The 105,763-nt window shown below is 31.0% G+C and overlaps 4 protein-coding genes across 4 annotated transcripts in view; 3 read left to right on the top strand and 1 right to left on the bottom strand.

Annotated features, from left to right (window-relative positions):
* Positions 1–1,373: 1,373 nt before the first annotated feature.
* LOC143068196 (dedicator of cytokinesis protein 9-like) lies at positions 1,374–75,406 on the bottom strand. Its single transcript, XM_076242058.1, has 53 exons — positions 75,226–75,406; positions 65,398–65,520; positions 62,791–62,963; positions 61,953–62,028; positions 60,639–60,737; positions 58,963–59,094; positions 58,358–58,523; positions 58,029–58,090; positions 56,914–56,997; positions 56,275–56,439; positions 54,427–54,645; positions 53,813–54,015; positions 52,927–53,034; positions 52,393–52,478; positions 51,832–51,852; positions 50,542–50,729; positions 49,501–49,566; positions 49,063–49,155; positions 48,510–48,685; positions 47,773–47,857; positions 47,545–47,631; positions 45,103–45,192; positions 43,377–43,492; positions 42,872–42,941; positions 41,965–42,309; positions 41,634–41,717; positions 39,705–39,813; positions 38,822–38,836; positions 35,725–35,903; positions 35,300–35,573; positions 34,788–34,899; positions 32,891–33,030; positions 32,462–32,528; positions 31,854–31,907; positions 30,847–30,995; positions 30,271–30,395; positions 29,300–29,437; positions 28,821–29,003; positions 28,189–28,302; positions 27,099–27,116; positions 25,753–25,791; positions 22,815–23,030; positions 22,237–22,294; positions 20,949–20,963; positions 19,546–19,655; positions 19,017–19,139; positions 17,823–17,933; positions 11,630–11,776; positions 11,196–11,406; positions 10,690–10,880; positions 9,448–9,542; positions 8,608–8,746; positions 1,374–4,606 (listed from the first exon to the last, which is right to left on the bottom strand). Exons 1-53 carry the CDS (start codon positions 75,322–75,324, stop codon positions 4,511–4,513), a joined length of 6,444 nt encoding a protein of 2,147 aa, XP_076098173.1. The 5' UTR covers positions 75,325–75,406; the 3' UTR covers positions 1,374–4,510.
* A 7,514-nt stretch (positions 75,407–82,920) lies between these two features.
* On the top strand, positions 82,921–90,921 carry LOC143066452 (uncharacterized). The gene is made up of 4 exons (XM_076239374.1): positions 82,921–83,007; positions 87,932–88,150; positions 89,334–89,588; positions 90,684–90,921. Exons 2-4 carry the CDS (start codon positions 88,060–88,062, stop codon positions 90,722–90,724), a joined length of 387 nt encoding a protein of 128 aa, XP_076095489.1. The 5' UTR covers positions 82,921–83,007; positions 87,932–88,059; the 3' UTR covers positions 90,725–90,921.
* Positions 90,922–95,309: 4,388 nt separating this feature from the next.
* LOC143066270 (neo-calmodulin-like) lies at positions 95,310–101,722 on the top strand. The gene is made up of 5 exons (XM_076239262.1): positions 95,310–95,461; positions 95,862–95,940; positions 97,898–98,041; positions 100,487–100,735; positions 101,694–101,722. Exons 1-5 carry the CDS (start codon positions 95,348–95,350, stop codon positions 101,720–101,722), a joined length of 615 nt encoding a protein of 204 aa, XP_076095377.1. The 5' UTR covers positions 95,310–95,347.
* Positions 101,723–103,539: 1,817 nt separating this feature from the next.
* Positions 103,540–105,763, top strand: part of LOC143068184 (calmodulin-alpha-like) — a 17,792-nt gene continuing 15,568 nt past the window's right edge. Inside the window, exon 1 of the mRNA XM_076242044.1 lies at positions 103,540–103,740. Coding sequence (XP_076098159.1) covers positions 103,738–103,740 — 3 coding nt within the window. The 5' untranslated portion in view covers positions 103,540–103,737. The remainder of the gene's footprint in view (positions 103,741–105,763) is intronic.

Genomic DNA, 105,763 nt, shown 5'->3' with positions numbered 1-105,763 from the left:
AAGTGAGAGATTTTGTTCATCTTGATGGCCTCACTATGACTTTGATACAAAGAACATAGATCAAAATTGCTATTCCTTTGATTTTTGTTTTTGCATGTGGGCATACTGATTTTGAGTCCTTAACATTATTTCTGTTCAATATACAATGCCTTTAAGAACGAATTTTACAGTGATTAATCATTAATCAAGAACCACACAAAATGTACACGTATATATTGACAAGATTTCTAGACTGAATGAGTTAAATATGTATATGTGGATATTAAGTTATGTGACGCCATATGGATAAATATTAACAAGATATCTAGGTTGAGATTAGCATTGATCTAGATTATATAGATTGAAGTGATATTGATCAGACATCAAAGCTGGAGTGATCTTTTCAGGTAGAATACACACATATTCTACCACTGCATCGAGTGTAAAACGATATTTATCAACTAGAGACAATAAAACTTTCAAATTTAAAACGCAAGGCTTGCCAAGCGATTTAAATATTAAAATTTAACTGTCGAGAATTGATAAATATTGTTTGTACAAGATTTGGTGGTGTAATCTGTTTCTCTAATGACTTTTAACCGATATGCAGACAAACTAAATCTTTCTTTTCGAAAGATCTGCAAAGAGATGTGTATATCTACCAGATGTCTCAAAAATCTTACTGTAGAGATAGACATTGACCAGAAATTTAGAGAAAAACATAAGATTACAGGTTTCACTTGTCTCCTAGTGAGCATGATAAAACATGTATCTGTAAATGACAACAGAAGTTATCAAAGGGAAACTGAACTTCAGCGTGACAAGAACTGAAACAAAGTACAGAAATTAAATAACAAATGTACCTAACTCAGAGGAAAATCCAAAACTGAAAGTCCCTTATCGAATGGAAAAATCGAAAACTCAAACACATAATACAGATGGATAACAACTGTCATATTCCTGACTTGTTACAGGCATTTTATTATGTACAAAATGGTGGATTAAACCTGGTTTTATAGTTAACAAAACCTTTTACTTGTATAAAACATCGTATCAGTCAATGAAGCATAAAATCTATGTCAAAGGGACCTCCTTTTTCAGGGACACAGCTATACTCGCATGTAAACAATGCAAGTCAATAGTGTAAACCATGAAATGGGAAGTACAACAATAGTATTTAGGAAATTTAGGTCAAAACTCTTATTTGGCATTAAAATTAGAAAATTTATGTCATAGGGAACATGTGTACTATGCTTTTAAGTTGATTGGACTTCGAGTTGGAAAGAGGAACAGACGAACGAACAAACATACACACATTTAGCTAGATTATAGGACTATAAAGGAAACAAAGAATATCAATCTAAATTGTTATTACTACAATGAATACAAAGTACTAGTGGTTATAATATTTATTGCATTTTATAACAAATAATAACAAATTTAATATTATATTCAGATCTGCTTAGGCATAAATTATAGTGTATACACACACTAACTCACACAAATATAGTGTACACATAAAGCACATGTAAATATATAGCTAGACTATGAACACTGGTAGACAATATAGCCATCATTTATACATAACAAATTACGCATTATACATTTAATCATTCTGTCTAAAATTCAATATATTCTTGTTTATTTGTAGAAGTATACAATAAAAATTTTATCTGATGGTTTAAGTAAAGCATTACTTTTATAATGCACTGTTAATTTTAATTTTATTATCACGTTGAATTTGAACTTTTTTTCTCATTTATATTCACCCATATGAAAAGTGTCCATAAATTGAAGTAACGCAACATAAATTTAAGAACTCTATATATATATATGTATATATAGAGTCTATAAGAATCTACCAACCATATTCTATATATATATATGACATTGCTTCTTTATAAGAATATATTTTACCCTATCTAAATTACCGCAAATCCACATCTTTTCACATCTCAGCGTACAACATCTATACCAATAGCATACTTTAAACAAAAATGGGGGTTAATACATCAAAATTAGCATATTTGATTTAGATTAATTTAATATTAACTAGTGTCAAAAACAACATGTGCATGAGTTGATCAGCATATAACTAATCTAAGAAAGAAAAAAAAATGACACTAGTGTGAATAAATGCATATCTTTAATAAGACTTTGCAGACTTGAAATATTGAAAAAAAAATCATCTATACAATTACCACTTTGCTGGTGTTTTTAAAGACTTTTGAGAAAATTATAAAAAAAACATGCATTAAACACTTTTTGAGCTAAAATCTTTCAATTAAGACACACAGCACATACTAAAGTACTTATATCTATGTTAAGAAATTTTTGAAATCAAAATAATAAGTCAAATTGCTTTAATATTTATCTTCCTATTTTTTTTACCTATCAAGGTACTATAAATGTACTGTAGCCACTGCACTATTGTAGTTGTGTTAGTAGATGAACAAACATTTACATGTAGTTATATTGAATAAAACCCTTTTTTAAAAATATATACCAAAAGAATTGCATAATAATCCTAAAATATATTGTTGTCAGAACTAAGTATATCTTGCTATATATTAAATTTAATACTTTTAAAAATACTTTGTTATATTTTGATAAACATATTTTTTTGTCATATTTAAACTATCACATTGTATGATAAGAAAGAAAATTATAAATAGGAGTCTAGATCTTACACAATGAAACCATTTAATTACCATAACAGGCACTAGGATATTCAATCAAGATTATTTGGTCAAAATCATTGTATGCAACTCTTATTGACTATTTTTTGAACACTTGCAGCTATATTGCATGTCAGAGATGCCTGAATAGGTATATTTGAATTCAAAAACGTATTGATATGAACAATGATGACTTTTATTACCATCTTACAACCATTCATCAAAATCTGATTCTTTTAAAACATTATATTTTGAATGTTATAGTATTTTAAAGGGATGGCTGCATGATGATTTATTATTGTAAACCTCAATTCTTTTAATGATTTATTATTGAGCTAATAACATATTTTAATAACTAATTTGCCACACTCTTTAACATGTCATTTTTCTTAAAATGGGCACCTTAGGTACCATGGGAAATCTTGGATAAAGGTGATTTCAAAAGAGTGAACCTTAAAAGTTATTAAAGCATAAAAATAGGAAAAATCTATGATTTGTAACCTTTCTAGTTGTCATATTGGCACAGCAAACAAAATGATTTAAATTTACATGTGTGCGTATGAAAAATTAACATTTATATGTATGAAAAGCAAAATCAATACAAGATGAAATTTTTACAAAAAGACAAGATAAATCAATTCCATTAAATCAAGATAATGCCTCATAATTTCAAACTATTATTTACATAAAAAGAAATTAATGCATATTATAATCATATCCTGATTCTAAGTAAATTGTGTGCATAAACTGAAATAAAAAAGGGGGGATTACTATCACAGAATAGCTTATGTAAACAAAATAACATCAAACCGGTTTGGTCGGTAACATATTATGCATAGAATTGACAACAAAAAAGGCAACCAGAGGAAGTTTTTACATCTGTATATAAGACTATATATGTCATTGAAGAAGTTTTTTTAATCCAAGAATTTTAATCATAGCTAACTTAGATATTTGTTTAAATGTAACTTGCTTCAAAAGTAACATATAACTGGGAATATAAATATTGGCATTATCTATCATCTCTTGTGACATTCAATTAATAAGGCAATGAATCAATCTAATGTTAACAACAAATTTTGTATCCAAACCACAAAACAGGAAATAGAATATTGCAATAAACATATAGGTATATATATAATTATATATTATTTTAGTTGTTAACACAAACCTATGGGGTTTAGATTTTAGTCTTGTCAATAATTACTTCCTTTATAATCATACCCTTCCATAAAGTTTCACAAAAAAAACTTGTTGTTTCTTACACATTCTTTAAACTTATGTTAATTAATTTTCTCAATGAAGTATCACTAACATGAAAACCCACTAATATCTTAACAGAATGAATAAAATGTTATTAGAAAGTATTCAGCTAGTAAAAAAAAGGTATATAACTCAAGAGCTTATTTTCAAATCATATTGGTTTATTGAAATGTTTTAATATCCAAAGCAACAGACAAAGTATTATTAAGTTAAGCATTCTGTGAATGACAGCAATAAGTTGCTTTAATAATTAAAGGGGAGATAACACATAGCAATCATGATTAGAGGTCGATCATCTGTTAACATGGCACTTCTTTTTCTTAGCTAATTTGACACATAACACATACAATGTATCAAAAATTATTACATACAAATGTTAATATTACACATTTAAAGCCAACAGCTTCATATAAAACTCTTTGTCTAACAAATATCTAAATGTTTCTTGAGAACTGAGGTAGCACACATATTTACACTGGCTATTAAGAAACAATGGAATCACATTTACTGTTTGAGGACTCTGAATAAAATCCATTGTTCAACTAATTTTGATTTGTAATTATAACAACACTACGACAAATGCCTGTAGATTAAGCTGAACTAGCACCAGCACTTGATGAGTTAATGTTTAACACTGCCTGTGAACCTTGTCTGGACAATGTACCACCACCGTCTATTTTTAAAATCTGAAATTATATCAAAAAAATTCTCAGTTGATTTTATAATATGTATAACTAAAATGAAGCCATATTTGATACTCTGTGAAATAGTACTATCAAAATGTATTAGACAATGGCATTACATGTATGGAACATTATGTAAATTTTCATTTCAGGAATGTTTCAAAAATCCAGTGTAAAGATAAATTACTAATAACCATCATTGTTTAAAAGCAGTTTTAATTTCATCCAATTTTCAATGTGTTCAAGTAAATTAGCAACCTTATGCACTTACAAACTCCTCTTTTGGTACACATGAAATCCATCAAACATTAAAAAATATATTTTACAAGGTTGTGAAAAATAGCTCATATATCAACAGTAAATCAAAATAAAACAAATCTAGTTAACGTACACAGGTACATTTTTATTACCAATGCCTCCTTATAAATAAATAGTTGTTTTAACCAAAGATATATATGACAGAAGCTAATTGCAAACTTGTGAATCATGTGAGGTCAAATATGCACCAGATATCTGAAATCTCATAACTCACTATGGAAAAAAGCAATAGAACTATTAGATTCTACTTTTATTTCTTGTTGTGTCAGAAGCCTTTACATATTGTCTTTTTTTGTTGTTGCTTTAAGGCTCTTTTTTTTTTTATATATCTATTCAAATATGCCATGCCATGCAAATTAAATAAAAGAATAATGTGTCATTGGAAACAGATGTCTCTGCTTATAAATGTGAAAAAGTCAAATGTACTGTCTTATTTAAACCTAGTGCCTTTTTGTATACTATGAAAATAAGATGACATTTGTTTCTGTGTTGGCATTAGAGATCGATCAGAGGTGTGAGTGCTCTCAATTACAAACAGTAATGGGATAGCTCAAGAACTGAAAAAGTGACACAGCCTAAATTCAGACTTGATCTTTGTTTTGGGGTCATTTATGCAAAGAAAAATTAGAATATGGATATGGTAAATTCTTCAATTTTTCCATTTTATAAATTGACCTAATTTGGTAATGTTACCAAAATTTGAACTTGACCTGTATTTAGTGAATATAAGCATTGTGTATAAGTTTCATAACATTTGGTAGAGACAAACAAGAGTTAGAGATTGGAAACCGATTTAGGGATGTAAGTATGTATGGAGGTACAGACATATACAAACTGAAAAAGATAAACCTTAATGTCCCTTCACCTAGGATAAAAATTCTTAAAAGATGTTAAGTTTACAATTTGACAACACATATTGTTCACTGATATTCTGAATCACTGAGCCAACATTGAACCCTTAGAAATACTTTTATTATGGTAAAGCTAGTGAAAAGTATTCAAAATATACTGTGATATATGGGAGAAAGTCTAAAAAGGTTAAAGGAAAGGCATTTCTGTCCATATGTTTTTACAATTAAAATTAAATGAGGTATGTGTCCATTGGACACAGATGATGCCCCCGTTTGCACATCAATAAAAGTAATAACTGCAAAACGGTAAAAGAAATGCTACCCAAATTTGTACTTGATCTGAGTTTTGTGGACCCCTTGCATATTCTATTTAAACCATTGCATCTAAATGCCATAAGCTATAGGAAGAACATCAATAATTCATTGCCCCATTGCGTTTTATGTAAAATTTCTAGCAGTTACAGCTTTTTTGTCTCTAAAGTGATGATCATCGCATGTCAAAGCAACACCTAATGGTGTCTTGTGCTAAACAAAAATAACATACCTTTAATTGCAATTTAAGAGAGTAATGGTTCCTGGAAGTTAGGAAGTACCAAAACAGGTACTTCAGATCTGAGAAACAGACCAACTGTATTCTAATTGTAAAATTTCATACATTTTTTTTAATTATAATTCAAAATAGTAAGGCAGCAAGTATTCTACAATGATCACCAGTCATTCAGCTTTCATTTGATACCAAATTTAATACAATATTCTACATATTTTGAAATTACACCCATGCATAGGAACTATTTTGTTTTAAATATGTACTACTATCTTTTATATGGTCTTAGACAAGGCCAAAATTAGTGGTGTTACACCTATAATCAACAATCAAAAGCTCATCAACTTCCACGCCAAAAAAAAATTGCATTTGATTCCAATGCTCTTTATACAAGTGCAACTGTATACCAAGTATCAATGTTCTAAAATAATAAGTACTTTTTAATTATATCACCAAATAAGAAAATATTGATTTAAAAAAACTATTAAAGGAAGAACGACTAAGAGGAACAATATCTTCCTATTCTGCTAGCTACTGATATGCACAGATGCCTATGCAACAGAAAACCACACATAAATGGCCAATCATAAAAACTTTTCTAAATACACACCAAATCAGAAAACTTTATTTTTAACTATTTCAAAGTAAAGAAGAATGATAGTGAGTATATATATATACTGTATGCCAAAGCAATGAAACTGTTTACCAAACACCAAAGGTCTATTATATATATCACTATTCTATGAAACTAAGAACCTTAGAAATAACCCATGTGTCTTGTTTCATGTCATATCACTCAAACAAAACTAACAGTATTTATCTGTACAGACACTCATAGCAACATATGCATCAATGTTTCACTTAGGTCTCAAGAATACGGTAAACATGCAGATTTTCATGCAGGGGTTATTTTAAAAAATATTAAAATTCTTAATTCACTGCAATACTTGATATATCAAATTATGTCAAAATTATAGAAAACATCATCCGCACAAACTAGGTGCCTATTTTCTGATGAGGATTGAAGTATCTGCTCCTTCTTATGGTCTACTCTATTTTTAGAACCTTCCACATTAATTGTATTTTATTTCTCATTCTGATTATGTATCAAACATTAGAAATCATTAACATAAAGTAACTGATAATAATAAATAATTTAAACATTATCATGATTATGTTTCATTTATCTTGGCAGCACAAAAAAAACAAGTACACACAAAATGCGAATCAATACAGCTACCTTAGCCAGACCACACATCTGAGGTTGATTATTTGTCGATGGAATCCAAATTAGGCCAGAGATCATAGTATAAGTAGTGCATTTCTTTTAGACAATAATCTAAATTTTAAAAATCTCACCTGCACTTTCTAAATGATATTTGTACAGTGTGGTATACTACTTATGGGACAAGTTATATCAAAATTATAGAAAATGTCATCCGCTCTAAGTAAAATTTTGGACAATTATATTTTAAGGGGTCTTGAATGCTGTTTGGCAGCTTCCAACACATTAGTCAAATGTGTCAGAAGCTGTCAAACAGAATTCAGGACCCCTTAAAATATAATTGTCCAAAATTTTACTCTTTTTCAACTGGACCAAATTACTGCTTAACTTTAAAATTCATGAGTTAAAACAAGAAGAAATAAATTGATAAGGTGAATGAACAAAATTCCAAGGGAGGTAACTGTGTTCTGTCACCTTACAAAGTATTTTTATAACTTATCAATGGAAACCCGTAACTTTTGTTATCACTTAACCCTTAAAAGAAAAATACAAAATAAAAGTATTTGTATAAAGTCTACATATTCAAATATGCACAATATTACAGCATACACAATCCTACTAGATAAGTTAAGACTATCTACATTATTGTATATACAAACTGAAGAAATTAATGTGCTTCAATATAATTCTGTGACATTAGTTTTTTTTTCTCACACATCTTACCTCAATTGGTCTGAAGCTATGATAATCAAATGGTTGATAATGTTATATACAACACACCTAATGAAGTGTTAATCCCTTCAATGAACACACATAAAACACATTTAAAAAAAAAGTTCTACTAAAAAAAAATTTGAATAACGTTCCTACAAGTTTGGAAATATTACTTCAGTTTAAAGTCAAGATAAGCAAAATCGTATAAAATTTAGTCATGAGATCTTTTAAATAATTCACTTATAAAACCAAAAAATATATATGATTTCAGGAGCTTCCCTTTATTTATCTGCATTAAGGATTAAAAGCTTAAGCTTAGAGAGTGCATTAAAACACCTGTTAACAACCTTACCTTTTCTCCAAACATTTCATTTAATTTAGAGACTATATCTTGGAAGCCTTGATTTAATGATTCGTGATATTCTTTCTGTTCTGTTGTAACCAATGTTCCATTGAGATCTACCGCATCATTACATACATAAACAAAATCCCTGGAAAAATAAAATTACTTCTTTTTAAAAAAAAACTACATTCATTACTGCGAAATAGAATGTGAATTTAAATTTTCTAAAGTATAGTTGTAAAACTTGCACTACCTTGTAACTAAACAAATTAACCATCTCTTTATTTTGCTAAAAAAAAATTGTAGGTTGGAAACAATTAAAATCATAGTTTACTAATATAATAACTATCAGTCCCAATTGTATACCGGGTACTTACATTTTGGGAATTTAAACAAAAATAAAATATCTATAAATCAACAAAGTTCAACTCTTTTACAATGTCACAGTAACCTACTTTTGTTTGGGTGTTGATTTATGCTTCAAGATTCATCCATACCCTTGTTAACATGATTATGATATCTAAAGTGATCAAGATATGATCTTTGACAAAACATTTACCCAAAGTCAATGAGTCATAGTGACCTACTTTTATCCAACATTCCACTCTTTTACAATGTCACAGTAACCTACTTTTGTTTGGGTGTTGATTTATGCTTCAAGATTCATCCATACCCTTGTTAACATGATTATGATATCTAAAGTGATCAAGATATGATCTTTGACAAAACATTTACCCAAAGTCAATGAGTCATAGTGACCTACTTTTATCCAACATTCCAGAGAATAAGCTCTGACCATGAATAATATGCATGTATAATTGTTATAAAGCTGTATGTATACATATTTACCTGAAAACTTCCTTTAACAATTCTACTTTACTTTCAGGAAAGTTTTTGCCTTTACTGATAAATGCTTCAGCAAAAGCCAAAGGACCTGCATTCACCTAAAATATGATATGTTGCTAAGTAAACATTTATCTGGTGTCAAGTAATGCACAAAATGTCAACAGTTAAAGTAAAAGAACCTGGAATAAAAGATGACTTTTTTCCTATCAAAGTCCTGAAAACAAATTCTTTAATTACATTGGTTATCTTTCCTATCTTAGGTTTGTAATCATTTCAGAAAAAAAGAGAGTACACGCTGACATGATTAAGGTTTTACTACAAATATTACATAAATTGAACATTATTAAATCTCCATGTAAATGAGGAGGTCAAAATCAGGCCAGGCCGACATGTACACTTAACCATCATTCTTTACGCCAAATAAAGTTTACCTTTTTCTATTAAACAGCTGCGCCATGAGTACATAATATGCACGTCACATTTACAAAGAACAAAGTTCAATTCCATCTCAATGTTGAATTAGAAGTTTAGGAAAATCATAAGGGAGCTTACATCAATAGATATTAACAATTCACCAAAGTTTCATGAGAATTGCTGAAAGCATTTTTGAGTTATTGCCTGTAAACTGGAAAATTCCCCCTTTTTTTAAGAATAAAACCCTATAACTCGGAAATGTAAAATGTAAAATTTATAAAATTCTAAAGGGAGCTTACATCAAAAGATATAAACAATTCACCAAAGTTTCATGAGAACTGTTGTGAGCATTTATGAGTTAATATTAAAAAACTGGAAAATCCCCCTTTTTTATGAATAAAACCCTGTAACTCGAAAACATAAAATTTAAAATTAATAAAATTGAAAGGGAGCTCATGTAAATGGATATAAACAATTCATCAAAATTTCTTGCAATTTGGTGAAAGCATTCTTGAGTAATTGTCCGAAAACTGGAAAATCCCCCTTTTTTAATGAATAAAACCCTATAACTCAGAAACATAAAATCTAAAATTTATAAAACTGGACAGAAAGCTCACGTCAATAGATATATACAATTCACCAAAGTTTCATGCAAATTACAACGATACCATAATGCATCCCGTAAACGGGCGTATAAAAATGTGATAAACTGATCTGATCATGAAAAATAAACCCTTACCGCTGAACCATACCAAGCTTGAAACAAAGATTGTAACTAAGCTAGAATTTTTTAAGGTTGGATGTGACATATTGACACTACATCATTCTTACCTGTGCACTGACACTGCCTTGTAACTTAAGCTGTAATCTTTTAAGATCTGGATGTGACATGTTAACAACCTCCCTCATTTCTGCAACTTTAGTCTGCATTTGATCAATTGCTACTTCAATGGGACTTAATTCTAAATCTTTCCTTTCAATAATGTCTATTCTCTTTTTAACATAAGGAAAACTATGGGTGGCTAAAATGACAAAATTGAGAAAGAATAATCTCTTACTGCAAGTTATTTATTTATAAATCTGTGATGAATTTTAATACATATTCAGAATAAGATAAGTAACAACCAAAATTCACTATAACATCTAAAAAAAAATGCACATTTACCTTTTTTCCTTACAGACATAGATATATATTTCTGAAAATGTCTTGTTTTATAATAAAATCATTCCAAAATCAACATGTTTTGTGTACCATAGAAAATTTCATGAATATCTTATATAATAATATTGGTTTCATCATTCTCGCTACAAATGAGTATTAGGTTATATTTACATACTTGTTAATACTGTTCTTCTTTTATATTGTTTATCAATTTCTCCATGTGCCTTGCCATCCTTTGTGAACGGTGTTTCAAACATAAATTTTCTAATGTTATTATTCCTTTCATAATCTGTTAGTCTTCTCTGAAGTTCTCGTTCATCAAAGTAAGGTGTGACATGAGTGACTTGTATGTGACAGTATCTGCCATCTAATTGGTTTGGATCAACCTGTGAGGAAAAAGTAGGTTAACTATAAAAAAAAATAATTTCAGTCATATATTTTAAATGTTATATCAATTATGTGTGAAGATAGGTTTTTATTATGCCATATTGGTGTCCCGAATTTGTTTTTTGCTACATGTCCAAAAAGGTATTTCATAAACATTCATTTATAAATTTTTTACTTAAACAGTTATCTCCCCTTATATTGCTAAGTTGAAAAATTGATTACCTTTTTTGAATCCTGAATAAGCTTTATTATTTCTTTGCCATACTTTTCACCATAGATATTACTAATTCTTTCACATATCTCTGGTAAACTGGTGACTTTTGGTTCTTTATAGATATATTCTTTTTGGTCTTCATCATCAAAGTAGGACTACAAAGTATAATTAAGTAATCCATGTAAACTCATTGTCGGGAAACAATCATTCATTCATTACTTAATTACTGTTTTTCTTTAAAATGGAAGAATCTTTATAGCATGATGTAAACTCTGCAAAACCTGCATATTACTATATACTATATAAATTGGCGTTCATGGGATACAACACTCTACATTAGGTTAAGAGATCCAGGTATAAAATTAAAATTAGCATTTAAACTAGGTCATACATCCAAGACATAAATCGGTAATCCACTACACATTGCATTTTTCCAATAGAATTAAAAAATAAAAGTTAGACCCCGTTCACACTATGACATTTTTATCGGTTTAAAGTAGATCGGTTCACATTAGATCGGTTTAAGGGCTAATGTGAACGCTTTGAATCGATCTTCAATCGGTCTCAACTAAAACACCAAAAGAGGTAGTTTAGGTTGAATCCATCTAAATAGAACCAATCTAACTTTAAATGTGAATGCATAGATCGATCTACATTAGTACGATTGAATATAAAATAATATATGCGCATGTACAGCGGCAAAACTACATGTGTTTTTCAAAATGGAGGATCAGAATAAAAGGGCTGAAGCTTGGACCCACGAAGAAACGGTCCTTTTAATTGAACTTTGGGGAGATGAAAGAGTCCAAAATGAATTAGAAAACACCCCAAGACGTAATCTGGAAGTTTTCCAGAGAATTTGCACGGATATGAAGGATAGAATTTTAGACTTTAGTCGATCACCCCAGGACTGTAGAGGGAGGATTAAGAGATTGAAAACAAAATACTTCCAAGTAAAAAGACAGAATAAAAAGTCTGGAGGAAAAAGAACATCGTTCCCGTACCACGAGAGGATGGACACCATATTAGGGAAGCGACCTTCTGTGAATCCTGTCGCACTATCAGACTCATTAATTTCCCTGGATGAAGAGAGTGATAATGATGGGGAAAATGATCCCTATGAAACAATTGCAGGTTTGTGTATTTATTCTGCCTTTTTTGTATTTTTAAACGCGTATTCGAAATAGCAATACATTTTTGCACTTATCCTCCGTGATAACATTATTACAATGTAAATAAAAAAAAACCAACTTTTCTGTGTATCCTGTTTGTAATTTCATAAACATATATGTTGTGTATGGAATTTATCACGGTACATGTACACCACATTAAACAACAGAGGCGGATTAAAAGGGGGTTATCCATACCCAGCCCCCATTATAGAGCTACATATACTGGATAAGCATCTGAACATATAAATAAAATCAATATTAAACAAGGGGCTAACTCTAGTATAATATTCAGTGGTTATCGTTTGTTGATGTGTTTCATATTTGTTTTTTGTTCATTTTTGTTCTTAAATTAGTCTGTTAGTTTATATAGCTGACTATGCAGTATGTGCTTTGCTCATTGTTGAGGGTCGTACGGTGACCTATAGTTGTTTATTTCTAAAGAATGAACACACTTCGTATTCCATATAAAATGAATATTGAAACTTTATATATTTAGACACAGAACTTGAAGACGAAGATGACAGTCACACGAGTGACATGTCCAGGCAACCCGAGAGTCAACTCCCTGGACCACCAAGACCTGAAACACCAGCACCCTCCAGACCAGGGTCTTCTGGAATGCAAACAAGCAGAGGTGAACTATAGCACTATAATTAAAAAAGAAAAGATATGGTCTATCCATCCTTGAGACAAAAAAAAAACTTTACAGGGAAAATCACAAACAGCAAAGTAACAGCGCTTTTATTGTTGTTCTTCATTTTACTGATTTCCATGCGGAGCAAAAACTCTAACTTCGCTCTAAATATTTGAGACAACTCCTTGCACAGGCCTGAGCAGCATTCTTTGCAAAATGACTACCATCACTATATTTGAACATCACTGCAGCTGTGGAGTAATGCCAATAAATTTTAAAAAAAGAGATCTGACATATGCTGTGATAATATAGCCTGACAAACTTTCTTGTGCATTTTTTGTTTTGATCCTTTTTGGATTCTTTTTTAGCTCAGTGGGGCCTGAAGAGCCCCATGTGAGCTTATGCCATCACTTGGCGTCCGTCGTCGTCTGTCGTCGTAACTATTTCAAAAATCTTCTCCTCTGAAACTACTAAGACAAATACCTTCAAACTTTAACAAAACGTTCCTTAGGGTATTTAGTTTATAAATTGTATCCGAAGTTTTGATCCATCGACAAACATGGCCGTCATGGCTAAAAATAGAACATAGGGGTCAAATACAGGTTTTGGCTTATATCTCAAAAACTAAAGCTTTTGGAGCAAATCTTACAAGAGGTATAATTTTTCAATTGGTCAAGATCTATCAGACCTGAAATTTTCAGACGAATCGAACAATCCATTTTTGGGTTGCTGCCACTTAATTGGTAGTTTTAAGGACATTTTCCAGGTTTTTTTTCATATCTTTAATATTGTTATAGATAGATATAAACTGTGCACAGCAATAATGTTTAGCAAAGTAAGATCTACAAAAAAGTCAAATGACCAAAATTGTTAATTGACCCCTTAAGGAGTTATTGCCCTTTACAGACAATTTTACACAATTTGTTCATCAAGTTTGCTAACATTTGAAAATCTCCTCTGAAATACGGGTGAGCGATTCAGGCTCTTGAGAGCCTCTTGTTTAAAAACGTTTAAAATCATTGTTGAGATAATGCAATCTAAACTACGTTTGCATACTAGCACATTTTACACTCTATTGCAATTTTTAGGAACAAAAATGTAAACAACAAAACGAAAAAAACAAGACCCAGCTGAAATAATGCAGCAATTTTTAGAAATAGAAAAAAAATCCGAAAAACAATTTTGGGAGTTTGAGGAAAAACGTTTGAAATTTGACACAGAGCAGGAAGAAAAAAGAAGAAGGGAAGAGGCAGATAGAGAGGATAGACAAAGGAATGCTGACCGACAATTCATGGCAAACCTTATGCAAATGCAGATGAATTTAATGAGAATGCAACAAGCTCCGCTTCCGCCTAATAACTTAAGTCACCAGTATCAACCACACTACATTGAAAAGGAACAAGCTCCACCACCGCCTATTAATTTGAGACATCAGTATCAACCGCACTACACTGAAAAGGAACAAGCTCCACCACCGCCTATTAATTTGAGTCATCAGTATCAACCGCACAACACTGAAATGGAACAAGCTCCACCACCGCCTCCACAAATTAATACAAGTCCTCTGAATCAACAACATTACAATGAAATGCAGCCAATGCAAGCATCAACCATAGACAATTATCAGACATCTGATGTTTTAAAGAATGTGAGAAATCAAATGGAATTCTGATGTTCATAGGAAGGCAATTATCTAACTCATTTAAAAAGACAAGAGGCTGTCACAACGACAGCAAACCGGATTTATTAACATTTATTTGTGTCCTGGCAATATCACAAGAACCATTACTGATGAATGGTGAAAGTGAAAATCGTCAATATCAAATTTGACCTCCATTTTGTCATCAGTATCAACATATTAAAATTTGAAAAGCTTAGATTGAATGGTTCATGAGTAAATGCAACAACCTGAATGGAAACGCCATTTTACGATCTTTCAAGAACCATAACTCCTGAACGGTAAAAGTCAAAATCGTCATTATTGAACTTGACCTCTATTTTGTCATCAGTAACAACATATTAAAATTTCAAAAGCTTTGGTTGAATGGTTCATGAGAAAATGCACGGACACAACAGGAAAAACCATTTTTTAATCTTTCAAGAACCATAACTCCTGAACGGTAAAAGTCAAAATCGTCATAATTGAACTTGACCTCCATTTTGTCATCAGTAACAGCATATTAAAATTTCGGAAGCTTTGGTAGAACAGTTCATGCATAAATGCACGGACACAACTGGAAACTCCATTTTTCAATCTTTCAAGAACCATAACTCCTGAACGGTAAAAGTCAAATTCGTCATTATTGAACTTGACCTCCATTCTTTCATTAGTAACAACATATTAAAATTTGGGAAGCTTTGGTAGAACAGTTCATGCGTAAATGCACGGACAACTCCATTTTTCAATCTTTCAAGAACCATAACTCCTGAACAGTAAAAGTCAAAATCGCCATTATTGAACTTGACCTTCGTATAGTTGTCAGGAATAACATATTAAAATTTTAAAAGCTTTGGTTGAACGGTTCATGAGTTAATGCACGGACAACATTTGATTGCCGCCCGCCTGCCCACCCGCCCGCCCGCCGTACATCCCCAAATCAATAACCGACATTTTTGTCACAAAAATCCGGTTAAAAAGTAATACTGATGTTTTCCCATGATAATTGTTAATAAAGAATTTATTGTGCATTAGTCTTTCTGAAAAAAATATGATTACAATAATTGATTAATGTTTGATCGAGTTCATTTTAGATCAGAGACAAATATTTGACATTAACTTTATAGATACTAATATATAGAAGACATGTGAGCTTTGAATACAACTACTTTCATTTACTGATTGTTTTAATTATCCTTGAGCCAGTTGGTAATGGCTTTTCATATTTGTTTAGCATCAGTATTTGCATTGTCCTCATTACGATTTGCTGGCACATTAACATTGTCGTCGATATCTTCAAGCCAATTTTCATTAAAAAAGTCTCTGTGCACTTCACAAATGTTATGTAAAGTGCAACAGGCTTTAGCAATCCCCGACACACTGTACAGTTCATTGTCCAATCTTTTTATGAGACAACGCCATCTACCTTTAAGTCTACCAAAAGCACATTCGACGGTCATTCAAGCCCTACTTAAACGATAGTTGAAAACTTTTTGTTCCTAGGATAAATTGTTTCCGGGATATGCTTTCATCAGCCATGTTAGTAATGGATAGGTAGGATCTCCAATTATAAAAGGTGGAACTTCAACATTGTCTAAATTTTCAGTCCAATTGGGTAATAGCTCACCAGCACTTGCTTTTAGAAACACCGATGATTCACGAAGAACATGCGCATCATGATGCTTCCCTGCATGTCCAACATTTATGTTAGTAAATCTATAGTTGTAATCTACAACAGCTTGTAAAAGTACAGAGTGATGGTACTTCCTATTGTAATAGTCCGCATGATGTTCTTTTGGTGCGATGATTGGTATATGGGTCCCGTCAATTGCCCCACAGCACTGAGGAAATCCACATCTCGTTCAGAATCCATCGATAGTATTCCGCAAGGCTTGTCCTGTTGGAAACTTTAAATACTTGGGAAGAAGAATAGAGTTAATTGCATCAACCACATCATGAAATATCATACAGGTCCCATCCCAAATAAATGACCCAATGTTCTGAATTCAATATTCTTTGCTAGACGCCAAAGTGTCACCATAACACGTTTTCCAACTGGATGAGGAGATTGAAATTTCGTAGTCCTTCTTTCGATAAACACAGAGAGCTGATCACAAATATGATTGAACGATTGTTGAGACATACATATATTTTCATACCAGTCATTTGGTGTCCAATTCATAGCATCCCGGTATAAATCAGTAGTTCTTTGTTTTACCCATATTCCTCTGTGGACAGACCTTTGGTACAGACAAGTGCAAAGAAACGGGAAAAAAATTTTCTTCGCCCGAGCATATATTGACGAAATCTTTGTCTTCTTTTATTTTGCTGTTTTTTTCTTTTTATGAACCGCAGCATTTCTTCATTATGCAACTTCCTTGCTACACTTGTTTGCTTTAAAATGAATAAAAACTGGAAGAACACAAGTATAAAAATTTGAACTTGACATTCAACAGAAACAATAACTTCATCCATTTTTTTCAAGTATGTGTATCAGTGTATTAACACATACATTTTAATAACTATTTTCTATTTATACACAATGTTTACAGATTTACGGTTAATTAGGTCAGATCGATTGCGTTTTTAATTGTAGTGTGAACGCAGTGGTTCAGATTAGACCGATAGAGATCATTGGGAGTAAAGATAATGTGAACGCTAACTGGTTCTATTTAGATCGATTCAAATTAGAACGATAAAAAAAAATGCTAGTGTGAATGGGGTCTTAATGTACTTACCCCATAAAATCCCACTCTGAAGTATTTGCCTAGCAATCTTTTACCAGATTGTACAACATCGCCTGCCTTGGTATAGGCTTGGGATAAACTAGTATAACACGAAGAAAGTCTCTGTAAAACAAAGACATATGATTATACAACCTCACCTGCCTTGGTATAGGCTTGGGATAAACTAGTATAACACGAAGAAAGTCTCTGTAAAACAAAGACATATGATTATACAACATCGCCTGCCTTGGTATAGGCTTGGGATAAACTAGTATAACACGAAGAAAGTCTCTGTAAAACAAAGATATATGATTATACAACCTCACCTGCCTTGGTATAGGCTTGGGATAAACTAGTATAACACGAAGAAAGTCTCTGTAAAACAAAGACATATGATTATACAACATCGCCTGCCTTAGTATAGGCTTGGGATAAACTAGTATAACAAGAGGATAGTCTCTGTAAAACAAAGACATATGATTATACAACCTCACCTGCCTTGGTATAGGCTTGGGATAAACTAGTATAACAAGAGGATAGTCTCTGTAAAACAAAGACATATGATTGTACATCCTCGCCGGTTTTGAAATGGCTTGGGATAAACTAGTGTAACAAGAGGATAGTCTCAGTTAAAAAAAGACTTACAATAAATGATATTTTCTACACTGTGAAAAAATAGGTCAGTATCATTATTTAAAGACTAATATGCTTAACATGTGAATTGAAACTACTGATAAGCTGTTTAATTAACAGTGTGTGACTTCCATTTCATGTGAATAAAGAAAACTTTATCATGTGTTCGTAAAAAATGTTTCCAAATACTTTCCATGTGCATATTTTTCTTATCTACTTTAATATCTGCCACCAAACAACTATGCAAGCTTATCCATCAAAGTTCGATTTTGATTGATTTTCTTGTCATTAGTGTATATCTGAATATCTTGAATATCTGAGTATTTATTCATCGTTAAATTTCTTGAAATGTTCATGGATAGGATGTATAGAATGTTATGATCAATGCACTAAATTTTGAGTATCAAAAAGGAAGAGATAAGCCTTGGAAGATTTAGATATCAAGTCAGTCCCATAAGGTTTTGAATTAATTTCATGCAATCTTACCCAAAAAAACTCTTAAACTATAATTTTAAGATTTTCAAAATGTTTCTATAATACTTCACTGCTGAACTATTTCTACATAAAACCAACCTCATAATCCCTATTAAATTCATAGATAGGTATAACTAATTTGTAGATTTCTCCTAACATCTCATATCTTTCGGCAACCTCTAATGATCTTGAAGCCTTTTCTAAATATTCTACCATAGTCTCCTGAAGGAAAATAAAAAAAAAAAACAATGATTTTCTGTATAATGTATTCATAGCATGTGTAAATATTCATAATTAAGTAAAAAAAATAAACTTTGAAATTCCTCAAAATGATATTGCAATTTTTTCATCTTTTAGTAGTTTGGAATCTACCTGGGGTTTCACAAAGTGGCAATTCATGATCTATCTGGAGATGTTACTTAAACAATAAGACCAATTAGATGAGAAATGGGATTAAATGTAAATGAGTCATCTAAACAAAAGTATATAACAGGCAAACAAGACAATACTAGATCACAAATGTCCTTAATTCATTATGGTAGTGTAAAAAATATATCCATTAATCTTTTTGTATTTTTTAAAAAAGACATGTCCTTCCACCTTGTATACTAATTGTCATAGTGTGTACCTCTGTATACTGAACATCTTGCATCCCTGAATCATCTTTAATGCCACTTTCTTCCTTTTCTACGTTTGGAGATATTAATTTGAAGGCAGCACAACCTTGAGGGAAACATCCTGTATATATAACATAATATTCTTTAATACTTGTATAATTGTAATAAAATAAATATGTATTATAGTAATAAAAGTTCTGAATTCATACTTTAATATTCTTTTGAAGTTACTTTCAGTTATTTGTGGTTAATAATTTGAATTGTACATCAAATATCTTTGTCAAGACTATTAAAATAAAAAAATTAATATAGAATATATGACTGTGAGTGGCAAAAATATACAATAGAGGCTTAAATAATAAAGAATATAATCTATATCAACCTAAAACATTGCAAAGAAGTTCATTGTATGCTTTTTAAGAACCTTCAAGATGAATATCAGCAATTATATCTGTTGTTCCTCTAAGAATCAGACTGTTTCTCAGTGTTTGTAATTCATTTAGATGATCACCTTTGTATTTCCTTTCACGTCCAGTCAGAATGGGGACATTGAATCAGATGCCTCGTGAAAAGAGAGTGTAACAACTCTTTGGGGGGTCCGTAGGTGGCCTGTTGCAGGGCAAAATTCCTGTCCCTATCCAATATACCCTTATTTTCCAGTGGCAGTCAAAATTTCCCCTAGATGGCCTCTATTATTACAAGACCTACCTATTGTATTTATTGTTAACTTGATCTCGTCCTGAAAATGCATGAAATATTTGCCACTGCATATTCAGCAACCAACAATCAATCAATCAATCAATTGTATTTCCTTTGATTTCATATCTTTTATAACTTTTTTAAAACAAATACCAACAGGTAAATAACCAATTCAAGCTGAAGCAAATTTTTAAAGAATAAAAAATACAAAATAATCTGTAATTGTCACAAGCTTAAAAGCTAAAAGAAATACTAGTAGATGTTGAACAGCTCCAAAACAAATTCGCAAAAAATGAAGTCAACTTTATTGTATAAAAATCAATAAAAATGTAAATCAACCTTCTCCGAAATGACAAATCATACAAACAAGAAAAACAACCACAGACATAAAAAAAGTTTAGATGCAAAAGGTTAACAAAAAATTATGATGGCTACAAACTTTAGGTCAATTTACTAGTGACACAATCTTCCAAAATATATACATTTAATACAAGGTGAACAGTAACAAAGATGAGACTTAGACAAATGTATGACATCATGCCAACTTCCATGAAACATTCAAGCAAACACAAAAAACCTAAACAAAAAATTGGTGATGACAAAATATTGACAAACAAATCAATTCACAACAAGTCAAAAGTTTCATGAAGGTAAAAATTTACTAAAATACAAAAAAAAACAATACAACATGATAACAGATAACATGCCAACTTACTGGACTTTAACTTTCCTGCAGTAAAATTATTAGTCCTGTATTTCATAGTGATAAGCTGCAGTCTAGTAACCAAATGCTTTAAATTGTTTCTATATTTGGTTTTCAACCTTTAAATCATAAGCCTATCTACCTGATGTAGTTTGTAGTTCAATTTGTATGTAGCTTGCTTATAAAATATTTGACAAGCTTTTATATAATTTCTATAGCTTATCTTTATGAAAAAAATACATTTGAGAAGAATATTTTATTAGAAGAAAGCTTTGTTGCTTTGAAATTATGCAGATATAGAACTTTTAAAAAATATCTCCGTTATCTAAATGTTGCTGCATAAAAAGATGATAACTATCAAGAAAAATATACCCCTCCAAGACTTTAAACTGCATATATCAGTACCTTTAGTTAAGTTAATACTTCATTTAAATAATTCATGCATGAAGGATGGGGTGACACTTTTTTGTATACAGATGTACATTACTATCCAAGCCATTCCTCAGACCAATCTTGGAATTTAATGCTTCAAATAATGACTTAATACAAAGCAATGGACAGATGGAACCAGTAATTTAGTGATACATTTTTCTTTTCAGATCAATGGAAATGTAGAGCATGCTTGCATGCAGCATTTCATAGCATAAAAGAGCTTTAGGGACGACTTTAATTGCATTTGATTATAATCAAGCCCTTTTAAGATTTTTACAAAGGTTTCTTAGGTAGAAAATACTTATAATACTTAGTTTTTGCAGATAGAAATATTTTTTTAAAGATTGAAAGAATTTATATATGCCTGAGTTTCATATATTTTTCAAATTGATTAAACATACCTTCATAATCATCTAGATAAATATCCACCATTTTTTTTTTTAATTTTGTTTCATTTTAAGAAGCATGTTTATAATACATTTCCGCCTAACTCTGCTGTGTTGTTTTACTTAGCATGTAAGCAAAATGAACATGGAAACCTATTGTATTTTAAACCCTTATGGTTAATCTATAGTTTTTCAATACTGACATTAAAATTCACCATATATATTATATACATTCATAGATTTAAAAAAAATATCTAAGGTCTAGTGTTGGACTTTTCTCAATCTGCATTCTCTTGAATGTAATTTTCCTATAAAATAACTCTGACAACCAATTTTCACATTATTGAACAGTCAAATGAACAGACACAATGATGATTATTTTTCTTATAAAAGACTGGATTTTTGTGCCTTTTGTTGTGTTCAAAATAAGTTTTTTCTAGAACAATTCTTTTTCATAATTAAAAGATTGATTAAAGTTTTACCTCTTCTCTTTAAATATTCTGCTATCAATGCTGCTATATGTATAAAGCAATGTGCTTCCTGAAAAATATAACAAAGTTCTTACATACTTATAATGTGATCTATCTGGTCTGAAATGCTGTTTATTCAGTATAATTGTACAGTGTCAAGTTAACTAAAAGTACATCCTTCTAGGATATCTGGAAATCAAAGCCTATATTCAAGTACATTTGTACACTTTTCTTTGTAATTAGGACTTACAGCAATAACGTTTGTTCACTAAAACTTTTTCTTAGTGACTTTCAGCATGTTCAGCCCTATTGGCTTACTCATGGCGGTCATTTTTATTTGTGGAGAAAGTTTGAATATCAAGAGAGAACCACAACTGTCTACAGGACAGCACAATAAAGTTCATGCAGCATATCTAACAACAATAATTGAAAATACATGTATACTTCTTTGAAAATACCGTTTTTCTTTTTAAATGCAATGACCATTTTGCAGTAAAACAAATGAGAATTTATAACTGATCACTGTTAAATGACAATATATTAATCATACATTTATTTTACAGCCCTTTTCAATCACATATTACACTTACTTCAGAATAATTGCCATGTTTTAAGTGTATTTTTGCCATAGAGTCCAGCCATGTTTTACGTAATTCTGGGGTGCTATCATAGGATTTTGCCAAGCTATACTGTAAATCTATTAACATTTCTGGATCTTTTTCATGTTCCTTCATCTGAGCTGTGGCCATTAACACAGTTCTGATTTTTTTAGTTAAATCTTTCACCTCTGCTGGAAATCCACTTTTCTATAAATAAAGGGTAAACAGTGTTCATTTTACTTCCAATTTTGAAAAGAATCTCTCATCAGCTTTAAAACAGTAATAATTCTGAATACAAAAATGCAAAATATTTGACACATTTATTATTTTAAAATAGCACACTTACTATATTTGAACTTTACATGCAGTTTTCAAAACAATCAAGGTTTAAAAATTATGGTTTTTCACAATAAGAGAAACAGACGGAACACAAATACAGACATAACAAGTTAATACATGAAAAGCAGATATGTTTTTTTAATAAAATACAATTAATTGTGTATAGAGCAATTCATCTTCCAACAATATTTATTGTTATGCAAATCAATTTTATCCATAAAATAAATTACCTGAATGTACCTAACTATTGGTAACTTCTTACATTTAAAATCAGAATGTATGCATTACTTTTCAATGTTGATTAGTTCTATCTCTGAGATGGATTTAAAATTTATGAAACTTTATACAAATTTATAGTAATTATTCAACTTTTGCCACTGCAACACTATGAGCATTCATGAATTGATGTGTTGTTTAGTCACAGTTGAATATTTTTCTACATTCAAATTATTAGATAAGTTATAGAAATATTACTCTAATTCCAATGGACTTGGTTACTTTTTACGAAAGGTCTTTGTTTATTAGTATCAAATTAACTTGCAGACATAATGCAGACTACAATAATGTGATAGACGACCATCCATTTGACAATGCTTTTTTGCTAGATACTTCTACCAACAACAACAAAAAAAACCTGTTAATCTTTTTTTTAAATCCACTAGATGCTGTCAGAGACCCTTTAAAAAATTATTATTTACTGCACTATTTACTAGGCAGACTCCCTTATATGCAATACAGTTTTTGTCTATAACATTCTGTTACTATTTAGAACTGCCTACTTGTTGAAGCTATCTTTTTGCTCTGTCCAGGCATTAATCCAAAATTTCACAAAATGAGGCACAAAATTCAGTTAATGATATAAAGGCAAATTTGCATGAACTCAGAAATTTAAAAATCTCAAATTTATGGTGGACAATTTTGAAATCATTAGTATTTCATGTCTAATTCAATAACTGCAACATGCTGAATTTAATATTTTAATTAACAATGGCGAATTAAATCCATCTATCAGCAATTCAGATTTAGGTAATTTACTGAAATATGTTGAAATGAATTTGATTCCTTTGTTGCTAGAAAACCATCTGACTGTAAGTAATATAATGATCTACTTTCTGTAGATTCTTTACAGTGGTTATAGATATGTAGAGAAATATACAAATCAAACACACAAACAGTGTTGCCTGCTACCATATATACTTGATATGAAAAGGAGAATATTTAGAAGAGGAAATTACAATGACAGGATCTAGGATCAATCTGATCCATTTACCCAATGCATCTATTTTTTTTTTTTTTTAATTATGTCAATTCAAATAATATTACAAAAGGTTTAAAGATTAAGGCAATCACATATTTCACTTGGGTAAATACCAAATATTGTTGTCAACAACGACATGAAATGTCGATTTCAATGAAATGTCTTGAATACTTCTTAGAAACAGATAACATCCATAAAACTTTACTCACATATAGGAGCATGAAAATTAGGTCAAGGCAATATCAAATACTTTTGAGAACCTGCACTTTGTAAAAAAGGATTTTTTTTTTAAAGTAAAACCTCAGTTTATGAACTATTTTTTGTAAAACGTTTTGCAGGAAAGTATAAGTAATAAAATAAACAAACATACCAAATAAAGGAGACCTCCTACATATTATTCCAGAAAAAAAAAACCCACATCTGAATACTATGACATTATAGCACTGAAATCACAGTTCAGGTGACTATTATTGGCTTATCACTTATGTCATGCACAGTTGCTGATGAAAAGACCTAATTCAGACACCTTCACACGACCACTTAAATTTGAAAATGTATTAAAGACTAGATAACATATCTTAAAGGACTTATATACTAATTAAAATAAAGTATCATATGAAATACTGCTGAACTATCAAAAATTGTTACTATGACTTAAGATCTAAGTCAAAGAAAAAAACATAGTTCATCCAAAAAACTTTTAACTTGGTCACTAAAGCATCGAAATCAGATCATGATCAGGTAACAAAGGCAAGGTCTCAAAAATTATTCATTTTACTGAAATGAGGTCACTAAGAGGCTGACAAGGTCTAATAAAACTTTCCTTTTGCAACTACAGCACTGATATTAGACCAAATTCAGGTTCAATGAGTGGCTCACAAGATCTTACTATCATTTACAGCAGCATTTGAACAAGGGCTCATTTTAAATAATCTTTATAAATATTCTGATTTATTCGGGTTACAGAGCAACAGATAAAGAAATTTGCAATTGTTAAAGCTGTTACCACTGCTCCAAATGTATATTATACATCCTGTGAAAACAAGAAATAATTGTGCCTATAAAAATTCTTTACCTTGAACTATGGCTTATTTATATCTTTAAAAAGTTAAAACTAATTTGAAGACTCATTAGAATATAAGTGACTTAAAATTGGCAATGATTATTTTTATAAAGAATTTAGCCTAAGCAAGAAAACAAACATTTAAAAATTACTTTTTCCGTTATTTTAGATAATTGTGATATAAAATTAAAAGTGAAGAAACTTTCGTTTGTGTTAGTTGTTTAGTGCAATGCTTAGATACAGGGTTGAGGTCAATTCATGCACTTTACCTCACTTTTAACTTTCTTTTTCTTTGATTTTCTGTCGATCTGATAAAATTATAGTTGTAGTATAATATGGCATGCTCATATTGTACATTTATGATTGGTTAGTAGTACACTTATATTTTGGTAATTTTATATCAACAGAGAAAGATATGAGGAAAGAGAAAAATATGAGGTGTATATGCATAATAAAAATATGAGGTGTACTATGCATAATAAAAACATGAGGTGTATTATGCATGGTAAAAATATGAGGTGTATTATGCATAGTAAAAATATCAGGCGTATTTATAATGCATAATAAAAATATGAGGTGTATAATGTATATTAAAAAAGGAACAAGCAAAAATATGAAGTGTATTTTGCATAGTAGAAAAAGTACAAGCAATATAAATATTTGACAGTATTAAAATTAGGGACTATTGAAATAATAAAATGCATGCACTTATTTTGTTTTTCATTTGACAACAAATCTGTATGAAGAAATATTGCCTTAGTTAATTTTGCAATAATAAATATGATATCTGTATGGTTAAAACCTGGAAAGATGGCATGCATTTCTGGGACATCAAAACTCCAATAAAAGAAGCAAAAAATATTCATTTTACCATTGTTGTTTTTTTGTATAAACTAAAAACCCCAAAATCTCAATTAATTCTAAATTTTCATGCCCCAAAACCCAGTATACATGTATAATACTGAGAGTAAGCTGTATATATCCTACCCTCCGTTCAGCATGAAGTCCAAGAGATTTGTTCTTGCAAAACACAAGTTGTGTCTGTAGATTATAAATATAGAGTTACCTCCCCATTTTTAATGATTTATTTATTGGCTGATATATTGACAGCACATCTGAAAGCAAATACTCTTAAAGCAAATTTACTATCAGGCTTACACTGCAAATATGAACGCTTCACAATTTGTGAAACATGGAAATCATTGCCAAAGAGGATAATAGATCAAGCAAATTTAAAATACTTCAATATGATTAAATAAGTTCTTGAAGTTTGGTATAAATGCCTTTTCTTGATTATTACTTTTAAAAGCATCTTTGGTCTAATTCTACAGTGAAATCTATCTGAAACCTAATTATGAAAAAAATAATTTTCAGGATCTAGAAAGATTGATAAATTAGTAACTTCCTAATAAACGTAGTACTAAAAGAGGCATCAAAATTTGAAAACTGGGTCTTCTATGTTTTATGTGAACAAAATACTTTTGAATCCAGTGCAATATAAATATTTGTAAAGTATGGTAAGTTTTGGGGTTTGGTTCATTAAGGTTTCACTGTTAATAAATCTAGCTATATGAAGCCCTGAGCCAATGATATAACTGTGTGACGCTTTCTCTACCTTTTGTTTATTACGCCTCTGAAAACATCAATTAGATAATACACTAGAAAGTTCTAGTCTAAGTCACACATACCTAGGAAAGGAAAATAAGAACAACTTATGACTTCTTACTTTGAGATAAATTATTTGTAATGTCATGGCATTCCTTTGTTATATAGCATCTAAAGGTGGCAATTTGAAATCTTTTCTCAGGCATATCTTTACTTATATGTACTTTCTGTTATGATTTCAGACAATATGATTTACAGACTGACAGACCAGGTCAAAAACTATATACCCTGGCATCATAGCGTGAGGTAGAAAGGACCATAAACCTTATATGAACCAAATACTCCCTGGTTTTACCTATTCAATTAATGACTGACACTCATTAACTACAAAATGTCTACCCATCGATACAACACATTAGTCCCTCATCCACATTGCAGAAATGGAAGAAAATATAGAGACAGAAACAAAAAAGAAATAGCAGGATTGTTTCAGAAGTGAAAATACATAGAATGCATTCAAAATAAATATATATACAAATAAATCAGAGTGATAACAGAACTTAATATTGAAGCTTTGCAAACCAATCATATATATAACTTTACATAATAAGGTCATTCACAGATACCATAATGAAAATTAAACAATTTAAGATCTATTGATACCTCCCGACGATTTCTAGCAACTCCTGACATAAATTCAACAAATGGTCCAAACATCTAAAATTGTAATCGTCTCTTATCAATACTATTTTGAGATGCTGTGAGATTGTGATTAGTGGAAATAAATAAAATGTACACAAAATATTAAAATGGATTTCTACATTTCTAGCATGAATTATTTGAAATTCCTTATTTCCTCATGTTAAATTCCTATTATTTGCAAATCACTGATAACATTTTACCTCACTAGGCAAATGACTTAACTAATGATTGCCATCAGATTTCTTATCAAAATCTAATCTAAATTTTTAGTTCATAAAATGGCTGAAACTATGTTTGAAAAGATTAAAGTCACTTAAAGAAAACAATACTTTAAAAGATAGTTTAATCACTCAATTATGAAACACACACAAATAAAAACAAGCATAATAGATATTTACCTGCATTTGTCTGTCACTGGAAGCATAACTGTTGATCATAGCCAAACTCTCTTGTAGATGTGAATTACTTAGTCCAACAACATTACCAATAAGTTTATTCACAGATATTATAACCTGCCAAGAAAAACATCAGATCACTGCTAAATTGCACTAATTTAGCTAAATGAAGATCTTTATCACAAGGAATGATGCGAAATATTTCATTATAGACATTCTGTAACTATTTTTCGTTTTTTCCCCTTCTTTTAATTCTAATAAAAATCTTACCAAAATGAAGTTTGTTTTACCAAACTAACATATTTCAATTGTAAGAAATCAAACTGTTGTGGAACAGCAAAAGATCAATAGGTTATTGATATTAATAGAGTTTTTAATGTAGTTCAAAATGCAGTGTCTGTATGATTCTGACAGTAGCAATTAAATCATAGTACAAACTGTAATTATAAAGTGTTGAGGTACATTTGTAAATAGCAATAAAATGACCAAATTTTATTTTTCAGCTTTTACCAATTAGTCTAGCAAAATGTATATTTTTTTTCAAGTTTAAATCCATCCTTGCATAAAAAAATATTTTCTTCAAACTCAATGCTAATGCTTTCTATGAATAAATATCTATATGCTCCATTACTTACCTGTAAATGGACTCGAATAACACTTTTCTTTTTAGTATGTTCAAAGTTCTGCCTCATCAGTAAATAGAGTAAAGCACATGCCTCTTTCCTTGTGGAGTAAAGCTTGGAGTTACAGCTACGGAGTATTTCATAACACAGGTCTCCACAAAGCTTTGCATTGCCACGGTACAGAACATTCTCAAACTAAAAGTATATATTTTTTAAATAACAGTTTTTCTATAAGTTTTGCAACATTATATCAATAAGAAAAAAAATTAGGACATCAAAAATTTAAGGATTCAATGTAATTATTTTTACCTTACTATGAAAGTTTCCTTCATTTGTTTTATGTGAATAATAAATGCGATTAATTTCATAGACAAAAGTCTCTGCAGCAGTTGATAATTCAAATGCTGCACCACAAAAACAACACCCAGTAATCCCCTGTCACGTTTTATGTCTTACAGACAAGTATTTTTTTTTTACATATGAGAACATACCTTTCTGATGAACTGCCTGAGTGCAGCAAACACATGTTTCTGTAATGTTTCTGACTGGCTATGCTGTAAGAAGTACAGATGGAGTTCAAATACTCTCTGCATCAAGCTGTTGTCACCATCTTTGTACTCTAAATTTTTCTGAAAAAGCGAAAAATCTATCAATCATTTGTGTTTGTTTGGCTAAAGAAGAAATTACTACATCATACGAAAACAATTAATTATGTAAAGCCTTTTACAAAAGGTGAAAAAAAAAATCTCTAGCTTAATTCTTAAGGAAATAAACTGGTTCATCATAGTTACTTGTCCACAATACATTTTTCTTTGGATCAACATACAAGTAAGACCTTTCTTTATATATGAAAAGACCATATCACAAGAGATTATCTTAATGGTGTTTTCAATTTCTTCAATGATAAGTTATTTTATTACGCCTTTGACTAATTAATTTACACAAGCTGTTTTGAAGTTATACATTAAACAAAAACCAAATTTTAACACTTTACTCATCTGATCTAATGTTATCTTTCTTTGTCTACTCAAAGGAATGGATTATTTTGACAAACTTTTAGGCCACTTATAAATTCACCATCAAAATTATCCATCTTTGGAAGAGTGTAAAAGCTCAAAATTGCATTCTACAAACAAACATGAAGACAACTAGCTTTCTCATTTTTAATTGTTTTACATTTGTTATTTTGGGGCTTTTAAAGATGATTATGCAGTATGGGATCTGCTTATTGTGGAAAGCCGTACGTAACATATAACTGTTAATTTTTTAGTCATTTTGGTCTCTTGTGATGAGTTGTCTCATTGGCAATCATACCACATTTTCTTTTTTTTTTATTGAATATGCCCAATTGTATAAGGAATCATATTTTCTTTTTTTTTATTGAATATGCCCAATTGTATAAGGAATCATATTTTCTTTTTTTTATTGAATATGCCCAATTGATAAGGAATCATCAACTTACCTTGAAGAAGTTACAGTATAGACTAAGTATGTCTAATACTGCGAGTCCAACTTCAGTTGACATGTTAGCCTCCTGTAAAGCTTTGACTAATGCATCTGCTTCTGATGAGGAGGTTTGTGATGGTACTATAAAGCATAAACAATATTCATAACTTGTCTATTTACAACAAAAATATCCATGACAAAATAAAGATTCAATAATACTCTAATGTCTATTGTGGTACTTGTCTCATTGGCAAGCAATACCAAATTATTAACAATAAATCAATGATGTAAAGACTATTGAACACAATGTAAACCGCTAGGTGATTGTATCTTCCTCATTTTTTGTGTTGTTTGACATATATATAACCATTTTACTGTTAAAGCAAGTCATAAATGAGTTATGTGTTTATAGTTGGCAAATATTTTCTTTAACAAAATACAGAAATCCTTTGTCTAAAGAAAGTGTTAATGATTGGACAGATAATTTTAAGGGGACTTTCCTTTTATAAGTATATAAATTGCATAACTAAAGATAATACAAATGTACAACAAAGGCAAAGGGAAACGTAAGACCTGAAAAATTTATACTGACCATGTGAGGGTAAAGTACCAGACTCAGAATTAAGATCACTATACTGGCTGTATGTCCTTGAATTCATACTCCCACTTCCTGGTATTAAAGTAGGCATAGATCGTCTACTTGCAGGCATGGTCAAAGCTTTTCTGCTGTCACCTATAATGCTGGAAATAAAGTTATCAAAATGTACTATAAGTTGAACAGGATCAACTGAAACTACTACTTAAAATTTATAACTAGTGGTACTGCCAGAAAAGCTCACATATTGATATCAACCACCTGCTCTTTCAAAATGCATGATTTGCCAAAATTATTCTGATAAAAAAAAATATGAGGCACACAATGGCATTATGTGATGAAAATTCTAAGAAAGTTTCATTAAGTTCTGAATAAAAGTATAGGATGAGAGGGGATTACAAATGTGTATTTCAGTGTTCTTATCAGACAACTTCCATGTCATGCTATAGTAAACCCCAACAAGAATGTGTCCTAGTACATGGATGCCCCATCCACATTATCATTTTTAATGTTCAGTGGACCTTGAAAATTAGGGGAAATCTCTAATTTGGCATTGAAATTAGAAAGATCACATTATAGGCAACATGTATACTAAGTTTTTGATTGGACTTCAACTTCAAAAACTACCTCGACCAAAAACTTTAACCTGAAGCGGGACAAACATACAAACAGACAGACAGACAGACGGACGAACAGACCCACAGACCATAAATGGGGCATAAAAATTTTCACAATATTCTTTTGAGCAGCTAAGGAGAAGTAGTGTCAAAATATTGGGACAGAACAGCCAGAAATACCAATTCACTGATGAAAGATCTGACCCCTCCTTTTTAATTGTGTACAGTAGTTTCAAAGAGAAGCTATATTATTAGAAAAGCCACATACTATCACTCTTCTTATCCATCAGTTCAAGTTTAGGTAGGTCTCCTTCTTCTTTACTGGAATAAGGAAATGTATTCCAAATGTTTTTGTATGTAATTTTATTAAAAGTGTTATTTACATACCTGAGATCGTGTATTTTCTTTCTACCCTGATACTTGAAATGATGTAAACATGTCCTGTAAAAAAAGCAAAAGAGCCTCATTAAACGAATCTTATTTTATCACATATCTTTGAAGAGTAAGAAGCATTATCATCTATCATCACACAATCTCAATATCTTACTTTAATTTTAGATGTCAGAAAAGACATGAAAACGTTATAATTTTCAAGCCAAGCTTTATCATACATTTTCTCTGGGTACAGGTTTTATTACTGTGTTGAAGACCCATCAGAGGCCTTAAGCTAATTTCTGCTCTTTTACATATTCCCCTTTTCATTTCAATTTAAACGTTGAAAATTTAATCTAACATGTGCATTCGATAAAATGATAGTTTTCAAGATGTAAATGAAGAAATTATACCCTCGGCCTAAGTCTAACTATCAATTCTAAACCCTTATCAGTCAATAAAAATGTCCTTCTTTTTTATATGTCTCCTTGTAACTCAAAAATTGTTTGTTCTTGACTTTTTACCAATTGTTGTAAGAGAGTCGTAAGATGACTTTCTCATTGATATTTACTCAACATTTCTAACATATTTCTTCAAAGTGATAATTATTATAAAATGCTTACTCTAAAATGCCAAAGAAGTCAATGATGTCAAATTCAGATGAATTGTTGAACCAGCCAAGAAGAATATCTGCAATAGAAAAAAAATATTTTAACTGTTTTAGTGTTACTTATGTGATTATGATCTGTGTAATCAGCAAATCCCAAATACAGAGGCTGAACATACAGATTCCGTAACAAGCAACAAGTACTATTGGTACATTGTATGGTATTGGATTTGACCTTGAATTGTAAATTATTGGTAATATTAATTATGTGAAAAACGAAAGGGCCTGGCATGGTGTAATATTTTATCGATATTATTGTCCTATATTAGTTATATATAAAGATGAAGTCTTTGATTTGCGGTTTTTACATCATGCTAGTTTACAAATTGGACCTCGTTATCTTAGTAGACGAGATATGTTACCTACAGGTAAATGTATACTTTACCTTCAGGTAGATGTTTTATTACAGAAATAAAACATAATAATAAATCTTTGATTTCCACGATGTCTAACTTCTGGTATTTATATAAATAGCCTGTTGGTATGGCTGCTCCTGTATTAGATACATTGGAACTGGAGGGAGATCTGAAATACATCAAACAATTCAGACTCAATTCATCTTTTTAAAACTATAGTTATATATTAAATTCTAAGCGCATACATGCATATTTTTACACATTTTTTAATTGTCTTTTCTTTTACAAGTAATCAATTTATCATAAAAGACTACAAAAACCTCATTACAGCAGGTTCATTTACTGATTTTGGCCAACATGTTTCACACTTTTAAATGGCTACTTGAAGAAAATTCATATACTGTTAAACCAAATGTTTAAATTTAAACAAAATTGAAGTGAATAAAAAACTTTCAACAACAACTCAATCGTTTATCACTGTTTAATTTTCAAAAATGGGACCATATGTGTGGAAATCTAAATTTAATATCCTTAGTAGATTCATAATTCTATGTACATAAATCTACTAGTGTATACTTAGGGACAGAAGATGCCATAAAATTAACAACAGCAAAAATGCAGGCTGATAAAGTCACAGCATTATAAAAGGGAAACATACTTAGCTGTGTAGTGGTGCATATTTTGCTATAGAAGAAAGCAACACAACATAAACATGAATAAAAAACAATTATCTGTGATTTATCATTGGCTTTTTGTAATATTTTATATTTCATATTCTTTAAATGGTAAAGAAAATTTAATCTAAATATATGCTTAACAATAACAAATATAACTTAGGTAAAAGAGAAACATTTCCACCCTTTCAACTATATATTATAAAGGAACAAAAGTTATCCAATGATATAAAACATCTGAAGTAATTTAATTTGAATGCTTAACTTGTGACTGAAAGTTCCTTAACATTTTCAAATTAACTTTGATTTTGTGTACCAGCCCCTTATTTACATTGTGGTACATATGCTACTTGATATCAGCACTGTCGCCTTTGATTATTGTCTAGATTAAGGATTATCTCCCTTACTCCAACTACTGAATGTCTGCCACCAATGTGTTACAAATTCTTGTGGGTGATGGGAAAACAACACATACACATATATATTGCACTGTTACCTGATAGAATTGTATCGTTTTTTAAACTCCTCATCACTAATTATAAAATAGACATATTTATAATGTATTAAACTATTCAAATTGAAGTAAAATGAAAAAAAGCTTAACATAGTGTTACAAAAAATACCATTACAAAGTTTTTGAGACTATTTTAAGAGATTGGAAAACTGCTGCTTCATCTATGATTATTTTTACTGTTTAAGATCATACCAAATAAAACTAGACTCATAAAGGGATATTCTACACTCAGCAATACTAAAGTATATATATTTTTTTTTTAAATAAATGACTGCCTTTATGTCCATAAAAATTTACAAAGAAAGGAAACAGCAAAATAAGACCCACATATTTTAAAAATGGCTTTCATTATATCCATGAAGTGGAATTGAAGTCTTAAAAGATTCTAAGTATGCTTTATTTCATATTCTTGAACTGTCTCTACTTGACTGTGATTTTCAACAGCAGTTCGTTAAAATGTCATAAAACTGCACAAAGGTGGAGAAAAACACTATCAGTCAAGTCAAAGTAATGATAATTGATTTTCTAAATATAAGCAAAGTAATCTTATCATGTAACTCTGTATGTTTGACAGATAGAGTAGCAAATATCAGTTAGACAATATGTATCTGTCATGGCTAAGAATCACTCACAATTTTTTAGTTTTGCGAAGACCATGATACAACAAGACCACAATAGCAGAAATAAGAGATCCACTTAATTCAATTTATGAATTTATCTTCTAACAAAGTTTTGTACCTTTTATGTTTCTTGTCTTTTCCAGTGTCTTCATCAGAGGATGTCCCACTTTTGGTCAGTGAACCTGTGCTTCCATTTAAACCTTGTCCATCTGGGAGACTGAGTGTTGGTGCTAAAACAAAACAAGGAAATGTAAAAATTGTTTGTCAAGTTGTTATCTAAATTTCATTTTTAAAATTGACTCTTAAAGAGAGTTGTCTCATTGGCAATAATACCACATCTTCTTTTTTTATATATATATATTATCTAATTTCTGAATATTGTGGATTCATTTATTTTCAGTCATACCCTTTTTTCATGGATTGAGAATAACCTTTTTTTCAATTTCGATGTTTAATCAAAAGTGTACATACACGCCAATAGAAAATGTGTACTTTTTTATATTTAAATTTGTGATGCTGTATCTACGAAATCCATTAATTCCAGTTAATAAAATTGCTGTTCATATATTACTCATTTTTATATTTTTTTTAATTCCTACCAAATAATAAACAGAAAATAATGTTTCTTACTTCCTGTACTTCCAGCAATCAGAGCAAAAACTTTGGAGTCCCTGATTGGTGTGTTGTTGTCAAAGGTCACAGATTTGTGTGATGTCTGTGGTGTTCCAGGTCGACTGTTCTCACGCCGCTGAACTGGCAAATCACCATTCATCATGTGAATGGGCTGAGGAGGAGGCGGAGCTACTACTTTAGGATTGCCGGGTTCATCCACCAGGTGTCTCTTATGTTCCATAAGGATGGATATGATTGGTAGATATAGTGCTGCTATTCTCCCTTGCTGTGACTGAAACAAAATTCAACATACAACATAAAGCTTTTAAAATGGCAAATTAAAGAAAATGAAAAAAAAGCAAACCATGACATAAGCTCATGACAGTAATACAATCAATTAGTTATGCTATGATGCTTACCAAATAGTATACCAAAATATTTACCTTGGAGGTATATCTGTCATCAAATGCATGTTTGGCTAACTGGTTCCTTAACATCAATATTGCAATTCTTCGTATGTCCCGTGGTTCATTCAGTGCCATCTTAAGCTCATGCAACAAAAGTCCGGCTAAGTAATGGTTTTTCCTATATTCATCTGATAGGGTGTAATCACACTTCAAATCTAAAATCAATTTCAATGTCATATTAATAAGATTTACATATGATTATAAAATATATGTTAACAGAGCTTTTATTTTCTGAAAACTTTTAAAAACCTGATTTTGACTTGTGCATATGTATGGTACCGAGTGTTTCATTAAAAAATGAAAGAATATTATTTTAACTAAAAGTGTTATAATATAGTACAAAATATTTCCTGTTCATAAATTTATCAATTTATGCAATAATCAACAACTTATAATGGTCATTCCTGGAAACAATAAATTAGATTCATAATTTCAGAAAAATTTCCTAAATAAAGATGCGTTTATACTTTTGTGTTATCCTTCATTTCAAATCTATATCCTTAATTTAGACTGAATCTGAAGTCAATTTTGCACGAAATAGAATGTTTGATTTTAGTGATTTGGGTGATCAGTACAGTTATAGGACAATTTGACCTATATAAAGATTGGTTAAATTTAATCCATTGGACCAATTTAACATCCCTGAGATTTTCTGTCTATATATAAAATCTTAACCAAAATCATGCATTCAGCGCTCAAGCTATTCTAGAGCTCCTTATTCCGTATTATATGCACTTGTAGCTTAGAATTAATGAATTTATGTAATTTATGTCAAATTATATATTTTTATACTCTATATAACTTTACCAATATATTTAATTTAATGTGACAATCATACAATTTAACAGCAACAGATAATGTTGTGGATTACTGTTAATTTTCAAGAAATAAATACATGCATAAATCATGCATCCCTCATAAACAAATACAAACAAAACTTTAATAAACACATAATAAAAAGAGCAACAACCATTGTGTTATGAAAAGCTCTCTTTAAACTCAACAAAATTATTAAAACATGAGCTTTCAGAAAATAAAATTTTGGGATCTGGTAATATGTTAAGCAAAAAACTATAAATGTTATATAAACATTATTTCAAATATCAACTTAAAAAGTAAAATTTGCTATTGTTAATACAACCAAAAGAAAAATATCTTACTATCAAAATGTGATGTTTCTGAAAGTTCATTTGTAAACATCAATATATTTACATTCAACTACAAATGTTCCTGAAAAGTATTATAATTTAACATTGTAAAAGAATATTGTTGATAAATTCTAAAAAAGTTTCTTATTTCAACAATAGCAATTCATTGATTGTACAACTGCATCTATATTCACAAATACTTCGTAACTGTGCACAATCCATTCAAAACATATGACTTTTTGTTAAGCTAAAACTGAAACATGTACTGAAATTTTAACTTTTTTTTTAAAACCTTATTACCATGTTAGACAGCAAAATCTCTTTTACTGGATCAATCAAAAATTAAAATAGCTGTGGTTGAAAGCGAGATGCAAAATGGATGTATATACGTAACTGTCTTAGAAAAGCATTAATTATACCAAAGTCATATATTAACAAACGACAACCACTGAATTATAAGTTCCTGACTTGGGATAAACACAAAGTGAATATGGTAGGGTAAAACATGATAGCGAGCATCCATGCACCATTTTTTTTGTAAACATACCATAATGTCAAAAGTAGAGTAAACTTATAACTTATATTCAAAAGAAGAGTAAACTTATAACTTATATTTATATTCAAAAGTAGAGTAAACTTATAACTTATATTTATATTCAAAAGTAGAGTAAACTTATAACTTATATTTATATTCAAAAGTAGAGTAAACTTATAACTTATATTTATATTCAAAAGTTGAGTAAACTTATAACTTATATTTATATTCAAATGTATTTGTTATCTATTATACATGAAAAAGAAGACCATTGTTTTGAAATTGAAATTTACGTAAATTAATTAATTAACATTCTAAAATACTTTATGCAAAAATGTTAAAATTTCACTATTTTTTTTAAAACTCTTTTACTTATCCTTTAAAAGAAAACTTTTGAATGGTCTTCAGATTAGGACAATACAGAATAGGAACTTAAGGACTCTGAGAGCTACATATCGAGATGGCAATAAAATAACAAAAGTGCATTTTATTGGCAAATTCATACTACAGCCACACAAATGTGCTTTCTGAAATACTTGCTAGATAGAGTCATAAAGGACTATTGACAAAAAGAAGTTCCTTAACGTTACATACTTGTCATTCAAAGTATTGGAAAACATGAAGCATGTATCTGACAGAATTCATCACTGCTAACCAAATACGAAGTCATTTTGTTCTGTGGTACTGCAGAAATGTGTGAAAAACATATCAACTTCTTAAAAAACATATGTTAAAATTCAGAGTATCTACAAAAAGGAAGAAGTGTTGTGAGACAAGCTGAAAGTCATGCAACATAGAAAAGACTTGAGAATGGAAATAAAATTCAACTGGAGTCAGTAAACTCTAAAAAGCAAATCAACTCTGAATAAAGTTCTAGGGTAAAATGCTAAGACCAGATTCTAGAGTAGATTTAAATGAGTTATGCTTTGCATACTGCATGCAGGTATACAAATAGAAGAAATCGCACTGAAAAACATTGTAAGCATTCTAATTCTTCTAGAAATAAATCCCAATTAATACCTGAAAAAGGGTTGAATTCAAAATCTACATTTCTACATTAACATTTAAGCCATTGTTAAAAAAGATTCTTATTAATAAACCTACAGTCTAGGACAAGAAAGGCTTAAATATATTTCACACACACATTCTATAGTTATTACAACATAGGTCAATGCTAAATACTGACAATCTTATTTCTAACAGGCAAAATATAGAAAACTGCACAGCCATGACAACAAAGATCAATGCTAAATATAGATAAAACTAATGCTTAACAATAACTATTTCTAGATATAGGCCAAGTTTGTAGCCATGACAATAGAGGCTGATGCTGCATATAGACAAGTAATTAATTATAAAGCAGGATTACTCAGACAATAGTGAACATTACCTTCCATTTTTATTTCTGTGACAGAACAAATTGTTCATAATAATATATGCATATATGTATTGTAATGGGGGAAATGAGATCAAAGACAATAAGAGCTGTTCAAGAATTTAATGCATGGGGACATAGAAGGCACTTTTTAAATCCCCAACCACCCATTATACCAAATTTTCATAAAATTCTAAGGAAAATGCAACAAAACACACAACTATTCAATTTGAGTGCCTCCCATTTCCCCACGAAAAAAATCAATATTTGTACAGCCCTTAATATCACTGAATCTAAATGGTTGAAAGAAACCCATTTTTTTCAATTTATTTGAAAATTGAAATTTAAGAATTGAATAAAAAGAATAATTTAACAATTTTAATATCTCAAACAGAACCCTTATCTAAATAAGAAATAAACATTCAAACGATTTTTTTCCTGAAATGCTATATGAAATCTTTACTTAGAATTTGGGTTTAAACTGCAAACAAGATTTTTGTAAAAGCATGAACAGCAACATAAAATAATTTAAAAACAAATTAATAAAAGAAATTTATAGCTTAATGAAAAAGATAGCAAACAAATTAAACAGGTACTTGCATAAGGTAAAACTATATTTATTCTCTTGTAAAGAGTTTAAATTTGTATCCTTATACTCAACACTCATTATTATTGATCAAATCTAGAAGTTTAAAACAATGATTATTTTTGCTATATCAGTACAAATCAAGTACAAATCAAATATATATATATGTTGGTCCTTCATGTTAGAAAATATTTGTGACCCTTCATTTTACTCATCCAATTGTCTACCATTCTTAGATTATATAATCATTCTTAAGTATAAATTTTCCCACGATGCCATATATCAAGCAATGTCCTACAATATAATACCCACCTTTAAATGTTTTGATCATACCCTTCCTCATCATTGGTAATGAGAGAGGAATGTAGTGTTCATGGGAGCAAACTCTTGTCAAGAACTCATATTTAAATTCAAATAAAGTCTGAAAAAGAAGAAAAAACAAGTGAAACTGCGAGCTACTGCTCACTGATGATACCCCCGTCGCAAGTGGATAATATTAATAGTGTAAAAATATGCAAGTGTTTGGTAAACAGGAAGTTGTCGAGTGATGAATCTGAACACATCACACGGTATAGCTGACTTATATAAATCCTGAAACCAAATTTCAGAAATCCTTGTATTGTAGTTCGTGAGAAAAATGTGACGAAAATTTTCAACTTGGCTATCATGTGTAAAATCATACAAGTGTTCAGTAAACAGGAAGTTGTCCAGTGATCAATCTGAAAACGCATCACATGGTATAGCTGACTTAGATAAACCCTGAAACCAAATTTCAGAAATCCTTGTATTGTAGTTCCTGAGAAAAATGCGACGAAAAATATTCATGGGACGGACGGACTGACGGAAGGACAGACAGAAGTAAAACAGTATACCCCCCTTTTTTAAAGCGGGGGTATAATAATTGCTATATGGCACACACAAGCTCCTCAATGGAATAATTCATTTTAATCAAATATTGATATTGGCCGAATAACTTTAACAAACATTTTCACAACAAAAACATTTTATTTTAATTTCTCTTTATAGTTTACTTAATACTTACAATGAACTTTCACTTTTACTTTCAGTTGCTATTTATAACGTTAATTACCATAGTAACATTGTGACGTTTAAATTTTCACAACCCAATTTTGTACTTCAGCATGATTTTAAGTATTGTTTTTATCCTGATGACGGTGCCCTAGGCACCAAAATATGTCAATCAATAAAATTTCTACAGTAGTCCCTTAAGTGTTGTTGTTATAAGACTCTCTACATTTTATGTGCTTTATCATAACGACCCTGCATACCCGAAGTATCCTCTTTAGGGACTCTTATCGTACTACAGATTCACCAGGCTTTGGTTCACTTTCGTTTGTAATTTAATCAAATATTAATATTATTATCAATGTTTATTGTTTATACCTAGACTTATGCAAAATCTAGTATACTTGGATTCATTTTAATTCATTGCCTAATCATTGGATACCAATTTTCGTAGATTTCATAGGTACAGGCAAACCACAAAATCAAATATACAACTTATAACAAATTTCCTATAATCCTGTATGCAAACTACAATAAAACCATGAAACTAAATATCCTTCAACATGTAAGGTTTCCTTAATCCACGAAAATTGGCACCCATGAAAATAAGTGAATCCACAGTATGACCTTCAGGCTCACGTGAATCCACAGTATGACCTTCAGGCTCAGCTGAGAAGTATAACACAAAAAACAAGTGAAACTGCGAGCTACTGCTGATACCCCCGCCGCAAGTGGATAATATTAATAGTGTAAAAATATGCAAGTGTTCGGTAAACAGGAAGTTGTCGAGTGATGAATCTGAAAACGCATCACACGGTAATGCTGACTTATATAAATCCTGAAACCAAATTTCAGAAATCCTTGTATTGTAGTTCCTGAGAAAAATGTGACAAAAATTTTCAACTTGGCTATCATGTGTAAAATCATACAAGTGTTCGGTAAACAGGAAGTTGTCGAGTGATCAATCTGAAAACGCATCACACGGTATAGCTGACTTAGATAAACCCTGAAACCAAATTTCAGAAATCCTTGTTTTGTAGTTCCTGAGAAAAATGCGACGAAAAATATTCATGGGACGGACGGACTGACTGACGGACTGAGGGAAGGACGGACTGACGGAAGGACAGACAGAGGTAAAACAGTATACCCCCCCTTTTTTAAAGCGGGGGTATAAAAATAATTACCAAACTTTCTATAAACCGTACTATTTATTACCTTAGCATCTCCAGGACCAAAGTTTTGTATATATTTAGATATCATCTCAAACACAAATCCTCTGTCCATCAAAGTAAAACACATCTGAAATGTCAATAAAACACTTCAATTTAAAATGTTATTCTAACCAAAATGTAGTCTATAACAAAATGTATAATTTAAACGAAGACATAGATTCATATAATAAAATCAAAATGAGGGTTTAAATGTTTGCGATTATAACCCTGTCGCATTTTTCGCAATCATAAAAACATTGCAATAATTTCTGAATTTTTGGTATAACTAATTAAGCTTGAGATTATATCAGGACACACAAATAAAGTAATCTTACCTTCAAAAAGCTTGCTATACTCTGATTAGCCAATTTTGTATCCCTTTCCTTTTGTTTTTGAATGATATGAGTGGCGACTGTTTCTAGTAATGTTTGTATCCTGAACTGATAATCACTAGTAAATCTTTCATTCCTTGGCATTTTAACACGATCAGAATCTATCAGATAAATTGTCATACTTTTCACTAAAATTTGAAAGAAAAACCAGGAATGTTTGAGAAACTTTGTAGTAACTACATGATCCCCTGTTCCAGGCCTAAGTAAAATTGTCAGGAATTGTGATAATTCTTCGTGGACTGCCTTTTGCTTTGTTCCTTTTCTTACAGGGTCTGGTTTGAACACATACTGTAATAAAATAGAGTAAGATTTATTAAGGACCACTGCATGTAATACAATTTCAACATTAAGTATCTTTTTTATATCTAAATAGGATTACTATAGTCTTTTCTGATAATGCCTAATTGTGGTATCTTTCAAAATGTTCTTTTTCAATATAATTTACATATAAAAGACACTGAAGAGGCTTGAGAAGTCTGTTTTCATGTATCTGTAGTACAGCATCACCAAGCTGTCTCAAACACCTGGACAATTTGGATCTTTTCAACTAAAAATTCAACAGCAACTAAATTACACTGGTGTGTTATATAAATCTGTGTTGTTGAACTTATAAAGTATTCCCAAACTCAAAATTACTTTAGAAAGATGGTAAAAAGTTTTTTCCTGATCAAATGGGTTTTTGTTATTGGTGATTTAAAAAGTTCCACTGTATATGTAGTATTAATATTCAATATTTTTGCTTTTTTATATTCCTAGACTATTCATTTTGTGATCTATTCCAAACTATTTATAAATAGACAACACAATCCTACTTTTTTCAATTTTTTTAATTCCCAGATCATAAACATACCTTGACATAATTCTTCAAAGCATCAGACTTATCAGCATCATGTACCTCAGATACAATGTGGATCAAAACCCTGAAATAAAATATCGAATTTATTATTACTTCCCTTACATTCTTTAAAATGTAAACAAACCATTGATGATTATTTTCTTACAATAATGTCAGTATTAATTTAATAAGCACAATAAAAAAATAAAATTTATTTTTATCTCAACTGTTTATTGGCTCTGAAAATTAATAACTAGTATTTGCTAAATGCCTGAGTATATTGTATTTTTAATAAATAGCTTCTCTATATTGTGCTTTGAATTCATTTATTTTCGTGGGTAGCAATTTCCATGGATTAAGGAAAGCTTGCATGTTCATGGTTTTGTTGAGGTCTATTTACAAGCCTATAGGAAATTAGTCATTCATTGAACATTTTTAATTTCATGGTTCACCTTTACCCGCGAAATACACGAAAATTGGTATCCTATGAATCCACAGTACAACAAAATAAATAACTTACTTGACAGTATTGAAAGAAATGTCTTCCCCGAGTGACTTGGACAGTAGATTAAACAGCTGATTCAACAATGTCGGCAAGAACTTGACATACACACTACAGTCTATGGCATGAAGGGACTGAAAATATAATACATTCAAGTCAGTAACTTGTTATACAATTCTTATATCTACAGTATGGAAATAGCTGTGACGCTGTAGCTCTTCTGATCCTTATGTTATCAGAAAGGACTTGTATCAATGAGCTCAGAATTATAGCATATCGTGTCACAGCAATTTCCTACATCAAATGGCTTATAAGTTTGAAATCACATACATGCATAAAGATATAAGATTACGAAATTAACATAAATAATCCACACTTTCAAATTGCACTGTTCCTTAAAAGAAAAAAATCAACAACATGAATAATGCATACATTTCATAAATATCAATGCATGTCAATAATACAATAATCTGCTGACCGGTACATGTTATTGTTTTGATTAAAAGCATTTAAAAAAGAAGACTGCCTGAACAGTAAACAAGTTTAAAACAGTCATATATATTTCATGCAATTTGTCAGATTTATTTATATTTTTTTAGTAAGTAAATTTGATGAAATAAGACTTCTAGAAATTAATTGTATAAAAGCCAATTACTCCAGTATAATTATATATTTATCCGTTATTCTGAAAAGTGTTAACACATGTCTGATTAATATTCTTATGAGCATATATTTCTGTATAACAAGGATATACACATAGTCTAGCAATAAGTAATCTTCCATTTTCTCCTTTATGAACATGCTATGAAGTCTCAATTAGATATCATTCATTTACTCCATCTAATTACATAAAGGACCATCACCACTAAAATGTCTCTGACAATTAAAATTCATTAACAGGGTACCTATAATACCTTGATAGAATTTTTCAAGTAGACCTGTTCTAAATCCCACAATGGACTACCTAATTCTTCCTGGAATACAACAGTGGATTTTCTATTTTGTACATTATTTATTCCCTTAACTTTAATCCCACCCCCTTTTGCATAGGCCATAGTTCTTAGAACTTATTTCCTTATGCTTGTAGAGTGAGACTTATAAATAGGTGTAGTTAAAACTGTATTCATTATACTTAATTTTTTTTTTATTTTATCCTGGCAGTTAAGAATCTAAATATATACCCACTGGCCAGTCTATTTTTATCTTTTGCATATGTCAATCTTAATTAAAATGTTTGAGGAAATATCTATTCAAACAAAACAAGCAAGTCAACAAAGTCTAACTCTACAAGCATTGGGAAATTAACTCTAAATACAATTCTGAGACTTCAACAGATCTATAACTCATTTAAACAGAGAGATCGGATGAACATGTTTATGTAATACTAAAACTGCAATTTTTATACAGTGTCCTATTTTTAAACATAAATATTTCTGGAGGAATGATAATGTCAATATTAACAAAATTTCAATGATCACTCAATTTTATAATTTACATTTGAAATTCTGTTTTCTTCTATTCAACCATTTAAGACATGTCAAACAATAAATTTATGTGAATGACATTTAATAGATGTACATTTTTGGGAAATAAGTTTGAAGTATTAATCAACACATTATAACCTTTAGTTTCTGCCAAAAATGCAACAGAAAAATGTGTTATGGACAGAAAAGCAAATTGGAGAGGTATACCATTACACACAACTCCCCTAAAGTAGGGGTATCACAATGAGAAATAAGCTTACCTTTAACTTATTGACTATCTCTGAGTCAGCACCTGAATCAGAATTCTCTAACTTCTGACAGTGGAAGAAGAAGTTATGTAGATGTTGATCCTATAAAGAAAAAGTTAATAAAAAATCAAAAATGAAATATTTAAAACTTAATACTTTATTTTAAATTTGTTTGATTTGAATTCTAATTGGAAAAATTGGAATTACAATGGGTGGTCATGAGAAATCAACCCTTCAAATAAATCATACAAAACAATAAATACTTCTACAGAAACCAGTCTGTGACAACTATAAATCATATATAACACTAGAACACACCTGTGACTGAATTAAAGTATATAACTATGCGCAAGCCTTATCTTAGTATTAGTACTGTCATCTGATAAAGTTATGCCAATTATAAGATACACATTTTTTTCTCTGCTTTCAAATCTTTCTGTTTGAACCCGTTGAACTGGAACTTATCAATTATTGGTACAGTAGACTCCACCTAATCGGATATCGGTTAATCGAATATATCGGCTATTGTAATATTATTTCAAAACACCGAACCATTCCCGATACATTTCAGTCAAAATACATCGGATAATCGAATATCGGTTATTAGAATATATCGGCTAATTGGATAGGAATATTCATGGAAAATGTGTGAAAACCATGTACAATCGAATATTTTGAAATAATTTCATATTTTTTTTGACAGGAAATGAAGCCGGAAGTTACGCCATTACGAAGTTTAAGAAAACTTTAGTACAGAAATGTTTCATTTTATTAATAAAAACGATCTTTCATAGTCAAATAAAACATATTTTTTCTTATTGTCTTGTTTATTTTATGAATTTGATATTATATTCTGCCCAAGATGTGTTTGTTATGTGTTTATCCAAATGTGATCGTTATCACTATACAAATCCTTGCAAACAATGACACGACAGAAATGATAAACTGTGCGTGATGTTCATCAATGTTTATTAAATATGAATGAAATGTACCTCTTTCTCAACAATTTATTAAAATATTTATAGAAGTCCCGTGTAAAAACAAGGAATCGTATGTCAATAGCATGTCCCAGGTGAAATAGAATTATGTAACTTGTACACACGTGCGCCATTTTCCTAATTTACATAATATTCAGCCTTTTATTTTGAACCACGACAGATAAGATAGAAAAGCAAAATTAATTTTACTCATCTTGATGCCCAATTTTATAATCATAAACATAGTTGTATTACTTGAAATTGGAAATGGGTTTCATAAATAAAAAACTGTTGAAAATTAGATCCGAGTACGATTACAGTTAGAAGTTTATAGTCGGCATGAATTCGCTATTAATAGAATTTACCTGTGGCCTACTTCCGAGAATTCATAGCTATTTTTAGCTTTAACCTGTTTTAACACACAAATGAAACAAATCACGCAAAAACAACAAGTCACATTATTTAAATGGTACATATTTTATTCAGATAATCAACACATAATTAATAATTAATAATCAATAGACTGACAGATAAACAAAATACATTATGATCAACTGATCGATCTGTTACCCAATCAACCGAATTATCCGAACTTGTACCTGAAAAAACAATGAGATTAGTTACAAATTTCCATTAATAAAGCAGCTATAATAGCTATTGGTATCTTAAGGTTGTGTCTGTCAATTTTGAAAAAAAAAATGGAGGAATATACGTTCATCGGCTAATTGAATATATCGGACAATCGGATATTTTTAGCTGACATTTTGGGTATCCGATTGGCCGGAGTCTACTGTAATATTAAATATTTGGAAAACAAAAGGTCCTGGAATGGAGTATTTTTTAATCAACAGCATTGTCCTATATTAGTTATAAATAAAGTTGAATTCTTTGATTCGCTGTTTTACGTCATGCATCCCCACTAACAAATTGAAACTTATTTTTAGTCCAGATTTTTAGTATTCGTATTGTTATCTTAGAAAGTCTTACGGATTAAAATACTACAATAGGTAACAATTTGACAATTTAGTAGTGTCAACCCTGTGATTATGACCCGTTTATATAGCATATTAATCCTGAATACACCGTTTGGTGGTGCGCCTGTCAGATGCGGAACGTACAGATAAGGTAATAGGTAACAGGTGATTATACTATTGGTATCGATATCGGACTCGACCCGGAACTTCCTAATTATTGGCGATATTAATTACGTGGAAAACAAAAGGGCCTGGAGTGGTGTAATTTTTAATCTACACCTTAATACTATATTAGTTGTATATAAAGTTGAATTCTTTGATTCGTCGTTTTTACGTGATGACGGCTGACAAATTGGACCTCGAAATTTTAGTATTATAGATGCATGTTATGCTGTAGGAAGTTAAACTTATATAATAACATAAATTCCTGTCATCTATTTATTTGGCAAAATATATTTAAGAAAATTGTACAAATTCTAGACATAGTTATTTCATTCTCTTACCGTTGTATACACAGTTGATCTGACATGAACTTTGACTTTAAAAATTTGCTTAGCACCATCAACCCATTTTATGTCTGGTACAGATCCCTGCAATAATAAAGTTAAATATGCCTTATATACATACTTAAAATAACATTTCAGTTTGGAAGTATAGTTCATATTGTTCAATATTTAATAATCACATATATTTGTATATTTCTTTTTGTACATTGCTGACAAATAACTTACCCTGCCTGGTTCCAGTATTTTGTAAGACAGGTAACCAGGTGGAAGATTGGAAGCCACTGGAATACTTTTTTCTCCATTCACAACTCTAAAATAAGACAGTAATTTCTGATTCTAATTATACTTACACTACAAATGTATTGTAAATGATTTAAATTCTTGTGTTTGAATTAAATTTCAAAAACGAACAAACGTAACCTAATTTTGGACTGTGCACACTAGCTTTTTCAGTTTTTCAGTTTTGATTATTTTCTATTTGATATACCATCCACCTTTTACAAATCTAATAGAAATAGTGTTTTACAGATGATTTGCAATAAAGTTGTTAAATTAATTTTAGTCTGATGTTTGAAATAAAATTAAAAAGGGTCATACTGTTACATTGACAAAATTACAAATATTACACCATGTCAGAGTATTTTTATTAAGCCACAACTGAGTAACTGTCATTGAGAGAAAAATAGGTGTGACCAATTGTAATTAGCTTTATGTCCAGTGGCAAATAGTTCAGGCATATTCAAGATAACATATGAACAGGAAAACTGGAGTGATCAAAATGTTTGAAAATGTTTTTTTCTTCACGATAATGAAAATATTTAAATGAGCAATTTGACAACCACTCTCTTTTAACATACTGAAAAGAGTAAGTATTTGAAATTAAATCAAATAAGTTTAACTTTTTTTGCTGTTGATTAAAATTTGCAAATATAAATGAATAGATGTCAATAAGGCTAACTTACTTCCCTTGGTGTAACAGAGGTAGCCAAGTCGTTCCTACCGCACTCTCTATGTTATCCCGTTTCTTTCCTGACGTGGAACTCCTCACACCAGACTTTGACCCCTCACAACTAACATGATAAAACTTGAACAATATATGGTGTCTGTCAGTGATTTGAATTGGTAATATAATCTTTACCTACAAAACATCATCTTATGTATTTATCATGATTCATTTGAATCTAGTATTATAAAAAAAATAATAATTAGTAAAAAAAAAAAAAAACTGAAATTTTGTTTTTCCTTATTACAAAATCTATATTCTGTTGAGTTCATTTTTGTATTTTCAGATTTCAAATTTCAATAAAAGATCTATCTGAATCCAATTTATACATTTCCCATTTATCTTACTGAAATTCATCGTCTAATTTTATCATTTGTATTAGTTTGCCCCAAACACCCTGAATTGAAGACACAGTTCTTTGAAAATATTCAATATTACTGTATCATCTTCTGTAGACTAACTCTCTACTTTTTCTTCTTTAAGAATGGATATATAGTAACACTAATATTAACCTCTTCGTTAAAATCCGGTGATGTACTATGATGAATGACTGTAGTACTAGAGACTGATGTAAATATTCCTACTTCTGGTCTGCCATATATGTACTGAAATTACAAAGTATATCTATGTAAAGTAAGTTGCTGAAAGAACGTTGTTTGTGCACAAATTAATTAATATAATTTATAAATTGATTGAAATTAAAAACAATTGTAACATCAAATGTATATCTATAAGTTGAAACAACTATAACTAAATGTATTAACAAAAAAATTCCCACTGTTTTTACAAAATAGTTTCTAATTTTCAATATTTCATGTTAATTTATTTGTTTAAAAAATTATTTGCATTTTCACCTTTTGCCTCAAATATATTGTTCTTTGTTACATTCAGATATTAGCTATAACCTCTGATTTAGCCCCAAAATATAATACAAGATATCTTAAAATTACCTTTAAGGCGACTGCACTATCAGAATCACTGTCTCTCAGTTCCATACAGCAGGCAATATTTCTTGCCTACAAAAATACACAAAAATAAACATTATACATATGGTCTTAAAACAGGTAAAATTTCTCTAAAAGATCTTCTTGACCAACAATTACACCAATTCACTTACATATTCTAAGAGTCATAAGAGTTCTGAGAAAAAATAAAGTCTGGTTGTAAAAGCAATTTTATAAAACTGAAGTTTTGTTTTCAGTATAAACTTCAAGAAACCAGGCTGACGTATTACATACATCTTTAATACTCAATTTATTCAGTTTACAAATTTCTGTTAATCTTACATATCTTCTTCTATGTTTAGACATGCAACACAATTGTTTTTGAATTATTACTGATGACACTTATCAGCATTTAAATGCATGTATAAACATCAATTACGATAAAGACAACCAAAACAAGGAAATCAACATCAAGCATTATTTTAGATGCAGCTGAATGATCTTCAATACATGACAGTTCAAACTTGTAAAACCATGCCACATTCTTTGTGTCTGTCCAAAGACAAAAACCTGTAATCCAGTGATTGGTGCTGATTGCTGTCTACCAGATTATTTTTTTTATTCATTATTGTAGTATAAATTAAAAGGCTGTGTTTCAACATTTCATAATACCAGGCCATGTTTAGCCTTCTATGGATTTTGCTCATTTTTGAAGGCTGTATGGAAACTTGTAATTGTTAACATCTGTGTCCTTTGAGCTTTACGGATAGTTGCCTCATTGGAAATCAGACCAAATTCCCGCAACTTTATATTTATCCTAATATCAGTCATTTTTATGTACACTTTTGGGAAATGAAACATGTCTTTTAGAGGCTTAAAGTATGGTAGGAAATGGAAATAAACTATTATCTTAAAGTATGGTAGGAAATGGAAATAAACTATTATCTTAAAGTATGGTAGGAAATGGAAATAAACTATTATCTTAAAGTATGGTAGGAAATGGAAATAATCTATTATACACTATATTCAATTGATGAGAGTTATTACCTTTGTAAAAGATTTCTGATGTTCAAACTTGAGGCTACATGGGTAAACATATAGATTGTTGATGTAGGAATCATATGTGTCACATAAAGATGCTCTCTCTGGAACAAACTCATCTACTTCAAAAGCTGGAGGCTCTACAGGGGGGTTAGGGAATGGTTTTATGGGAATGAAAGATGAAGTTAATGTACCTGTAATAAAAAGTATCACTTAATCATAACTTTTTATAAATTAGTTCTTTTTTTTATTCTTTCTAGTTCATCCTTTAAAATGTTAGTTATCAAACATTCTCTGCAAACATTGATAAACACATTAAATGCCTTTTTTGTGATTTTATCAAAAAATTTTGACTTTAATATAATGTATTATACAAGAACAAAAATAGCTATAGTTTTGAATATGCTTTTCTAGAAATAAATTATATTGTGATCGTATTAATCACATCTACCTCATTAACAAATTTTAGCAAAAAAGTAACCCTTTTCATGACATTCATTTTTTTTAAAATAATTTCCAATTTGAAAAAAATTATGTATGCTAATTCCTTTATTTGGACAAATTTAATAAGCAACCTAACATAAGCCTCTGCTAATTTGTTGTGCATTTATGAATTATATGTTCTGAATTTCAGATTGAAGTTCTTACTAAATGGAAAGACATTGTGAGAAAAATATACAAATGTTTAACCATTACCAAGGGGAGATAATAAAAACTACAACAAAATTACAGAAATACTAAACTATTTGTTATACTTTTAATAAAAAAGCTCTGAAAAAAAGACGTTTAAATTACTTTCTAGTCAGCATATATAACTGCCGTTTCAAAAAGATTGTCATACCTATTGCAATCGAGAGATTTTTATTTATCATATGCTCCAATTAAAAAATGTTTTAAAAAAATAGGTTAAAAAAATGTAAAATTTCATCTGTGAAAACAATGGGAAAGAATAACAAAAGTTGTTCTAAAATAATAATAAATTATAAATCTGCTGACAAATAAATTATAATTTCATATCAAGAAAGGAGCATACTAACACAGCTTTTCTGTCCGAATTCACTAGATAAGATGTATGCAATGCCTTCAAAAACATTTCTAGAGTTTAAAAAAACTTTTTTGAACATGAAATTGGAAACTTGCATAGAAAAAAATTATTCATGAAAAATATTGTTTGTGACAGGAATAAATATATAAATAGCAACCTGAAATTTAAACGGTTGAGGTGAGATATAATGCAAGTAAAACCGGTTTGTTATTCAGAGAACGCAGTGCACTGCAGGGCAAACCAAAATATACCTGTTCCTGATAACCACTTCTCTGAAAGAGGTAAATAAAGCATGATGTTATGATTTTTTTTCTAATGATTGTGTGTTGTTTTGATTTCACAACAGTGAACCTCCACACATTAGATTATTGGTCAGTTCTAAGTTAGTCAAACTTTCTTCTGTTTACCTGTAATTGGTAATAAGGGCATCACTAGCAAACACTGTTTTCTTCCAAACATCATCTGCACAAGCCTAATGTTTATTTGTTATTTTAAATATAAAGTTAACCTGTAGCAATTAATTTTAGCAGTTAAAGATCTATTTAGCACTAAGTTCTGAATGGGGTGCACTTTTGATGCACTGTTTTATTAAATGTCGTTTACATAAAAATGCTTAATGTAAGTTTCTTTTGGCTTGCAATATTTACAGAGAAAAACATGTTGCTAAATGCACAACGCTGAACATTGACAAGTAATTGTATTAAAAATAAGTTTCTTTAACCAATAATAAAGTCTTAAAAGCATTTAATAATAAATGTAAATAATTTAAGAATTAAGTAAAAGCAATATATGAGTTATGATTGACGACTTACTCTGTAGCATCTCCTCTGGCTTCAGCATTTTCAGTGAGATCTTTATACAGCCAGGTATTTCTTGTAATTTTGACTGCTTTTCTGGTCTGCATATGTTGTATAAAAATTGTAAGTAAATCTGTATTGAAGTATTTGTAATGTAGTTTTCCATGGTATAAGGTCATTATTAAGTCAAACTAAAACACTTCATTTTGATTTTTATTAATTATTATGTATTATTTAAATCAAATGTTTCTGACTTAATCATAAAGAGCTTAGAAAGATGGGACATGTTTTTGTAATTTTTAAATGTAAAGTCTCAATTCCAAGCAGGCATACATCTGCCCAATGATTTGGGTTAAAACTTATATAAATTTTTTTTATGTAATTTTCATAGTCTGACTAAGTTTGAATTAAGAACCTTATTCTAGAGGTCAACAGTCATGAAAGAATTACTTTTAAACTCTGAAATAGGTCTGCCAAACCTGTCTTCTTCTTTTTTTTTTTTTAACTTATACCAGTTCTAGTAGATCTTTAAGAAGTTCTAATACTTACTTTCTAAAATCTTGTAAATGTTTAATGAGGTCATCCTCAGAAATCTTGTTTCCATCATATCTGTACAGAGATAAGCTTCTTGGTCCATATTCTCTAGATAATACTTGACTAGGAAGGAAATACAGAAAACAACTTATATGTCAAATTTCAAAGAATGACATTAAATACACATTCTATATCTGCGATGATTCAATTCCTATTAAAATGTGCCTTTATCATAAAAAGAAGTTTAGAGGAACTGATTAAAAGTATCATTGAGATAAAATGAAACAAGAATGTGTCCCCAGTACACGAATGCCCCACTCGCACTATCATTTTCCATGTTCAGTGGACCGTGACATTGAGGTAAAACTCAAATTTGGCATTAAAATTAGAAAGATCATATCATAGGGAACATGTGTACCAAGTTTGAAGTCGATTGGACTTCAACTTCATCAAAAACTACCTTGACCAAAAACTTTAACCTGAAGCGGGACAGACGGACGAACGGACGCACAGACCAGAAAACATAATGCCCCCCTACTACCGTAGGTGGGGCATAAAAAAAGCAGATTGAACTAATTCTAATTCTAACATCTTTTTTCATCAAATCACTTGCATATAAATAATACATTGCATTAAAATGTAACAGTCAGAAACCATTTGCATATGCGTTTTTTTTTAAAAACAGGCTCAAACTAGGCAATCTTATAGTGGCACATGTAGAAAAGTCTATGCATTAATCAAATATGTTGCTTCATAAGTCTTCCCTTTCCTTAATACATCTCTGATTTTATACTTATTTAGAGTAAATTATACTGTATAAGTGTAAAATTTCTTGCAATATGTGGGAATTTTTGTTCAAAACTTTTTTCCATGAAAAAAATAAACATATGATTATATTTACCAAGCTGCCCATGCAAATGGCATTCTGTGATGACCTATATGTGAACAGAATTGCTTCATCTGTTTATATTGTTTTGTACCGTTTTTGCCTTCCAAAGCCTTTATGTAGGTTTCTATAGCTGGCCCTATAGGTCCCTGTAAGACCTTCTCTACCGTAATAACGAGATACACTTCCGAATGACAACTGACAACAGAAAATATACCCTGAAATATATTAGAAAACATCTTATTTGTAGATTAGTTAAATCATAAATACAGTCAGACCTGTCCAAAAAGTTACCTTATATCAGAGGCCACCTTCATCTAATGTTCATTTTGTCCCCAGCCCATGTTTTCTTTTTCTTTTTCTAAATTCTTTATGCTGTTGCAGATTTCATTAATAAACCAGTTATACTAATGTATATGTAATACAGGATTCTCATTAAGCATTGCAAATGTCTCATGGTCACATTATTATCTTATTGTACATCTCAATTTAGAGCAGCAATACATTTACAGACTGATGTGTGATAAAACTTTAAATGTGAAACCTTATTCTAGAGGTCACCACTCTTAAAAGAATTACTTTAAACTTTGTGAAATTTTTTTTGTGTGTATGAAATAAGTCTAACAAACCTGTCTTTTCTTTGACTTCAACCAGTTCTCATCCAGACCATTAAGTGGTGGTGATGTTTTCTTTCCTTCAACACTTTGTAGCTTGTCTGCTGCCAGAAGGACTTCAGGTGGAATCATTCCAAGAATTTCTGGATCGTTTGGATCAATATGGAAATCTTCAGATATCTTCCTTCCATCTTTGGCATCATAAAGTGCAAAAGTCAAAAAGAAAGGTTCAGGCTGAAAGTAGAATTTCATTGTCATTTGTCTGTTTTATAAATACTCTTATTTCAGGAAATCAGAATAACTATGAGGAATACTTGTTAAGACCATTATATATAGATAAAACATGTTTCTAAAAAAAACCAAATTGCAGTAAGTTTAATAGCTGATGGAAAATTAATGTTTTCTGGAGCAAATTATTCATAGTGTATCTAACCATCTGCATCTGATGACAATATATGGGATCACAACTCATTATATTTGTATATGCTTTACAAGTTGTTTGGTGAACTGATGGTCTAAGTGAGAGATTTTTTATACCCTCTTTTTATATTTGGATTCTACTGACTTAAATTTTAATTAAATGCAAATTTCCAACACTGGTCATTCCAATACAAAAGCCAACTAAATATGTTTTCATAAACCAACACAGATTAATTTGTTTTAACATTATATTTCTTATCATTTGAGATCATTTTTTAAAGAAAAATTATTACACTTAAAAATTGTTCCCTCATTATGTAGAGTTTATCATATGAACAATAGTTTTTAAGTTTCTACATAAAAATAAGTATATTTTCCTCCATAGAATAAACCAAATGCTCCGCAGCGCGCAGCTTTATACGACCCCATTGGTCGAACCCAGAACAGTTGGGGCAAATTTGGTCACAATATTCAAGCTTCATACCGTCTGAATTTTGATTGTGATCAAATTTTTGACAAAATATAGGTTTTTGCCACAAAATTAATGTGGTTCAAGATCTAACACATCTATTGCACAATACTGTGCAATTGAATATTTTTTATTGAAACTTTTCAAAATTTGAAATTTGAAAAATGTTGAAAAAAAAAAAAAAATCCCTTAAAAAAAATGGTAAACTGAGATCCCCCCCTCCCCCAGTTTATTGAAACCCCCTCCTTGGAGCAATAACCCTTAAACTCAATCCCATGCTTTCCTTTGTAATATTGAACCTTGTAGCATGATTTCCGAGAGATCCATACACTTAAACACAAGTTATTGTCATGATTGTTTGGAAACTAGAAACATGCTTCTTTTTGGCCCTTTTTTGGCCCTTAATTCCTACATATTTTAGGCAATTACCTCAAAACTTAATCCCAGTCTCCCCTTTGTTATATGGTACATTGTGGTACAATTTCAGAGAGATCCATGCAATTACACACAAGGTATTGTATGGAAACAAGAAACATGCTTTTTTTGGCCCCTTTTTGGCCCTTTATTCCTAAACTTTGGCCCCATAACCCCTTAAATGAATCCAAACCTTCTACTTGTGATTTTAAACATTGCAGTATACTTTCAGAGCAATTGAAATACTGGTAAATAAGTTAATATCCTGAAACTAGAAAAATGCTTGTTTTGGCCCCTTTTGGGCCCCTAATTCCTAAACGGTTCGGACCATCATCCCCAAAATAAATCCCAACCTTCCTTTTGTGGTATTGAACCTTCTGAAAAAAATTTCGTTAAGATCTATTCACTTAAACTAAAGTTATTATCCAGAAACCAAAGTGTCTTCGGACGACGATGACGCAGATGACGACATCATACCATTATACGAACCCAAATTTTTTTTGGGGTCGTATAAAAATCTTTTCAAAAGTCTTACAACTATCATTTAGAGAAAAACTTACATTTGAACTTTTACTTTGTTTACCAATGTTTTCATCCAGCTGATTTATTTGTAATTTAGTCCTAAAATCCAACAAGCCCAGGAGGAAACGTTCACCAAATTCTCTAGGAAACACATCTATGTCTTCATCATCTTCTGAATCAGTATCTTCTGTCAAACAATGTCTCTGAAATAAACAACATCTAATAAAACGTTGGTATGAAAACATGGCAGGTTTCAATCTTTGAAATCTTACTGATTTAGCCCCGATTATACTCCGAAGTTAAATAGTGCAGGTTGTCTCAATTATGTTTACTGACTTGTCATTCATAGATAATATTAAGTCATAATTGTCTGTTTCATAAAATTAATAAATTGTTTATCCAAATTAGTTCTTTCTTTCTCTTTTTTTATATCATGTTTTTAGATAGATTTTTGTCATTTTTTGTTTGATCTGTTTTGACACTTTATCAGCAGAGCTTGATTTCTGATTATTGAAGTACACAATAATCTTGTAGTATTCCAATACGTATGATCTTAGATTTTGTGTTAAGTTATTTCGATCATATTGTATTTTATATTTGTTTATTATGATTCATGAAATTGCAATAATATGTTCCGAACAAGTCGAACCTTACGGCTTTGGACAATATATACTCACATTCAAATTAGGATAAACCTTGAAAAGATTTTGTCTGTCTTTTGCTCTTGCTGATGTAACCATTGATTCTGTTTCTCTGGAATACTGAAAAATATCACTTTAATATAGTCTTAATTATATATTTAACAACAGAACAAGATGCTTACTAGCAAGATTTTTTTCGTTTTATATTGATTTTAATTTGTACCGATTCAAAATGTGTCCCCTTTGCAGAATTTTCAACATTTCACCACTAAACAATCCATCATCAACTCACTTAGTGGATCAATTGTAAAATACTTATAGATTATCTTTGGTCATCTCATGGCCATTGATTTTCTTGCTTGAGCCAGTACTGCGAAAGTGAGAAAAGCAATCAAGTTGAGATGACCAATGATAATCTGTTTGAAGCTATTTTACCTATGACACTGTTGTTTATGTTATTGACAACGGCACGTGCGCCTTTAGTTTCTAGCAATAATATTTTATATCACTCTACTGTGCTGAGAAAGGAAATTATCAGTCAGTAAGATCAAAGGAAAATAGCGATGATAGAAATTATCATACTGTTTCTTTTTAAATAAAACTTAATCCAAAGAGAAGGTAAATGGTTACGTTTTTGGCCTTTGAGTTTAAAAATAAAAAAGTAATTATGAATCTATCAAACAACAACCTTCAAATCCTCATAACATATTAGCCTGTCAGATATCAGTATTTGTACTCTGGAATTTTGCTTCACATTTTTGACTGAATAAACTTCCAAAATAGCTTCATTTTGAGAATTTGTCAATAACATGAGATATAAGATAAGGCATGTCAGGATCCTATAAAAGACATTAATGTGAGTAAAATATCTTTTTGATAAATGCTTTCACTTTGTTTAAATTTGCAAAAAATAAACCTGTGTAAAATGACCATGTTAGATCTAATATGTCAGGTAAGGTATTTTTATGATGTCATAGAGGTATGAACACTGCATTTCTAATCTTGTGTTCAAATGATATCATCCTTTTCATAAGATCTATTGGCATATATAATTTTGAAAAAAAGTTTATATCAATTTTTGAATTTCATTGGCCACCAATGCCTCTTATCATATTTTCTCCTTTTCATTTATTCTTATATTTATGACAAACCTTTTGTAATTCTGGGTGCATACTGTTTTCTACTTTAGCTGCCTTGTCAAGAGTAGGTTCTTCTGAAATTACCAAATGTATATTAATCAAGTAATGAACTATTCTGAATTGTAATAAAATAACAAGAGGCCAATACATATATAAAAGCAGAATGTGAGCTCAACAATCTATTTGAACACCCGTTTGAAAATGGAACAGTCTAATTATGACAGCCTTAGGTATGCTTAATTCAAGTATCTTTAAAAAAAAAAAAATTCAAAAGAAATTATTAACTTTGAATAACAAATATTTTTCTAAATGTTAGGTCAGTATAAGATTTCAATATTTACCTTTGGCTTGCTCCATTGATATTTGTGATGCTGTCTCAGCTAGATTAATGATTCTATTTATTGTCCTTATCCAATCAGAAGCCTCAGACTCAGATTCTGCTGACAACACATATGGTCCTCTTCCTTGCATCTTTATTTCAAATGAATATTTCCCTTTCTTTGGATTCTATCATAAAGCAAGATACTTCAGATAAATAAACAATACACTTTCTATATTAAAATCTTTTTGGACAAGTATGATTTTAATTGCACATGATTAATATAAAACAGTCATAATTTTGTGTTATTTTGTAATTTTACTCAGTTTAAATATCGTTCCAGCTGTTCTACCAATTAATAAGAAAGTAAATATTTCATTTAAGAGTAAAAATCCAATCTTTTATTCAAATATTAAGATTCAACATTTAATCCTACTAGTAATTGCAGAAGATATGGACCAATTTGAACTAAATTGCAATTTGCATCTTTTAATTATTAAAAGGAATTAGTTGAAGACTTGGACTGGATTCTCAACTTAAATTTTGTATTGTCTTATATTTCTTATTAACCTTGACCTACCATATTCTTTTCTACAATTTTGAAGTATTTTAAAATATAATACTTACTTTAACTGCTTCTTCTGCCAGCTCCAAAAATATTGATCCTTTGGCCTCTATCATTTTCTCATCTTTAAAGAACTCAAGTATATAGGTCATGTCTGCTTGTTGTTTTAACACAAAATATCTTTTCTTGAATTGCTGTATAAATGTAGAAAAAAAAGATTAAAGCAAATAACTTTTAGAACAAAAACTGAATATAAATTGTACAGAAAATGTTTTGTAAAACAAACATCTTCCAATTAAAGTTAATCATAAGTAATAATCATTTCTACAGAATCTCTGCTAAACGACTTCTAGTCCTCTAAATCAATGCCAGCACAATTAAAGCTTCACATCCTTATCATTAGATGTGTGTATAAAGAAATCAAAAATTCTATACGCAACTTCTACAAATCTGACAAAAATTTTAGAAATAAAAAAATCTGAAATTGCAAGAATGAGCTTCATCCCCCAGATTTATAATGAAACTAATTTTAGTTTAACGACATCATTTTTACTGAAATCTTAATTGAAGTGCTACCTTTCTTCTTTCTTCTATCATTAAGAATCCCTTTCAGAAGTATAAGTCAAACATAATCAAGATTTAATAGCTATTGTAAACCAAATGCAGTTCTATTTAAAAAAAAAAAAAAAAGTTTTCTACTGTGAATTTAAACATCCTGTTTTATTTTTAATTTCCCTAGAAGAAAAGCAGAAAGTGCTACCAGCTCCAGATCTATGAAAATCATTAGTATACCTTGACAGAAATTCCTGCAAAAATAATTTTATCTCCTTATTTCTTCAAAAATGTTTTCAATCAATACTGCAGTGGGTGAAGTGAATTAGTATGCCTCATTTATGATAGGATAACATGTTCCTTTTGATAACTAATAGACTGGTTGCATATTATCTGTTTAATTTCATATAGTAGAATTCGAAGTACATACTCCATTTTTGTAATATTTTTCTATCTAATGCAATAAGCAATAGCTACATACTAAAAATCCTGCTTCATATCTAGACTTATATAGTTATGGCAACAAATCTGTCCAGGCTCAAACATTAGAAAATTCAAATACGTGATTATTTTCTTGCATTAATTTAAATTTTTGAATCCATCTATTAAATTGATCTAAAAATCTATGTCAGTCATGCATCATATTTACTTTAAACATTTTGTTGGCCAAATAAATCGTATTAAAAAGATATTCTTAAAATAACACAAATTATCACCCAAGTAAGGGAAACAACTCAAGCATTCCAAATATGGAGTATTTTATTTTTAATACACTTAATACACTATTTACTGCTTATAATATATTTAGATTGGAGCAAAACATGTCATCAAGGAAAGTTGGTTAGTGTACTGTATCTTAAGGAATTGTAAAACTTCCAATCCTTCAAAAAATTTTAAAGTTATAGGTATAAACTTAGAGGCATAACTACATGTATTTATAACAGTTAATGTCAAAACCATCAAAACAAGGGCCTTCATTTGGACCTAAAAGTTTAACTCAAATATCATTTCCAGAAACCAATAGTTTTTATGTTAGATATGCAGATTTAGATATTATTTTTGTTAAGTGGTACCTTTAATATCAGACCTTATCATCTTAAACCCATACTTGTGACCAACAAATGAACCTACATGCACATTACTTTTTACCCCCTCTTTGAGACAGTTAATAAAAATCTAGACATACCCTGGTAAAACTGATGACGTTTTCTTTTCCACTTTCAGGACCTTTGTATAACCAACCTTCTTTAGTAACAACATCTCCCATTTGTCGGCTAATTGTGTCCTACAAAAAAGACATTAAATAAACACTTTTTTTAAAAATCTTTTTACATTTTCCATTACTGCATGTATTCAAATACCATTTTCTATACTGAGAAAAAATAAACCATCAAGGGTGGAGATATGGTGTAAAGAGGTTAAAGATCTCTTTCTTTGATTTAACACAATTCACAGAGATCAATAACAATGTATTGTGGGGTTTTTTGCACGATCTTATCAGGCTATATACTTGTAGTTTACACTGGCAATTACATAGCGTCTTACTAAATAAAGGATACACAAAACATCATTTTTATCATATCTAATTCAAACAAGTCAAAGTGTGAGCAGTAATGATATCCATGCAACAAGTATTTGGCAAACATGAATTTAGTTTGACTTTTTGTGTTTTTCACTTTTAGGCATGGCATTTGGGCTATTTTGTGGTGGCCAGTTTTTATTGGTGGAGGAAGCCAGAGTGCCTGGAGAAATCCACAGACCCTCAATAGGAAAACTGACAATCCTAGTCAATTAAGATTTGAGTTGAGTGCACCCACACGATAGGGGTTGAACTCACAAACTCAGTGTTGACAGGCTAGTGATTACAGTAGTAACTACTTAGACCACTCAGCCATCGAGGCTGCCAAAACATGAATTTGAAGATCAATGTATATAAAAAAACACAAAGTTTAGTATGCTTACATACATGTTGATATAAAATTTGTTGATTCCTAGTAACTGAGAAAATTTGATGAAAACTTCAAAAATGTCATGAATGTGATAGCATATCATTTGGTACAGTCTGCTACCAAATTTAAGGAAGCTCTAATTTGTTGCTACTGGAATTGCCTTGAAAATTTACTTTATGGCCATTATGTGTAAGAAAGAATTCATACCTATTCGGTAATAAACAGGAAGTTGATGAGTAATTGGAAAACACAGAATTTTGAAGATTACTATAACTCAAGGATTAGAAATTGATAAAATAATTATTATTGTCAATACTCAAGTAAAATACAATTAATCAATCTCAAAAACTAAAATTTGTCAATTTAACTAAATTGCATACCAGCAAAAAGGATTTCTGTGGTTATGGTTAATTTTCCATCATGAAGATCATGAATTTTATCCTCTAACAATTTTAATGTCATCAAATGGAAATTGAGGTTTCAAATAACAAAAGCCTAAAATAATAGATTATAAACAATAAGTGTGAAACAAAAACTGTCAGTTTATATACCTCATCCTTTTCTTTCTCTTCTACCTCTGCATCAATTTCAAACACATGTTCAGGTAAGGTTTCAGGTGTCTTTAATCTGGAGAAAATCATTTTAATAGATAAAATTAGATTTTATCATATAACAATATATTGTATATCAATGTGTTTCAATCTTTTGCAGTTTTTTATGCCTAAACCTTATGTCTGTAAATTAATGAAGCAATCATTATGTATGTATGTCTAGGATATAAATATTTTGTTTTGTTTTTATGGGAAGCTAGTTTGTATGTTGTTAAATTATCATTAATATCCACCAAATATATACTACGAATACTTTATTTTTCATAAAACTACAATTACATAGTTATAGACAACATACATAAATGTAACTATAAGGTACAGTTTTAACACCAGTCTGTAATAATTAAACTGAATGGGATCCACAAACAGTGAAAGAATTTTATGTTTTACAACTGAACCTGACAAGGTAAGAGAATTTATTTTCAGTTTTCCTTGCAGACATAACCACTCCAACCTTACGTAAAACCAAAGATGCCTCATAATTTTTAATGACAAAAACACTTCATGAAAATGTTAACTGTGCAAAATTTTTATTTCTTATTGCATTCTATTGAATTGCACTCACCCTACTCAAAGATCAAAACTAAGTACATGTACGAATCAATTGATTTTTTTTTGTTATTCAAAATACTAGTGATATGGAGTAAGAATAAGTTCAATTCATCCATTTTAACATGGCTACTTTATTGTCAGATGTCTATCAATAAAAAAAAATAGATTATCTGTCATATATCAGACATCCATCCACATTGTATAGAGTTGTATACTATATTCTTACTTTAGCAGTTTCTGGTATCCTCCTGAGTACTGTTCATATTTATACTTGACAACATGACAGCTATCTGTGTACGACTTTATACATTCTCGTACCAACAGGTTAGTGGCTTCCTGTGTGGCTGTAGGTGGTACTGTTGAATGTAATGTTCGCATCTTCTTTGGTGGGGTGGGTGGCTAAATAGAAAAATATTAGAATGACTATAAAATGTCATTATATTCAAATAAATAAATCCTGAAAGTAGAGGTCATTTATTTTCGTGGGATACAAATTTTCATGGATTTCGTGGCTTAATCATAAATTTGAATGTTCAAGGATTTCCAAATTTTCTTTTGGTTTGTACGCAGACTTTGGCAAAACCACAAAATTAAATATCTATGAAAACTGATAGCCATGAAAATAAATGAATCCAAAGTATATAATGACAAACTAAAATGTATCCTGTATGCTTTCATTATTGTTTAAGATCCAACAGATGTCATTTCACTAACATATATATATCCATTTTTAGACTTCTTTATTTGAACATCACCTCAAAACTTTAAAATTGTCAGGGACATGCATGAAATATTTGCCACCAACAATCAATCAATCAATCAAAACTTTAAAAAAAAAAAAAAAGACATGCAAATTTTTTTTAGAATCAAAGCAATTTAGAGCTAAACATGTGCATTATGTGGAATTATGCACACGTCTCTAGCAGGAGACTGATGAAATAGAGATGTTATAATTGGTTATTACATTGTTGGGTTGCTCAATGCTGTCTCATTGACATATAACCTACATCTTTCTCCTTTTGTTCAAACAAAATCAGTAAACAAGGATGGTTTTATTTTAAATACGAATGTAATATACCTCCTTGTAAACTTTCATTCTCATGAAACAAACTTACTAAACACTTCACATTTCAATAAAAATGAGAATGGAAATGGGTGCATTATCTGTATTTGAGGGAAAAACATAACACACTACTTGAATGGGAGATACTGTGTCACAGAGATGTAGCTAGGTTTGTGAAGGTTTAAAATTTACCCTTATATTTTTTAAATGTTTTATAAAACAGGACAAAATACTACAAATAATTAATTTCAGTGATATATCTATTATCATAAAATAATTTCTTTTTAGTACATCACATTTAAAGTAATGACACCTCAATTATGCAAAATTTGTGTTGTTATATCAGTTCTAGTCCAATTTCTCTATAATATATATACAAATGTACTGGTAGTTACAGTTTTCAGCATTATTTACTTTGGCTGCAATTTTTTATCCAGTAAATGTTTGTACCCAGGGTTATGAGATGCAATATAATGATTGGTTCCTGTTTGGTTAAACAATTTTTTGGATAGTAGGTTGCTGCCAAGGTTTTCCTGAAGCTTTTAGATCATAAAATATACAAAATTATCATATTTTGACAAGTATCCAAAATGTGCTAACCTTGGAGCCTACAAAGCACTGTTATGAAGAAAACATGAAGGCTTTTTAAATAGATCAATCCTTTTAATAGTACCAAATTATGAACTTTCTGATGTTTTATTATAAAATTGAAATCAAAGGCCTTATTTAGCTAAATGTGAAACTTGTTCTTATACAACATGTACAATAATTGTCTATTTCAATAACTTTAAAATAACATGTCACTTATGTTCATTGAAAATAATGAACAAATCTGTAAATTGGAGTATTTGTGGACACAACTTTCAAACCAATCTATATTCCTGTGAATTATCTTGCATCATATAATGGGGTTATATTGTTTTATATGCTGAAGAACCAATCTAATATTCTATGATTTGTTTGACATTAACTTGTAGAAAATCTATGCTATAACAATCTACAGTGGAGAATTATACCAATTACTTCAAGGCAGCAGGAAAATCTATATCCACAAAATAGCTACTTGCAACATTTAAATGTGAAAAAAATACGGTGAAATCTGTCTAACTTGGTGAGACCTGCAGAAACTGGACTCATGCCTAAACTAAACACTTATATCTAGTTCTACATATAAGTACAGTGAAAACAATGTAGTAATTTATCCTGTGTAAAGGAAACACCTCTCTAATCTGGACAAGATCTTCAGATACCAATAAGGTTTATATTTCGGAAGATTTCACTATACATATAAGTGACTGAATCACAAGTTACAATGCACTTCATACATGTATATATATGTGTGTGAAGTACATCTGAATCATTGTCATTTGTTTTCATGAGTTGTATGTTTCTAATTCAGATTACAAACCCATTTATTCTATTAGTCATTATATTGATCCTATCAAGGAAAATAAAACATACATATAACTATGTGACAACTGGAATTAAATGGCACATTTGTTTATTTTTATTCCTATGTGCATTACTGCTGTTTGTAACATTAGAAATGTCAAAAAATAATTGATTTGAAACAAAATCAGCTGTTTTTTCAATAATAACTGTTTCTTTGAGATGTTTTGGTATTCTTCTATTAACTTTGTTATGAGCATGTTTTATTTTGGATACCAAATTTTACAATGAGTGAATTACACAACCTAATGGTAATATAAATATTAAGTAACATTAGTACATGTATATTATACAGTACAACTAAATGTTAACTTGACTTACTGGAATAACAATGTCATCATATGGGAATGTGAGCATTTCTCTCTGAGGATCATTGTGTAGAATTGTTTTATTTTTTGACACATAGGTTTCGTAATCCACAGGTTCAACAGCTTTTGGACGTGCCTGAAAATTCAAAAAAATCATGAATAGATGATAAAATTAAATGTAAAAATAAGATATGTGGTATGAATGAAAATGAGACAACTATCCACTGTTGACCAAATGATGTAAATTTATGTAAGAAACAATAGGTCAGGTATGGTGACCTTCATCAATGAGCAAAACCCACATTGTACAGTCAGCTTTAAAAGTCATCAGACATGGACATTCAATTGAACAAAAAAATTACTAAGTTAATAATATCAGTTAACAATATAATTAGCTAAGTAACATTTTCTGTTTTGAATGAATTATCATAATTACATAACTTCAATGTAATCATGCTTCCCTGGTAAACAGTTTGAATCTAAATTCATAACAAATTGTAATATACTTCCCTGGTAAACAATCATAATATAAATTTCTTACATGGTAATTATACTTCCCTGGTAAAAAGTCCTAATCAAAGTTCCTTATATCATAATTGATAATTGTATTTAGTTTCAATAAGTCAACTGACCATGAACTAATAACAAGACTAAAGCTACAAAAATGTAATTCTGCATTAAATAACATACTGCATTCTAAATATCATTTCTGTAAGTTCTTGTTTTAAGATCTAGAGGTCTTATCACTAGCTAGTACATGCTTTAATTTTATACAATTTTAGCAATGTTGAGTAATAGGACAGTAAACATGTACATTTTACATTTATAGTTTAAAAATTTGTAAGGGTTCCACGGAACCCAGTGTTTCACCTACTTTTACTGTTTATCACAGGCTCAACAAAAAGTCAGGAAAAACTCAATAAAAATATTCCTGTTGACACTATTTTTTGATTGCTGTTTGTAACATTAGAGATGTCAAAAAATAATTGATATGAAGCTTCTATCCAAGTTTGGAAAAAATCCAGGAATGTAGGATCGCTATGTCTAGCTTTTTCGACTAAAGTCGAAGGCTCGACAAAAAACCACAAAAAGGTACTGGTTGAGTCTGGTTCTGCATACACATGTATAAAATTACTAAGAAAATAAGTTTACTTTTTATCCTAAGGTTAATCAAATCTATACAAGCATTCCTACTTTTATAAAATTTTGACCTTTCAAAACTTATGAATACATTTGTGTACTTCTAGTGGAATTTCTACAAATGTATAACAATGATCTACATTATTTACTTGTACAATACTTATCTGTTATTACAATTCAAATTCAAAATGTTGGAAATTATGAAATCAATTCACCTTAAAAATAGGATCCAAAATACATGTATTCACTACACTAGTTAGATGAGACAAAGCCATTTCTTCCATCCATTAATAACAAATCAAAATTCCTGTAAAATCTGGAAGTCCTATCAACTGTGATTTTTTTATCATTTACATAACTGCATGTAACTTGTAAACACAGTTCAGTAAAGGTCAGTGATTTTTTGGTAACACTAAATGTCAGTAATCATATAGATGTACAAATAATAGATGTTTTTAGTACGCTCTTCTTCCTTGTTGTTATTTTAAACCTTTTATTTAAATAACAAATAAAATATTGTTTCAACCAAAAAATCACTTAAATGATCCAATGAAGTTTAAAAGTTCAACAGGAAAAATGATTAAAAAAAAAATACCTTCCTTTTACATGCAGATTTCAACCTGATACTGAAAACCTAAAATAAGGGCTATTAAGGTAGTTCAAACATGACATGAACTACTGTAACGACTAATGAGCTGAGCAACAGTTTCCTGAATTCGACAGAGGGGAATCTATTTACAATAACAAGGGTATGTGCATTTCTATGAGCATACAATTCTGTTAAAAGGGAACATGTTTAACCTCCGAAAAACTTTTCAAATTGAAGTCAGTAATGAATCAAGATGTTTTAATGACAATTACTTATGTACAAAAATGTATGCATCAACAAATGAAATGTAAATTTGGTCTCTGGATCACGGTTTTGTAACAGTTCTAACATTGGACAAGCATAATGCTCTGAAATGTCAAATAATTATTTGAGCAATGTGTACTCCTTTAGAAAAGAAATGCTTTACAATGATTTATTTATTCGCTTAGGTCCTGATGCAATCACATGATGCTATTTTTATTACAAATGGTATTTGACCAAGGTTGGGCGGTATTTACCGCCCCTGGTATTTTCCAGTGGTATTTATCGGTATTTACCGCCCCGGACAATACTTCCCAAGTGGTCAATACTGGCAAATACTGGTCAATTGAAATTTTCATGCTCCTTTTTACTGACTTATCTACCTATAATGTAGGACAGAAAATCACAGGACAAAAAGTCACAGACAAAAAGTCACGGACAAAAAGTCACAGGACGAAAAGTCACAATTCATTTTTTCTGATTATTTTCTTTGAACATGTTGAATAAAAAACGCTTTATTCTACAAAAATATTTTTGCATTTTTCTTGAACTAATGTATATAAACCAACTTTGTAAACAAAATTTATCAAAAAAATATCAAAGATGATCAAATAAAATTGAGAATGGAAATGGGGAATGTGTCAAAGAGACAACAACCCGACCAAATAAAAAACAACAGCAGAGGGTCACCAACAGGTCTTCAATGTAGCGAGAAATTCCCGCACCCGGAGGCGTTAAAAAAAACAAAATGTCAAAGTGGCTTTGCACTTAAATGGCTTCATGGTGCCAAGAAATCTTTCTTTTGCATGAAAGTGATTTCTGAAAATTGTTTGAAACAATGAATTAATTCCTGACTATTCAACTGCATGATAAAAATCTTTTAAAATTCAGGAAATATTTTTTTATAAATATATACCATATATATATAAAACATTTTTTTATTATTTTTTAATTGCATCTGTCAAAATAAGTGAAGAAAACCAGATGTTATAAACAATGCAGTTTCTTTTAAGTGACTGAGTTCATGGTGTTAATAACTATATCTGTTGTATGATTAATATTTGATAAATCTTCATTGAACCATGTTCATGAACTAATTAATTGTGACTTTTTGTCCTAGTACAATTTAGTAAATAAGTGACTTTCGGTCTTGTGACTATATCTATCCATTTACCAAGTAATTAAACTGATGTAGGGACTAGTTTCTATAGTAAAGTCCTATCAAATTTCAATTGACCAGTATTTGCCAGTATTTGCCAGTATTTACCGGTATTTACCGCCGGCATGGTCATTACCAGTATTGACCACTTTTTTGCCAACCTTGTATTTGACCTTAATCAAAGAAAATCATCTTTTCTATTTCTTTTTGTACATCCTTTATACTTAGTAACACACACCTAAACCTTGCAGATCAGCCAAAAACTTTTAAAAAGTGTATACCTAGTGTCCAACCATGCAATATTCAAAAAACAAGGAAGTCTATTTAGAGATAATGGACATGTACAATGTAAGATCACTTGAGTTCATAGAACAATCTGATATCATCTTTTAGCTATGTCAATGCTTCAATTATGTTATCACTATATCAATATTAATATCAAGACAGACACAATGTCTACCAGAGTTGGACAATTCAACAATGACTTCCATCGGTCAGTTATGGGGACTGGTAAAAGGAGGATCATATATTATTCCAGCTGAGTTTGAATTGTATTGTTCAAGTACATGTACATGTATTTCAAGGAGTGAAAGTAAATAGACCACAGACTTCTAAGGAAGGACCACAAGTGAATGCATTGGTCAGTAACCAGTATCTTAATCCGATTAGAATATCATGAAATAATTTGTCAGATGTCATGAAAATTTCATATGATATGTTGATGTATTTATTTCACTCTACTTTGCAAGATTTAAGGCAACTTGATTGTAGTTATACATTTCCAAAATAATGAGACATTCATGAATCATTTTATCCTTAAGGTCTTTGCATTTTGATACACCTTCTGATAAGATCAACCAGTAAGTGATTTTCCATTCAAACTTTTAACCTGCGTTTTCAATCAATTAACAATGCAAAATATTTTAAAGATAAAGAGCAAATTGATATTTGAGAAGTTGAATATTTACATTACTTTATACATTTTATGTTGTATCAAGCCTGCAGCTATTGGAGACTATGAATGTGGTTTATCCTGTTCAATTTTAGCATAAAAAAGTGGTACCTTATAATGCATAATTTGTAAACAGTAGTATAATTAATACATAGACATCCAACATTTTTACATGTCCAGTCCTAATCATATTTTTCAAAGTTAACCCCTTCAAATATTTACTCCTATAACTTCAGTCATTGTAATTAAGTGTTAGTTTTATATACAAGTGTACTGTTTCTCTTCGTTTTCAATTGAATATCATATTTTCTTTTTTCTATTATCGCTTTATATGTATCATATTTTGCCAAAATTTCATATAAGTCTATGAACATTTGACAAAATTATTATTGTCTGAAAAACTAAACCTAAGATATGTATCAAAAGTAAAATAATTTATTCTTGTTGCCACTTTAAAAAAAAAAGCAAACATAAATATTATGTAACATCCTTCAAAATATTCTTTATAACATTAGTCAGTATGGTTCAAAAATCTCAAATTCTCTTTCCAGAAGGAGAGAAAATGTAGACAATTTTACTGAAATTAATGAAATACACACATGTTATTTTGGCAAGTTTTAGTTTATTCTGAAAACGTTTGTGGATACAATGGTATAACAGAAAACAATAACAACATAGTAACCCTCTGTCACAGCCATGGTGAAACAAGAGGTTTTCATAGAAACATTTATACATGTACCGGATTGTCTTTAAAAATGATTAATAGCAAAGCAATAATTTAACGAAGTAATGTTCCCTTTTCTCTTTAAAGTAGAATATGTTGGTTTCATGTTTAAAACACTGTTAATTGTTAGGTATTTCCTCCAGAATCGTCTGTGTTCTTTATTGTTTGAACATGTGGAAACATTTCAAGCTGCGATAATTGAGGTTTATTTGTTGATCTTTCGTATTGTTGTGTTATATTTCGCTATTGTATAAAACTCAAAACATCATGTACATTTTCGTTTCCAACTCCTTCAGTGTTTGGTTTGTACAAATCACCATCAATGTACAATTTTTCTCTTACCATACGTACTTTTCTTTTTTCTTTTCTTGCCTGTTTTGCAACTAGGTATAAAGTTTTTCGTTGTTGTTCGATTTCTTTTGGAAATTATTCTTTAACTACGAAATGTGTCTCTTTTAATTTGTATCTGTTTTTTAGCTCAATTTCTTTGTCCTTAATTGATACAAATTTTGCTAATATAGGACGATTACCTCTGCGACCTCTTTTTCCAAATCGATGGCCGGATGCATACGAAGTTGACACTTTTGTCAATATTCAACTTTTGTTTGATAAAAGAATTTAGTTTATCCTCAGTGTTTTCTTCTGGGTTAAATTGGATGCCAGTAAAGATGAGGTTGGTTTTCATAGAGGGCCACTTGAGCTCTATCACATCATCTTCCATATTATGCAATTTAGAATCTATTTTTTCACTACATGATCTTTATGTTGTAATACTTCAGTTTCCAAGCTTTTTATGTTTGAAATGTTCTCTTTACATTGAATTACTACTTTGTGCATTACATGACCAATGTTTTTAACGCTCCCCTCAATTTCATTGCTTCTATTCATTGCGCATTCTAGGTGCTTTTCAACATTGTTAACTTTTTCGGCGAGTAAATTCACTGTGGATTGCATAACAGTTATCTTCTCCATTTGCTGTTCAAATTTGACAAATCGATGCTGAAGATCTTGCACAACTTGTAATAAACTGTCAAGAATCGTAGCAGTGTTGGTGTCAAAACAGTATTCAGACATATTTTTTATCAAAAAAGTTTCAAATTCAGCTAAACAGCAAGTATATATATATTTAAATCTATATTGAGGTACCGTTTCTAAGGCGCCATATTGAAAACAATCTTTATTACTATTGGAGACGTTGCAACGTTAGCGTAGGAAAATTGACTGAGATCTCGCTCGGTTAAGAATTTTCAAATTCTTCACTTTTACCTTTTTTTTTGGATAAATTTGAATTGCCTTTACACGAACAATCATAATATTAAATACTTCTCAACTAATTCTATCAGAATCTCTTCCAAAATCCAACGTAATGTTCTATTTTTCGGGAGCTCAAACTTCGTGGCCATTCCTTAGCAGTACATCCAGGTATTTTTTCTATATGTGTTACTGTACGAACCGTATACATGTACATGTACAATCAAATTGATGAAATTCATGTTCAGACATTCTGCTGAACACAACAAATTTAATGATTAGATTTTTGTTTTCAATGAATTCTTTCAAACAAATGTGATTGTAATTCTGTCCTTCAATTCATACATTGATTGGCAAATACCCTGGTTAAACAGATTGACACTATTTGTATTTATTGTTTTCTGAATAAAATCAAAAAGTCAAAACATTTTTTTATTATGATCAGCTGAGTTCAAAGCCTGACATGGCTGAAACAAAAAATGTAAAAATTCTAACAATAAATATTAGTTGAGTAAAATGAAAGCTGTAACATGTGTATAACAGTGTGCCTGTCAGTAATAACATTCAAACTCCTAATAATCCTTGCCTATTTCAACTTTTTGTGATGTTCCACTGATCTTTTATGCATTGAAAAAAGTTGTGATATGGACATGTACATGTTATAATTTACACATAAATTCTATAGATTGCAGAAATTATTGCATGGTTTTGTATTATTGTCAAGAAATGCAACTGGGCAAGTATAACAAGAATAAGCATTTTGAAATCTGATACATTCATTTGTTTGCAGTATGACAAATCTGTAAGCATTTCAAATGAATCAATTGACTTGTAAAACAAAGCTCTTTTATGTTTTGGTCAAAGGTTGTAGACTTGGTCATGTTGGTAGAAAAGTCAGTACAAGAGTTGATCATTATACATGTAGTACCTATAACATGTATAATAATACATTGTAATTCAAAGTTTCACAAGAATTTGCATAGAACATGTAGGAAGCATTCATCATTTTGTGAACTGGTGAGTCCATGAGTGATAAACTAATGAAAATCAGCTAGGACTCATCAATTAAATTTTTGAAATATGAATCCAGAAATGCATCAAGATTGTATGAGTTGAGTTTTATATATAATATAATCTTATTTTGATTTTGTTACTTTTTTTATCTTGATAATATATTTTCTGAAGATTGCTTTTTAGTTCCTTCTTGCTGTTGGACTGTAATATATTAATGGCCAAATATTTATTTTTCAAAACCCTTACTGAAGCCCTGATGCTGCAGATACCAGCTGTAGGGAGACAAAACAAATCTGTTATACAGATACATGTATAAAATGCACATGTAGTAGTAAACTTCTTTGACATAACTGACAGATTTGGTTCTTAATATCACGCAAGTTCCTGTAAAATTTGACCTCATAATTCAAAAGTGATTGTTAATTGAAGGTCAAAGTTTATTTATTGTTGTTTGATGGCAGAGGATTATTCAGAGATAGATTTAAGGTCATTCAATAAATCCTTGACAAAATTCAGCTACATGTATGTGAATATCAAAAGTGATGTTCATTAAAGTTGCTTAGAAACCAGCATGAACAGATAGTCAATGATCTTTCAAACTCAAGGATGATTTTCGACTGCATATTATTTCAGAGCTATTATTCTTCTTCTTCCAAATACTGCACACATTCAACATGATAAATATTTTGGAGAGTGTGCATGATTAAAAACTTGTTAAAAACAAACTGAAGTTTTGGTCACTTGAGACTTGAATATCTCAAGCAACATTGATATAGCAATATCTGGAGGCAGTCTGTTCCAATTCTTAACGATGTTTACAAAGAAGGTCTTACTAATATTTTATAGGCATGCTCTTTGAACAATTTTGAGCTGATGTGGAGGTTTGGATGTAAGAAACCGAGGCTTCGGCTGGCTTTTCCTGTGATATTCTAGATCATTTGCAAAGGGGCAGCCTAGCTATTTAGTTGATGTTTCATGCTCTAGAGTAAGGCTGTGGAGTGTGTAAACCCACTTGATTAGATTTTTCTTTTTTTCACTGAGGACGTTGCATTTTTCAAGGTGGAACTCCATTTTCCAAAGTTTTCCCATTTTGACAGTTTGCCCAGGTCTTCTGCAGGGCCGTAACTACCTACATGTATGAGGCAGGAGAGGCAACTGCCTCCCCTGAATTTTCTACATCAAATTTTTTTTTTAAAGTTATAAAATGAAATATTGGCAATATTCAAGAAGGACTTGAATTTATAGTATGAACAACACAAGTTTACAGTTTTATCAGTCTTATCATGATATGTGATATATATGTCATTTTCCGGATTTTTGATCGATAGTGAAACGTTTCAGTATTATTTTTTTTTAAATCGTGTTGCCGTCCGTCTGTTATTCAGTATTCGTACGAGATCACATATGAAACTTAGCTTTCCACAATTTTAAATAAAACTAAATTGTTCACATTTATTTGGGGCTCAATTAGGCAGAGGAAGTCCCGTTTGTATTGTGAATCTATTCTTTTATGATATCGGTAATTCATTACCGGCTGAATCAGCTGTTGGATCATCTTTTAACGTTTCCCGATTGTACGAGAACATTATGACTTAGTAGTTAAACACTCCCATTCGTTGTAGCAGGGACTTTATATACTGGACTTTCTATACTAAGTATACACTAGTATAGAAAGTCCCTGGTTGTATTAATTTCATTCAGCTTTCAACAATATTGAAATTCAAGGTACTCGATAAAAAAATATCTTGCGTTCTATGATCTTGCTTCATATGTTTTTTAACATACCAGTTTGATTTCTTACAAAAAAATCTTTAAATACAGATCATAATTGTTTGCATAAAAATTGCTTCCAGGATCCAGCAATACTGTCTGAAAGTAAGGAAATCGAAGGAAAACGGGTCATTTTTAGCCACTGATTTTATTGAGAAAAAAATCCGCGGTCACATGTATTTATTGTTCATAATTATAGGTCAAAGTACGGCCTTCAAGACGGAGCCTTGGCTCACCCGAACAGCAATCTCAGCTTGTTTTTTACATGTACAAATTGCTTCCAGGTTGATCCAGGTTCAAGCAATACTGTTATTTCTTAAAATCTAAAATTAAGGAAATCGAAGGAAAAAGGTCATTTTTAGCCATTTTACTGAGAGAGAAAAAAATCTGCGGGGGCTGCGCCCCCAAACACCCGCTCTAGGGGGCCTCAGTCGGCGGCCCCCAAACCCCTGCCTCCCCTGAATTCGAACCCTAGTTACGGCCATGTTCTGGGAGTTTGTAGCAATCTTTGTCTCAGGAAATGGTCAAATAGACAACAGCATCATCTGCAGAGTCTCACTGATGACAGCGTAGGCCTTCTGATAGGCCTTCTGATAGGTTGTTTATGTAAAACAGAAAGAGACTGGCAAGGGTCGTAGGACTGATCCTTGAGGTTCTCCAGATTCTACTTTCACTTTGTCTGATGTTTCGCCTTCTGCAACTACTACTTCGGTTCTATTGTTTTTCAATGAAATTGTAGCTGAGAAACCATTGGCAGATCCTGAACTTTTGGTATACTTCCCATAAAAATTTAAAAACTGAAATTCCATTTAAAAGATTACCACAGGATATAATCTTTCAATCTCCAATTGGATCGAACTTTTAATCAACTGATATTTTTGTTCAAACTGAAAATTTACTGAACCAGTCTACTGTATTGTGTATAATTTCTACTGTCAATATTATTTTTGACATTTGTAAAAATATTTGTTGTCAACTTACTTGAATAATGTTTTCTCGCATCTCCTGCGCAACTTCATCTCGGATTTTTGCTGCGTCCCCTCTTTTAAGAATATGTTGTCTAAATTTTCTCTCTGCCATTTAATCGCCTTTTATGGGCGTTAAACCCTAAACTTTTTATCACGGAAGTTGTAAACTTTTCTCGACCATTTTTTTTTATAAATAAGGGAGATAATTAGGTATTCTGACATATTACCAACAAAAAAAAGTAATTTCAACACAACAACGTACTTTTTCGATCGGCAGACTCAGACTGTATAAAACTTTTTAATTGTTGTTTTCAAGGAGGCATAAATAATGAAAGATATATATATATATATATAAAAGTAATGCTTAAAATGCTTATTTTCATATTTACAAAACATTTTAAACCCGTGGAATATCCGACTGCAAGGCATGTTTTGTATACTGCCAGTAGTCAATCCTTGGTCACTGCAAATATACATGTAGTAACTGTAAAAGTCATTACTGTAATACATTTTCGTAACTGATATGCATATTTCGTAACTGATATGCATATTTGCTTCTGTCGTATTATAAAGTTATGTTTTTTTTCACAGTGACATTTCTATAACTGAGCACGTAGTTAATCTCACATTCATGTGTGGATTTTTTTCATTTTATAGACAAGACAAGACAAGACAATATTTTATTTAAGTCTCACCTCTTCATTATATAAAACATACAAACAGTTGATAAAACAACATCATAAAACATACAAGAGCCACTCTAAAAAGAGTTATGAGAGACTATCTAAAATGTATTTACAGTATTTACACTAAAACTGGCTATATAAAATACATTTTCTTTTCAATAAAATGTCATTGCAGATTTTGGCAGTATAAAAGTACATATTTTCATCTGTGAATAAAAATATAAATTTATCGTCATCAGACAGTTGCATAAAATTTACATTAAATAGAGATGCTCGATAAAACAAATAACAACGCAAATCTTCATACACAGGACAATTCATTAATACATGTTTTTCATCTTCAATTAAAAGATTTTCATTACAAATACTGTTATAACAAATTCTATTTTCAACTAAAATACCTTCATACCTTCCAGTCTCAATTTTCAAAGGAGCAGTACCACTTCTAAATTTGGCATAGGCAACTCCTATATCTACCAGGTATAATTTTTAATAAATAATTTTCTTCACAAAGAGTTTAGAAAAAGAGTTGAATTTCTATAATACTGAGAGTCAATTTGTTTTATGGTTTAAACTTTCGAAATCAATTTTGTCACTTAATTCAGATGTAATTTTTGGTTGTGTTTATGTACCACCTGAAAATTCTAAGTATTCTACTATAGAAGCTTTTGAAGAATTGGAAAATGAATTGAATATCCTTACAAACACTGAAAATTGTTATATTGCCCTAGTTGGCGATTTTAACTCAAAAACTGGGTCTTTACCCGATTATATTATACCTGATGAGTCAATTGTTAGTATGTTTGATTTAGATTGTGATGCTGATATATTAGATTATTTGTATGATTATGAGAATCTGACTCGAAACAAAATCACCTTACAAAGAGTGTCTCAGTGTACATGTAGACCTAATAAGTATGGTCATAGACTGTTAGAGTTGTGCAGAAAAAATAATTTATATATTGCAAATTCAAGAGTTGGATCATATAAAGATATTGGGGAGAAAACATGTAACGATTCAAGTGTTGTTGATTATTTAATTATTTCATCAATGCTCTTCCCTTTGATTGTTTATTTTGAAATTGCTGACTTTATACCGTTATATTCTGATTGTCATTCTTTTATAAATTTTAGACTTCAGGCCACATTTAGTAAATCAGATTCAATTGTTATCAACAATAGAAATGATAAAACTTTTGTCAGGTGGAAGAGTGAACAGAAATCTGAATACGTTGATCGAATTCACAATGATTCCGAAGGTATTTTGACCACTGTTATGAATAAACTGGACAAATTGTCCGTAAATAATGATGCAACTCAAAATGATATAAACAATATAGTTTTAGATATCAGCAAAAATTTTAAAGATGCGGCAGCAGAAACGTTTGGGAAAGTAAATAAACATAAACATTTTTACAAACATGAAAATTCAAAACCTTGGTTTAATAGAAAATGCTCGATGAGTAGAAAAAAATTTCATAAAGCTCGAAAGAGATATAGTTTTTTGAAAAATGCTGAAAACAGAAGTAAAATGAGACAAGCTAGTAAAGAACATAAAATAACATTAAATAAATCTTTTTCAAACTATCAACAGAGAGCTGCTGATGAGTTGCGTAACATTTCTAAAAAGGATACAAAAGCTCTATGGAAAATCCTTAATAATCTAAATGATAGTAAAAAAAAGATAACAATGACGATATATCTCTAAAAGCATTGTATGATCATTTTAAAATACTAAATGAAACTGTTGAGACAGAAAATGATTTCGAACAAGATTTGGAATTTGATACTCTACCAGACGATGTTGAGTTATTTTTAAACAGTCCAGTAACAGAAGATGAAATTAAAAAAGTTGTTTCAAACTTAAAAAATGGCAAAGCTTCAGGTAGTGATGAAATTTTAAATGAGTATATAAAGAATACAATTGACGATTTAATGCCAATTTATGTTAAGCTATTCAATTTGATTTTAGATACTGGAATTGTTCCTGACAGTTGGTCTAATGGAATCATGATTACTATATTTAAAAATAAAGGATCAAGATCTGATCCCGAAATGTACAGAGGAATCACTTTGAATTCATGCTTTAGTAAAACTTTTTCTGCCATGTTGAATTACAGGTTAAATAATTATGCAGATCACGTAGACCTGATTTCAAAGGCACAAGCAGGTTTTCGTAGAGGATTCTCTACTGTTGACAATATATTTGTATTGTATTCTTTAATTACTATATATTTTTCATTTGGTAAGAAGCTATTTTGCACTTTTATAGACTTTAAGAGCGCTTTTGACACTGTATGGAGGTCAGGATTGTGGCAAAAAATGCAAAAATCAAACATTAAAGGTAAACTATTTAATGTGATCTATAATATGTATCAAAATATAAAAACATGTGTCAAGAAAGGAAATGAATTTTCCGAATTTTTTATATCTCATACAGGAGTAAAACAAGGTGAAAATCTATCACCTTTTTTATTTTCTTTGTTTCTAAATGATTTAGAAAATTATTTTGTGGAAAATAATATAGAAAGTCTAAATAATATTTCAAAGCTGTGCTTGGAATCATTAGAAATGTATGTTAAATTGTTTATTATACTGTACGCAGATGATACTGCGCTATTGTCTGAAAGTGCAGAAGGATTACAAAAAACCCTTGTATGTTTTGAAGAATATTGTAAAAAATGGAAGCTTAAGATTAACACAAGCAAAACCAAAGTAGTGATTTTTAGTAAAAGGAAAGTAAAAAGAAATCAGAATTTTATGATATATGGTGAAAAAATTGAAATAGTTGATTCCTACTGCTACCTTGGTGTACTTTTCAATTACAACGGTAGCTTTTGTACAGCACGAAAAAAACTTCTTGTTCAAGCACAGAAGTCTTTGTATGCTCTATACCGAAAAATTAAAAATATATGTATTCCCGTCGATTTGCAGCTAAAACTTTTTGACTCATTGGTTAGTCCTGTTTTATTATATGCTTCAGAGGTATGGGGATTTGAAAATAAAGAAAGCATTGAGAAAATACACCTTCAATTTTGCAAAAACATTTTGAAATTAAGAAGCAGTACACCAAATTATATGGTGTATGGGGAACTCGGAAGATTCCCTTTGGAAACCATTATTAAACGTAAAATGGTGTTGTTTTGGAATAACTTGTTATCGGAAAATAACAAGTTATCTTCCATTATGTATAAATTAATGCTCAAATTACATTTTCAAAACCCCACAAAATTTAAATGGATTACGTACGTTAAATCCATATTTGACGAAAATGGAATTAGTTTTATTTGGCAAAATCAACTTCCATTGGATAAACTGGGATTAAAGAACATTATTTCACAAAAACTGAATGATCAATTCATCCAACATTGGTTTTCACAAATGAATAACTCTTCAAGAGGTGCATTTTATTCATTTTATAAAGAGGAATTTCGTTTGGAAACCTATTTGATAAAGTTGAAGCTGTGTGACAGGATTTATATGGCAAAACTCAGATGTTCAAATTTAAAAATTCCTGTAGAAACGGGAAGATGGTCCGGAATTCCAAAAAATGCACGAATTTGTCATCTTTGTGGAAATGGAATAGGGGATGAATTTCATTATCTTTTTAAGTGTCAAAAACAGGAAATAAAACTGCTTAGAAATAAATATATTCCACAATATTATACTGCAAATCCAACGGAGTACAAATTGAAACAGCTTTTAACATTTTGTCATGTAGAACTTTACAAAAACTTAGCAATATTTTTAAAAATTCTTACACGATACTTGTGATTTATGTTGGTTTTTAGTTGAAAGTTATGGTAGTTTGTAAATTGACATTTGCTATATTTTCTCATGTATGTAGCATTATTATGTTTAGTGTGAATGTATTGAGTATAAACATGTGTATACGTGTATATATGATGTCCTCTTGTACACCTATGTGTCTGAGGTTTATTAATAAAGTATTATTGTATTGTATTGTACCAAATTCATTTTTGAACAGTCTGTAAGTACGTAGTTATATGATTATTGTTAATTGCATGTTTTAATTATGCATCGGACAGAGAAATATAATACATATCATATGTCTCTGATTATGGTCATGCAACAAAGTTACAACATCACTTAATCTGGGATAAGGGCAGTAAATGGAACATGAGGAGTAATATTGACAAGAATCTTGTGTTTCCTGAACTTGTGTATTGACAACGGCCTACGTCCAGACATTGTAATTTGGTAACAAAAGTCAAAGATATTAGTAGCAGTAGAACTAACAGTTCTTTTGGAAGAGATACGTGAAGAGGCATACCAGCGGAAGAAGGCATGAGACGTATAGCGAGCCGATGACAACATGTAGAGTGACAGAGGTTGGAAAGCGTGGCTGTTCCCAGTAGAATGAGACTGGAAAGGATTTCTGCACAGTCAGTGAGGATGAATCTTAGGCAATGGGAATAGTTGGTACGGTAAGGAAGACAACAATAAGACAGCTTGGGAAAGCAGCAGGAAGTTTATCTTGCTGGTTATGGCATCGTAGAGATAATCTGATCTGGAAGACGAATGCGGATGAGAAGAGGTTTGGCCACCTCTACTGACCCGCCAACCAGAGGATGTAATGGCACAGGGACAAAGTATATTGTGAAGATTGGAACCATTTGACTGAGGATATTAAAGCACTAGCAGAGATCGACAGAGAATTATAGATGATGGAAGATGAGCAGTCAAATTCATATGACAGCAGAAAATCAGAATACCACCACCTGCAAATAATAAACAATTACGGCGTGTGTGTCATGTCTGATCTATGTCATTTATTTTTTTGTTAATACTTAAAACAAACATTCTACTGTCTTTCAAAACTGCAGATTTTAAACATCTTCAGCAGTTTTAATTTGATCCTATTTATGAACAAGTAACTTATATGCTCGAACCTAGCTCATAGTATATATCATGTATATACAAAGGCGAAAGCTGTGCTTTTCTGAATTTAAGTGAATCCGACACATTTAAAAATGTGTTTGTTATGAGTGAAATTAGTTCAGGTGGTTGGTCGCACCTCTTACGGCAACAACCATACATATGCTATGGAATGATCATACCGTATGTGCAATCTAAATTGAATAAAAAGTTGAACTCTGCTACTTGCTAAAAACGCGTCAGAGGCACAACAATTCAAGTTGCAGGGTAAAACATCAAAAACTTATGAAACATCACAAAACATAATAACATAAAAACATAAAATCTTAAAAAAAAAAAAAAAAAAAAAGCAGTAACAGTCAGCTGAAATGATTGTCAAATAGATCTATTTCGACCTCCAAATTAAAGTTCATTCCGTAAAAAAAAGGTGACGATTAAAAAAAAATCAATGTTAATAAATTTCATATGTCTTGATCTAACATGCGTACAGAGAAAGAAATTACCTGAAAACGTCTTTAAATGTTTGCCGTGAACAAATACTGTAACTGAAGTAATGCCTGTTTTGCAAACAAGATAAAAACAGTTTTTTAAATGTTAACGATGTAGTATATAGATTCTGAAGATAACCCATCCAAATATATACCGTTTATCGTCTTCTTTATTCGTACAGACAATGTAAACAATGCAAAATATTTCCAACTTCACATATGAATAAATATACAAATGAAAAAATATACAAAAAACACATAATCTTGTCCGACATGAGTTCGACGGTAAGATTTTGTTAATTATTTTTTTATTATAACAGCATTTTATTTGTAATATGTATGTTTCAGACAATTTTGATATGGTGCAATATGCACCCTTTATTCAAAACAATTTATGATTTAATACCATGTGCTTACTTTTGTCCAGTACTTACACCTGCAGTGACAATAACATGATGATAAACTATTATTATTGGCCTTCATTTCAAGATACGGTGTTCATGCATACATAGGCTTAGTAATCAGTAATAGAAATGTGACATAGAAATGAAAATTCACAGTAAAGAGCAAATCATCTAAGAGTGAATATTCTAAAGTGAGTGTGGCATGATTTCAATCCAAGGGTGAATAATCTAAAGTGAGTGTGGCATGATTTGAATCCAAGGGTGAATAATCTAAAGTGAGTGTGGCATGATTTGAATCCAAGGGTGAATAATCTAAAGTGAGTGTGGCATAACTTAACTCCAAGGGTGAATATTCTAAAGTGAGTGTGGCATGATTTGAATCCAAGGGTGAATGTTCTAAAGTGAGTGTGGCATGATTTGAATCCAAGGGTGAATATTTTAAAGTGAGTGTGGCATGATTTGAATCCAAGGGTGAATATTCTAAAGTGAGTGTGGCATGATTTGAATCCAAGGGTGAATATTCTAAAGTGAGTGTGGCATTATTTGAATCCAAGAGTGAATATTCTAAAGTGAGTGTGGCATGATTTGAATCCAAGGGTGAATATTCTAAAGTGAGTGTGGCATGATTTGAATCCAAGGGTGAATATTCTAAAGTGAGTGTGGCATGATTTGAATCCAAGGGTGAATATTCTAAAGTGAGTGTGGCATGATTTGAATCCAAGGGTGAATATTCTAAAGTGAGTGTGGCATGATTTGAATACCTGTGTCAGTTGGCCTCTTGTGAGTCCTTTTAAATTCAACGGTGGTGTTTGGCGGTTTGCTGTTTCTTGAGATCATGACGTCTACAACTAATTTCATTCTTATTACATTTTTTCTTTGATCGATCTTTTTTCCACACGGATTTTTGAAACTGTTAGAAAGTTAAATTCGGCAGTATATTACACATAAAAAGGTTCTTTTTGTGAAAATATTTTTGTCAGATACCAGGTTGTCTATATTGATTTCTCGGTTGCATTTCGACTTACTCTGCTGGGTTGTTGTATATAACTTAGGTGAATCCAACGTCTCTTCTATTCGTGGTTGGTTGGCGACATTGTCATTGACATTGGTAATAAATAAAATTGCAGCCAAATCAAATATTATAATTAAGGCAATTTAGACATTTCAACTGAAATCTTCAAGGATTTTGTGGATTGACTGACATTGCACTTGTGCGTTTTATTATAGAATTCTGCAAAGCGACAAACACCATATTCTGCAGTTTCAGATGGAACAAACGAAACTCCGCAAACAGACATTTTCAAAAAGGAATACGAAGGTAAAAATAACAATAATAATTTTGTAATGATTTGTCCTGCCTATAGACGTTTTCGTTTAAGATTTTTGTCTAAATATTTTTGTTCTTGGCCTAATATGTCAAAATGTTTATCACTTATTCAAACATGTAAAAGAACTTTGGTATGCTTTCTGTTTTCATTTATGATATTATGTCGCTTAATTACTTTATTATATATGTTGTTGATGCTATAGCATTATTTTATATGCTGATTTGCAACAAACTTATTACAATTACAACAGATACAAAAGTCATATTCGCAGGCAGTGTATGATCTTCAAGGTGTGTATATCAATGTGAATTTCAACTTCTATGTCAAATCCTCGACTATACACGGACAGATCCGCTTTTGCCAATAAGAAAAGTATGAAAAACTTAAAGGCCCTATAGTTGTACACATCTTCGTCCGATTGTTATCCAACAGCAAATTATACCACAAATCCTTATTTTTTTATTTCCATAAAAAGTGTCATCTTTATTCATGATTTTATTATAGATTATGTGTTCCAAAAAGCTAGATAAGTGAGAAGTTGAAATAACAGGCCCCCAAAACCTCAGTACAAAGACATAAAAATCGGCCATATTATATAATTAGTTATCATAGGTAAATAAGTATAAATACATGTATCTATCATAATTTCAAAGATGTTTTATTCTCAACACAATGTATAAATAATAATTTTTAATGAAATTAAATGAACATGTCGTTTGATTAAGAGAAACAAACAAATTATGTTGAGAAACTTAAAAAAACCCAAGGACATTCAGAAAATATTTATGCTGGTACTTAAACGACGTTTATTAAAACTTTTATGTATTTGCAATGAGTCCGTCTTTTAAAATGAATTCAAGACCGATAACTGCTGTTTCATTGACATTTGCCCCAAATCTTTTTTAATGAAATGCATTATTACACGGTGTTAAAAGTTTTTAACACTGTGTTAGTTAATTTTATTCTTCATTCTTATCTAGATAACATGAAAAAGATAAAATAAAGTGAAATTTGTATTGTTTTCATTCAAGAGATTAATTGATACAAAACTATGTATTAGTCAGAAAAAAAACACAATCATTACGATCATTTTTTTTAAAATCTCCCATAGTTTACATTCAATTTGTAAACGTATGTCTTTGAAAAAAATTATGTATTAATACATTTAAAATTAACAAATTTAGTCTCCCCTCTAACTCTGTTTTCGTTCTTTATTAATACACGCGCATATATTCCCAATCAAATGGCTATCACCAATTATGAATTTAAATGTTTAATCAAAAAGTTTTCCCTTTTTTCTAGTTGTCATTAAAACAATGATTGGATATAATCAAAAGTTGATAGTCTAAACAATTCTAAATTTATTTCATCTATCTTAATTGAATGAATCCAGAAATTCTACTCATTGTGCAAACACCAATTAAAAGGCAACGTGATTATAAAACATAAAAGGCGGTTTTCTCTTAGATATGAAAATTAAGGAATTTGTTTATTTTGAGTACAAGCCGAGAGCCCTATATAAAGAGAAGGGAAATTCGGTATTGACATAGTACTAGCTCATATGCAAAAAGCAAACACGCTCCTCCTAAAATATATACTGCTATGGCTACTCAGACTTTGAAACCTTGTGATGATGGTTATATGTGGACTATACACAACATAAGTCAACTTAATAAAGAGATACATAGTCCTACTATAGTTGGTACAATGCAACAAGATATACAATGGTGTGTGATCATCAAACCCAGTGGTACGACTGGGCACAGTAAAAACTACCAGTTGAGCGCCAAGTTGTTATCCTGCTCTAAATATGCACAGGTCAACTCCACAGTTGAATCATCGCTGATCAACTGTAGATTAGAGAAAATTATGACCAAGAAGACGCTACGTTCATCGCCATTTGCTCTTTTCCATGAAGATACAGTCGTTCAAGTTAATAGATTCTTCCAAAGAAGACTGAATTCATCTGTTCTCGTCAACGATACGTTGACAGTGTACTTCAGAATAGATATTCACCAGTTTACCAGTGTCAATGAGTTTTTTCTTTCCCAGACACACTCACACTCTCTAACAGATTTAGACCACATGGACAGTGATACCCGACATGATCTGTTCTGTATGTAGTAAATACATAATGGCCAATGCTGTGCATCACCAACATTTAGTGCATTACAGTGGTATAACTCAATGTTATTTCTTATTATGTTTATATAATGTTTAAACTGTCTTTACAATTGTGCTCTTATCCAATTGACATTTGTTGGTTAAGTATTATTATTGCATTATTTATCTGTTTAAGAAATTTGTACTTTTTGAGAATGTAAAAATACTGTGTAAGTGCTTGTAAATCTAAATAGTTGCTTCAAATGATTAAAGATATATATTTGTTTTAAGGTAGTGTTATTATCTCCATGCAACTAACTATACTTTGGTTGAATGAAAAACCTACAAAACAAACTGAAACCCAACATGTTTTTCCATTAAGAACTAGAGGAAATCGGCATTCAAGAATTTTGACAGGGTTGTTAAATACATAGCGTTTAATCTTTAATAAAAAGAAATGCTTCAATAAGACAGCAACCCAAGGAACTCTTAAACACTAGACAAGAACTCTATTAAACACATTAAAGGCTTTATCGTGCCGAGCCAAAAAATCATTACGATATTCATAATACCAAATATCTACCATTAACTCAAATCTCTTTTAGGACTAACAGGTTAAGATAAACTATAGACACTACAGATCATATATTGACTGATGAAGTACTGTTGCGCTGCGTTAGGGAACACAGTTCCATAGCGGTCAAATATCAATATACTATATGATTTTTTTAGACAGATAAATGAGATTATGGCGGAGTAAAAAATACAAGTTTTATGATAGCACTCAACCCCCCCCCCCCTTTTCAATCTCCTACTGTGGAAAAAGGTTTACTGTGGAGGACAGTTCACAGCAACGACAACTAATTACATCTTATATAAAACGATATTAAAACAAAACAACACGTTGGTACACGCTTGTGTAAGCAAAACTCATAACATAATCTGAAATATCGAAGTATCATTGCTTGTCTAGGCCAGTAACAGAACATTTTAGCGAGCATCTAAAACCTATTTGGGAGCATTAAAGTGCTGACATTAGAGTTAATTAGAGAGAATTAATACCTTGGTGTATACAATATAATTCACAATACTAAAAACAAGAACAGTAGTTTATGCTGGCTTACTGATTCATAGTCCTGAATATGCATGAAATGTCTGTCACTGCACCTGAAGTTATTAACACAAATCTACTGTTTTTTACGTTGTTTTTATTTGCAATTTGCTCTGACAATTTGTTCTTTACATGTTTAGCTTAAAAACAGTAGACGAGGGGTTTCAGGCAAATATAAGTTTTGCAATACTTTTCCCTAAATATCATATTAGAAGACCCCCAGCTCAAGTATGGTGGAGAACATTACTAGTATATGAAAAAATGGATTGAGTGCTGAAATCAAAGAGGATGAATCATATAAAAAAAAAATAGCTGACAGGCATAGCCCTTTTTGCCCATACACATGTGGTTGATTGTTTTGTAGAATAGTGGATGTTTTGGACAAATGTTCTATGTAATTAAAACAGCGAGCAAATAATGGTACAGAGTCGTTACATGCTCATCATAATCAGTTCTCAACATGACAATTCAGTTTTTACTTAATACATAAAATTGAGAATGGAAATGTGGAATGTTTCAAAGAGACAACAACCCGACCACAGAACAGACAACAACAGAAGGTCACCAATAGGCCTTCAATGCAACGAGATTTTTGTTACTATCTTCAAATAAAAATTAACATATATACAAATAAAAAGTATTAATGAATCTTATACTATAATTTTTCCATGGCCGTCCACATTTTTCGACATTCATCCCGGACGGCCTCTATTACATGACCTTCCTATTGTATTTATGGTTAATTTGTTCTCGTTCTGAACATGCAAGAAATATTAGCCACTGGACGTTAAGCAACCAATAATCAATCAATCTATCGATAAATCTGTGCCTCAATAGAGAAGGAATAGTTCCTATCTCAATTTGATTTCACAATTTTGTACAAGCTTGTACTATATCAAGAGCACATTACTCCAAATGTTTGATTTTGAGTCTAAACAAATCTGATATCTAAAACATTTAAGCACGTCAGCTAATAGATCAACATATTGAAAGACCATTTAAAACACACCTTTGAGACAAGCAAAATTTCAAACCAATACGATTATCCCTTTTAAAATAATGATAATTTGGTCTTTATATAACATTAAATGTAATAGTTATATTCCAAACTCGACACAGGAAAAACATATTCGCTGCCGTGACGGGATTAAGAACATTTACAGGTTTTCACTGCGATTTATACAATCAACTAACCAAGAAGAATAGTAAGCTGAAACTCCCTGAGTAAATAGAATATCAGAAATATTCGCAGTCGCTTTTTTATGTATTGTTGCTTTGATGTCTAGAAAGATAAAAAAACAAAAAAACAAAAAAAAAACTAAGATAATGAGGCTTCGCACTCATACCACATCTTCTTATATTATTCTGCTCATTATAAGTCAATGATATGTTCTAATTATTCAAGCATTTTACTTTGCAATGCTTAATTTCAATATATACAGCCTCCTCAATTAATAACTACTGTTTCCTTTTAATCTCAGATAAGAAATAAGATAAAACAAATGTTTGCGTTTAACGCAAAGGTTTGTGTTAAAACGCAAAGGTTTGCGTTATTTCGCAAAGGTTTGCGAATTATATGATAACGCAAAGGTTTGCGTTATTACGCAAAGATAGGAAGAAAAAATTAACAAAAAAATGTGTGGCGCAAATACGCTTGCGTAGGCTTCAAAAATTGCAATATTCAGTTTTTTTTCTTTTAGTATACAGACAGGTTTTCGAACTCTGTGCAAATGCATCGATATCATCAAAAGATATCAAGCCAGACAGTTATATTTCACAACTTTTAAAAACAGACACCATACATGAAACAACAGAAACTGAAGAAACAATGTCAACAAAAGACCTCAAGATCGTTATAAATCAGCTAGGCTTTAATACAACGGAAGCTGAAATCGGCATGTTGTTGAAGAATTCTGGTAGTAAGTAAAAAAAGACGTGTATTGTATGTAATCTTTATCGTGTTTTAACCAATTATACATGCTACATTAAAAATTGTCCATAATTTTATAACAATTCTTTACTGAGAACTTATCATTTGCAAGATTGAAACTTCCGGTCGGAAAATGAAATAGACTATAGTGTATAATGCGAAGCCCTGGTCACATGTTCAACAAGTTTTATATATTAAATGTTTCTGTCTGTGGATTATTGTTTTTTATCACCATGCTTGTAGCCTAGTTTAAGATTGATTTTAGTCTTAAGTTTCGGTTAATAATCGCATTTAAGTATGAATTCGGAACATGAATTTGAGAAAGGGTATCATCTTTAAAAAAAGCGAGATCTGACAACTCGAAAAAGTCAGTCAGAGTAAGGTGTTTTGGATGGTTAACGCGTGAAACAGAGTAAGGTGGAATTAGACGAAGAAATTGAACATTACCGTCAAATATCTAATAACTAAATATAACAAATAAATAATAAATAATAAAAAAATACAAATAACAAATATAAAAAAATATATAAATATAACAAATATATAAATATAACAAATATATAAATATAACAAAGGTCCGGTAAGGACCGATTTTGGCCTCAAATTTCAAGTTCATCAAACGAAAGATTTTGAACACTTTTTAAACACTTAAGTGTCTATTTCAGCTGATTCAATTAGTTTCTGTGAAAGATTTTTACTAATTTAGTCATTAAAACGCTCGGATTCAAGCTTAAATATGAAAAATCTATTAAATATGCCAAAAAATGTCACTTTTCAGATGGTTTTTTTGTCAAAAATGAAAGTGGCCGCATCTGTGTTCATCCTCAACCTATATATGTTATGTATTATCATCAAATAGAACTTAAATCTCAATATCAAAAATGAACACGAATGCGGCCCCTTTCATTTAAGACGGAAACCGTCTAAAATTTAACTAAAATGCTAAAATTGTGAAGATTTCAGTAATTAAGCATGGCTAAATGATGTTCGTTCCCGATATATGTTCATTGTATTGTCAAAAACAACCCATATTTATGTAGCAGAAGCATTCTACTTTCCAATAAATAACTAAAAGTTTACATCTTAACAATTTTGTAAAACTGCTATATTTTTGGGCCAAAAAGAGGTCTTACTGGACCTACTCCTTTATTAAAACAACTGAACTATTTCAGTGAACGGAAAGTGTACTTTAGTTGATGTAATAAAAATTCTGAAACATGAAGATTTTGCTGACTCGGATTTAGGTGAGGACAGACAAGAGCTATGGGAAACATTTAACTATTTCGACAAAGATTGCGACGGTTTCATTACGATTTCTGACCTACAAGACGCTATGGAATGTTTAAGTCTTGATGTCAAACCAAGTGTTGTGTACCAAATGGTGATTGGTGCAGATTTAAATGGAGACCACAGAGTAGGTTTTGAAGGTATGCTTCAGTCTGGAAGGATCTTAGCGTTTATTTCGTAATGTTAATTTACACAGCCAAAAAATGTTCGAAGGGTCATTCAAACGCAGTCGAAAATAAACTGACCACGCCATGGCAAAAAAAGTAGAAAAAGACCAACAGAAAAATAACTGCAAACATAACCCGACATAGAAAACGAAAATTGAACAGCATGAACCCCACCAAAAATGCATAGGAACTTTTAGTTTGATAGCTTCCTTGTGAGCAGCAACTCTCAATCAAGAAAATCATTAAAAGGCAATGCAACCCCTGGAATATCGTATCAACTGGGAGATATACACTCCATATGCAGTTCACAATTGGGAAGCTGAAATCATCTCTTTTGTCGAAAAGTTTTGTTTTCAACCGACCCTCTTTGTCAATTTCTAGTTGCAAGTCAAGATATGAGACAGACTCAACTGTACCTGGTGAATTCTTCATTTCAAGTTCGATTGGATAGATGCGTCACCAAACTTTGAATTATTTAGTGACAGAACATCATCTGTATAGCAATAAAAAAAATTAATTAAGAACTATCCAAAGGCACATCCTCACAGTTAAAAGGATTGTATCAACTTATCATACATTAAAAAGCAAAAAGACATAACATAAAGCACACAATTTCGAGCCAAAAGGACTTTGGTTAAAACTTTCTGTTAGTATGATGATAGGGAACCAACTAGCTAGCCACATACGATCAGTGTGTTTTATTCGTTTATTCATTTTGTTAACCAGTCGTCGTCTTGATTCATGTTCTTTGGATGTTTAATTCTTTTAAGCTTGGGAATTTTGGGACCTTAAATTTCAATTCTGAAGACTTGATCTTTTGTTTGTGACTTTGAATTTTTAATGTATGTGATAATAAAGTTTATGATTGTACCTTTTACCAGTTTCTTTTTGTTTTAACAAATACAACAAGTTATGTGCATGGTTGTGTTATTTGTTATCAATGTCGAAAACGGATTATAATTTTATCAAATGTACAAATAGAGCACACCAGTTTACAAATCAACATATAATTGTACATAAAACCGTTTAAGTGTGTTATTACTTATAATGAAGCTGTTTTTATTTCAGAATTTGAGACCATGCTAAAAGACGATGACCATGACAGTTGAGAAATATAGGAAAAAAGAAATATCAAAATTAATGTTTACTTCAGCTGTTTACTTCAGTGTTATGTATTCAACAATATTTGTACTTGATGTTAACAGTTATATTCGATGAGTCTAAATATAAGCTATATGGGGGATAAAGATATTATAACAATAATGATTTTAAAACATAAATGATTGCAAAACATATGCTGCACAATGAAACTAATGTGTTGACTTTTTTCATTGAAGACATGGGCACAAGGTAGTTGTTTTACTTGTACGTTCCTAGTTTTCTAGAACATCCTTACGTATTCCTCGATAAGACTTAAATCTAGACCAGCTTCAGGTTACTGCGAAATATATATATTAACAGTATTATACCGGTGTTCAAAAGTCATAAAAAGATTAAGAAAAAAACAAATGCGACGTGTTTCAAACCAAAACCGAGAGAAATACATCAACTATTAGAGGAAAACAAAGGAACAAAAGCAAAAATAGTAGGTTGAACATGGTTTAATGGCATGACAAACCTCCCGCTTTATGACAATGTTAAATGGTATTTCTTAAACATCGTGCCCGAAATTCAGCAAAAACAGACCACAAGAACATTTATAACAGAGAAACGCACAAACAAATAATATAATAGTCGACATAGCATGCAAACCACAGAACAATAACGAAAATATTCTATCAACGATAAACACCACAATATATCAAAAACAGTGACGCGCTTACGTAACTAACATGCAATCTCGAACACATTCCTAAATTGTTTGCTTTTCCATTTATTTTTTGTGCCAATAGTTCAAAGAAGATTTTTAAATTCAATATATTTGTATGGTTATTTGTGTGTTTGACTTGCTGTTATACTTTAATACCAGGAAATTAATCCCAGGAAAGGCGAATACTGTTGATTTTTTTTTACCTCTACTGCTCACTGTAAGTGTGTCAAAAGCCAGTCATCTTTCATCCAGTCATTGTATGCGTGTCAATAGCCAGTCATCGTTCATCCAGTCATTGTATGTGTGTCAATAGCCAGTCATCTTTCATCCTGTCACTGTACTAGTATGTGTGTCAATGGCCAGTCATCTTTCATCCAGTCACTGTATGTGTGTCAATGGCCAGTCATTTTTCATCCAGTCACTGTATGTGTGTCAATGGCCAGTATCTTTCATCCAGTCTTGTTTACAACTTCTGCTCACTGTATGTGTGTCAATAGCCAGTCATCTTTCATCCAGTCAATGTATGTGTGTCAATAGCCAGTCATCTTCTATCCAGTCAATGAATGTGTGACAAAGACAGTCATCTTTCATCCAGTCATTGTATGCGTGTCAATAGCCAGTCATCTTTCATCCAGTCACTGTATGTGTGTCAATGGCCAGTCATCTTTCATCCAGTCATTGTATGCGTGTAAATAGCCAGTCATCTTTCATCCAGTCATTGATTTACCACTTCTGCTCACTGTATGTGTGCCAATAGCCAGTCATCTTTCATCCAGTCACTGCATATGTGTCAATAGCCAGTCATCTTTCATCCAGTCATTGTATGCGTGTAAATAGCCAGTCATCTTTCATCCAGTCACTGTATGTGTGTCAATGGCCAGTCATCTTTCATCCAGTCACTGTATGTGTGTCAATGGCCAGTCATCTTTCATCCAGTCATTGTTTACCACTTCTTCTCACTGTATGTGTGTCAATAGCCAGTCATCTTTCATCCAGTCATTGTATGCGTGTCAATAGCCAGTCATCGTTCATCCAGTCATTGTATGTGTGTCAATAGCCAGTCATCTTTCATCCTGTCACTGTACTAGTATGTGTGTCAATGGCCAGTCATTTTTCATCCAGTCACTGTATGTGTGTCAATGGCCAGTATCTTTCATCCAGTCTTGTTTACAACTTCTGCTCACTGTATGTGTGTCAATAGCCAGTCATCTTTCATCCAGTCAATGTATGTGTGTCAATAGCCAGTCATCTTCTATCCAGTCAATGAATGTGTGACAAAGACAGTCATCTTTCATCCAGTCATTGTATGCGTGTCAATAGCCAGTCATCTTTCATCCAGTCACTGTATGTGTGTCAATGGCCAGTCATCTTTCATCCAGTCATTGTATGCGTGTAAATAGCCAGTCATCTTTCATCCAGTCATTGATTTACCACTTCTGCTCACTGTATGTGTGCCAATAGCCAGTCATCTTTCATCCAGTCACTGCATATGTGTCAATAGCCAGTCATCTTTCATCCAGTCATTGTATGCGTGTAAATAGCCAGTCATCTTTCATCCAGTCACTGTATGTGTGTCAATGGCCAGTCATCTTTCATCCAGTCACTGTATGTGTGTCAATGGCCAGTCATCTTTCATCCAGTCATTGTTTACCACTTCTTCTCACTGTATGTGTGTCAATAGCATCTTTCATCCAGTCATTGATTTACAACTTCTGCTCACTGTATGTGTGTCAATAGCCAGTCATCTTTCATCCAGTCACTGTATATATATGTGTGTCAATAGCCAGTCATCTTTCATCAAGTCATTGTATGCATGTAAATAGCCAGTCATCTTTCATCCAGTCACTGTATGTGTGTCAATGGCCATTCATCTTTCATTCAGTCACTGTATGTGTGTCAATGGCCAGTCATCTTTCATCCAGTCACTGTATGTGTGTCAATGGCAAGTCATCTTTCATCCAGTCATTGTTTTACCACTTCTTCTCACTGTATGTGTGTCAATAGCCAGTCATCTTTTATCCAGTCATTGTTTTCATATACCCATTACAATTATCGTTTGTATAATTTGAAGGGATATTGTATCGTGAATATTTATCATACACACGGCTTCTTTTACACGTAGTACGTGAGGAAAAGAAAACACCGTTCCAAAAACACTGAAAACTAATACATCACTTTATAATTGTCAAATGTCCGAATAGCTATTCTTGTTTACCTTCAGCAGGAAAGCTCAAAGCCAATTTTGTTTGTCATTTAATATTGTCGTTATCGATATAAGATAACAGTTCTATACTGTGTTTTGTACTAGCCTGAAAATGTAACCTGTAAAAGAAGATATGATTGATAAAAAGCACATATCAAGCATCTTCGTGACTGGTAAGTAGAGCATACACCGTAACGTTATGGCAAATTCCATTGCAAAAAGTATAAAAAAAGAAGATGAGGTATGATTGACAATTAGACAGCTCTCCACAAGAGACAAAATGACACAGAAATTAACAGCTATAGATCACCGAACGGCTTTCAACAATGAGCAAAGTCCATAAGGCTTGTTTTTCGTAAATTGTTTTGTTAAAAATTATGCCATTAGTTTTTTCTATTGAACTATTAAAGTTTCATATTATTTTGTCGGGGCCTATTATAGCGGACTATACGGTACGTTTTCTTTCTCATTGTTGAAAGGCTGACATCCGTTTCATTTGTAATTTGGTGGATAGTTGTCTCATTGACATTCATACCACATTTCCTTATTTCATACGCCCGTTTACGAGACGTATTATGGTATACCGTTGTCCGTCTGTCCATCTGTTCGTCTGTCGTCAACGTGTCGGACATTAAGTCAAAAACGCTTTAACCAATTTGAAAGAAACTATAGTGAATTGTTTATATCTATTGATGTGAGCTGCCATTCGTTTTTTATTTTGTATTTGAAGTTTCCGAGTTTTGTGGTTTTATTCATTGCAGAAAGGGAGATTTTCCAGTTTTCGGACAATAACTCAAACACACTTTCACCAATTTGCGAGAAACTTCATATATATTTACATGAGCTCCCTTTTGATATTTATAAATTATAGATTTTACGTTTCCGAGTTATGGGGTTTTATTATTTACAAAAAGAAAGATTTTCCTGTTTTTGCATGGACAATAACCCCAAATTGCTTTGAGAAGTTTTGCTTAAACTATGGTGAATTATTTATATCTATGGCCTTTCGATTTTTATAAATTAAAAATTTTACGTTTACTTGTTATAGGGTTTTATTCATTAAAAAAATCCAGTTTTCGGACATTATCCTTAAAGTGCTTTCAGCTGTTTTGATTAAACTGTTGTGACTGATTTCAGGGGCGGATCCAGCCATCTTAAAAAAGGGTTGATCCAACTATATGTCCCCATTCAAATGCATTGATCGTCCATAAAAAAGGGGGGGTTCCAACCCTCGGAACCCTCCCCCTGGATCCGCCACTGGATTTATATATATTATATATATAAAGGTAACCTTCCTTTAGTTTTTTCGGATATGACATTGAGAAATTATTGAACTTTATTCTTTAAAAAAGTGACGGGCGTTTGATGCGGTCATGGCGCAGCTGTTGTTTTTTTTTTTTTTTTTTTTTTTATATATATTTTGCAACATATAATGGGGATATAAGGAAATATGAACAATATTCATCTAAAAAAAAGACGATGCAAGGAAAAATACACCAGCCATGAACCAATCAAAATCCGGGATTCTATATTCTATATCAACGAAGTACTTTATTTAAGCACCATATATTACCAATACGTGTATATACTATAATAGTCAGTTTAAATTTCACACAATGAGTTGTCTTGATTTATTTGATTATTTATCTGACTGTCTGGTTTAAATTATTTAAAATGCACAGTTATTGTTTTGTAAAGAATATTAATTCAAATAAAAGAATGTTTAAATATAAATTGTTATCTATTAAATGTATTAATTCACAAGTATTGATTTCGGCTCTTAAACACACAATACATGGATGTCACTGTTGTCGTAATCCTGACGGAATAATGGTAAGTTTATTAATCTTAATTTACAACTCAATATTTTCGATGGAGTACACAATTTAGGGATGTATTTTCCCAAGAGAACTGTCCTTTTAGGATAACATCATTTTAAACTGTTAACTGGATTTTTAAGTATAATATGTTATAGTTTCTCGATGTGCCTATCTTGTAATTGTTCTAGTTCTAATGAACATTGAAACAGACAAGCCTAGTGTGATACTTTATCTCTCTTTTTGCCATTATGTCTGTACAAGATATTTGCTATCGATATACTTTCAGAGAATCAATTTCTTTATCGTCAACTTCCATGGTTTCATCAAAATCTGCATTTAATTTACTTGAAAATGTTGAACTTATACAGTTTACTATATATACACTACCTTGGTCATAAGATAATTAATTTCAGACAAGTACAAGCAGAGCTTCTCGTCGGCAAACACCGGAAACACCTAAAGAAATTGAGATACCACCAGATATTTTGGCAGGTAAACTTTTTTTCTATCAAATTTAACACATGACGTACAAATTAAAAGCCTGTTATCTTTGATGATTTTTTTTTATTATAAAAACATGGTCCACCCAGGCCTTCTCCGATCTGGCAGAAAATCTATGCAGAAAAAGACGTCTCAGATAGGATGTATAAACAAGCAGTCATGTCCAGGAACGTTTAATCAGATGCCTCGTGTACGGAGTGCAACACACATTTGCAGTTTAAAGAACCTTTGCTTTTCTACCTCAGGCATGGATTACCTTAGCTGTATTTGGCAAAACTTTTAGGAATTTGGTCGTCAATGCTCTTCAACTTCGTACTTTATTTGGCCTTTTTAACTTTTTTGGATTCTAGCGTCACTGATGAGTCTTTTGTAGACGAAACGCGCGTCTGGCGTATATACAAAATTTAGTCCTGGTATCTATGATGAGTTTATTTGAAACAAAAACAAAAAACTCTAGTGTTTCCGCAGTTGCATACCTGTCAACCTGTGACGATGAAAATGCAGGTCATGACCTGCATTGAAGAATCAAATCTCAGGTCATAACGCGTACGAACTTTTTCGAGCTGAATTTCAGTATTTATGGTACATTTTCTTATAATGTATATCAAAGAAACCAAAACATCAATGCATGTTCACTTGGTTAAGTCATTTTAAATCTTATTTATTATTATTTCATTACACTTTTAAAGATTTTTATAAACTTGAGTATCACAGTCTTATGTCCTTTACTATTTGTCATCATCTAAAATTTATTTTTTAAATGAAATTCTAAAATGATACTATTGACAAGGAAATTAGACTATGATAAAATATAGTAATACAGTTAAAGGAAGTATAAATATAAAAAATAATTTTCACTTTTTTAAAAAAAATTGTATAAAGGTATAAAAATAATGAAAAGTTATTTTTCAATCTTTTTCACCCATAAAACGTAAATATAAGGAATAATTTTGAATGGTGACAAATAAGGGGAAGTAACTCTTAGTTGAAATATCTTTGTAAAACAACAGGGCAATTTATTTACGACCTAAAGCTAAGGTAATTGGTGTTAATCAACAGTGTGTTTGACACCAAAGCTGTCAAGTGAAGCCATGTTCTTAATGGGTCACTTAATTTGACAGTTTACATAGCTAGATGAACTGCATGCTCATGGAAGAATTACGAATTTGCCGGTATTTCAAAGGAATATTACTTATGAAAATCAATCTCAAGGCTAAGAAATACGGGTGAAATCGGGTCATTTTCGGAATTTCCGGGTTATTTCAATGACCCGCCGGGTGATCCGGGTGATCCCTCAGAATTGTGAAAATCTCGGGTCACACCCGCAGAATCCGGGTCAGTTGACAGGTATGCAGTTGGTCTTTTAACGGCAAATGTTCTGCCTCTTTCGTATGCAACTTATCACCTATTGAAATGTCAGTCTAAGTTACATCGCACTTTTGCGGTTTTTAACTATATATATATTAATCGTTTTGTCAATTGTAGTTCTTTTTCTGAAAAAGCATGAAACATTTGACACTGGACTTCACCACACAACAACGAATTAAAAATAAATCGAACAAAATAACTAGGTATTTTTAATGCACATTGGACAGAATCATACGGAGGTCGAACTTCAGAATTCGAAAATATAAGTTAATTGTTGATTTATTGAAAAAAAAGAAGTAAAATCACAAAAATACGTAACTTAGAGGAAAATAAATTCGGAAAGTCCATAATCACATGGCAAAATCAAGTAAAATAACATCTATGAGAAATATTTTATTCAGAAACCAAACAAGATCTCAGATATTACTGATTGTGGTCTGCTTATGTTTGTAAATTGCATAACGAAAAATTGATTTATAAATTCATAATAATCGTTGCACATGCATATTTACGATAATGATCTCTTGTACAAAACAGAAGCTGCCAATATCTGACATTGATTTTATTTATTACTGTTTAGATTTTAAACAAGCTTTCAAACTGTTTGATGACGATGATTCGGGAACGATTACTTCAAAAGAACTAGGTACAGTTTTAAGGCAGCTTGGACAGAATCCAACAGAGGCCGAACTGCAGGATATGATAAACGAAGTTGATGAAGATGGTTTGTTATTCAAAAATAAACACATATGAAAATATAATGCTGTTGACTAAAATAGATATTAAAACAGCTACAAACAGCAATTTCAGGACACGATGTTAATCTTACTCAAGATGCTATTTGGCTATTTTTATGCCCCACCTACGATAGTAGAGGGGCATTATGTTTTCTGGTCTGTGCGTCCGTTCGTTCGTCCGTCCGTCCGTCCGTCCGTCTGTCCCGCTTCAGGTTAAAGTTTTTGGTCAAGGTAGTTTTTGATGAAGTTGAAGTCCAATCAACTTGAAACTTAGTATACATGTGCCCTATGATATGATCTTTCTAATTTAAATGCCAAAATAGAGTTTTGACCCCAATTTTACGGTTCACTGAACATAGAAAATGATAGTGCAAATTTCAGGTTAAAGTTTTTGGTCAAGGTAGTTTTTGATGAAGTAGAAGTCCAATCAACTTGAAACTTAGTATACATGTTCCCTTTGATAAGATCATTCTAATTTTAATGCCAAATTAGAGAATTTATTCCAATTTCACGGTCCACTAAACATAGAAAATGATAGTGCGAGTGGGGCATCCGTGTACTGTGGACACATTCTTGTTGTCTTTTGGTTTCCTTCTCTTTGACAGAAACCCCCATCTTTATTCATAGGAAATATATTTTCTTCATTGTCTTTCTCCTAGTAACTAAACTTACAATACTGAAACAACACGAATTGGACCATAGGCATAGGCACATACTAGTAAAGTTAAAGTCATCTGTGCGGACGAATTGGACCATAGGCACATACTAGTAAAGTAAAAGTCATCTGTGCGGACGAATTGGACCATAGGCACATACTAGTAAAGTTAAAGTCATCTGTGCGGACACTGTCGTAATTTTGTTGACTGTTATGGAATATCTTTTTATGCCCCACCTACGATAGTAGAGGGGCATTATGTTTTCTGGTCTGGGCGTCCGTTCGTCCGTCCGTCTGTCCCGCTTCAGGTTAAAGTTTTTGGTCAAGGTAGTTTTTGATGAAGTTGAAGTCTAATCGACTTCAAACTTTGTATACATGTTCCCTATGATATGATCTTTTTTAATTGTAATGCCAAATTAGAGGGTTTACCCCAATTTCACGGCCCACTGAACATAGAAAATGATAGTGCGAGTGGGGCATTTGTGTACTGGGGACACATTCTTGTTTACATATGACATCCTTTCGTAGACCACACTTCTGTTTCTTCACAACAGAATGCGACTCTACCAACTTCCATTCGTTTGATAAGTTTGAGCTGTTGGTTCTGCCATTTGAGTAGAGACTTTCCGTTTTGAATTAACCTCCGAGTTCAGTCTTTTTGTGAAAATGAGCTCAAAGTCTGCATAGTGTCATATTGTACTTTCTGAACGCGTTACATGTGTAATTCACCTCCAGTTTATGGTAGATTGGTGTTGCTCAATCTTTTGTTTTCTATAATATGTTATTCTAATGCAACAACGTTTGTAACGTTCATTTTGATTGGATAACGTCAATTTCTTTCATGGCATCAATTGACAATTGATGATATGGGACGTACACGCAAGCGCAGACAGCATATGACAGATTTTAAATACATGTTTTAACGTTGTCTTCTGTCAGTTTCATTAGAATGGAGATAACAATATTGTATTTTAAGCTCCGACGGCATCAATTTAGGATTTGATGGTCGCAAATACCCGTTTATTGTCTCCTCTAACGCGTCGTCAGTAAACTTAATTTGCGACCATCAAATCCCCAATTGAGCTTGAAATACAATAAAGCTATCTCCTAAATGGATCGTGAAATATTCGTTTGTACTTCATTCTCATGGCCATACTGTTAACGTTGACATATGGTTTTTATTGTACCCTTGTATTACCCTATTTTTCTTTTCTGTAATATTATTACAATACTTTCATTTAATTGGGGAATTTCTTTTTTTTAAATTTTCCGTGGAGTTTTACTATTTTTGTGTTTTTACTCATTAGAAATTACCAGGAAACTTTAAATATCAACCCTTGGTACATAAAGAGGGGCGTCAGTTTATCTGTGTGGGTTGTATAAATACGCAGAAATATTTAAATCCGACGAATCGCATAAGGAAAGTGCCAAGCAAATCTACACATCAAAAACCATTGTTACAGCTCTTCGAGAGACCCGTAGATGGCCTGATGACAGACAATTTTTTTACCAATCCAACTTTTCCTATGCATCTCGGTCGATCCACTATGCAGACCTTATATATTGGATCTGCAAAGCAATATGTTCCATAATTTGTCTTCTTCCTGCATATACATAAAATACTGGACACTGACGTTAAGCAAACCAATTGAATAGTGAACCCTCCATATTAAATATATAGATGCTTTCCTCAAATGTATTGCAGCTTCCTTAGAGTCAGCGAATTTTCAGACATACTTTTCTACATTTGAATATGATTACGTCGGTTATTTTGTAGGAAATGGAACAATTGAGATAGACGAATTTGTTGAAATGATGAAGGACAAGGTATTAACCAATGGAGAAAACGAAGATGATGTTGTTCTAGAAACATTTAACGTTTTTGATGTAGATAGCACGGGATTAATTACATGTGATAATCTACAAAAAGTCTTTTCTGGCCTTGGTATAAAATGTTCTGATGACGAAATTAAACTTATGATAGACGGTGCTGATCTTAAAAAAGACGGTGTGATTGATTTTGAAGGTATGAACATCATTTTATATACTTCTAAAGACAGTATAAATACAACCAGAACTTTTCTTTGATTAAGTTTTGTTAAGTTAATTTAATTAAAAAATATAACGATACGATGTGTCTGTTTCTCGACTCACTAGAAACACATTTTCAAGTGTGGATTCTCGTGGCTTGTATGAATGTTGTATACATGTATTTTGTTTGAGTGCCTCTATGAAAATTATACTGGTTCTAATTGATTTAACCTCTTTGAATAAACAGTTACAACAGTAGCTGCATACTGAAATCTTATGATACCGTCGTTTTATAAACTAATGAAAAAGAAATGCGACTCGAAATGAAAGCGTATTTTATAGTTATCAGTAGTAAAAATTTAAATTAAAGGCGTAGTCTTTATTCTTTAACGTATAGCAATACATTTATACATATCAGACTAGGAGATCTATGTTTTATCTTGCTATTATATAAAAAAGAAGATGTGGTATGATTGCCAATGAGACAACTGTCCACAAGGAGACCAAAATGACACACATTAACAACTATAGGTCACCGTACGGCCTTCAACAATAAGCAAAGCCCACACCGCATAGTCAGCTATAAAAGACCCCGATAAGACAATGTAAAACAATTCAAACGAGAAAACTAACGGCCTTATTTATATAAAAAAAAATGAACGAAAAACAAATATGTAACACATAAACAAACGACAACCACTGAATTACAGGCTCCTAACTTGGGACAGGCACATACTTAATAATGTAGCGGGGTTAAACAGGTAAGCGGGATCCCAACCCTCCCCCTAACCTGGGATAGTGGTATAACAGTACAACATAAGATTGAACTATAAAAATCAGTTGAAAAAGGCTTAACTCATCAGATGGACAAAATTACAAGTGGACGTGGCCAGGTACTTGTACATCCCGACAAAAAAAGACAGTTTATACATGTTTTGTTTCTTTCTTTTCAGAATTTGAGACAATGATAAAGAATACTTAATTGGTGATGCTAAAACACTGACTGCTTGTAATAAACTTGTTTTGTTGTCTGATGTATACAGCAAAGCAACTGTAATAAAGCAAATGTATACGACTATTATGTCAGTAGAGACACATTATCAACATTAATATCTCACAGAAAGGAAACGGCGATCTCACAGATTATATTCTAATCTTAATCAAATAAAATGTTTACTGTACTAAAATTATAAAACAGAAACTTATATTTAGGAACTTTTATTTATGAATTGAAAGATGTGCATTAAGCATAATGAGACGGCAACAAAACTACACAATAACTCACATCCCCCCTTAAAAAAATGAAGAAACGGAAAGTAGATGAAGTAAAATTATTTCAAAGAGGTACAAAAGAAGTTTAGTGTATGTCAACATAGCGTTATATTTTCACGATATATTTGGTGAGATATGGCAATATAGTGACTTTTTAAGACTGAATACATGTTATAGCGCTGTACTTTACCTCCACTGTCGATTAAACCCAGCAGAATATAATGAACATACATGAAAAATTGGCCACTGGACGTTTAGCAAACAAAAATCAATCAACAGAATGTTTATGATAGAATACATCAACTCTATAACATAATAGATTAAATTTAGTCAATACCTATGGAAGTTTGGCAAGCCATTAAACCAGATTCAGCTTACCATTTTCCCTTAAAATGCCCTGTACCAAGTCAGGAGTATGGCAGTTATTATCAAACAGTTCGTTTCCTATCTATGTATGCTGGCGTGTTTTTTTTTGTTGCACTTCAGTTTTCCTGATGTTCTTTTGTTTTCCTCTTATAGTTGATGTGTTTCCCTCGGCGTTAGTTTGTAACTTGGATTTGTCTTCTCTCAATCGATTTATGAGTTTTGTACACCGGTATACTATACTGTTGCCTTTAGTAATCAAAGTACTGTTGTACTGAACATTGGATGACCGCAAGTTATGTTGGATAATGAATAAAATACATTCGGTATAAGTGCCAGATAAATAGGTACGCCTTACTATTATTCAATACACATGATATAAATGACATATTCTTTTGCAAACACAATTTGTCGTCATGTGTGCATAGATATTAATGATTTTTGTTACATCAAAACATTTTCATATCAATTATAAAAGCATAAGGGACGCAAATCGTACACAACTTTAACTGTCTCTTATGAAACTTAATTTTAAATATAACAGATAAAAAAAACTCGGATTTCTGTGACTAAATGCACTTCTTACTTTGAATAATGAAAATGTAAAAAACTAATCGTAAGAAGTAATGACTTTTTAAACTCCAAACATAACATAAAATGAAGAAAATCAATAAGATTTACAGTTTCACGCATTTTACAACAGGACTATTAGGTTAGCTCATACATACAATCGTCAACAGATATCTCCCCCCACCCCCCAAAAAATGTGAACGAATTCAACAATAAAAAAGTATCAAATAAATATCAAATGTTAAAATAGAAAAATAAAAAGACACAGCGGAAACCACTGACTATTCCTACGTTGGATAAATAGATTGGAACTATACAAAAGACAAGCTATCAAAATGGGTACTGTTCATTGTAGCTCTATATAGAAAACGCATAACAGCCACTTCGTAGCTTATGTTTTTACGTAATGCACATTACATCTAGACGGGTTGTATTTAGTTCTGTATTGTGATCTAATTGTACAATGTAACAAATCATATTAAATGACCGAAACATATAATAACATAATACAACACACCTTTGACCTCTGGAAGTACCTTAATTCGACGTTCATCAAATATTAAATCTACCTGTTCGTTTAAATCATAATGTATTAATTAAAAAGTAGTATACCATTTTCATAACTGTTAGTGTAATATACATTCGGACACTATTAAATTCTGTTTGTTCCTATAGAAATATCATGAAAAGATGATATCATGACAGAATTCATAGACAAAACTGTAGCATTACATACTTTGATGAACTAATTCAACAACTTTCATTTAATAGAGGACCATACCAAACATCAAAATGGTAGGTACAAGCAATGTGTTCATATTTATTTTGTGTTCGGCTTTTTTTTTACTCACAGAATTACGACAGCAGACCGAACTTCTGTTGCTATCGACATTTTTGTAATGTTCGAATATCTGTTATAATTTGAAATATTTGCCACAGGACATTAAGCAACCAACAGGATGATTTTTTTTATATAAATTGTCGTGCTACTTGTGTTTTAAGTCGAGATATTCATTTTGGACTAGATACAGGTGAAATCACCCATATTTTCTGAATGTTGCTGGAAATGGTTTTCATCTATTTCTCTCTTGGGTGTAGGTTAGAACGAGAGGGGCGCAGTTTTTCTTTATTAGAAATTACTTGTTGTTTACCCCTTTTTCTGGCATTTTTTTAAAGTGAGGTATACTACTGTTTCTGTTTCTGTTTATTTTATTTGAGCAACCCTCTCACAGAAGAACATCAACCATTTATTGTTAAGCTTTCATTTACTGAAAGTTAAGGCCATATCAATTTGTATAAATCAAAAACAGCTAATTTGGTATTGCAGATAAACCTTTATAAAGATTGAAATGTATTCTAGCCCTCCGAATGGCCCAAAACAAGCGGAATTTTGTGTAGAATGACAAAACTATAAAACATGGTGGTCGACATAAAAGATGTTTTCAAGTAGAATAAAATCGCATGTGACGACTGACAAAAATTTGTTCTTAAAGAAAAATGTCTATGTCGTAAAGGTTATAAAAATGTAAACCACGGAAAAGAAAGAAAACTGTGCCCAAGCATGCTTTGCAATATCATAGATGTCATTGGTAAATGGTAAATTATTTAGTTGGAACCCGCTTGTGATTTTTATACACCAATATTAACAACGTTTCAGCTATGCCGTTATCGCACCTAGTGGTCCTTGGCAATTAATTGGTTTTTTTTTATACAAAATATATCGTCCATCTTATAAATTTAATCCCGACCAAATAAAGTTGCATAATTATTTATTGATCATTGTTTTATAGTCAGATTTTAATGAAGACAATATTGATATCATCATACATAATAATGTTCCACACAAACCTTATTGTACTATCTAGATAATAGCTAGGAATGTCATGCCCATATGAACAGTCTTACTAGAACACAAGGATTTTAAAGTACAAATGTAAAGATTTCTGTCTCTTTTTGTGAACGGGTGGTCTTTTGTCATGTTCTAGAAATAAGCCTTTTTTTATATATAAAATTGAGAAAGGAAATGGGAATGTGTTAAAGCGACAACAACCCGACCATAGAGCAGACAACAGCCGAAGGTCACCAATGGGTCTTCAATGTAGCGAGAATTTCCGCACCAAGATGCATGCTTCAACTGGCCCCTACAAAATATGTATACTAGTTCAGTGATAGTGGACGTCATACAGCCGGTAACAGAGTAGTGATCGAATTCGCGTTTCTTTACCGTCAGAATAAGTTACGTTATCGACAAACTTATTTCAGAAGTGACATAATTTAATTTTCTTCATCGACAAAACATTTCATGTCCAACGTGTAAGTTTTCATTGATAGAGTCGAAGTTTTTTTAACACATTTTTTATAATCAACCTCTGTCATTGGCATTTTCGTTTTAACGGTAAAGGATCAAATACGGGATCTCCGAAATTTCTATCATTTGTTACGAGGAAATCATTATTCAATTGAACATATGTCTTTGTTCATGACACGTATTATGAAATACAAAGGAGTTGAAATGATCAAATACTTTCGAACTGACGGAAACAAAAATACATAATCTAGAATGTGTGTTCTGTCATAAACAATGGCTTCGTCGTGCGAATCGACGAGATCATGATACGTGTAACTGATCTTAGCTGTAGAAACAGTTGGTGCGACCTCGATAAAATCTTTATCAATTTAATATAAGCGATAAATATTCATGACTACAATGATAACGAATTTATTGCAGTCACATCCACTGTTTCTACTGTAAACATGAACTCGTCGGTTAGTGCAATGAAGACACTTTTAAAGATTGAGATTGTTGGTTTATTCTTTA

The sequence above is a fragment of the Mytilus galloprovincialis genome, chromosome 3 (genome assembly GCF_965363235.1).
Source record: "Mytilus galloprovincialis chromosome 3, xbMytGall1.hap1.1, whole genome shotgun sequence".
NCBI lineage: Eukaryota > Metazoa > Mollusca > Bivalvia > Mytilida > Mytilidae > Mytilus > Mytilus galloprovincialis.
This window is presented reverse-complemented; position numbering and strand designations above follow the sequence as displayed.

Excerpts from the sequence above, each read along its gene's own strand:
- LOC143068196 (XM_076242058.1), bottom strand. The coding sequence starts at position 75,324 with ATGGCAGAGAGAAAATTTAGACAACATATTCTTAAAAGAGGGGACGCA. Across the intron at positions 52,479-52,926 it reads CATTTACAAGATTTTAGAAA|ACCAGAAAAGCAGTCAAAAT; the intron begins GTAAGTATTAGA and ends CAACATATGCAG. Across the intron at positions 29,438-30,270 it reads TATACTGTAACTTCTTCAAG|AAAAATTTAGAGTACAAAGA; the intron begins GTAAGTTGATGA and ends TCGCTTTTTCAG.
- LOC143066270 (XM_076239262.1), top strand. The coding sequence starts at position 95,348 with ATGTTTAAATATAAATTGTTATCTATTAAATGTATTAATTCACAAGTA. Across the intron at positions 98,042-100,486 it reads AAACGAAGTTGATGAAGATG|GAAATGGAACAATTGAGATA; the intron begins GTTTGTTATTCA and ends GTTATTTTGTAG. Across the intron at positions 100,736-101,693 it reads CGGTGTGATTGATTTTGAAG|AATTTGAGACAATGATAAAG; the intron begins GTATGAACATCA and ends CTTTCTTTTCAG.
- LOC143066452 (XM_076239374.1), top strand. The coding sequence starts at position 88,060 with ATGTCAACAAAAGACCTCAAGATCGTTATAAATCAGCTAGGCTTTAAT. Across the intron at positions 88,151-89,333 it reads GTTGTTGAAGAATTCTGGTA|TGAACGGAAAGTGTACTTTA; the intron begins GTAAGTAAAAAA and ends GAACTATTTCAG. Across the intron at positions 89,589-90,683 it reads CCACAGAGTAGGTTTTGAAG|AATTTGAGACCATGCTAAAA; the intron begins GTATGCTTCAGT and ends TTTTTATTTCAG.